Here is a 125,035-nt window from a genome sequence, read left to right as displayed (position 1 = left end):
GCCACGAGTCACATATGGCTATTGGATCTCCTCAAATGTCACACCCTGAGACCATTCCCCCTCACTCTTTCGTATTTTGTCTTAATGTCTTTTTTTTTTTTAAGTTTTATTTATTTTTGAGAGAAAGAGCAAGTAGGGGAAGGGCAGACTCCCACACAGGCTCTGCACTGTCAGCATGAAGCCTGATGTGGGGCTCAAGCCCATGAACCGTGAGATCATGAGCTAAACTGAAACCAAGAGTTGGACGCTTAACTGGCTGAGCCACCCAGGTGCCCGCGTCTCAACAGTCAATTACTCTCTGAGACCATCCTATTTATTTGATTACTTATAGGATTAACCTTTACCCCCCTTCTAGCACGTAAGCAGAGAGCTTGGCTATCTTGCTAATACCACTGTATTTCCCAGCACCTGGCTCAATGCCTAGCACAAAACGGGTGCTCTGTATTTTTGGATGAATGAATGGATAGGGATCAGAGAAGCCTAGCTGAATTCGGCTCTGCCTTACTCTCACTACTTTCTCAGTTTGGACAAGCCTCCCTTTTCTGGTGTGTAAAGCAGGAGTGGGATATCAGCCTCGTTTTCTTCCTGGCCTTTGGCGTAGAGTCAGCTACTGGACTTCTGGCACTCCTGTTCCCCACCTGTATAGTGGGTGTGAGTTCATCCAAACGTCTCGGGGTGGTAGCTCTGCCTTATAAGGCAGCAGAGGCCGAGGGCGGGCGAGGCCGTGTGGGTGGAGAGAAATCACAACATCCGGCTGCGGGGGCGGGGCGGGGGCCGGAGGCTGGGGAGCCGCTAGGGAGGACGCCAGTCTTTTTTGGACTTCTCCCCGCTTCCGATGTGCGCTCTCCAGAATGGGTCAACCCAAAGAAATATGGCTGGACACATGGCCCAAAACAACTTACAGTCAGCCCGCAGGAGGCCCAAGATAGCAAATGCATCCCCTACAAACCCTAGAAAAGTCAAGACTAGTTAGAGGGACCCGGGCCACACCCCTATTTGGTGGTCCAATCAGAGTTCAGTGCTGAGGATGATTGACGTTTATTTTATCCAATAAAACTCCAAGATTTCAGGGCGTGACCAAGAGGACCCACCTCTGTTGTCCCCGCGGAGGGCTCGGCCCTAATTGGCAGTTCGCTACCCTACGAAGGTCCAGAAATTCGAACCTAGGGGCTGAACCCAACCTCGGACCAACCAGGAAGAGGTGACGTATAAAGTCCCGCCTCCCTGCTCCTTTGAGCGAATCCCTGGCGCGGAAGGCGGGGGATGACGAAGAGGCTGTCTAATGGGAAGACGGCGCGGGGAGCGCCCGCCCGGTTATTGGCCTCGTAAAGTAAACAGAAGGCGGGGCGGGGCGGGCCGGCGCCCGGGTGGCCCCCGGGAGGGGGCGGAGTGTTCGCGGCGGGCGGCGGCGGCCGGGGAGGCCCGGGAGGCCGCGGCGCGGTCACTGCGAGCCGAGCCGCGCCGATCGCCATCCGGCCCCGGCTCCCGCGAGCGATCCCGGCCGGCGGCTCGGCCCGGCGGGCCCGGCGGCGCCGCAGCCCATGGAGCTCGAGAACATCGTAGCGAACACGGTGCTACTCAAGGCCCGGGAAGGTGAGGCGGCCGAGAGGGCGGCCGGGTGCGGGGTACGCGGGCGCGCGGCCTCTGAGCTCGGCTGGCGCCCCAGCCGCCAGATCCCCTAGGGCAGCGCGCTCCGCGCCCCGCACCCCGCGCATACGCGAGCCCTTCCGGCCGGTCGTCCTCTGCACCTGCCCCGGGTGCCGGGGCCCAGGAAGGGGCGGGGGTCAGGCCACCGCCCTCGCGGCGGGGGGGTGGGGGGGTGAGGGAAAGAGAGAGGAAGGAAGAGGGAAGGGTGGGACCTGGGTCCTTGGAGAGCCTCTCTGAGGCCTCCCCCAGGTGATAGGTGAGAAGATGCCCCAAGAAAGGGTAGCCTACCCCACGTGCCTCAGGCCCAGACCCTGGCGCCCAGCCTGGACCCGCACAAAGTTGGTGCAGGATAAAGGTTTGAAGAATGAATGAACGGAGCCACCGCAGTGGCTGGTCACATATGCTACCAACATGATTGCCACTTGTCTCGTGCCTCAGGACACTGGGTACAGAGGTGAATGGGTCATGAATTTTGCCCTCAGAAAGCCCACGGTGTAGAGGGCCAAATGGGCACAGAAATAAGCGGGAGCTGAGCTTTGAAGGAAGAGAGCATGTGGGGCTGGCGGGACTGTAAGTGCAAGGCCTGGCAGAGGGATCAAGTCTGGTGAGTGTGTACTGAGCTCCTCATGACTCCCGTCCCGAGTGATACTAGGCACCTGGCCTCTGAGGGTCATGGGGGACACAGAGGACCAGACTTGGTCCTCACTGCCTTGTGGTCAATCTGGCCCTCACCTGTCATTGTCCACTTCAGTAACACAATCACAGAACACTCCTTCTATTATGTGCCCTGACCTGTCTTGGGTGCTGGGGACCAGCAGTGAACAAGACCCTTCTTTTTGGACCTCTAGAGCAGGGAGGTCATGACATGGTCATTTTCCACTCTTTGCTGGGCTTCCAGGCTGAAAGAGTCATCTGTTTCACTTTTCTGCTCCATTTTACAGGTGGGAAACTGAGGTTCAGACCAGGGATTAGCCCCCAAGTCATATGGTGAGACTGTGGTTGACCCAGGCCTACACACAGGATGCCTCCAATACAGTGTGTAGGAAGCCCAGACAAGCCCCCAAATGGCACGGCATCTGGTACCCCCCTGCCTGCCCAGTGTGTGTTGCTCCCTGGGAGATGCTGCCTGGAAATAGGCATGGCAGGCTGGGTCCTTAGTGCCCAGAGCCTTTTTTTTTTTTTTTTTAATCTCCTGTCCCTTATCTAGTCTCAGGGCTAGGCCTTCCTCCTAGCCTCTGGGGGCATCTGCCGATTCTGTTCTGCCTCGTCATCTAGCCAGCTAGGGAGGAGGGGTGGGGAGAGCCTGGCCAGGCCTCCCTCTCTAGGGCTGTAGCCAGTTCAGGCCTCCGGCCTGCTGAGAGCACTGCTTTGCCTGGCTGGAGAGTGTGGCACCTCCTGACGGCCTTCTTCAGGCCATGGGTGAGGCATAGTGTGGTATGGCCAGACCTGGACTGATGCCTCCCCTGGAGAACACTTACCCCAACCTGGTTCTGCCCCTCCCACCTGCATGCTCTAAATAAGTCTCTTCTCTCTAAACTTTAGTAACCCTTTTTGTGGAATAGTTGGGGACAGGACATACAAACTTAAAGAAATCCCTGTTGTCATTGAGTCCTAAACCCTGGCCCATAGACTGGCTCCACTGGAATCCCTTCATTAGCTGGCTGACAGCTTAGGGCCTGGCCTTTTCCAGCTTCCCAAGGGATATGAGGCCCTAAGTGGTTTGGGAACCCTTACTGTATGTATTCAGTTGACACCTAATAGATGGCTGGCATGGCGTGTTTGGGGTGGGAAAGGAGTGTGGGTTGTAGTCCTAGGGAGCTGGGTTTGAATTCTGCCTCTGGCACCTCCAGGCTTTGTAATCTTGGACAAATTGATTCCTCATTTCAAGGCTTCAGTTTCCTCGTGAGGTTATGCCTAGTCTGACAGAATTGCTGTGAGAATGAAGTGGCGCAGCATTGGGGGTGTGAGCCCTTCTTTAGTCCTCCATCCTTTCCCAGGCCCCCAGAGGCATAGGGAGGGGGCCAGGCTAGGTTGGGGAGGAGCCCCACTGACTCTGGTGGCAGTTCCAGGACAGGATATTTGCATGTGACTCTTGCTACTGCCTTGATGTGGCTGGGAGGAGGGGGAGGAGGAAGTAACTGGTGGGGGGAGGCCAGCGGATAGAGGGTTGGGTGAAGGACCTGTGGGGGTGGGGGAGGAGTTCCCCTTCTGGGGAGGCCTTGCCCCGGGTTGGGGGTGGGGGTCTGTTGCTCATTCAGAATGGAGCAATGGCTGTGGAGTATGCTGGGTGCAGGCCGCAGGAGAGCTGCTAGCAGGTTTCCCAATGGGTGCCCTGCAACATTTCCTCCTCCCGACTGCTTAGGTCACAGAACCCATTGAGGGACCCAACTCTGCCCCTTCCCTTGAGCAGCCCCTTCCCTTGTGCCACCTGCCTTCAGCCAGGGCAGATGAAAACAAGGCTGGGTAAAGCAGAGGGGAAACTGAGGCCAGGCAGGGAAAAAGTGGCTGCCTGAGGTTGCCATGAGTTGTTGGAGCTGAGGGCCACCTCTTGCCACAGCCCTACTGGGTACTGGACACAGACTCTCCCAGTCTGACAACACCTCTGGAGGCAGCTTTGGATCTGAAGTAGGTATGGAGAAGTTGAGGCTCATAGAGGGCAAGTAACAGGCCTAAAGTGCGAATTGGAGATTCAAACCTATGTCTGTGGGGCTCCAAGACTCAGGCCCTTCCATTTTCAACCTCGTGGCCCATGGGCCACATCTGGCTAGCTCTCTAACATGTTTAATTTATTTGGCTGCAATTTGTTTTTACAAAAAATAGGAACCAGTATTTCACATAATGTCCGGAGTCTCAGCTAAAAGGTGAGAAGAGCTGGCCACGCCGAGTCCGTATTCCTGCCTGGAGGAAGGGGCATGCCCAGTCCAGTTCACCACACTCCCCACCATTCCCTGTTGTCTCCCATCTGGCCTACATTTTACCTACCTATCTGGCTCTGTAGGCATTTGAGCTGCTACCCTGGTCTTAGCAGCTACAGATAGGGTGTCAGCTAGGTGAAATGAGGCAGGTATCAGGGCCACAGAACCCCTTGTGTACTGGAGTGGGCATCCTGAGTGCCAGCCCTGCAGCCACCACCTTGTTTGAGTCTCTGATAGCTCTGATTCAGGGCCAGGTATAGGGTCCTGAAGCCTTCCTGGTGACCCAGGCTGCCCTCTGCCCCTGGCATCTCTGAGGCATGTCCCACATGTCCTAGAATCTCTCCCTTCTGTGCCTTGACTTACATAGTTCCCACTGCTGTCATGTCCTCTGCTTTCTTCACCCGGGAAACTCCTACCTGCCAGAAAGCAGCTAAGGTTTCCTGGAAACCCACCATCACCCGGTGACCTGTCCTTATCACCCCTGTTGGATCTTCCAGCCCAGGAGCTCAGGAACCCCTAGCAGAGGGGCCCAGGGGACGGTGCGTGTCCTAGAGCCCAGTGAGGGCATGCTGAAATGTGTGGAATGAAGGCCTGAGGTGCCTCCTAGAGTGTGCTGTGCCTGGGCTGAGCCCAGAAGGCCAGGTCTCTGGGCTGCACTGAGCGGCCAGGGGAAGCATGGTGGCAGCGGGACTTGAGATCCAACACCTGTTTGTTCCCACAGGTGGTGGTGGGAATCGCAAGGGCAAAAGCAAGAAATGGCGACAGATGCTGCAGTTCCCCCACATCAGCCAGTGTGAAGAGCTGCGGCTCAGCCTCGGTGAGGCCTGGGTGGAGGCCTGGGTGTTCTGGGGGAGGCTCCCCTGAGACCTCACCCCAAGGCAGAGGGGCAGGGTTGGCGGGGGGGGGGGGGCGGGGGGAGGGTCTGGGGAGCAGGAAGACTGAGGCTGCAACACCCAACCCAGTTTCGGTTCCTGGGCCTGAGATGGGTGGAGCACATAGTACAAACAGGACAGCAAGGGGTGTTTGGGGTAGGTGGGAGGGTGGGGGAGTAGGGCAGGGTCAGATTTGGGGCAGTCTGAGAGAAGCAGAGGAAAGGAGAGTCATGCCTGGGGTTTTAGGGACAGAGGGTACAGTGGAGGCTGGAGTCAGCCCACAGATTGATTGCATGAGGAGCCCCAAGCCCGTGCTTAGCATAACCCTGCCCCGAGCAGGGTGAGTGGCAGGTGGGGGGGCATCAAAACCTTGACCAGAAGAGGGGTCAGGACGCCAGTTCCTGCTTATCTTGGCTGAGGCCCCAGGTCTGCACAACCCCCAAGGTTGCCTAGGCCCCTCTGACAGCCTGCACGTGGGCAAGGAGTATACCATAGCTGCTTCCACCGCCTGGGAAGGAGGCTTAGCCTCGAGCTTGCCGGAAGCCACAGCTTCCTCTTGCACTTTCGCCAGGCAAGCAACAGGTTTGGGCCTAGCCTGGGCCAGGCCGGAACCTCACAACCACACCCAAGCCCAGCACTGTGATGTATGTAGGTGGTGTGAACCAGGAGATAGCAGTGGGAGGTGAGGGCCTAGCTTTGGAGCCATACATTAAGCTGTGTGACCTTGAGTTAATTGCTTAGTTTCTCTGGGCCTCAGAGTCCCAAACTGTGTTGGAAATAATAGTAGTGCCCACCTCAGTGTTGGGGTGACAGTTCTAAAGGAGGTAGTGGCTTCCATACTGCAGGGCTAGAAGCTACTGTTGGGGCCAGGGCTTGGCAGTATGGATAGGAGTGCCCTGCCAGCAGGCTCCAGGTCTGGGAACCCAGTAGCTCCTACCCCTGCTTGCAGAGCGTGACTACCACAGCCTGTGCGAGCGGCAGCCCATTGGGCGCCTGCTGTTTCGAGAGTTCTGCGCCACGAGGCCTGAGCTGACCCGCTGCATAGCCTTCTTGGATGGAGTGGTGAGTGCAGCCCAGCCCAGCCCCGAGGGTGGGCAGAGGTCCCTAGGTCAAGTGTGTCCCATTTCCCCACACCTGTTGTTCTGCCCAGGCCCCAAGCTTCTCTGCCTCCCACCCTGCAGGCTGAGTATGAAGTGACCCCTGATGAGAAGCGGAAGGCTTGTGGGCGGCGGCTAATGCAGAATTTTCTGAGCCACACGGTGAGTGAGCAAGGATGGAGAGATGACGGCAGCGGGCAGAGCTCAGTGATGAGGAGAGGAATGACCACAGCCTGGGCAGAGAGTGCCCTGGAGCGTCTCCCGGTTCACCAGGCAGACCACGGGCATGGAGCCCAGGAGGGTGGGCCAGGCAGCCTGCCAGTGGCTCTGCTTCACCCTGCCTCAAGGGTAGCAGTGGAACTGAGTTCAGCAGCTGGGCCGGCTGGCACACCACTAGCCTACAGCTGCTCCTAGCGCAGGTCCAGAATGTTGGCCATCTCTGCCCTGGGTGTAGGCAGCTGGTGAAGGGAGCCCCCTGCACTGACCTGTTTATTGCCTATCTCCAGGGTCCTGACCTCATCCCTGAGGTTCCCCGGCAGCTGGTGACTAATTGCTCCCAGCGGTTGGAGCAGGGGCCCTGCAAAGACCTCTTCCAGGAGCTCACCCGGTAAGCCTCTCCCTGCCCATTGGCCTGGAATTGTGTCCTGAGGAGGGGGCTTCCGTGGGCCCTGGAAGGCTGTGAACAGCTCAGTAGCTGGTGAGGGAACTCAGCCTCTCACCCTGGCCCTGCGCTTGCTGTGTGAGCTTGGGCAGGTTGCCTTCCCTCTCTATAGAATCTTCAGCTTTGACACAGATGAATGTCTCCTGCTTAGTTGGGTTAGTAAGAGGGTTGGCCAATGAGGCTGCCCTTTAGGCCGAGAATGCATATAACAGGGGGTCCCGTCCCATCCAGCTGAGAACCTGGGGTGTCGGGGGCTGACTGGTGGGCTGGGCCCTCTCAACAGGCTGACCCATGAGTACCTGAGCATGGCCCCTTTTGCCGACTACCTCGACAGCATCTACTTCAACCGTTTCCTACAGTGGAAGTGGCTGGAAAGGTGAGCTCCCTGAAGGCTGGCCCACGGTAGGCCAAGTTGCTAGGGCTCTTACGGGCCTTGGGCCCCTGCTCAGCCAGTGTTTGCTCCGAAATCCCTTGCCTACAGGCAGCCAGTGACCAAAAACACCTTCAGGCAGTATCGAGTCCTGGGCAAAGGCGGCTTTGGTGAGGTAAGTGGCCAGGCCAGAGCCCCTGATGGAGTGGGGAGGAGGGGTATGGTAGGCCCTGGACCACCCCCCACTCCTTGAGCTCCTATAGCCCCAGGAAGAACACAGCTGGTCCCTATTTGCCCATCTACCTTGGCTACAGGTGTGTGCCTGCCAGGTGCGGGCAACAGGCAAGATGTACGCTTGCAAGAAGCTGGAAAAGAAGCGTATCAAGAAGCGGAAAGGGGAGGCCATGGCACTCAATGAAAAGCAGATCCTGGAGAAAGTGAACAGTAGGTTTGTAGTAAGTACAGACAGGAGACCCCTCCCTTCACCCTGGCCATGCACTTGCCCTGCCCTTCTCACTTACCAGGCTAGGTCCCTTTCTGTGCTGCCATGTTCCCACCCTCAGAGATGCCTGGGAAGGGTCAGTTTGGGGTGTTGACACCAGGCCTGGGGAGCAGGCTGGGCCCCAAGGAGTGCCACTGAGAAGGATTTTTTGGGCAGCTGGTGCCAGCCCTGCCACTGGGTGGCCCATGGCCCCTGCTTGAGGGCTCGGGTCCCCTCGGCCACAGGTGAGCTTGGCCTATGCCTATGAGACCAAGGACGCGCTGTGCCTGGTGCTGACACTGATGAACGGAGGCGACCTCAAGTTCCACATCTACCACATGGGCCAGGCTGGCTTCCCCGAGGAGCGGGCTGTCTTCTATGCCGCGGAGATCTGCTGCGGCCTGGAGGACCTGCACCGGGAGCGCATCGTGTACAGGTCCTGGGCTTCGGCCCTCCCCGCCAGGGGCTGCAGCTGGGCATGGGTGGAGGCCGCAGAAGGATGTTGGTGTGCTGGGCCTGTTGTTGCGGGCATGAGCCGGTTTGAGCCCTACTGAGCCTGGGCTTGGGGCTCCACGCTTGCCCATGCCGGGCAGACTTGAGAGCCTCTGGGTCTGGCTCACTCATGTGAATGCTGGTGTCATCACCCGTCTCTGTATAACCCTGGGCCAGTCAGCTCCCTGCAGTAAAGTGCACAGAGCCTGGCATGCAGGGCTTGGCAGTGGGGAGCTCTGCCTATTGTTACCGGCAGTGATTCCATTTGAACCTCACAACAGCCCCATGAGGGGGACAGATGAGTAGCCCCATTTGACAGGAAAGGTAGAGTCAGCCACCAAAGTGGGGTGAGGGTGGGACCCTGTTAACACTAGTGGTGAGTAAGGCTACTGGTGCTATTCCCCCGGATGGGAGCTGTTCTCCACTTGCCTGGGGATTCCCAGGAAGGAATCCTGGCTGGGTAGATCCTTCAGCTGCCCCCTCAAGTCAGAGCTGCTGTGAGTGAGGGCAGGGCTATCTCTCACCCTGGCAATAAATGGCTCCTGCACCTTGCTGCACATTCCATCCCAGGAGACAAGTGAGCTAGGAGGGGGTGGCGTGCCGTTTGGCTCCTTGGCAAACTGAACAACATCTGACCCTGCCCTTCTCTCCCCACAGGGACCTGAAGCCAGAGAACATCCTGTTGGATGACCATGGTGGGTACGGGGTGCACAGAGGTGGAGTGCAGTGGAGTGGGGCAGGGTCTGGCCCACCTGTTCAATGGGCCCCCCCAACTTGTCCACCCACATTCAGGTCACATCCGCATCTCCGACCTGGGGCTAGCTGTGCACGTGCCAGAAGGCCAGACCATCAAGGGTCGTGTGGGCACTGTGGGCTACATGGGTGAGTCTTCCTCCACCCTGGCCCCCCTGCCTCCTGGGTCCTCTTGCTGTCCTGGGCTGGGTCCCACCACTTCTGTGGAAGTCTTCTGTGTCTCAGGGAATAGAACTGATATCCCTATCTTAGAAATTAAGAGACCAGGACTCAGCCAGGAACCCACACACCTGCAAATCTGCATCATTCATTCATTCACCAAATACTTACTGAGCTCGTACTATTGGCTAGGCCTGCAGGTGGCTACTAGAGAAAGATGAGAAGGTTGAGAAGTCCTCCCCTCCCCTGATCTACCCAGATTCAGGGAGGGAATGCCCATCTGTGGTATGGGCCAAGATGTGGCCCTAGTATTCCCTTTGGAGATTATGTGATACAGCAGATAGAGCCCCAATTACAGGCCCCACCTCTTGTTGTGTGTCCTTGGACCACATACTGCTGCTCCTGTGCTCACTTTGCCCAACCATAAAGCAATCATACTGGCTCCCAGAGTTGCCTTTAGATAAAAAGTGGTAGGAGAGGCAAAAATCCCATGTGCCCACCCTGGCAGGCAGTAGGTATGCAGTAGAGGAGTTTCTTTCTTGTTTCTTCTCTCTGGTTTTAAATCCAGAGCTTGCAAACTGGTAACCACACAGGCCTAATATGGCCTACATTTGTACTTAAATCAAATTGTTTTTAAAACAATTTGAGGGCTGCCTGGGTGGCTCAGTCAGTTAAGCATCTGACTCTTGGTCATGATCTCACAGTTCGTGGGTTCAAGCCCCATATCAGGCTCTGTGCTGCCAGTGTGGAGCCTGCTTGGGATTCTCTCCCTCTCTCTCTGTCCCTCCCGTGCTCGTGCTCTGTCTCCGTCTTTCAAAATAAATAAACATGGTAAAGAATAAGACAATTTGAATTGGTTGCTAACATTTGATACGCCAGACAGCTTCCCATTAAAAATATGGATTTCTGACTTCTCTTGAAAAATCAGAAGACCTGGCCTCCTACAGGGCCACAGTGCTCTCTTTGATGGGGCATGTGCTGTCCTACTTGCTGAGGTCCCCACCAGGCTGCTGGTAGTGCCTGCCTGGCGGGCAGATATTTGAGCTGATGCCCCACTGTGCTGGGCATTCCCAGGGCCCCAGGGCTTGGTTCCTGCCTCCTGCCCAGCCCTAACTTCTGTTCCACCCTACCCAGCTCCGGAGGTGGTAAAGAACGAACGGTACACATTCAGCCCAGACTGGTGGGCACTAGGCTGCCTCCTATACGAGATGATTGCCGGCCAGTCACCCTTCCAGCAGAGGAAAAAGAAAATCAAGCGAGAGGAGGTGGAACGGTTGGTGAAGGAGGTGCCTGAAGAATACTCAGAGCGCTTTTCCCCTCAGGCCCGCTCACTCTGCTCCCAGGTATGGCAAGCCAGCAGGAGGCTGACGGGCTGGGGCTGGGGGCACCAGGCACCTCTCCCAGGTCCCTCTGACTGCCCCTACCCTGCCACAGCTCCTGTGCAAGGACCCTGCTGGGCGCCTAGGGTGTCGTGGAGGTGGTGCCCGCGAAGTAAAGGAACACCCCCTCTTCAAAAAGCTGAACTTTAAGCGGCTGGGAGCTGGCATGCTGGAGCCACCCTTCAAACCTGATGTGAGTGCTGTCCACTCCTGAGGGTAGGGCCAAGCCTGGGTGGGGACTCAGGCCCGGGGTTCTTAGAGCAGTGGTCAGGCCACCTTCAGTGCAAGTGTCAGAAAGTGCAACTCAGATGGGTTGGCTAACAAAACAATTCATTGAACTCACACAAATGAAAAGCCCCAGGATAGATAGAGCTTTTGGCATACCTGGATCTGGGGCTGCAACAACACTGTAGGAATTCTGTCTTCCTTTCCCTCTCCACTGTACAGGCCAGTGTGCAGTCTTTATTCTCTGACTACTCTTGCTAGGGTGCAGCGGTAGTGGACCAGCAGTTCAGATCCACATCCTACTAGCTTAGTCAGCCCGGTAGACAGAATGTATACCTCTTGCCCAATTACTTCAAAAGAAGTCCTGAAAGGGGGAAAAAAAGTAACCCTAAGGCTAGTGCTTATTGCCACAGATTGCTCAGAAGCCCGGCAGTGATCACGGTTGGATCACTTGCCCACCTGAACCACTGCCAGCCAAGAGGTTAGTTTCCCAAAGGAAAACCAAGACGCCATTGCCAGCGGGGGTAAGGGCTATTGGACTGGCTGAATATTGACTGCCCACTATACCTGGTAGTACTGACCTCTCCCTTGTAGAGTCCTACCCATTTACTGAGCATCTCAGTGGGTCAGGCATTCTGTGGGCAGAAACATCCTTGAATCTTCATATTCCAAGGGGCAGAAATCCATCTGAAACTTAATTATGTCCAACAAGGAGCTTATTGGTTCATTTGGCTAGAGAGCCCCAGAGTAGGGCCAACATCAGGGCTTCATGCAGTGTTGCCAAGACTTCATCTCTTGGCTGTGCTTCAACCTGTTGATCCTCTTCCTGCTGAATTCAGACTTCTCTGTATAAAGTCACAGGGAAGGTTGTGATTGGCCAAGATTAGGTTATGTACTTGCCCTGCTCCCTTATGTAAGAGGACTGGGTCCTCTGACTGACAGTTCACCAGGAACACTGGGGAGTCAGGAAGGTGATTGGGAAGGCCGGATCGATGACTGTCAGCCACACTGGTGATCGTTTATTCCAAATTTCTGAATGCCCATATGTGCCAGACCTCAGAGATCATGAGGTCAACAGGACCCAGTTCTACCTTCATGTTGTAGTGGGGAGCATGTCAAAATAAAGCAGTAAATGAAAAGGAATATCAGGTAGTGTGAAGTGCAACAGAAAAAAAATAAATCAGGCTAAGAAGACAATAAGGAATGATTACGAGTGGGAGTGTTTTTAGACAGGGTGGTCTCTGAGGTGCTGATGGTTAAGCAGAAGCCTGAAATATGTGAAGGAGAGAGCCGTGCCAAGTTTTGAAGTATGAGTATTTCAGGGAGAAGGAGCAGCCTCGGGAGAAAGAACAGTGATGAGGCCAGTGTGGCTGGAGTGAGCATGGGCTGGGAGAGGCGTGCAGTCTTTTTTTTTTTTTTAATTTTTTTTTTTTTTTATTAAGTTTATTGATTTTTGACAGAGACAGAGTGTGAGCATGAGCTGGGGAGGGTCAGAGAGAGAGGGAGACACAGAATCCGAAGCAGGCTCCAGGCTCTAAGCTGTTGGCACAGAGCCTGACCCAGGGCTTGAACTCATGAACCATGAGATCATAACCTGGGCCAAAGTCGGACGCTTAACCGACTGAGCCACCCAGGCGCTCCTGTGCAGTCTTATTCTAAGTGTGACAGGGGGGCCTTTGGGGAATGTTGAACAGACATGTGAGGTGTGGGGGTGGGCCTAGAGGGGGTGAGTAGAAGCCAGAGTCCAACTAAGGGGCTGTGGCTTGTGAAGGATTGTGTTTTGTGGGCCTCACAGACCCTGGGGTGTGGGCCTTGCTGTGAGTGATTTAACTGAGAGCAGCCTGCCTCAGGTCTGGCCCCGCCACTCGAGTTTGCTCCTGCTTCCTGCTTCTGGTGCACATCATCTCATTTAACCTGGAAGTCATCCCACCACACCTGGGTCTTTTATTCAGAGTTAGAAAATCATTGCCCTGGAATTCAGCTCTTTAGAAACAACAGATGAGGAGCAAGTTTGATGATGATATCATTTCTAATAGCTTTATTGAGATTTGATTCACATATCTTGTAATTCGTTCATTTAAAGTATATAATTAAATGGCTGTTAGCATATTGAGAGTTGGGCAGCCATCACCATAATCCATTTTAGAACATTTTCATCACCCCTTTCCCCCTCCCCCCGCCCCCACCCAACAAAAACCCCATGCCTACTAGCAGTCATTCCCCATTTTCTTCTCCCTGTGGCCCTGACAACCACTAATCTATTTTCTGTCTCTACATATTTACCTGTTGTGGAAATTTCATGCAAATAGTGTTATATGATATGTGGTCCTTGGTGACTGACTTCTTTCACTTAGCATATTTTCAAGGTTCATACAGGTGATGTAGCCTATATCAGTAATTTTGTTCCTTTTTTACCACTGAATAACATTCCATTCTATGAGTAGGCCATATCTTGTTTATTCATCAGTTGATGGGCATTAGGGTTATTTCCACTTTGGGCTATTATGAATAATTTTGCTATGAACATGCACATGCAAGTTTTGGTGAGGACGTTTGTTTTCATTTCTCTTTGGTATATACTTAGGAGTGGAATCGCTGGCTAATATGATAACATTACATTTAACCTTTTGGGGAACTGCCAGATTGTTTTCTAAAGCAGCTGCACCATTTTACATTATGATGTTGTTGGGTTTTTTGTTTGTTTTGTTTGTTTTTATTTATTTATTTTTGAGAGAGAGAGGGTGTGAGTGAGTGAGGGGCAGAGAGAGAGGGGGAAAGAGAGAATCCCACATAGGCTCCACACTATCAGCACAGAGTTTGAGGCGGGGCTCGAGCTCACCAACCATGACCTGAGCTGAAGTAAGATGCTTAACCAACTGAGCTGCCCAGGTGCCCCACATTATGTTGTTTCAATTGACATTCTTTTAAAAAAAAATTTTTTTTTTTGAATGTTTATTTTTGAGAGAGAGAGAGACAGAGCATGAGCAGGGGAGAGACAGAGAGAGAGGGAGACACAGAATCCGAAGCAGGCTCCAGGCTCTGAGCTGTCAGCACAGAGCCCGACACGGGGCTCAAGCCCACGAACCGTGAGATCATGACCTGAGCCGAAGTCTGACATTCAACCAACTGAGCCACCCAGGTGCCCCTTAATTGACATTCTTAATAATAGGACTTAGAAAATAATATAAAGATGAAAAAGACAGTGGCCTTCTGGAGTGAGGTGAGCTTCCAGCAGGAGCCCCAGGGGTGTGGGGAGTTGGGAAGACTGTTCTAATCCTCTGGTTGGCCATGAAGCTTGAGGGGATGGAGCAGGCCATTGGACATTGTGGGACAGAGGGCCTATCGATAGCTCCAGGTCCTGCATGGGGACGCTCAGCTGAGAGGACCAGCTAAGATTCTGCCTGCACACACGTCACCAGGTGTACCCCCAGACAGCCGTGTACAGGTGGGGGGGTACCTGTCGCTGATTCCCCAAGGCACTATGGGGGCTGGTTGGCTGCAGCAGGTCAGCTACCATCAACTGGAAAAGGCATGGCTTTTACACAGCCTTATCAGTTGAAAGCAGTGAGGAGTAATGATTCCTAGTTTATAGAGGGAAATGGCCTCAAAGAGAAGGGACTGCCATACTTCGGAAGGGCATGGAGTATCTAGTTTCTGACTCCAAACCAGAGAGGGCTGCAAGGGTCCAGGCATAACCAGGCCAGGGCTGGAGTGATTTTCAGGGCTGAGCTGCCCATATGCATGTAGGTGGGCAGGTGTGCATGTGTGTGTACATGTGTAGCAGTTCCTGACTGCTACTTCTGTCCCCACCAGCCCCAGGCCATTTACTGCAAGGATGTTCTGGACATCGAACAGTTCTCCACGGTTAAGGGTGTGGAGCTGGAGCCCACTGACCAAGACTTCTACCAGAAGTTTGCCACGGGCAGTGTGCCCATCCCCTGGCAGAATGAGGTAAGGGCCTGCCTAGCTGGTAGGATGAGGCCCCAAGGAGCAGCCCTGGAGGCAGCTCTCACAGCTCCCTGTTCTTTGGCAGATGGTGGAGACCGAGTGCTTCCAGGAGCTGAATGTCTTTGGGCTAGATGGCTCAGTTCCCCCAGACCTGGACTGGAAGGGCCAGCCACCTGCACCCCCCAAGAAAGGACTGCTGCAGAGACTCTTCAGCCGCCAGGTAACTCCCAGAAGTGTCCTATCTTGGCCCCCAGCTTGACTCCAGGGGACGGTGGGTGGGAGGCAGAGCCGGTGCCCGCATGTGCTGGGAGTGGGCATCCTCCAGCCATACCAGGGGTGCCCAGGGTCTCTGGCCTTATTCCCGCCTGTCCCCTATCCCTGGCTGGGCTCACGGCCTCTTTTCTCTTTCCAGAGGTGAGCAGTGTGGGCTCCCCGTGGGTTGGCCTTGCTGCCCAGCCTCGGGGAGCCACAGGCAGCCCTTCCATGGCAGAGGCGAGATGTGGGCGAAAGAAGTCTGGTGCCCGCTCCCCCCCCCCCCCCACTACTTCATTCCCTGCACCCTGGCACCTTCAAGCTGCTAGCCTTGCTTAGCCATCTGTCTCCCCATGCCCTGCTTCCACCAGCTCCAGGGGAGAGGGTCTGGACAGGGTCTTGCTCTGGCAGAGCCTGAGATCCACCTGGACCCTCTTACTTCAGCCTGCTATGAGCAGCCTCTGCACTGATGTCCACACATGTCTGGCCTGAGCTGCTGTTCCAGGCCCCTCATGGGGATTCCCCCACCCCAGAGCATGGCTCCAGGCAGTTTCCTGGCAGGGCCGGCCTGGGTGATGGCACTGGTGGCTAATGGCACTCGCTCTGCCTCTCTCCCTCCGTGTCTTCCCCATCCCTCCAGGATTGCTGTGGGAACTGCAGCGACAGTGAGGAAGAGCTCCCCACCCGCCTCGAGCTCCCAACCCGCCTCTAGCCCCCAGCCTGAGGCCCCTACCGGTGGTTGGCGGTAGCAGCTACTCCGAGCGCTGTTTACAGTTTTGCACAGTGGTCTTCCCCATTGTCCACTCAAGTTGTGGCCTGGGGAACACAGCCGGAGCTGTCCCCAGTGTCCTCTGCCCCTCAGCCCCTGGTCTGGCTGAGTTTGGCAAGGCCTGGGCTGTCCCTGGGACAAAGGTGCGTCCCTTCAGCTCTTGTCCGTGGAGCTCGGGGCTTTCTGTATTTATGTATTTGTACGAATGTATATAGCAACCGGAGCGTTCTTAAGACCTACCCTGGAGCTGGCAGAAGGGCCACTGCCAAACTCAAGGCTCCTTGGGCCCAGCTCGGACAGGCCGAGGCTGGGTCAGGCAAGGCCCCTGAGCCCCCAGCACTGTGCTCGCCACCGCTGACCTCTGAGTGAAACTCATGCCTGCCTCTGCTGCCCCGGGCTCAGGGCTATCACCTCTGGGGTCCGATGCTGTCCCTCATCAGCACTTGTCAAAGCTGGACTGGGGCCTCTGTATCCCCTAGGCCTGTGCCAAAGTGTGACCAGAGACTGGGCTGACCCTGGGACCCATCAGTCCACTGCCCAGGCTATCCCAGATGGGTCTGCCTCTGCCTTCCAGCTCCCAGGGCGCCTTGTCCCTCATGCTGGGCCCTGTCCTGAAGACACCTCTTGCAGAAATGCCCCAGCCCAGGCCATGGGAAGTGGGGGAGGTTGTCCTTAGTCAACTCTGAAACATTCCAGACTTCCCCTCTTAACAATAGACACATGTGCCCAGCAATAATCCATCCCTCCCTGTGTGTGCGTGTGGGGTGTGTGTGTGAGTGCAAGTGTGTGCGTGTGTGTGAAGTGGGTAGGCTGCGGTGTGTACCTGCACCCCAGGCCCCAGTTCTGGTCCTTCCCAGATTGTGATGGCCATCCTGGTCCCAGTGTTAGGATAGCATGGGATTATAGGGCCCTGGTTTTTCCGTATTTAAAGCCAATTTTTATTACTCATTTTGTCCAATGTAAGCTGCCACGTGTCTCTGAGTGAATACAGTCGAGCACAAACCTGGCCAGCTGCCCTGCCTGCCTCTTTCTTGCTCCTGGTGTTCCAGGGGTCTTCCTGCTTCCCTTGCCCTGCCGGAAGTGGGAAGGGATCAGAGGTGGGCCTGGTGGGGGCTGCCCTTCCAACAAGGCCCTGAACCCTCCCCCTCACACTCCCCCCACCCCCAGCTGATCTTGGAGTAGCCTCTCCAGGCAGCCAGGCCTTGGTGCCCTTTGGGCATACCCAGTGGGTTCTCAATTTCCTAGATGGGATGAAGCCTAAGGGAAGAAGCCTTGGGTTCCCACTAGGGTGTGAGTCTGGCGCTACCTGTACTAGAGAGGCAGGCTCAGCTGGTAGGGTCCCTTCCAAGGCCAAGGTGGTCTGGCCACCAGTTGTGGGCTTGGAGCAGCCTGGGGAGCAAGGCGGAAGCTGCTGTTAGAAACATCTACCCACTGTCTTACCTGGACACCTGTTGCGTGCTCGGCCTAGGGCTGGTATGTTAGAGCCATCTCTCTGCCCGGGGAGCAGGAAATGTGGCTGGGTAGAGGTGAGACAGTGGTGATGCTGGGAATTAGGCTGTGGCAGAGGTCAGTAGGGATCAGCCATGAGGGCATCATGGAGGGTTCTCTGAAAATATTTGAGCCAGGCCTTAAAGGAGACTTACTCACCTGGGCACAGAGGGATTGGGGCAACATTCCATAGCATCCCATCTATGCAAAGACAGGGATGAGAGTCTGTTGACAAGTCTGTCCCAGACTTCATAAACCTGTTGCTGCACCATAGTCCATACGCAATGCCCCCAGCCCCCCAAGGATGCTCTGTAACCACAGTAAGGGTTTGTTCTAGGCTAGGTACTAGTGCCACAGGGGCCACGTGAGCTTTGCAGTTGGACAGTTCTGGGTTCAAGTCTCATCAGGCCGCTTTTCAAGCTAGCTTTGCATAGGCCCTTCTCTTGTCTAGAAAGATGGGTGTGATACCTCATAGGGCAGCTATGAGAATCCATAAAAGCGGCCAGTCCCCTCTTTGAGCCCCTGGGTCACTGGCAGGACTCTTGCCTCCTAGGAGAGTGGGTGCTGGGTGCCAGGCTAATAGCTATCTCCAGGGCAGCCAGAAGGCTCTAAGCACTGATTAAGCAGAAGGGGCCTCTGGTGGTGGCTCAGCTCTTGGTAGTAGGTGGGACGAGTGCTGCTGCTTCTTGAGGGAAACTGGAGAGGGCCTTGCCCAAGGTCTTCCAGCTGGTTAATGGCTGCTGCAGAATGGTGAGGAAGCCAGCTGAAAATGAAGCTGGATCCTACCCATAAGTGTAAGGTTGGGGCCTAAGATACATTTGCTCTGTTTTGGTGGGAGGGCAGTTCAGTGTCTGTGCAGAAGACAAAGTCCACCCTGAGCAGGTGTGCAAGGGTGAGTGGGTGCCAGGTGGACCAGTAGGTCCCTGGAGCACTCTGCCTGTAGGTAGGTCACAACCTCCCACCAGGTACCTCCCACAATCCCCCTTCCCTGGTACGCACCCAGGGAACTCGTTGGCTACAGTTCACCTCATCAAAGCTCTTGCCACAGTGAGTTCCTTAGCAGTGAAAACTCCCAGAATTCACTTCCCAACAAGCCTTTCTTAAGGTCACCTAACCACCCAGCTCTATGGTGGGAATTGGCGACCCAGATGTAGACAAGGCCCCCGCCAGTTTGGAGCTCTCTCTGGTAGGGAGATAGAAATGGGAACAGGTAAGACCTAGTGTGATCAGCACTGTGGCAGGGATGATTCTAGACCTGGTGGGGCTGGGACTGCTGAGGAGGTGGGGGTCAATGCCCCTTTGGCCACAAAAATGTCAGAGTTAGTACCCCCCAGGATTCAGAGCCAGATATACCTGGGTGGAGGAGCCAGATGGATGGTCTAGGGCCTCTAGTGGTTTAGCATGGCTTGGGGTGGGTGCAGTGGGGTGAGTGATGAGTGTGTGATAAGTGAAAGAGGGGAGCAACTGGAGCCAAAGTCAGCACTACACTGGGCTTTGAAAGCCATGTAAAAGATGCCTCATCTAGAAGGCAAGGGAATCCCTGAAAGATTTTAACTGGTTTTGTCAGGGTGTCCACTTAGCATGTACAAAGGCACCCCATGTTTACTTTGGGGAGCCTCCTGTCTCAGTCCATGTGGTTTAGATGGGGCTGGGTTTACACCCCCTGTGTACACATACACCTAGAGTGTGGGACCCAGCTGTTAGAGATCTTTGGTTGCAAGCGACAGAACTGTTCTCCAACTAACTTAGAGTGTTAAAAAGGTTATGGAGGGATGTGATAGGAAGAACCAGAACTGGGGCACCTCCAGGGTCTTAGTCACAGTCCCCATTCTCATCAGGATATGACCCCCAGAAGCAAGATGGCTACAGCCGTGTTTGTGTCTGCATCACTGAGCCTGACTGCAAACCCAAGGAGCCCAAATGGCCCAGCTGGAAATCTGCCCACTGTTCACTGGGGGAGCAGGGCACTTGGGTTCACAAGCCCAGTATGATGGCACCCAGGGGGTGCAATGAGTCCCCCCGGCCCCGATGAAATAGGGTGCCTTGTAACCAAAGGAAAGGAAATGGATACTGGGTGGCTGAACACATATCCCTCCAACTGGATTGGTTCACTGAAGGATACTAAGCCAAAATGAATTCAAAAAGAGTCTTTTGGGGGGCTGGCTAGAATTATTGGGAAAGAATTGAGGTTCTCTTCTCTGGGGTTGGGTGGCAGGATATAAACCTAGAGCTGGGGCAGGGAGGTAGGTCATCCTTGCCACCACATGGGAATTTTCAAGAATGATGCAAAGAGAAGAAAGAGTGGAGAGAATAGATACATGTCTGATACCATTGTTGGGACACCTGGAACCAGTTGTGATCGTAGCTAAAATCTACCTCTGGATTTCTCAGTTACATGAGTCAAACACTTCTGCGTCCAAGCCTGTTTGCTTTGGGATTCTGTCACTTGCAAACCAAAATGTCCCAGCTGGTATGGTGGTGGAGGGTTTTGTTTTTTTTTTTTAAGTTTAATTGTTTTTGAGAGAGAGACAGAGCGCGCGCGCAGGGGAGGGGCAGAGAGAAGGGGAGAGAATTCCAAGCAGGCTCTATGCTGTCAGTGTGGTGCCGGACACTGAGGTGACTCTCACTAGTGCTCACCTCTGTACCCTGGGTATGAGCAGGGTCCATGAAGCCCAAGGCTATGGATCCAGCACTGGGTCTCCTCCCCGTACCACTTCTTAGTAGAAGTGGTGATGTATGCTCTCTGAAGACACACTCCTGGGAGGGGCCATGAGTTGGGAGGGGCCATGCCTTGGTGAGCTGGAACAACATTGGGGTAACCTGCCTGCTCCAACTCTTGCCCACTACATGTGTGCTGTGCATTTCAGGATGTGGCCGGTGCCTGGACTTGTGTGTGCTTTCCGGGTTGAGCTGTATGTGTGTGTCAGCTGCTTGACTGAGCATCCTGTGTGCTCGGCCGATTGTGTACACCCGGTCTGCCTGCGTGCGCCCGTTCCGGACAGCCTATTGCCAGGAGCGGTGCGGAGTGGCGCGTGCTTTCCCTGTGCAGGGTGAACCCAGCGCCCCGCGTGTGAGTCTCCGCGCCTGAATCTCCGCGCGGCAGGTGGGTGCCAGGTCCTCCGCCTTCGGCTCCCAGGACAGCCTCCTCGCTGGCGAAAGGCTGGGGGTGGGGGCCCCCTGCCGGCTGCCGCGCGCGCGCGCACGCCGGGCTGGTACGCGCCGTGTACGCGCCCGTGCGCGCCCCGAGGCTCGAGCCCAGCGCTCGCAGCCGCCTTCGCTGCCACAGTCAGCTACCCGGGGCCGCCGTCGCCGCCTCCCCCAGGCCGGGGGCTCTGTCCGCGGGGCCGGCACCACTCGCCCCGAGCCAGGAGGACGAGCTCGAGGAGGATGTCTGGGCTCGTGAGTACCGCGGCGGCGGCGGCGGGCCGGGCGGGCCCGGAGCGCGGGCAGAAGATGGTCCCGGGCTGAGCCCCTCCCCGCGGGCAGCTCCGAGCTTTGGCCCCGGGTCGCGGCCTCGGACCCCCGCCCCGGCCAGCCCCTCCCCCAGCCTACTCCGGAGGGAGGAAGGGAGGGAGGGAGAGGGAGGGCGCCAGTGAGCGACGGAGCCAAAGCCGGGCGCGAGCCGCCACCGGTTCGCTTGGAAACGGTTGCCACAGCAACGGGGTTGCGCTCCCAGGCAACGCGGCTGCGGGGCGGCGACGCCCCCTCCCGCCCCTCCCCCACCCCACGCGGGGCCGCAGCCCAGGGGCTCAGGGGGAGTGGGGGTGCAGGGACTCGCCCTCGAGCGGTGGGGGTAATAACTTCACCCGTCTGGGTGTGCCTGCCTCCACAGCTCCTCGAAGATGGGGGTGGGGGGGTGAGCGGCCCCGTGGGCACGAGCTAGCTCCCACGTGGCTGCAGTCGTCGCAGCAAGGCTCTTGGGGTGGCTGCAAATGTGGGGGCGGCCCAGCCCCTGGGCCTGCCGCGGGAGGAGGAGGCTTGATGGCTGCGTCCGTCCGGCGTCTGTGTTCCGACACCCCCACCGCCACTACCACCACTCGCCAGCAAAATGGTCTGACCCGAGTTGGGTGCCACAGAGGCGATGTTCCTTACCAGGGGAGAAGAAAGAAGCTTACGTCCCTCCTCCTCATGGCCAGGGCATATGCCAAACCGCGGCTAGGGCCGGTGATGGGTTTCTGCTCCACGTTCCAAGCCACCATTCTCCAGGGAGTGGTGGGAGCAGAGTGGGTAGAAGCAGAGGAAAAGGACATTGCTGACCCAGGGAAGCTGAAGCTCAGGCCAAATGGGAGCGCCCCAGCCCATTGTCTGGATCACAAGTGTCCCTTTCTTGTCTGAGCACAAAGCCCAGACTGTGCTGGGTGGCATGCAGGTTGGCCAGCAGGCAGGCCAGCGCCACATGGAGATGCGCTGTCCTCCAGGGGAGCTCCTCTGGGAGGAGAATGGCCTCTGAGTCAGAGGAAATGACCTCTGGCTCCTCTCCCAACCTCCCCCAGCCGACAGCGGCAGGGTGCTGGGGAGAGAAATGGTCCTCCTGCCAGCTCTCCCAGACCTGACTCAGCAGATGCCAGCCTCCAATCACAGACCTTGGACTCAACAGCCCAGTGACCACAACCACCATTGGGTTTCCTTTCCCATCCAGGGAAGTGTCCTGGGGCACCAGAGGTGACCGTTACCCCAGGCATTTGAGGCCTTGGCATAAGATGTCCTTAGACGGGTGGTGCCCGAACTCAGTCCTGAGTCTTGATGCTGCAGGCAAGAGTGCCCTTGGAATTATTCACAGGCTCCTTTCATTCTGTTCCTGCTGTGTGTTGAGTGTTCTGCATTCATTATCTCCTAACCTTAACAATTGTGCAGGTAAGTTTATGATCCCCATTTTAAAGATGAAGACTCCAAGGTTCAGGGAGGTAACGTGATCTCCCCAAGGTCACACAACCAGTAAGTGGTGGAACTCAGTTTTCAGTGAAGGTTTCTCTCCTGGCACAGCAGCTCTCTGCCTGCCACACACCATCTATTGCGGAAAAGAACTGTAGGACCTTCTAGAGGAGCATTCTTAACTTCCTTTCATATTCTTCCAGTGAGGAAATTCCCTACGTCTTTCAAGCCTTAGTACACTTTTCCTTCTACCAAAATCAGCCAGATTCTTGCTCACCCAGATGTTCTATAGGACTGTGCTGCTGCTGGGCTGGCTCCCTTCCTCCATTTTCTCTCTCTGGGTGAAACTAAGGAGTGAGGGCTACCTCAGTTACCTGAGAACCCCCCAATGCCCAAATTCTTGGTTTTTGGGCTCTGTGGCCTGATCAGCTTGCAGCCCTAGCTGTGGTAGAATTCAGCAGAGATGGGCCCATCCATGTACTGCTGGCTACTGTGGGTGCTCATTTATAGTTCAGCTGGTGGAAACCCTTGGGCCTCTAGGGCCCAAGGAGCAATGGAATGAGTGAGGTGGGCCGGGGAGCTGCCCAGCTGCAGTTTATGTCACCATGTGAGAATGTGGACTTGGAATGACCAGATAATTTTTAAGATGAACCAAGAATCCAGACTTTTATGTAAAATCTCCTGGGTTTTAAATTTGGCAACTAATCAGGATATTTTTAAGAATTGATTGTGGGCCAACAAAACATGCCCATGAACTGTGTCCAGCCTGAGAGTCACGAGGCCATGACTTCTGGTCCATGGTAAAGCGATGGTAGTTTCTGCTGGACCACTTCCAGGTTTGTGTAGATATAGTACCATGGGCTGGTTTCCATATTTGAGCCTCTTGAGGCTGCGAAGTGTTGGCTTTTGGTTTGTCACATGCAGCTGTGTACACCAGTCTTGAAGTGTTTTCACTTCCCTCATCAGTTTTGCTCCACCGTTGGCAATCCTAGGCAGGTCTCATCATCCCTGTCTTACAGGCAAAGAAACTCCAGCTCAGACATGGGAACAGCTGGGATGGAGCCACACAGCCTAATTTGAACCCTAGCTCTCTCTTTAGTGCTCTGTGTGTTATGCCAGGCTGACTCTCTGAAGAGGGCATCTTCGTCTCCCCCCCCCCCCCCCACCCCAGCCCCTGAGGTGTGGCCAACTCCCTTGGAGGGAGAGATGTGAGTACAGTAGACACTGAGCCACGCAGGGCCCCTCTGCCCACAGCTCTCTGTGACCCCGGTCTGTTGTCCTGTTCACAGTTTCCAAGCCCTGGGTTCCTGGCCCAGTGCCAGGGTTGGGTCACAGAGGTGCTACCTGTAGCACCTCTAGTACCTGTAGTACCTTGGCCTAACTGGAAATGAGGCTCTGGTAAGCTCTACGCCTGGCTGACTATGGCGGCAATCCTCTCTCTGGCCTCAGTTCGTCTGTCTTGGTGTGGGAGGATTGTAAAATTGTTACCAGTGCCTGCCTTCCTGCCAGGACAGTGGGCCTTGCAGTCACCTGGACTTCACAACCCCCTGGCTATGTGGGCCTAAGCTGGCCCAACTCCTTGTCTGTAGAATGGGGATGGCAGCAGCCACCTCCTGGGTGTGAGATAATGAATGTGAAGAGGCCAGCAATGGGACTGGCATGTGCTGGATATGCAGGACAGGTTAGCCATCCTCCCTCTACACACCACATTCTCCCACTGCTGTCCCCTGGTCTGAGTCTTTGTCCCTTCGCTTGACTGGTGGCTCTGAGTACCTTATGACCCAAAAACCCTGCCATCTGGGATTCCCTCTGTCCATTCCAGAGCCCCTCGCATATGCCTCCATTTTCTTTTATTTACATGGATGATGGGTCCTCATCTCACTTGTAAACCACCCTGCGAAGGTCGAGAGCTGGGTGATGGCTTCTCTCTCACTGACTTTTTGGTGAATGGCTGACATTTCCCAGGAGTGAATTGGATGCAGACCCAGCTCTTTTTTTTTTAAAGATTTTATTTATTTATTTATTTGGTGGGGGGTGGGGACAGAGGGAAAGGGAGAGAGAGGAGCTGGAGCAGGCTCCATGCCCAGTGTAGAGCCTGACATGGGGCTTGATCTCATGATGGTGAGGTCATGACCTCAACCAAAATCGGGGGTCAGACACTCAACCGACTGAGTCATCCAGGTGCCCCCCGATCCATTCTTGAAGTGTTTCCTGTCCTGTGGCTATAAGACCAAACAGGGAACTAGGCATCTCCAGTCACTCCTACCAAGTGGTTTTGGAGCTGCCATCTGTGTGCCAGATGACAAGACAGATGCAACCTCTGGAGTCGCACACAGGCAACCGCAGCACACTTTGACATCCCTGGATTTCTCCAACCCTGGGGAGTAAGGCCACCTGGAGCTGACTTGTCCAGCAAAGTGACAGTGAGGCCATGAAGCTGAGTAGTAAGTGTGGGGGCAAGAGCTTCGGGGAAAGAAAGCACGACTTAGCAGTGCAGGATGGAAACACAGGCTGGTTGCAGAGGGAAGGGCACTGAGAGGTGAGGCTGAAGATGCCTTGGCAGGAGTTCATCCCAGAGGCCATGATCTAGGTCAGTTCTCTAAGTGTGCTCTCTGGACCACATCATCAGCATCTGCTGGGAATTTGTTAGAAATGCAAACTCTCGGGTCCAACCCCAGACCTACTGAAGCAAACACTGGGAGCAGAGCCCAGCACTCTGTTTTAACAAGCCCTCCCCATAGCTCTGACGCTGATTCAAGTTTAAGAGGCACGCATCTACACTGTCTTAAAGAGCTAGGCTGCTTCCTGAAGGGGTGGGAGTTGCCAGAGGATTCAGGCAGGAAAGGGCCTGGGGGAAACGACATTGTGGAAAGTGGGTAGGCTGAACAGGAGCATAGCATGGAAGTACAGAGGGCGGTGGCAAGCATGGTGACAGGGGCCCAGGTGAGAGATGATGGGGGCCTGGCGAAGGTAGTGGCAGGGGGACCAAAGGAAGTAGACAGATGAAGGCACAGTGCACTGAGGGTAAAAACAGGACTTAGTGGCTGGAGCAAATGGTGGGCCCTTTACTGAGATAAAAGATATAGTAGATTTTAAGGGTCTAAGATTACTGGGGTTCTTCATGCAGAGGAGCAATGTGGTAGATGCCCACAGCAGTGCACCAGGCACCAGAATAAGAAATCTGTGTGACCTTGGGTATCATTTGATTTCTTTGAGCCAAGTGCTCTCATCTGTCAAATGGGAGGAATGCTAACCTAGTTTGTAGGATGACTGAGAATGATTTGTGACATCCAGCCCTCAGGCAGGGAGCACCTAAAGGACATGCACATCTCTGCATCCCCAGCTCCGAAGCTGCCATCATCAGCACTAATGTGTGTTGGGCATCTCCAAGCCCTTTGCATGGACTAGCTCAGTTTTCACCATGGTCACTGATGGGGAAACTGGCATTACAGAGGTTAAGAAATTCACCCCCTGGGGTCTTGTTTGTGTCCCCCTGCTGTACCCCAGTGAGTGTGTGGCCTAAGAAAACATACAAAACAGTACACTCACAAACACTGTAAATAAATCAAGATGGAATCCTAAAAAAAAATGTTCAAATAACCTGCAAGAAGGTAAGAAAGGAGAAAGAAGAAACAAATCATAAAATGGCAGACTTAAGGGGGTAGGCACAACCCCTAGCACACAGCTGGAGTTGGACAAATGCAGTATTTGCTCTGGAGAGTCTGGAGGGGATGGAGAGGGTGCGTGACTGTGAGTAAGAGGTGGCAGGCAGGATCTGCACTGAAGGGCTCCCCAGACACAGGCAGGAGCCTGCACAGAAGTACGAAGGGGTAAAGGGACAGCTCTTTGAGGAAGATTGGAGAAGCCTGGTCTGTCAGGAAGAGCATCTGGAAAGGTCTCTTGACATTTATGTGTTAAGCACCTACTGTGGATTAGATGAAATGTACTAAGCAACTCCCTGTGGGCCAGACACAGGCCGGAGGGAGGCCTCTGGCAGGACCCATGCCCTCTGGGCCTGCCAGAGTACCACTGAGTGAAGTAGTAGCCTAAGAGGGAGTGTTTAGCATCAAACCCATGCCCACTCAAACTGGGCACTGGTGCCAGCATGACAGAGAGCGCCCTAATCCATAAAATATGGCAGTGATTCCTGCCTCTTTGCTGAGGGGCCACATTGGCACCCAGAGAGTCTTGGTTGTGGCCTGCCTCTGTCCACCTTAATGCCCAGTCAGCTGAGCTGGGCCCCTCAGGGCAGAGTCTCTGTTATTTGTTCCTTGTTAACCTTGGAGCTGCCATCCCATTTCTCCACTCTATAGCGTTTTCCTACTCTTGAGCTGAGGCATGGTGGCCAGAAGCCCCAGGGCTTTGGTGCGAAGGAACAGAAAGGTATGTTTTGGCTACAAGCTGGCCAGTCAGCTCAGTATCCCCATGGCTGCCAAGTCTTCATGTGCCAAGTGCTCACATGCACTGGGCTCTTCATTTATGTCTCAGTAGTCTTGTAATGGAAAGTATTTTGACTGACTCTCAATTCAGACTCAGCTAAATCCTTACTCCTCCCCTTATCAGCTGTGTGACCTGGGGCAAATCATTTCTCTGGCCCTGTTTCCTCATCTATCAAATGGGCCCCCACTGAGAAGGAGGTATTACATATCATGTGAGATTCCAAATGGAAAGGGCCTAGAACAAGGCTTGACATGCAGTAGACAGTCCTTGGCAGGTATTTCTATTTCTAATTCAGCTAAACTCCTTCACCTCCAGTCCCAGAAGTACCTTTTCTGATCTGGAGCTATTCCTGCTCTGCAGGCCAAGGGGCCCACTAGTTAGTGCCAGCTTCCTCAGAGCATTCCTGAAAATTCCTGTGGGCTCAGGAAAAGGAGAACAACAGATTTAATTAACTCCCAGTGACTGGCAGCATCGTGTTTTTATCTGGGCTGCGTCGCCATGGCAGCCTCATGGCAGGGTTGTGGAGGGGGCGGGTGGAGCTATTGTTCTTGCCATTGTCTGTTCTGGAACACAGGCCCAGGAGAAAGGGACTGGCACGGGGACCAAGTGGCACATGGCATAAGGCAGCCAGAGAATCAGACAGGATCCATCTGGGAGAAGTGTGGGGTGGCCCGTGGCCTGGCTTCCCCCCAGCTTGCTGCCAGAACAGTCTGAGACAGCTTGATGTGGACCTCCTGCTTGGAGCTCAGGCCCACCACGGCCCCCAGAGCTAAATGTGTGTGTGTGCCTTGGATATGTTGAGGATGGGGGGCTGTCCATGGGGCTCCTGGAAGAGGGGCCCACAAAGTAGCTCAAGCAGCAGCACTCTCCCACCCCTGGCTAGGGTTTTGTGGCCAGGCTTGGGTTCAAATTAAGGCACTGCCATCTGCCCTCTACACAGCTAATTGCCACCTCCCCATCCCCTCCGTCTGCAAAATAGGAATAACTGCAGTTACCCTAAAGGGTTATATGTGAAAACCCTGGGTATAAGGCATTCAAGAAGGGCACCCTTCTGTTCTGCGGGGGTGGTGAACAATCGCCTGCTACCCGTCACTCCATAGTCAGGGCTCCATCCTACATACCTCAGGATGCAAGGTTCCTCTCTAAACCCTGGCTGTAGAGAGGAAGAAGGAGGCAGAACTAGAGGCGCCCATGGGCCAGGTGATACACGTGCAAACGAGCTACTTTTCCTACCCTCTGCAGAAACGTAAAGGAATTGATAAGGCCTACTGGTGCTAGGAGGGTAGGGCCAATGAGGCTGCGAATTGGTAGGAGGCTGGGGAAACAGAGCTGGGATCTGACAGGCGGAGGCGCCTAGAGGAAAGGAAAAAAGGGAACAGCCCACGCCCGGACGTGCAGACAAAAGCAGGCCAGTGGCACGCAGTAATAGCCGGAACGACCCCTCCTGAGCCTCTTCTACAAGAGCGGCGACGACCAGGAGGCCCGCGGTGCGGACCTAGATGTTCCATGCTTTGCGCGGCCATGGGTAGGAGCGGGTACAAGGCCTAGAGCGGCGGATGCCTAGGGCTAAAGCTGGGCGTCGGTGGGCTGCTTGTGGGACTATAGGAGGTGGGCCACCCTTTCCCCGCCGCAAAGCAACCGCGCAGAAACTCCTCTTCAGCGCCCTGAGGGTCTGTCCACGGGCCTCTGAAACCCTTTCCGAGCTGGGGTACCCCGTGGGGTAGCGAACCTCCCTTGAGTACAGAGGCCGAGACTGGCCCTCGCGCGCCCTCTGCTGGCCTGCCTGGAGTCCCCTCGGCTCAGCTGCGGCGGCGGCCGGGTCTCAGATCCGGGAAAGCCCTACCGGGGAAACCTCGAGGTATGACGTCATCCCCATGGTGACGTCACCGCCCCGGGGGGAGTGCGGGGGTTCCCGCAGAGGAGGCTTCCCCAGAACTGCGCAGGGCACGGGCGCAGGCAGGGAAGTCGTCGGGGCTGCAACGCGCCTTCACCGCGCCCTGTGTCTGTTCTACAGGTCCCGCGCGGCCCCGGGTGAGGCCCACCCGCGCTCCTACCGGCGCCATGGGAAGGAGCGGGCGCCGCTGCTTTTGCTCCCCACCGGCGCGCGCACGACTTGAGCCCCGCCGCGAGCAGCCCCCGGCCGCAGGTCCCCGAGTGACGCTGGCGGCGCCTGGGAGCGTGGCGCGGGCCCGGGGCCACGTAGAGGAACCCAGTGTCCAGTGAAGCAGCCGAGGACCCGCCCGCCCCGCCGCCGCCATGGTTATGTCCCAGGGCACCTACACGTTCCTCACGTGCTTCGCCGGTTTCTGGCTCATCTGGGGTCTCATCGTCCTACTCTGCTGCTTCTGCAGCTTCCTGCGCCGCCGCCTCAAACGGCGCCAGGAGGAACGACTACGTGAGCAGAACCTCCGCGCCCTCGAGCTGGAGCCCCTCGAGCTCGAGGGCAGCCTGGCCGGAAGCCCCCCAGGCCTAGCGCCGCCACCACCACCGCAGCGCGGCCGCCTCGAGGCGCCGGCGCACGCGCATCAGCACGTGCACGTCCACCCGCTGCTGCACCACGGGCCGGCGCAGCCACACGCACACCCGCACGCACACCACCACGCGCTTCCTCATCCGCCGCCCCCGCACCTCTCAGTGCCGCCGCGGCCTTGGAGTTATCCGCGTCAAGGTAAGCCCAGACCTCTGCCGTGGGCAACGAGGGCCACTGAGAGGTGGGCGGGATCACTACTAACAGGCGAGCCTTCCATGGGACAGCCTCCCAGAGAACCTAGGAGGTAGCGGGCTGGGCCTGGGGTTGGCAGCTGGCCAGAGGCCAGGGACGGTTGGCCTCACCCTCGGAACATTTCCCACTCCGCAGCGGAATCGGACATGTCCAAGCCACCGTGCTATGAAGAGGCGGTGCTGATGGCCGAGCCGCCGCCGCCCTACAGTGAGGTGCTCACGGACACGCGCGGCCTCTACCGCAAGATCGTCACACCCTTTCTGAGCCGCCGCGACAGCTCGGAGAAACAGGAGCAGCCGCCGCCCAGCTACAAGCCGCTCTTCCTGGACCGGGGCTACACGTCAGCGCTGCACCTGCCCAGCGCTCCGCGGCCTGCGGCCCCCTGCCCTGCGCTCTGTCTGCAGGCGGACCGTGGCCGCCGGGTCTTCCCCAGCTGGACCGACTCGGAACTCAGCAGCCGCGAGCCGCTGGAGCACGGAGCTTGGCGCCTGCCGGTCTCCATCCCCTTGTTCGGGAGGACTACAGCCGTATAGAGGGGCGTCCGGCGTTCCGGGCCTCACCCGCGAACTCGTGGCCTGACTGCGGGGCTTTTTAAACGCTTCCCTTGGACTGCGGGGAGGGGTGGGGAGGGAGGGATTTCTTACCCCGTTTGTTACATTTTGAGGATAATAAAGGTGTGTGATCTGGTTTGGTACAAGCGGAGGGGGCACCCACTGCTAGCGCCCAAGGTTTTGGTAGCCAGGCGTGCCTGGGCCTTGGCGACCCAGGACCTGAACGCGGCTTCTGGCTAAAAACTGACCTGAGGTTGAGGAACTAAACTTCACAGGCTGATTCCCCTGGGAGCTCCAGACCCTACCTTCCCTGCCCGTGAGATCACGGTGAGGGTGCTCCCTGTGGCCTTGGAGGTGGGAAGAGTTGGGAATGGGGGTCAGGGGAGGCCGCACACCACAGATCCGCCCCTGGAGGCCCGGAGCAGCAGGCCTGAAGGGATCTGGATTTCTTTATTAACAGACATGAGCACGACCCGTTACAGAAGTTTGTGCTTTCCAAAAACAGTTACTGAACGTGAAAAAGGAACCCAAGCAAAGAGGGAGGAGTTAGGGAGGGGCCATTTAAGCCCCGGGCCCCACCGATAGATAGCCCTAACCTGATCCGCGCCTAGGGCCTCCAGCTTGGGACCTGCCCAGCAGGAGGGGGGCAGGAAAGGGCCTGGAAGCCGAGGGGCCCCAGCTGGGCCTACTTCCTTTGGGCCAGGCGGGGAGGGGTCAAGAGAAGGGCGGGGAGGGGGTCCCAGGGAGCCAGAGCCCACGAGCCATTTATTGCCATGTTTTAAAATTCGTGCAAAATATCTGAAGCCCTGGACAGAGAATACAAAGTGATATTTTTCCAAGAAACATAAAACTAGGAAAAGAGGTGGGGCATTTTCCCACCAGAGCTCCCCCGACGCCAGGCTCCCACGAAGGGCGAGGCCTCCACCCCGTCCAGCTGAGTGAGCAGGGAGGACTAAGAGCTACAATCTGGTCCGGGCGGGGAGGGGGTAGAATTTGCAACAGCGTCTCAACTACCAACGGGAGGAAAACCAGTCAACTGTACAAGTCTCCTATCAACTTTAAAAAAAAGAGAAAAGCTGTAAAAGTCAGGCCCTGTGGGTGGGGAAGCGGCCAAGTCCCGGGCCAGGGCCGGAATCCGGAGTGGGTGCCAGGCGGAGCTGCTGCGAGTGCAGGCACGGCGGGCCGTCTGGCCAGAGGCCGGCACAGGTGGGCGGCCTTGGCGAGGGCAGCCTGAGGGCGGGCGCCACCGCTAATCACCGCCCTCGAAGCCCTCCTCCTCTTCTGGTACTGGGTCTGCATCCCAGCAGGTGATGTCGATTTCTATGGTGTTGGGAAAGGAGGGAAGATAAGGAGATGGCTCAGCACATCCATGGCTGTTTCCCCAACCCCCTGGGAGCTGTGGCTGTATCCACACTTGGACGCAACACCCCCAAGTGATTGTGTGTGTGTGTGTGTGTGTGTGTGTGCGCGCGCGCGCGCGCATCTTCACACTTGAACCCAGCACCCCTACCGGAACTCCTCCCTATCACCCACCCCAGCACTACCTGGAGGTTTGTTGTAGAACACAGGAGGCGGGGCCTTTGCGCACAGCTCTTCGGATTGGGCGAACTCCTCCTCCTGTGATTGGCTGAAGTACCCCTCACTGGCCTGCAGGAGGAAAGCTCCAGGTCACTGGGCCCCACCCAGGAGGGCTAGGGCTGACCTACCAGGCCTGAGCGTTTCCCCAGCAACCAGTGATTCTATCAGTGGTTTCCAGGGAAACATATGCCTGCCTTGGGCACAAAAGCAGAGATGGCCCAAGGAGGGAGAATGAAATGGAGCCTCCCTCCAATAATATGGGTCTCAGAGAATGGAGGTACTGCCTGCTAGAACCCTGACCACCACCCCTACCACCAGGCTGTCCCTGCCCCACCTGGGTCCCCTCCTTCTGGGTGGTCTCGCCATTGGTCAGCAGGTGGGGCTCTGGCTCTGGCTCCAGCTCTGGCTCCTGATCCAGCTCCTCTAGAGCAGAGGGCAGAGTTGGGACCTGGGAGGTGGCCAGAGGCTCCCCTTCTATTTCCTCTTCTGGGTCACAGAAGGTAGCTGGCGGCTCAGGCAGCTCATCAAAATTGAGAAGGTTGGCACAGCCTTTGCCTGCCAGTGGCAGTGGCTCCTCAACCACCTCATCTAGCAGGGGTACCTCTGCCAGAGTGACCTCGGCACCTGAAGGTGGTGTAGGGACCCTAGGCTCAGCCTGGGATGTGGAGGACTCTTCCCCATTGCCAGGCCATAGGTCAATGAGGCTGGCAGCGGCAGGGGAAATGGTGTTGGCAACAGCGGTATCGGCAGTGGCAGTGTCGGTTTCAATGGCATCAGCTACCGGGATGTCAGCTGTGGTGGTGTTGGCCATGGCAGGCTCCAGAGGGGCAGCCAGGACAGCCTGCTCTGGAGATGCCATGAACATCAAGTCCTCCGTGGGGCTGCCTTGCCCCTGGGGAGGCTCTGGTGCCTGTGGGGGCTCCTCCATGGGGCCTGCCCAGGCCTGAGGGGCTGTTGCTCTGGCCTCTTTGCTGGTCTCTTCACTATCCAGGCCAGGCTCGGGCTCCTGGGTCTCTGCAATAGCACAAATGCAGGAGAGAGATGTGGTCAGCTCCCTCAGGGAAAGAAGCAGGCCTGGGACAGCCACCCTACTGTACTCTGCCTACCCCCTGACTTCCAAGACAGAAGGCTTCCACTAAGAGCTCCATACAGAGCACCTTCCAGAACACCCACTGGGCCCTGCTGCCCCTTTATCTCCTAGTGTCTTTAAACTGCTCGGCAGCCCTGGGAGGAAGGCCCCATCCGCATTCCAGTGAGAGATACTGAGATTCAGAGATAGCAGGTCTGACTGCAACACCAAGCTTCCTCCCTGCCATAGCTACTGGGAGGCCCAGTGATGGGTGGCCCAGATCCCTAAGGAGTTGTTACTATGGCCACGTGGGGTTCCCAGCCTGGGGACTGCGGAGAGGCCTGGTGCAGCTAGGGTGCAGCCCCTCATTCACCTTGAGGGGGTGGCGGAGGCAGTGGTGGAGGCTGCGAGGACGTGACCTCATCCAGAGCCCGCTCAATCTGTTCAGCGACAGGGGTAGAAGCCGTGCTGGAGTCAGATGGGCTCCGGGTGGGGATGGGGGTGGGTGCCATCCTCCGGTGGCTGTCCAGGTGGCTGCCTATGGGAACAAACCCCCAGGCTGGTCAGTAAGGGCCAAGGGAGCCAGGTGGGACCAGGATTGTCCACCTTGGGGGCCTGGCCATCACCTCCTGTCTGGAGCCTGGGTAGGGGCTAGGAGCCCCCCAGCCCTTCAGGGGCCAGACCACAGCTCCAGACCCTAGAAGCCAGGTCCCTTGGGACAAGAGCCTCTTCAGGGCCAGGGGAAAGAGGCAGGTAATACCTGCTCTGGGGACAAACACCAGAGATCAGCGGTCAGGATGGGGGAGGGCAGGGGCACTGCTGGGAAGTGGGGCCCTCCTTACCCCACCCCACTGAGGCCTGGGGCTGCTACCTACATGGGAGGGAGGAAGAGAGGTTTGGGGTGCGGTGACAGGTGATATAGGGAAAGGGAGTCCGTGGAGGGGAGGAGGAGGAAGAGGAGGAGGAGGAAGGCCCACTGTCCGATGCCTTTATGAAAGGGCAGTACGGACGACCTGCCGAGAGAGACAGACAGAGAGAGACAGAGGACAAGAGAGGGTCAGTCTCCCCCCCACCCCCATGAGGCCTTACCCGCCCCCAGGGCTGGCCCTAGAAGTCCAAACTGCCTTCCGCTAGGGCACACAATCAGCCATACTAGGCCACAGCCTCAAACCATCAGATGATTCCCACCAGCACCAGACAAGCAGAGCAATGAGCTTGCCACACAAAGCCAGACTCAAAGCAATACAGGGACAGCCTGCCCCACCCCTGGAACCCCAGCACAAGGCCAAGCACACAGCAGGGGCAAACACTCAGATCAGCAGGAGGGTGCTTTGTGGAGGGAGGTGGAAGCTGCACAGGGAGAATCCCAACGGTAAGCACTGGGTACAGGCTCCAGGCTGCTCAAACTCAGGGCCAGAGTAAGAGTCCACCGCACATGCACCCACAGCCCTTCAGGCAAGACCTAGTTCAACCCCAGGAGGGCCACTCCCAACACTCAAGGGCGGGGGGAGGGGGCGGGAGGGGCGGTTTCAGCCCATGCCAGAGCTGCCCAGATGATCTCTAGCACTACCTGTTGCTCAGCCAAGGCCAACACCAACCCCCCCCCCCCCACCTGACCCCTCTCAGTCCTGCCACCTGGGAGCCAGTGGGTGAAAGCACACTTGATGAATGGATGGCCTTGCCTTCTCCAAAGGGGTCCTTGGGCAAGGAAGGCTTCCCTTCCAAGAAAGAGTCGCAGAGAGGCTCAGGCCCAAAACCTGAGGAGAGGGGGTCAGGTGGGGGGCGGGGTTAGACCTGGGACTACCTGGTCGGTGGTTGAAGGGTGAGGGTGCATCGCAGCTGCCCGCAGAGGCCGACGCAACTCGTTCCTGCTGCTTGAAGAACTCCCGTGGGTTGTCAGGCCGCTGGGCAATAATAGCTGCTGCCTCCTAGGGGCACAAAGAAAGGGTGAGAGCCAGGCCCAGCTAAGGCAAGCCCTGCCCACCTCACTTTGTCCTGCTCCCCCAACTCTCACCTCTACCTCTGATTCTGACTTCTTCATCTGGGTCTCTTCTTCTTCATCCCGCTGGTCACCCTGAAACCAAAAAGACAGTGTCCTGGTCATCCCACTCTCCTAGGAGCTCTTGGCCTTCTTACAGGCCTCATGTTTTCTCCACAACCTGGCAGGAAGCAGCTTGGGGGCAGCACCCCTGCTCCCTTCACTACCCAGTCACACAGTCCCTTTATCTACAAGGCCCTCAGCCACCTCATCTCCAGCTCAGACAGGCCCTGGGTACCCAGCTCAGGGACTCCTGCACCATCACCCCGAGATCCAACAGGCATCCAGGGTCATTCAGGAGTGCTCCCTGCTTTGTAGCTAACTTTTCCTGGACCTCCTACCTCAGTACCTAGCCAACCACACCCCCATCACTGATGCCCGGATCTTGGCATTATGACAGGAGGCTTCTCATTAGTCCCATATCCTTGCTCTCTTCCCATAAAAAGATTTTTTCCAAAATCCAAATCAGACCATGATTTCTCCTAGCTTAACATCCCTTGGGGAGCTTCTCATGAGCCGGAGTGAGTACTAGCTGAGTATGGCCCACAGACAGCTTTTGTTTTGCCAGTATGATGTTTTTATTATTTTTTTTAATGTTTACTCATTTATTTTGAGAGAGAGAAAGTGCATGTATACACATGGGGTAGAGGCAGAGAGGGAGGGAGAGAGAGAATCCCAAGGAGGCTCCACTCTCGGTGTAGAGCCCGATATGGGGCTCCATCCACGACCTGAGCTAAAGTTAGAGGAGTCGGACACTTAACCAACTGAGTCACCCAGGCACCCCCAGTATGATGTTTTTAAAACATTAGTTGCTACCACTTAAAAATCAGGAGTATCAGACCGAAATCAGGATCTCTAGTTTCTCCTGAAATGCCAGAAGCCCTGGCAACAATGGCCCGTGTGCTCTTGGCCAGAGCTGTACTGCTGGAACCCTCACCCCAGCTTGCTGCAGACCATCCTCTACTGCACTTCACTAGCTACCTGCACTGGACAGTTTTGAGGCCGCAACCCCAGGAGTAAAGGCAGATGGGGCTCCTTGTTTATCCTACATTCCCTTTCGCTTGCCTGATCTAGCCCGTCACCTCTCTCACACTCTCCTCCCGCCGTGACTCACCCACACTACCTGTAAGATGAAACACAAAGTCCTCAGCACAATGTAGTCACAGTTCCTGGAACACGCACACCATTTCCCACCTCCATGCCTTCACATGGGAGACCAATCCCTCTTGCCCCAAATGCCCAACTCCCACCCCAGGTTCAACTCTTCCTGCTTTCGGCCTCAGTTTGGCACTGCCTCCTGAACAAAAGGACCCTCGCCCATTCAGGTCATTTTTGGGTCTCCATGAGGTGTTCCAGGCATACACCACAGATGACACTATATCATAATTTTCTTTTTCTGGGATCATCACCTCTGCCCCCTGTGGGTGACACAGGCTGAGAAGTCAGATCTGTGTGTGAGCGGCCAGCACATGGTTCAGTTGGCACACATTTGCACAACTGAACTCACTACATCAAAGATTTTTAATCAATGCTGCTCCTGCTACTATTGTGGCAAATGGGGTAGGTGGGGGGAGGGGACTGATGCAGAGAGAATAAGCTGCAGGTAAGGTGGTGAAGTTACAGAGCTTCTTTGTTTTGAGCACATAATCTAAAACTTAAATTTTCCCCTCAGGATACATTAAGAAAATGGCCCTCCAAAGTACCCCTCAAGATGGATGTCACTCCAACCACAGCTTTGTGTCTTCCAGAATGAAATCTAAAGTCCTCCTCTGACCTACCTCTCTCTATTTCCATTCATATTTCCCTTGCTCCTCAGCTCACTCAGCTCCAGGCAGGGTCCTTGCCTTCCTATAAATTACATGCCACCAGCCTTTGATGATGTTCCAGCACTGGCTAGTGTAACCTCACTAGAGTCCTTTGCCAGATTCAAAAAAAGGACTAGAGGCAAGCTCATCACAAAAGCCTTAACTACCAACAACGTGCAAAACACTGAAACAAATTAGGGCTCTGGGTAGGAAAGTGAGATCAATACACTAATCATAGGGTCAAAAGCACTGCTGTGCCTGAGCAGCTTCAGATACATGGGGAGCTCCCTGGCAGCCCAGGCAAAAACGGAACTCAGTATAAGGAATGCAATTCTTAACAGAGGACAGAAAGCAGAACAGCTTAAGCAAGGAGAAAGCATTTTACGGGACTGTCTTTAAAGTCCTGCAGTTGTAGGGTCACCACACTGACCTGCTAGAGCATCCACTGTCACTGTCACATGAGCCACACTTGAAGGGCCAGACGAGACTCTAATGTAATGGTAATGGTGTTAAGACTTCTAAGACTTTGACTAAAATGCTGACAACTGGGGAAGATGAGTGATCAGGGGATTCACTCTACTACTGTTTCTACTTCTGAGTGCGTATGGTGAAATTTTCTGTCAAAATCAACTTTTTCAAAATGACCTTGCTCTGAATGGGTAAACAAAATGTGGTGTATACATACAATGGAGTATTATCAGCCTTAAAAAGGAAGACATTCTGACACATGGATGAACCTTGAAAACACTGCGAAGTGAAATAACCTAGTCACGAAAGGAAAAAATATTACATGATTCCATTCAAATGAGGTACTTCAGAGGCGTCAAATTCATACAAAGTAGAAAGGCAGTTGCCTGAGGTCTGGGGAAACAGAGAATGGGGAGTTTAATGTTTAATGCAGACAGAGTTTCAGTATGGGAAGATGAAATTTTTGAGGATAAATAGTGATGACAGTTGTACAATACGAATATATTGGCAATCTTAATGCCACTAAGCTGTACGCTTAAAAAATGGTTAAGGTGGCACATTTTATGTTACATACGTTTTGGCACAATTCAAAATAAGCGGATTCACCGATTAATTTTGAAAAAAATCTTGCCCACCTTGTTCTCCACTGTTTCGAACACCTGGCACATGGCAGGTGACAAACATTTGCTGAATGAACGATTGCAGGTGGAGCTTACTAACCACACATCATCTCCGCCCTGAGGGGCTACTGTGATTAGAGTGAACTATGACAGCCACTTAATGCCAGGGCCTCTGCAGGGCTGACCGGTCTCCTCCCTCCCAGCCTCCTGTGAGTATGACCCTGTGTCCCCGCAGCACAAATGGCCATCATAGTCCCAATCCAGATGAGTAGTACCCACCTCCCATCCTGAACTATACCATGTTCAGCCCTGAACGACTTTAGCTATTGCTGAAATACAAAATTCAATTCAAAGCAAGAAGACTCAACTCCACTATGATTTTAAAGGGTCAGGTCCCACGGCCCATCCCAATGTTTGGATGTCAGACGGCACCCTCGGAACAGGGGCTACTCTAAAGGAGATACTACAGATGCTCAGAGCACTGGCCCGGGCTCATTCATGTGGCTCTGCAGCACAACTGTGGTGGGGACCACGCTGCCAGACCCCAAAGTGCAGGAAGTGTGCCCAATCCACCCCAAGCCTTTTAGGCTCCACTGGGAGGGGTAGAGGGAGGCTGGTCAGTGAAGGTCATGGTAGATTTTCTCTTCTATTCTATAAAAGAAGCTTCTTCCAAGGAGGTTTCTTTCCACAGCCAAGGAACAGAGGCCCACATGATCAGGTGGCAGGCCTGACACACTGTGATACTCCATGTCCATGCAAAGGTACCCTGAACACCTGGAACTGTCCCCAAGCCACGGATATCCCCCCGCCCCTCCCGCGAAGCCCAGGAACACAAGGACCATTCTCACTTCCCCTCACTAGGAGACTGGGAGCCCTGGCTAAAAACTTACAAAGATAGACTGCTCTTTCAACCGCCGCTTGGCCTCCTCAGCTTCTAACGTCTGCTGTTTCCTCCTGGAACGATAAGCCAACATGCACACCTGAGGGTGGGTCCACCGAAGGCCTGGAGCATGTGGCCTGGGGTGGGGCAGGCCCGACCTGTGCTCCTCTATCTGCTGTTCCCGCTCTCGGTAGCGCCGTTCCCGCTCCTCCTGCTCCTGCCGCTCCTGCTCCATCCGCTCTTGCTCAAACCGGAGTCTCTCATCCAGAGCCTTCTTCCGCTCTTCCTCCTTCCTCAGCTCTTCCTCCTTCTGCAACCCCCCACACCAAGGCAGTGCAGGCCCTGAGCTGGGGCCCGCCTCTGCCCCTCCAGCCCATCCCCAACCCAGGATTGGGGAGGTACCAGTTCTGGGATTTATGCCCTATAGGCATAAAGCCAAAAGGGCTCCCTCTTTCAGCTGGGGTAGCAAACAAGATGGAACACATTGTTTAAGGGAGGGACCTGGGGATAGAAGCCAGAGCTATGTCTTGGGGTAGGGTCAGGGAGGGGCAGCTCAGCCTGAAAGCTGGGGCCAAGGTCCACACCTTGGCTTGCTCCCAGAACTGCTCGCGGTTAATCCGCTTCATTTCCACAGCTGCATCAGTTTTCTGATAGGTGGTGCCCTGCAAAGTCAAATGGCTTGGCATGAGTGGGGAGAATGGGCTGAGTGCTCCGGGAGCTGCCATACACAAAGGGTGAGGACCAAGGGAGGTGGGGCAGGTGCAGCCCTGGCAGGGCCAGCCTGCCCCAGGCACACTGACCACCGGCTCGGCGTTCTCATCCTCACGTAGCCGCAGTCGGTGCAGCACAGGGCTGGAGAGCCGCGCTAGCCCATTGGAGAGTCGCTGCCCGATGGCACCTGCATCTATGTCTTCCACGCTGCTGGCGTTCACAATCACGTCGACACCCTGCAGCAAGAAGTCGTGTTCAGGCAGCATGGCTCTGTCCCATCACTACCACCAGCCAGTGCAGAGACCCTGCTCCCACAAGCCCCAACCCCACTCGCACCTGGAAGAATTCAGCCACCTTAGCCACGTGGCTGGCACAAGCGCATTTGCGGGCATCAGGCACATCTTCACCAACCTGCAAAGTACCCAGGGAAGAGGAGGTCGGGAAAGGACAAGAGGGGTCAGCAGCCTGAGGCCCCGGGCTCTCTTTCCAGGGGGCTAGTGGGGCGCTCTCTGGTGGTGTCAGTGGGTGAAGTGGGGCCTTTACTCCCTTCCCAGCCCATAGCTGCATACCCAGTTGATGAGCACATATTTTGGCAGAGCAGCCTGGGAGTCCTTGACGCTGCAGAAGCCGTACATCACCTTCTGGTTCTCAAAGTGGCCGGAGAGCTCCTGCAAACCCCCATCTGGGGGAATCAGGAGGGTATCAGGACTCTCCATCTCCTGAACCCTTACCCTGCAAAGGGCCTGGAGCCCGAAGGAAAGACTCCTCTCGTGGGCTCTGCAGGCACACCCAGAGATCTGGAGGCCCCGCAGTTCCGTGCTGGTGTGAGACAGGGCCAGCAGGCAGGAGCGAGCTTTGTCTCTGAAACCCCTGGGGCCTGACTTAGGGTAGGACTGAGGAAGTGTTTGTTCTTCACACATCCCTTGTCTCACTGTTCGCACACCATCTCTTACACTGTGCTAGTGCCCGCTGAGGTAAAATTTAAAACCCCTGGGTTCCCGAGAAAGTGGAAGTGATCCGGGCCATACCTGCCAGGCCCCTTCTCTCCTAGCTGAGTGACTTTGGGCAGTCACTCTCCCTTTCTGAGACTCACTCTTCTTATAATCAAATAGCAAGCAAGGCTCCCTCCCTCCCCACCCTGGGGATCTTAGGGATGGCTGGAGGAAGGACACAGGCAGACAAGTGTGGGTCGACTGGCTGCAAGCAAGGAGATGGCTTGCAGCCAGGCGGGTGGGGAAGAAAACAACCAGAGGAGGGGGCGGAGAGGAAGGCAAAGGAATGGCTGGAATTCTTACCTCCTGATGCTGCAAGCTTGAGGTCATCTGAGCCATCCTCATATGTGTACAGAGCCCTGGGGAAAGGGAGGGGTGGCTCAGAGTACTGTCAGGGCCCAGGCTGCCAATTTTGGGTGGGGATGGCTCTGGGGAGGAGGAGGAACACAGAGGGGGCAGGCCAAGAGTAGGGATTCTGGCCCAGCACTGCCATGTCATCACGACAGCAGGGCTAGGCACCAATTCTGGCTGAAGCCCAGTGGGAGGCAGCCTGGGACCTGGGACAGGGAGGCCTGGGTCAGCCGGGGAGTAGGCAATGGGGCAGTATTCGCTGCCTGGTCGCTGGCTTTGAGGGAGCCTATGTGTCCCATGCTCAGAGCCTGGGCCCTGGCAGCCTACAACCCAGTGAGCGGGTGTGAGATGGGAGATTCCAAGGCGACGGTTCCTTGGTTACCGTTCCCTGGCTACCATGATCCTCATCCTCCATTGGCTGTCGCCAGGAACCTACCTGGCGTGTTCTTCAGTACCCACAGCCCCTCCTCCCATGGCAAGGGAGGGGGAGGAGAGAGAACCTGGTGCTCTCTTCGATGGGCATCCCTGGGTAACCATGGCAACCTGGCAATTGGCACATGACTGGCCCACCCTACCCACATTCTCCTGAACACAAAGGACCCTGGGGACATGGCTTTGGCCTCAATCTTGGCCTCTCAGAAATGGGGATGAGGTCAACGTGGCCACTCTTGTCACTCTTGCCCAGACTCAGACCCCTGGCATGTTCTCCTGGCCTTCCAGGCCCTAGGCCTCTGCCAGAGCTGAGGCCCTGGCCTCCTGGGAATGCTGGCCTTTCCTTCTGCCTTAGCTTCACCAGAAAGCTGACTGTAGCAGCCTTCTTCCTTCCCCCTCCTTAGCTTTTTCTGCCCTGGCTTTTTCTCCCCAAGTAGCAGTGGCACAGCATCCATTTCGCGCAAGGGAAGGCAGAGACGTTTCCTGAGAACCCACTGGAGCGAGGAAGAAGAGCCTTGTCCCGGAGGCTCAGGAGGTCTCAAGCTCCTTCTCCACGCTTTCCTTTCTCTACTCCCAGAACAAGTGGAGGAGGCTAGGAGCTAGAAGAAGGGGAGGCAAGGTGATGGAGAAGAGAAAGGGAGGGGGAAACAGAAAGAAAGGAGGAAGAAAGAGAAAAGAAAGGAAGTGAAGGGATGAAGAGAAAACGAAAGACAGAGGGAGCAAGGGAAGAAAGGGGGAGGGAGAGCGGGAAGAGGAAGGAGGGGGAGAGAAGGAGGGGGAGAGAAGAAGGGGGAGGGAGGGAGGGAGGAAGGAAGGAGGAGGGCCCAGGGAAGGAAGGAGGGCCTGGCCCAGTCTCAAGGGGTCAGCACAAGTCAAGATCCCTAGCCCCCTGCTTCTTGGGATCCCCCCCTCCAGAAAGGGACACAGGTGGGCTGTGGGGCTGGGAGCTCCTGGTCCAACTGTTGCCTGGGCCCCAACCCTGGCAGCTGCTTCCCAGCACAGCTGTCCCACCACCTGTCTGGCTACCCTAACCCACCACTGGGAACAAAAGGCCCTCAGAGAAGCAGGGAGAGTCTGTCTGTCTCCATTCTGCAGACCAGAAATGGAGGCAGAACTCAAAGACCCTGGCTGCCAGACACTGCTCTAGATATCACATCTCGCTGGAACAACTTGTCAGCCTCTCTGGGGGCCCTTGCTCCCTGCAAGAACACCTGCCTGCCAAGGACCCCTTCCGCCCCAACCCTTGCCTACCCACCTCTGGCCATCTTTTCCTGCTATGGCCACAGCCCTTGCCTGGCAGAAACCATGCCTAAGTTGCAGGCCTTCAACCCTGAGCTCCGCCCCACCTGTCTTTCCAGCCAGACATCCATATCCACACCAAACACTTGGGGTGTGCTGGATGGCTCCCTTATCCCAAACACAATTCTGGATATTTCCCACCCTGGAGCCTCTGCATATGTGGTTCCCTCCACAGGAAGGCCAGACTTAGTTCTCTACCCCACTGCCCACCCTTGGCTGAAATCCTTCAGGGCCCCCAGTGCCAGCTCCCAAGAAAGCCCTGCCCTAAGCTGCACCTTCCCAGAGCACTTACCACACCCCAGCAGGGACAGCAAGAGGCATCTGAACCCATCCTAGCTTTCACTAGACCTGAGCTCCTCCAACACATCAGAGGAAGCCTGGGCCTGCATGGGTGGGAGCTGGTGACACCACAAGGTATCAGGAAGGGAGGCCCAGGAATCTACCTGTCTTACCAGCTCCAACCCCTGAAGACAGACAATGCCCTAGCTGTAAGCTTTGTGAAGCTGAGCATTTGATTTGGTCAATCCACACTTATCACTCCCTGGGTTCCAAGACCAGCATAGGGCAGCAACAGTAGGTACCTGTGATACTGACACAAACTCTGAGAAACCACCTAGGCCAGAGACACTGGACTAGGGTGGGGTGGGGACTGGAGTGTAGCCACTCCCGGGAGATCCTGAGTTCAGCTGAGGTGGGGGACCAAAGGCAGGTGGACTCTTCAGGACAATCCTACTCTCAGGATGTTGCAGCTGGAAGGGTCTTGGGGGTCCCAGATATGGTGGAGTCCTGTCGCCTCTTCATCTTTTCAAAAAGACCAGAGGGGAGCAGACACTTTGTGTGTGGTCACACAGTGAGTAGTGTCACACCCAGGACAACACTTGCTCTTCCCACTACATAACCTGACTTCCTGGGCCCAGTGCCAGGGCAGTGGTCCATTTCAGAGGCTCTGCCACCTAGGAGTGAGCTCCCCCATCCCCTTCCCTCCCACTCAGAGGCAAGGGAAGTGAAGGCAGTGCCAAGCCCCTTGACCAAGACAGCAACTGTACCCAAGATGCCCTCCTCTGGCCTCCTAGTGCAGGGTCTGCCCATGAGTCTTGAGACCCCACTGTACCCCTGGCTCTGTATTGGGCCTTGGGGGAATTCATGGCCCACTCCGCAGGATATGATTCTCACACTCTTTTTACAAAATGCTATCTGGGCCCTTGGGAGTGAGCAAATGTGTGCATGTGCGAGGGTGCGTGTCTGCGTGTGTGTGTGTGTGTGTGTGTGTGTGTGTGTCCCACACACAACCCAGATGGGGGGGTGACGCATGCCAGTGATGAATAACTTGCTTTGGCCACATGGATGCTGCTGGGCGTTGGGAGCCCAGGCCTCTGCTAAGCAGGATGTGGGCCAGCAGTGGTTGTGTGGCCCTGTACTAGGCCGCCAGAGCCCAATTTCTGGGAGGTTAGGGGGGAAATGGGGTGATGGCAGACACTAACCACCAGACCGGGGGGTGAGGGGGATGTCTTAGGGTGGGCTGTGCCTCTCTGCAGACAGGGCCCATATCCCAAGGCTAACTTCTCCACCAGGCCAAGCCGGCCACTTGCCCTGAACTCCTCCCATGATCTCAGCCCCCTTGAGGCAGGGCTGGGACAATAGGTGGGCCGCCTGCCCACTTAGCCTGTGCTGGCCTCTCCTGTGACTGACCTGCAGGACATGAGAGCTTGTCTCCCGCGTCCATCCCTCCAGGCCTGGCTGCCAGCCAGTGCTGCAGTACCATGGCATGGGCGCCTGGCCATCTTGCCCCTCCTCCAGCCCCCAGGTCAGTGTCCCTACCCAACTGCCCTCCTAAGGTGAGGGTGAAGCCAGCCCAGGTGAGGTCCCTCACGCCTATCCTCTCTCTGTGCCTCAGTTTCCTGCCTGTCAGGAGAAGAACAGGCCTAGAGAACAGAATGGGTACCTGTCCCAGGAGAGAGTATTTTGGGGCAAGATGATTCCTGAATGGGGCAGTTTGCTTTCCTGCCACCCAGGGGACTCCAGAGGGAGAGCAGGTGGCCCATCCCCTCATACAGCTCAGGGGAAGACAACAGCTGGGGAAGCGGGAGAGGGTAGTTCAGCTTTCCCCCACCAGGGAGCTGAGAGTCCCTGGCCACTGGGCCATGAGGCTTAGGGGCTCAGTGGATCTACTCGCCCTCTCATCCCTCTTTGGGGGTTCCCTCCACACTTGTGCGCCTGAGGGCTTCCTCCCAGGAACCCCAGATGGCCACCTAGCCAGGCAGTTCAGTCCCCGTTGCATCTCCCAGCCCTGATGCCTAGTCCCCACAATCCCCTCTGGGTCGGGTCGGAGAGAAGAGGACTCATCTCTGCCTCCTCCACGACCCCTGAGGGGAACAGGAGTCACTGGGTGATTGCTATGTGGCAAAGAACGTCTTTCCATCACACCCCAACTCCGAGAGGCCCCCCGGTGGGCGGGGCGCCCCGGCCCCCAGCCCGCCCTGCTCCTCCCCCGCCCTAGCTTTCCTTTGTGCTGTGGCCGGGCCGGGCTGGGCAAGGCAGGCTGCGCTGGCTCCGCTAGCTCGGTCCCCGCCTCGTCCCCGCCCGGTCTTCGCCCGCTCGAAGGTGGCGAAGGTGCCCTTGGCCGCCCCGTGCACACCTGTCCCCCGGGCCCGGGGCGGAAGGGCAGAGGGCGGGGGATGGGCTACCGCAGGGCCATGCGGCCCCGGACCACACTTCTGGGACCCTGCCTCTCCCTGACCTGCGTCGGGCCACCGCTCCCACCGCGAGACTGGGGCCGCCTGTGGGAGCTCGGGCCCGGCAGTGCCCCGCCTGGCCCGGCCCGGCCCCTCCCCCGGCACGCACAAAGGCAGCCCCTCCCTGGCCCTCCCGGGCCGCTGCACCATTTCGGGGTCTCCCCCTCCCTTCCCGGCTGCCGGGCGGCGGAGCCGGGTGGAAACAAAGGCGCGGCGGCGGCGGCGCGGGGACAAAGGGGCCGGGGGGGCGGGGGCGGGGGGCTCACCAGTCGGCCGCGCTCTCCTCCCGAATCACCTCCTCGTACGCCGCCAGCAGCTCCAGGCGGTGGCCGCTGAAGCTGACGCCAGCCATGCTGCTGGCCGGACCGAGACCGAACGGACAGACGCACAGACGGACGGACGGCCAGAGGAGCAGGGAAGGAAAGAAGGAGTCGCCGCCGCTGCCGCCTCGGAGCCTCTGCAGCGTTGCGAGCCGAGCGAGCCAGCGGCCGGGGGGAGGGGAGCCGGCCGGCGGGGGGCGGGGGGCGCAGGCTCCGCCCGGCTCGCTCCCTCCGCGCGCTCGGTCCTAGCGCCGCCCTGGCCCGGCGCAGGGGGAGGCCCGCCCCCCCTTCCCGGCCTGCCCCGGGGCGCCCCCACGCCCCTCACCCACAGCCCCTGCACTCTTCGCCCGGGAGCGGGTCTGCCCTTCAGCTCTCAAGGCGCGTCCCACCCACGTCCTAAAACCTCGCCTACAGTGTTCCCAACGTAGGCGCTCACCCACTTCTCTAGCCCTTTACCCAGCCGAGACCCTACCTCACCACACTTACCGTATGCAACCACTACCCAGGCCCAGCTTCACCCCTCTTCTTTCCAGCTCCTTGTCCCAGTTCCAAACCCACTTCATTCCATTCGGGCCCAGCCCCACTCAGCCCCACTCCGTGCTTCATTTCTCTTCGTCCCAGCCTCACCGTCATCCCAAACCAGTTTAAACCCATTTCTGTCCCAACCCCCTAACCCAACCCAATTGGACCAGCCACCCTGGCCCATCTGCAGCTCATCCCCACCTCCGAAGGGCCCATTCCTAGTCCATCCCCATCACTATCCACTGTCACTTGTGTCTCCACCCCAAATCCAATTTCTTTCCCTGCCTACTCCCACCCCATACTCAGCCCACACCTCCAAACATTCACAGTCAGCCATCGCTAGCAGCACCTTACTCAGTCCAGCCTACCCTATTCCCATTGGGATCTCAGTTCCTAACCACACCCCTCCATCCCTGCTTCCTTGACCATGCCCAGCCCCAACCCAGCTCATTACCCCAGCATTCTGAACTTCTTCCCCATCCCTGCTCCACCTCTATTCTGAGCACCCCTCCCTTACTTGCTGCCTCCAAATAGGGCCAGCCTAGGAATTCCTTTGCCTTCTCTCCCGAGCCTCAGGCCTCTCAGAGGAATCCCAAATAGAGTTCCGGAAGCAGGGAAGCAGCGTCTAACCCCAGACTCCCAGGGCAGGGCTCCTCCAAGGACACTCCAGGGCCAGTCCCCCTGGCACCTTTGTTTCCCAGAGCTCTGAGCACAGAAGTCCCCTGTGTGGGGGTGAGCACCATTGCCAGGGCCTCCTGGAACATCTCCACTCCTTGCTGAGGTGAGACCCTGAAACCCTCCTCGGCTCTAAGAAGCCTTTTCCATCTCCTACAAAGCCTCCCACCCCCATCTTCTGCGGGAAGGTGACAGAAACAAGCCAACTTTACTTGGTCCAGTCCAGGAAGTAGAGAGGTGGTCCCCAGCTGGGCCTCTGAGTTCTGAGTTGGGCAATTATTCTGAGAAGGAGAACAGTTTGAGTGGATCAGCAGTGAATCCTGGTACTTTGGAGTAGGAATAAAACCCCAAACATTTCACAGACACCTGCCTGGGGAACTCTGCACCTACTATGCCCATGGACCCCTGGCCCTGGCAGTTTCTCCATAGCCCCCACTTGGAACAAGGCCCAGGCAGAGTCCCTGGGATTCTAGGGAGTCCCTGGGATTCCTCTAGGGAGGAGACCACAGCAGGGCTGAAGGATGCCTGGGAAGGGTAGGTAGAGGGATCTCAGGCCTCATGCCCCTCCTGCTTCCTTTGACATGTCCTAGCCCAGGACTCCCCACCACTTCCTCATCACCAGCCTCCTGCTCAGTCAGTTTCACATGCAAAAAACAGAAGTCCAATGAGCATGCTCTCCCTTCCTCAAATTCCTGCCTCCCCCCAGCCACCTACAAACTCTCTCCAGCCACCCCATTCTCACCTCTTTGCCATCCTTATTTTTAAATAAACTTTTAATTTTAGAACAGTTTTAAATTTACAGAGAAATTACAAAGATAGTACAGAGTCCTCACATGTCCCATGCCCCGTTTTCTCTATTTTCAGGAGAAAAAGAGGGTTCCCTGCTTACATGCCCTGGAGCCCACTCTTTCTGATCTTCTCACCCTTCATCCCTCTGCATCATCATCATCATCGTATAATTTGTATATCTGCAGTCTGTCTCCTCCTGCTCCTGTTGTCCCTGGTATCATTCCAGCCAAGGTCACTAGTGACCCTTAAGTTGCCCAAATTCAGTGGCACCATTGTCATCTTCAGTTTTCTTGACCAGTGAGAGGAAGGTCACACTGATCACTCTCTCCTCTGTGCATCTGCCTTCCTTCAGCCACCTGCTGCCCCTGAAATGAACCCAGAAGCCCACCTGGTGGCTGGGTGGGTGCTGAGTGCCTCCTTGGAGGTCCTGCCACCAGGCTTTCCTGTCTACCACTCCCAGCACTGATCACCCTTCAGGTCACTAACATATCAGGTCTCTCCCATCCTCAAAGCACAAGCTCCCCTCCACACTGGTAGGCTAGTCCAGTGGCTTCTGGGTCCCCAGAGTAGAAAAAACAAAAAAGAGGGAGGATTCAGATCCAGAAGCTGGCCGCTTGCTGTGTGACCTTGGCTAAAAGGCTTCCCCTCTCTGAGTTTCCTCTTTGATGAGGTGTAAGGATAAAATGTGACTAGATGGAGACTTGAAGGTGAGAAACCCCTTCCTTTCTCCTTGAAGCTTGCTGTTCCCCATGCCCATCTTTCTGTTCTGTGCTTCTCTCTCTCTCTCTCTCTCTCTCTCTCTCTCTCTCTCTCCCTCTCTCTCTCTCCCTCTCTTTTTTTTAAAAAATTTTTTGCATGTTTATTTATTATTGAGAGACAGACAGAGCATGAGTGGGGGAGGGGCAGAGAGAGATGGAGACAGAATCCGGAGCAGGCTCCAGGCTGTCAGCACGGAGCCAGATGCAGGGCTTGAACCCACAAACTGTGAGATCATGACCTGAGCCAAAGTCGGATGCTTAACTGCCTGAGCCACCCAGGCGCCCCAGGGTTCTGTGCTTCTCAGCATCTCTCAGGGAAGGTTTTAAGGCTGATATGTTGGCCTCAGGACTTTTTCAGCATCAGCTGGTAGAGTCTTCTCTGTCCTTATCCTGCCTCTGCCAGGTTCCAACCAAGCAAAACTTCAAGAGTGCCTGTCATCATTACAGTGCTTACAGCATTTCCCAGGCATCTGCCCCTAGGGGGTGGGAGTGCTCAGCCACTTCACCACATTAGCTCTGCTCCTGATAAGTCCATTGCTGTCACCGCACAGACTTTGCTAACCATGTGTCCTTAGACTCATTGCTGGACCTTTCTTGTCTCATTCATCTTCACGTATAAAATGGGGATGATCATGATGGTACCTACTCACAGGGTCTGTTTGAAGATTTTTAAAACATTTCTAGAGGGTTGCCTGGGTGGCTCAGTTGATTGAGCATCCAACTCTTGATTTCAGCTCAGGTCATGATCCCAGGATCATGGGATTGAGCCCTGCATCAGACTCCGAGTTGAGTGCTGAGCGTGGAGCCTGCTCAAGATTCTCTCTCTCTCCCTCTCTCTCTGCCTCTCCCCCCTGCTTGTGTGCACTCTGTCTCTCAAATTAAAAAAGTAATAAAGTTCTTAAAAAAAATAAAGATAAAAAAGTATCTAGAAAGTGCATAAAATGACAACTGCATACAGTAGGTGCTATTGATGTGTCAGCTGTTATTACTGTTTTACAGATGGGAAAACTGAGGCTCAGTGAGGGGCAGTGACTTGCCCAGAGGCATGCAGCTAGTGAGGAACAAAGCCTGGATGGGAACCCAGGTCTGTCCCATGTCACTTCACAACCATATGCTCTCCCTGCTTCCCCTCCTGTCACCCCCATTTCCAGGGGTGTGGCCTGGCTAGAATTCGGTCAGAAGTAGTTCTTGAGGCTATAGCTGTGGAGACTAGGGTGAGAGTCAGGGGGCCGGGGTTCTGGGTGTGGAGGGGAGGAAGTGTGCCCAGTGCCATCCCTATCCCTGTTTTCTGGCTGCTTTTCCACTACAGGCTCCAGAGGGGAGCATGGAGTCCACACTGGTGGTCAGCTGCAGGGACTGCTTCAGGGATGGACATGTTTCCCAAGTCGGTCCAATGGGTGTTAGCTCTGAACCTATTGCTGGAACGGTTAAGAAAGCTTCCACCTGGGCTACTGAGCTGGCAGGATGTGGGCCTGGGGCTGGTTGAGGGGCATCTTTGCCAATAATGGGGAGAGCCACCTGACAATACAGCCAGCATGAGGAAAACAGAGCTGAGACATGACGAGTAAGCAAGAAAGCAAGCTCAGAGAGACTCCCACTGCCATTAACTTTTCTAGTTAAATGAGCCAAATTATTCCTGTTTTAGCTTAAACTCGTTTGAATGGCAGGAGTCCCTCCTAATCTACCCAAGTAGTAGTCACTTTTGTCAGTGACAGGGAAATGGGTGAAAGCTGAGTTGGCCTTTTAGTGCCCCACCCCGCCCCAGCCCTGAGTGGAAGGACCCAGTCCTGTCCTGGGGCCTTCCCTGGCCATTCGCAGTGACCTCACCACACAATCTCCCAGGGCTGGCCTGGCCCCGTGAGTTCTTCCCAGACTCCCAGCAAGCTTCTTGCTCCACTATGGCCCCTGGAGCCCTAGTCCTCCTCCCCCCTTTAGGCTCCATTGAGGAGGGGCCCTTCCTCCACTCACAGGGTTGTTGGAATCCGTGCACCGAGGGGCCCAGCCCTTTCCCCCATGGTCTCAGCTGCCTTCCCCTAGTAGGACTGCTTGGAGGGGTCCACGGGACTGTGCATGTTCCAAGATGACATTGGAGCCGGCACTGAGGAGGCAGGACCAGAATCATCAGTTCTCTGTCCTCTGTACTCCAGTCCCTCACCCTGCACTGCCTCTCTTCCTGCTGACTTCAAATGAGCTCAAACTGCTCAGAGCAGGCAAAAGCCCCTCCTCTGCCTGCTGCCTCTCTGGTTGCCCACTCATGCCCCCGCTGTGGGCTCTGCCCCCTCGGTTGGAGATTGCACTCTCCAAGGGCGCTAATGGCCTCCCCTGCCTGGCACAAGGACATTTCCCAGTTCCCATGGCCTCCACCCGCACAGCCTCACACCCCAGCTTTGGAACACTGTGATCCTTGCAGCTCTAAGGTTTGGAGGGGACAGTTGGGAGGTGCAGTGGGGAGCACCTCAGCTTTTGATCTTTGGAGGAACATATCCAAGATGTTCTGGCTGAGTGGCTTTGGACAGGTCATTTTCACTCTCTGAGCCTCAGTTCCCTCATATGAAACATGCCTTTAGTGACATCTCTCTTAAGTGATTTTCTAGGATTAAATTATATATAAGCTATTGCCCTGTGGTTCCAGGTAGAGAGAGGCAATGTTCAGAGCAGGTGCTCCATGCTTGTGTTTATTTCCATCTAGGCTAGCTCCTCTTTCCTGAGATTCAGTCTCCAACTCTCTGTTCTTCACCCTTCTGTCCCCACTGTTCCCCCAACCCTGCCTCAGCCCCCACCCCACTCCCACCCCAACTTCCCTCTCTTCTACCACCTTCCCTGGGCAGATACCGCCGATCTTCCTCCCTCCACCCATCTTGGCTGCCCAGCTGACTGTAGCTGCTAGTGGTCAGACTTCCTCCTGGCCCACCACAGCCAAGCCTCTTAAGAGAGTTGTCTACACTCTCTCATCTACTCTCATTCTACATCTCACCGGCCCTCCCCCGCCTAGTTCCTCTAACCCTGGCTGCTGCCCCAGCTCTCTGCTAAACTGATCTGGCAAACATCATCACTTTGTTGCGAAATGCGATGGGGACTCCTTGGCCTTATCTGCCTGGATGACACTGTTGGCAACTTCTGGAAACACTCCTGCCCTGCCCTCGCCTCCCTGCCCTTAGCTCTCCAGAAGCTGTCATCTGTCCTCTGCCTCTGGAGGCTCCTTCTGCTTTCTCTGCCCAGCGCTGTGATGTTGCCGCTTCCTGCCCTCTCATTTCTTCCGTGGCTGTCCTCATGCTGGATTTGTTCCATGTTTATTATTATTTTTTTAAACAGGTTAAAAAAGAATCTAACTTAGTTGCCAACATCCAAAAACCAGATTTCATATTAAAGTCTGAATCTCTGGGTGCCCTTGGTAAACTGTCAGATGTGGCCACAGCTCAGCGTTCACACATGGCGGCCCTTGCTTCAGGCCGAGAGTGGCTGCCCCCAGAAGCTCCCCCCAGAAGCTCCCCCCAGACTGCTCCCAGCAGCACTCAGCATCCTTCCCTGTGTTCTTGCTCGCTTGTATCCATGGAAACCAAGGATGGACTGAGAGGGCTTCATGGTTCAAGAGAAGTGGGAGAGAGTGCATTTCTTTGTGGAAGTGAAAGATACTGTGTTTAATATGCTAGGGATGTCTTAGTTCCAAAGGAAACCGCATCTCACCTGCTTTACTCCTGCTGTGACCTACCTGGGCCCTGCTCCTCAGCCCTCTCTCTGGCCATCAATTACAAGCATCTGTGACCTCCCCATCCCTGTCCCAAACTCATTCCTGAATTGAATCTGAGGTGAATACGGACTTGACTCTTCATCTGCTTTCTGAATTTGTCACCTAAAGGTCCCACAGGCATGTCATCCAGTCACTTAACATTCATTGGGCATCCACTATGTGCCAGGCACTGTTCTAGGCTCTGAAAATAACACAGGAAGCGCTGCACTTATGCTCCAGGGGTCCTCAAGAGAACACAACAGAGTGGCCGTTTCTTCTCTTAAAAAGGATGGGCCCAAGGACCTGTTGAGAATGTCAGCAACTTCAGATGTGCTAAAGGTCCTCATGCCAGGGAGCCCTGAAGGACAGGTGGCCATGGGCAGGCTGAGTTATCCTAGCCCTAGTTTGGGCTCCTCTCCTCGGTCCCTCTCTAGTGCAGGTGAGATGGGAGAGAGGACAGTCCTCCCAGGGTGGTGGAGGGCATCAGTGGTAAGCAAGGGGCCCCAGAGAAACATGGGGCCACCACCAGAGCCTCCAGGTTTTGTAATAGCAGGCAGAAGGGAGCTTTTAAGGGACACTCGCTGGTGAAGATGCTTAGTGCCAGCCCATCCCGGGACTGTGTGCCCAGCTTCAGGCCTGGTGTCTAGTGTGTCTCAGGGCTCAGGAGCTATGAAACCTTCGTCAGGTCTCCTAACCTCTCATGTCTACAATGAGAGTAAACACCTCACAGGGTGGCTGGGAGGATGGCACGGGACAGTGTAAGCAGTGGCTGGTATATTCCAGATGCGTATCAGAATTGCCTTCTTGCCTCTCCTGACCTCTCATCCTTCAGGCCCCCACTCTAGGCTCCATGGGGTCTGTCATCGGGTCCCATCTCTGCCAAATCACTCTCTGCTCCTCCCTTCCTGTGGCTCCTGCCCCTCCTCCTCGTCCCTCTCCTTCTGTCCACCTTGCTCACAGTTCTCGGAGCTCTTTTACAATACAAATCTGAACTGGTTGCTTCCTATTTCACACTCTTCTGTGCCCTGACACCCCTACCCCACCCTCAAGATGAAGTCCCAGCTCCTTGGCCTGGCACTTGTGGCTTCCCAGGACCTGAGGGCTGCACTCTCCAGCCTTACCCTCTGTTGCAGCACAGGGCTGACACCTCTGGGCCTTCACTCTGGCTGTCACTGTTTTCCATACCCCATCTCTGCAGATGTACCTCCAACTCCTCCTTTCTGACCTCCAAGCCAGTCCAGATTAGGCGCCCCCCACTTCTGTAGGTGCTGGGGCCCACACATGCGATCCCCATTTACCTCCTCCTGCAGACCATGAGCTGTCCAAGTCCCCATCACAAGGATAACCAGGATGGCTAGCCCTGGGAAAACCATCTTAATCTCCACCCTGCTGTGCCTCAAACCACACCTTTCCTAATGCATAGGCAGCACACATGGGGCATAGCTGGATATAGGTTTATTGTGGCACTGAATGTGAACAGGGACTGGTGTGGCCAGCACCGATGTGTGGTGGTAGTGGAGGGAGTGGGGGGAAATGGAGGGGGTAGGGCAGGGCCCAGGGAACCCCAGGCTCAGGCCAGGAATTGGGGTTGGGGTGACCTTTGCCAACCCTATCCAGAAATCTGGGGTGATGACTCAAGAACTGGCAATCCCTCTGGCTGGGCTGGATGAGGCAGCAGTGGATGGGAGGGGCTCACACATGGGAAAAGGCATGGCTCTTGCAGAGGGGCTTGTCCTTCTTGGAGTAGAAAGTCTTTCCTTCCAGGTTGATCTGGCATATCTGAGGACAGCCAAGGTCAAGTCACATGCGGTTGGGGGTGGCAGGAGAGTCCCCGTCCCAACCTCTCAGGAATTCCAGAGGCAGGGGGTGGGAGGGAGGCTGGTAAAGAACATGGCACAGGGGTGAGACCCAAGTCCAGGGAGGGGGGCACTCACCGCACACACGAAGCAAGTGTCATGCCAGCTGAAGCCCAGCGCCTCCAGGAAGCGGTCCCCTGCATCGATCTTGAAGTCACAGCCCCGGCATTTCGTGCCAAACATCTTCTCATAGTCTGAGGATGGAGGCAGAGAGGAAGGGGGCACTGGGTTCTGGCCTGCCCCACCCCCATCCCTTACCTGTGCCCCCCCTTCGCCACCCCCCTACCTCGCTCGCAGTAGGGTGCGCCTTCCTCCATGTAAAAGGCCCTGTTCCGAATGGGCGTCTTGCAGGCCGCGCAGGTAAAGCAGTGCACATGCCAGGTCATCTTTAGGGCATGCATGATCTCCTAGGAGGATGCTACAGTCACCAGGCAGCTCGGCCCCTCCTCTCCAGAGCTGGGGACACAGGAAGGCTGGCCTTGGGCCCTCTTCCTTCCTGTGGTAAATGTTACATCTGCACATACACCATTCTCACTCTGCCTCCGGCCCTGAGGTCTCCCCGCGGATGTCCACTATGTTTCTGAGATTTGCCGTGTCCAAATCTCAGCTCCTAACCTCTGTACCCCAAACCTGCCTCCCCGACAGCTGTCCCTATCTCAGTTGACAGCAACTCCATCCTTCCATCTGCTCAGGCCATATGCCCTGCTTTCTCTCATGCACCACATCGGATCTTCCAGGAACTCCTGCTGGGTCCGCCTTCAAGGTGAATCCAGATCTTGCCCACTTCTTACTTCCTATCTGACGTGGGATGTGAACCTCAGGCACCCCTGGCCTTGGTGATGCACAGTAACACTGACTTCTGAGCTCCTCCTTCTGCCCCTACAGACTGATACCAACCTGAGTGAGACCACATTCCCCTCTGCTTGAATGCCTCCCTGCCTTTCCCTCTGGCCTCTGTATCCTCTGAGCTCCCCACATGGCCTCTTGCCTATGGTTGATGCACCGGGCCCGCCAGTCTTGGGGCTTCACGCTGGCTGTCCCCTCTGCCTGGACTGCTCTACCCCAGGTATCTCCACGTCTCACCCCTCACTGCCTTCAAGTTTCTGCTTCAATATCCCTTTCTCCATGAGGCCCGTTCTGACAACACCAGTTAATACTTCCTAATCTTTCCTTTTTTTTTTAATTAAAAAAAAATTTTTTTAAATGTTTATTTACTTTTGAAAAAGAGAGAGACCGAGCACGAGCAAGAGAGGGGCAGAGAGAGAGGGAGACACAGAATCCGAAGCAGACTCCAGGCTTCAAGCTGTCAGCACAGAGCCTGATGCTGGGCTTGAACTCACGAACTATGAAATCATGACCTGAGCTGAAGTCGGATGCTTAACCGACTTAAGCCACCCATGTGCCCCCAATCTGCCTTTCCAATGCCATGTTCCCAATACTTTTAACTCTGTTCTCTTTATCCCTGAACACTTTTACTAACACACCACCAAGTAATTTACTTATTGTGTCTACGGCTTATCATCTGCCTTTCCTCCCTTCTTCCTGCTCAGATGTAAAGTCCAGGAGGAAGCGAGTTGTGACTGTTCTATTAGTGGATATACTGTAACAGTGCCTGTCTCTGTGGGTGCTCATCAGCAAATATTTGCGAGTTAACCTGCACTATTGGAGTGGGAGGAAGCAGAGGCTCAGGGAGAGTCTGTGCTCTCACTGGCCTCGGCTGTCAATCCTGAGGACCCTTGGGCCAACCAGGGTCAGCAGCATTCAGATCTAGAGCAGGCAGAGGGCAGTGTGGGGCTTTGAGGGGGTCGGATCTGTGGCTCCAACCAGACCTTGCTTCTTAGCTGGGTAACTTGGCCAAGTTACCTCCTCTTGACAGTTGGTTCCTTCCCTTGTGATCTGGGAACCTAATCCCAGCCTTGCAGGTTGTTGTAAGAATGCTCCTACAGGGGCGCCTGGGTGGCTCAGTCGGTTAAGTGTCCGACTTCGGCTCAGGTCATGATCTCACGATTCGTGAGTTCAAGCCCCGCATCGGGCTCTGTGCTGACAGCTCAGAACCTGGAGCCTGTTTCAGATTCTGTGTCTCCCTCTCTCTCTCTCTGACCCTCCCCCGTTCATGCTCTGTCTCTCTATGTCTCAAAAACAAATAAACCTTAAAAAACAAAAAAAGAATGCTCCTACATTTATGTTGGGGGTCCCAGACCCTGTGCCTGCCAAGGTGTCATTGGGGGAGCACCTATTTCTGCCTGTAGGGATGGTGAAGACCAGTTTGTGCAGAAATGCCTGTAAGGGTCAGGTTGAAATCTAGGTGTTAAAGTGAAATCTGATTTTCAAATGGTGCCCACTAATTTATTATTATTTTTGTTGTTGTTTATTTATTTTGAGAGAGTGTGTGTGAGAGTGTGAGCAGGGGAGGAGCAGGGGGAGGGGGTGGACAGAGGATTCGAAATGGGCTCTGTGCTGACAGCAGCGAGCCCAATGGAGGGCTTGAACTCACAAACTGCAAGATCATGACCTGAGCCAAAATTGGACACTCAACCAATTAAGCTACCCAGGCGCCCCTATTGCCCATTAATTTAAAAGGACAATGTAGACCAAGCAAGACATGTGGGCGGCACCTAGCTCTCAGACGGCCTATCTGTGCCCTCTGCATCTATGTCACATCTCACATATACCTCACAACCATCCTGGCCAGGAAGTTACTGCCACCATTTTAGTGAGGCCCAGAGACAGTGACTTGCACCAGGTCACATAGTCAAGAGATGGGAGAAATGGGTTTTGTGCCCAAGTCTGGCTAGCTTCAAAGCTGGCTCTTCCCACTGTCTGGTGTTGCCTCTTTTCAAGGAGCGGACCAAGGGTCCAAGGGAAGGAACTTGGCTGCAAGCTGGCAGGACAGGGGGCTCGGGCAAGAGCATGGGCAGCCCAGAGCTGGGTCCAGTGGATGTGTGAGCAGGGAGGCAGATTTCTGCTGGTATCCAGAAGAACCTGTAAGTCAGTTACCAGTGTTTATTTTACGCCCTAGTTCCTAAATCTGTCTGCCTCTCCCATCCCCACTGCCCTGACCCAGGCCCCAGCAGCCTGTTCCCTTCCCTAGCTCTGTTTCCCCCTTCCCAGAGGAAGCTTGCTGCAGCACAGCTGACCTCATCAGCCCCAGCTCCAATCTCCTAACACGCCCCCACTCACCTCTTCTGCCTCATCTCACACCCTTCCCAGGTGTTACCTTGTGATACAAGCTATTCCTTCTGCTTAGAGTGCTCTTTCCTGACCCTTCTTCAAGCTAATTCCTACTCATTTTTAAAGTTCAGCTTAGAGGCCACTTCCATCCATTCCTTCAACCATTTACTGACCACCTCCTGTACACAGAGCCCAATCTAAAGCAAGAGCAAAACAGCCCTGGTCCCAGCCCATGGAGTTCACACCTGGGGAAAAGATGGGGCAAAAGGACTGGGAAGTAATGAGCAAACTGTGGGAGCCCTAGCCTGGTAGAAGGATCACGTCTCATGGGAGGTGTTCCTAAGGAAATGATATGAGTCCAAGATGAGAAGGAACAAGATAAAAAGGGTGCTAAACTAGTATTCCTGGTGGAGAGGACAGAATGCGCAAAGGTCCTGTGGTAAGGGAAACAGAACACTGGCAAAATGAAAGGGCCCACATGACTGGAGCACTGGAGAGGGGCTAGTGATGAGAGGTGAGCCTAAAGAGTATAGGTTTCCAAGGGCACCTATGTGACTCAGTTGGTTGAGTGTCTGACTCCTGGTTTTGGCTCAGGTCATGATCCCAGGGTCATGGGATCAAGCCCTGCATCAGGCTCCATGCTGAGTGTGGAGCCTGTTTAAGATTCTCTCTCTCCTTCTCTCTGCCTTTTCTCTGGTTCGTGCTCTTTCTCTCTCAAGAAAGAAAGAGAAAGAATGAAAGAACGAAAGAAAAGAGTATAGGATTCCAGATGCGGTCCCCAAACCAGGGTAGGCCCCATCTAATGTGTCACTCATGTTGTGCTGCTTCCCTCCACCTCCACTGAGGCAATTTAACTGTCCTGTATTTCTCTCCTCGTGCTCCACGCTGATCTCCCAGGGCAGGCACAGTTCTGAGCTCTGGGTGCAGGCAGGGCATGGAGCACCCAGCAGGTTGCAGAGGTAAGCTTCCTTCACCTTCCCCCCAGGGTGAGGTGGGGGCTTCCTAGAGTTTGTCAGGTCCTGAGTCCTTGTAAGAGGGGAAGCTAAGGCCCCTGAGTTTCTGTGGAACATTAGCCTGAGCTGGGGCACGAGAGGGTTTGCCACCCAAGGCTTACTCCAGGACCTGGGAGCCAGTCAGGCCCTATTAGCCTTGGCTTCCCATCTGTGGCCTGGGTGATAACCCTGCCCACCCGGGAAGGTGGAGTGAGGTAGGACAAGAGTGCAGTGTAACACAGACAGAGCAGTCATTGAACAGGAGGGCCTTGATTTGTAGATGCCCAGCTCAGGAAAGGTTCTGGGATCCAGCCCATTCTGTTAAAACAGTTTAATGGGGTGTGGCCTAGGCTGGCTGGGAAATGACTATGATCTTGGGCAAAATTCCCTCATCTAAAAGACGGGAATACCAAACTGACTTCCTATAGTACAATTGTGAAGCCGGATGCCTACACACTTTAAGTGCACCACAACACAAATTGGCATTACAGTGACAAAGACTGTGATCATATCCAATTCCCCCTTCCTGTCTACTGATGGAACCTCCATTTTTTGCTGGGCACATGACTGCCCCAAAGATACTATATTTCCCAGCCTCTCTTACAGCTCAGCAGGGTCATGTGACTGGGATTTGGCCAATGGGATGGAAGCACAAGGGTTGGGTGGCAGCATCTTCTAAAGATGGCTGCCACAAGACTTCCATTCCTTCTTCCCTTTCCAGCTTCCTGCTGGCTGAAACGTGGAGATTTTAGCTGAGGCTCAAGGGTCTTCTTGGACTGTTTAGTAAGCCTGTGCTGAGAATGGCCAAGGATCAAGATACAGAAGCCTAGATCTGTCTACTAGTCCTGGACTGCCGACCTCTGGACTTTCTTAAGTGGGAAATAAGCTGCCACTATTTTGAGTTTTCTACTGCTCATGCTCAAAGTAATCCTTACTAATATGAACATCACCACAGAGCTCTCTGGCCACATCTGGTACCTCTGCCTCTGTATCCAGAAATAAGGAGAGGCATGAATGTCAGGAAGAGCCCAAGCGGGGAGTCAACAGTGCCTGGGGCCACTCCAGCATAGCTCTCATGCTCTGTAACCTTGGGCAGTTTCTCCTCCTCTCTGGGTGTCAATTTCCATACATATGCAACAGGAACCCCTTTAGCTTTCACCCTGCCTGTTCTGCCCCCTTTGCCTCTGACTGTACCCTTGGCTCCTGACATCCTCTGAGTCTTCCCATCCTAGTGTGAGCTCCTGCGGGCAGGGCCTGTTACTTCACAACGTGTCCTCAAGCATGGGTCACACTATCTGGCACACTGCCCACACTTAAGAGAATGAATGGGGGAAGGCAGACGGCCCATCACTCTTTGCTCATGACACACACTGACCAAAGTCCCAAGCCTGGCTCCTGTTGGCAGCTAGGTTGCCCTGCAGAAAATATGGCCAGGCTCTACTGTGTGCTTAGCTTCAGTGGGAAGAACAGGATTTTTTAGTGTTTATTAACTTTGAAAGAGAGAGAGACAGAGAGAATCCCAAGCAGTCCCTACACTGTCAGTGCAGAGCCCGACGCAGGGCTCAAACCCATGAATCGTGAGATCATGCCTGAGCCAAAACCAAGAGTTGGACACTTAACTCACTGAGCCACCCAGGCACCCCAGGATTTTTTAAATCAAGATTATTATTATTTTTTAAAATGTTTTTATTTATTCTTGAGAGAGAGAGAGCATGAGGAAGGGAAGGGCAGAGAGAGAGGGAGACAGAGGATCTGAGGCGGGGCTCTGTGCTGACAGCAGTGAGTCCAATGTGGGGCTGGAACTCACGAACTGTAATATCACGACCTGAGCCGAAGTTGGATGCTCAACCGATTGAGCCACCCCGGAGCCCCGGAAAGAACAGGATTTTGAATCACAAATTTGTGTGTCTGCATTTCTGGCTTTGTCACTCCATAGTTCTATGCCCTTCAGACACAGTGAGTTACCTGTCAGTTTCTGTCCTCTCATGCACTGACATGGCAGACACTATGTATTGGCCTCCCCAAAGCCTGTCATGACCCTCTTCCTTTTCCCCTTCCTTTCTTATGGGACACAAAGGCTAAAATACTGAGTTTGCCAAAATCCTCCACAGCCCAGGTGCTCATAGGATAACAATTCCAAACACAGAGATGAAGATGCAAGTTTCTGGTTTTTCTTCCAGAGTCAAAAAGCAAAACCTTGTTAAAATAATGCCATTTGGCCCTTCCCTCTCCTTCCTGCCTGAATATACAAGAATATCAGGCCTGGGGCTTGAGTAGTCATCTGGTAACCATGATATGATAGGCTTGGGGACAAGGGTCCACATGCTAAGGATTTCTGAGCCAAAGGCAGGAAAAGACTAATAGGCATCCTTAAGCTGCTGTTTCAGCTCTGGAATTCTTTTTATTTATTTTTATTTTTTTATTTTTAAAATTCTTTAATCTTTATTCACTTTTGAGAGACAGAGCATGAGTTGGGGAGGGGCAGAGAGAGAGGGGGGACACAGAATCCAAAGCAGGCTCCAGGCTCTGAGCTGTCAGCACGGAGCCTGATATGGGGCTCAAACCCACAACCCATAAGATCATGACCTGAGCCAGAGTCAGATGCTCAACTGACCGAGCTACCCAGGGTGCCCCTCAGGAATTCTTTTTAAATGTTTATTTTTTTTATTTTTGAGAGACAGACTGAAAGCAGAGGAGAGGCAGAGAGAGAGGGAAAGAGCGAGAATCCCAAGCAGGCTCCACGCTGATGGCAGAGTCTGATATGGGGCTTGAACTCACGAACCGTGAGATCATGACCTGAGACGAAGTCGGACGCTTAACCAACTGAGCCACCCAGCCGCCCCAACTCTGGAATTCTTATGGCTGAAGTAAATAACCGCTTCTGTTTAAATCTCTGCAGTAGGGTTTAGTTATTGCAGCTGAATGCAATCCCACGGACACAGCCAGCATCTCTTATTTTGGCCTCATCAGCACCTACCTTCTTTCTTTGGGTAATGTCATCTTGTTTTATTTCAGGGAACCAATCCTCCCTCACTCAGTCTATGGTTCAGGTAGGGCTGCCTGACCCCTGCTTCAGTGGGTGTCACCTGGGCTTGGCTAATCCGAGTCCTAGGGATTGGTCCAGACATGGGCATGTGACACAAGCTATTCCAGTGAGCATCAGCATCGGGCCCCTTGACGCATCAGCTTGCATGGAGGTGCAAGCTTCTCTTTGCAGTGCTAAGCTGGGGAGATGTAACCCTGGCACCACTGTGGCACCATCTTTGCCACCTTCTTGGGAAAAGTACGCGGGCAACAAGGCCAACGCAGACAAAAACAGACGCAAGTAGTGGAAAAAGTCCTGATGACCCTGAGACCTGCAGTCAGCAGGGCCTGAAGTTGGTGCCCCTTGGGCGTTCTGATTATTTGAGCTGATACACATATCCCTCGCTTTTCGAATGTCAATGTTACACCACCTCACTTTTATGAGAGACCCACCAACTGAAAGGAATCCGATAAGGAATTTTGCTTTTAGGAAGAAAGGCGAAAAGTGAAAACAGCGTTCAGCGTTTTGTTTTGTAGTGAGCCATTACTGAGGCAGCACACACCCTGTACCCTGAGCAGCAAGCGGCCCCGCCCAGCTCCTTCCCTGGAAACCACACTCAGCATCTCAGCATCAAGCAGCCACAGTTCTGAACTGTGTCTATGAGCATCTGTGCTTTATCTCAATTTACTTCGTGCATCTGTTAGCAAGATGTGTCCTAAGGTACCAGAAAAGCCTACAAGAGGTTATTTTTTGGGTCTGGGAATGCTCAAGTTTTTTTCCATATAAATGAACAGTACTTGCTTCTTCACTTTATGCCATTTTGGCTTGGGAAAGTTTTCATAGGAACACTCTACTTTCAGAGAACCGGGGAAACCTGTACACTCTTTCTTGCTTGAGCCCCTCTGAGCAGGATTTTGGTCATTTGCTAAGAGGATCCTGGTTAACACAAAATGAGGCCAATGTAGCAGCCTGTTTATGAAGCTTCTAAGGATCCAAAGGGCTCATGACAGGAGAGCCTCTAGGCCTAAGAGTTGCTCAATAGTACTCCTCAATGCTGACAGGGTCAGATTCACCCTCCCACCCACCTGCCAGCCCTACTCACGCCTGTGATCTTCTTCTTGCACTTGGCACAGCTGGGTGCATAGCGCACATCATAGCAGGGGGGGCAGAAGATGGCACCCTTCTCCTCAAAGAAGCCGCCCTCTTCCAGGACCTTCCCACACTGGCTGCACACAAATTCCTCAGGGTGGTATGCATGGCCCAGTGCCACCAGGTAGCGGCCCCTAAGAGGGAGGCGAGGGCAGTAAGTGGGAGTGTATGCAGAAGAGGTGGGAGGTCCTGGCCAGAGCCCAAGTGGGTTTAGTGAACACCTGTTCTGAAGCCTGGAAGGGAAACCCTTTCTCCCAATTTTCCAAATAAAGGAGAAACAGGCTTGGGAGGTGACCCAAGTGATGACACAGTGATGAAACTGTGCTGCTTTGATGACAAGAGATGGGGACAGAGGCAGCAATGGAATAAGGAGGATTACATTGGGTGGGGGCGGCTGACTTGGGCCTAATGAGACAAACCAGAGGAGTTGGTGCCCTGGGGACGGGAGGCTCAGAGTGCCCATCAGCTCCGAAAACCAGTAGGTAACTGAGCCGACCCTGGTGCCCACCCTGTCCCACTTGCCTAGTCCATCTCGCCTGGAGAAGGGCCTGCAGGTCCCAAATAAATGAGGGTGTCTGAAGAAGGGGATTCTCTGCAGAGCCTGAGAGCTGACAGGAGTCGAGAGCAGTACAAGACCAGGGCTGAGAACTACCAAGATTCTAGAAGCCAGCATACTGACTCTGGGGGGCTGTGTGACCTTGCTGGGCCCCAGGGAACAGTGCAAGGAGAGAGAGGCCTCTGGCCTGTCTACTCTGAGAGCAGAGATTTGGCAGAGACCAAGTGAGCAGGAAGGAGAGGCAGAGGAGCTGGGAGGGGCAGGCCCTTCCCTGCCCAGACAGCAGCCTTTCTAGGGGTGCTGCTTGAATATATTGTTGGTACTTCCTCCATTTCAGCAGGGCATACACTGATAGAGGCTGATGCAGGGTGGGGTGGGGGAAGTAATGCAGGATGCAGAATCTGAGGACCTAGGCCAGGTCCCTGCCCCCACTGCAACTGGGAACTGAATCCTTATCCTCCCACAGTGACAGCTGAGATGAGTGGGGAGGCAGACGGGGGAGCAGAGGTCGGAAAGATGCCAGGGCCAGTCTTTAGGACAGGAAAGGCCAGGATAGGAAAGGAACCGGGCCACCCACCGGATGACCTTGTGGCACTGGTGGCACACGGGAGTCTTGCCATTGCTGCCACCACCTGCTCCTGTGCCTCCTCCAGTGGCTGCCTGCACGATGGAGGTGCGGTTCTGCAGAGGTGTGGGTGTGGCTGGCTGGCTGTGCCGGGTCAACACCGTGCTGGTCTTGTCCGGGGCGTAGCGCTCAGCAAATGCAGGGTCCACAGCCCAGGGTGGGCGGCTAGTGGGGCTGGGGGTGGTAGGGCCTGCCAGGGCCAAGGAAAGTGGCTCCAGGGGGTTGCCCAGGGACCCCAAGTGTCAGAGGGTCGAGCCAGGGGCAACTTGGAGCCCCCCCCCCCCTCACCCTGCATGCCCCTGGAGGCTACCCACCCTTCCCAAGGCCCAAGCCCACTCTCTCTCACCAGGCCAGGGTTCCTGGGGTGTAGCTGAGGCTGGGGCTGGGGCTTCTGTCCTGGGCACCTGGCTGCAAGATCTGCCATTCAAGGCCCTGTATGGCTGGAGCTCCTGGCATGGCCCCACCCCCCAACCTTGGTCTTCCTGGCCCCATGGGAGATGACTGGGTACATGAGAGTTGCTGGGCTGGACTCCAGGTCCCACTGGGATAGGTATGTGTAGGGCAGCTTCTCCTAGTCAGGTTCTAGCCATCAGGTCTGTTGTGTGGGACTGGGAGGTGGAGAAGGGCTCTCCCTTCTGAGGCAGCTCTTGAGGCTTCCTCATTCCAGAGATCTAGCTCTGATGGCAGGTACTACCCCTCACTGAGACCCAGACTGGCATGGCCCACACTGGGTTTGAACACCTAACACCCCACACCCAAAACAAGCCCACAAAGATAGAAGACAAAGGCGGAGAAAGCAGGGCTGAGAATGTTTATTTCCATGCCTAAGCCAGCACAGACCTGGCAGATAGCAGTACCATAGGGCAAAGAGGGAAGGCAGTGTCAGACAGAGCCAGGCTCTCTGCCAGGCCAGCAGGAGGCTCAGTCCAGGGGCAGGAAAGGAGTGGGTAGGCAGAAGCTGCAGCAACCAAGGGGGGTGCCCTCGGTGGGAGGAACAGAAGAGAGAGGCAGAGAGGGCAGCCGGCCGGTGAGGGCCAAGCTACGACTGCACGTTGAGCACGTGGGCAGAGCGCTGGTGGTGCCAGTCCCGGAGGCGGGTGTAGCGTGGGCTCTGCAGCTCCAGGACATACTTTTCCCTGGGGGGGCAGAGAGAGAAGAAGGAGGAAGTAGAAGGAAGGAGGTGAAAGGGAGGAAGGGAGGGAGGATGGAAGGGAGGGAGGAAGGAGGGAGGGAGGCAGGGAGGAAGGAAGGAAGGAAGGAAGGAAAAAGGAAGGAAAATGGAGAGCCCTGGTTGTGGACCCTCAGAAGCAGACATAGGGCAGTGGCTGGAATGGAAGAGACAAGAGGTAAGAAAGAGGGGCTACTGCCCATCCTTTTACCTTGATTTCTTCAGGTGTTCCTCATCCGGGTCTTGCACTGAGAGGGCAGAGGCAGGCATTGACCAAGGGAAGACAGAAGGCCACCCCAGCCCTGAGCCCTGGCAGAAGGTCACAGGGCGCCAGAGCAGGCTCCATTTGAGCCCAGGCCCAGGCTAGGGGCCAGCAGGAGAGTCCGCCCTGCCCTGGGCTGGCACTTACTGAACTCGGTGCCCGTGAGGTGGGCAAGGATGCGGAAGGAACGGGACTGGCCTGTCCCGGGCCGAGGCCGCCAGTCCTCTGTGTCCTCCATCAGCCGCTGCTTGCTGGCATCTGGAACCAGCGGCCGGAGCGGCTGTCTGTGGGGAGGGCGTGGCTCAGAACTTCATGCTGGGGGTGGGTAGTGGGGGCAGCCCCTCCCAGCATTGGTGCATGTGGGCTATGGTGCTTAGGAGAGTGGAGGAGGGCAAGGCCAGGGCCCTGCTAGGTGAGGGGTGGGGAGGGTAGCTATGTGAGAGGAAAGGAGGGCATAGGGTAGGGAGGGGCCACCGCCCAGAATGCCAAAAGGAAGGAAGAAAGGAACAGGCAGAGGGGGCTCACTGACTTGTCAGGGGTCTGCACCTGTGAAGGAAATAGACAGATGGACAGATAAAGGGACAAAGGGACAGACAAGGAAGAAGAAAAATGGCAAGGGGTCAGAGTAGCCAGGGTCAAGGCTGTACTGAGTGTCTGGGGCTCAGTTGGCCCGACACCACACCCCAATCCCTGGCCACCAGTGGGGAGGCCCTGCCTAGTTCAGAGCCTCCAGGAGGGCAGACCCTGGGCAGGAGCCACACCCTCAGAGGGGCCCTGTATCTACAGCCCCCGCCCCGGCCGCCAGGGGTCACTGCCGCACGGATCTGCCTCATGGTTCCAGCCGGGCTGAGGCGCAACGCAGACTGAGCAGCAGCGCGGGCAGCGGGCTTGGGGCCTTGGACAGATGGCGTGGGCGTGAGAGGTTGGTGGGCAGGACCGACGTACCCATTCTGCTGCAGGGCGCTGTCAGCGGGCGGGGGCGCCCCAAAGGGCCGGGCCGTCTTGTTGAGGGAGGCGCTGGGTGCAAAGGTGTACCGCGGGGGGTCCGCGGCAGGGGCCAGGGCCTGGGCGGAGACAGAGCCGGGCAGGGCGGGCAGGGAGGACGCTGGGCAGGGGGAACGCTCAGCCGGAGGTGAATGCCCCCCTGGCGTGTCGTGGAGAGGACAGCGGTGCTCCAGCCCCACCCCCACACATCTGGACAGAGGCCTAGGGGAGGTGGGGGGGTGCTCAGGTTTCAAGGGGCCCATTTGGGAGGAATGATCTCAGCCCACGCGGGCCAAAGGGCAGACGAGTACGGCTTGTAGCACAGGCCAGCGGAAGGCAGCGGACAGATAGGCAGTCATGCATGGTGCCCAGACCGTGCGGCAGCCCCCGGACCAACTCCCAGCCTCCCAGACTCTCCCAGCTCTGGCCCCATCCTCTACTCCAGGCCAGGGATGGAAGTATCAAGGCTCCTAGTTGCCGGGGAGGGCAGGTCAGCCCAATAGTCCAATCCTACCCCTCCAACTACCCAGATGTCTCGCTCACATGTCCCACGTCCGTTGCCTACCTTCTGTGGTTTGCTCTGAGCCGGCTGGGCCCTGGAGGAGAAGGGGAAGGGGTGATAGGAGGCCAGGCCTGAGGGTGCCCCCATCCACCAGACAGGCCAGGGCCCTTGTACCTGCTGAGACCCAGGCTGAGGCGCTCCCCACAGGCACGAATCTTGTTCTGGGCTTCAATGTGTGTGAGGCCCCCTGCATTCTCACCATCGATGCTCAGCACCCAGTCACCCACAGCCACGCCTGCCTGTGAAGCTTTGCCTCCAGGAGTCAGCTGCAGACAGATGGAAGGTCATGGAGGCCCAAGCCTCTGCAGACCAAACTGAAGCCAACATTAGTCAACTCTGCTTAAGCTGCCCCACTTCTAGAACCTGGAGGCCTTTTCATTCAACATATTTCTGGGCAGCTGCTGAATACTAAAACAATCTGGGAGGGGTGGAGTTCACCTGAACCTCACAATCACCCCAATCACTATTTAGTTGTTTGTTCACCTCCATGACCCTCCTCTCCGCAGCCCAGAAACTGCTATGATGTCAACAAGCAGCCACCTTCAGGTTAAACCCCAAGCTTCTCAACTTCAACCACAGCCCTTGAACCCCCTGCTGGCCTCCTGCCTGGGCTATTTCGCCCACCCTCTGGCTTGTGCATATGGTGAGCTCCTCTGTGACGCTAAGAGGTGCTCTCACTGACCTCTTACAATCCCAGCACCCTGTCCTGCAGCCATCTGCAGGGATCTGCCAGGACCCTTTGAGAGCCAGGAACAGGCCCCCATCATTTCCAGGTACCCCATGAAGTGCTTGAAAGGGGCCCAAGGTGTCAGCTAGGGCTGTAAAAGAGTGTCACCCCCAAGCCTTCAATTGCCACATCACCCTCTTCCCTAATCCTTTGGGCTCTGCCTTGGGAATCTCTGGTTCCTGTGGCAAATAAGGTAATAGTGGCTGGCAGTAATGGTCACCACTAGCATGAACTGAGCCTGCCAGGAAGGACTTCTGGGAAGTGGTGGGCCTTGATGAAAGGACAACGGGATGTGTTGCCCAGGGGGTGAGAGAGTCTACTTAATGATGGCCTTGAGTGCTGGGGCGGGGAAGGAACCAGGACTTGGCCTTGAGGTTAGGAGGGGCCATCAGCAGTTTGAAAGCTCCAGTGGGGTATTTCCCAGACCCCTGATAGAGGTAACCCTGACAAATCCCACTGGACCCTACTGGCCCTCTAGCCCGGAGGCAGCGACACAGAAATGGGTGGGACAGCTGTTCATGGGTTTAAGCCCACAGGGCTGCCCAGGTTTCTGGCAAGAAGCCTGGCATTAAGTAGACTTTTATGGGGGAAGTGCTGGAAGGCAAATTCACACTTCATAGGTCAGGGCGGAGGGGGGAGGGGGGGCGGGTAGAACTGCGAGGTACTGGCTATCTCCCTAGTGGGCTGAAGCACAGACTGAGTTGAGGCAGGGAGAGGGGAGGTAGGAGGTTCCAGAGAGATCTCCAGAAGGCAGAGAGACCAGATGCAGAGACTGACAGCAAGACTGACTAGGGGAAGAAGAGAGAGCTGGCTCTATTGCATGCTTGGGAGGTTACAAGGGCAAGACAGCTGGGTGCCTCCTTCTTCATCTGCTACATGGTAACAAAAGCAGCTTACATTTATTGAACACCTAGTACTGTCACATACTAACAGTGAATCTTCCAACAACCTGTGGAGTGGAGTCTCAGATTATATGCATTTTACACATGAGAAAAAAGACAGGTTATGTAACTTGCCTCAAGCTGCTCAGTCAAGAGGCAGGGCCAGGTCTGACGCTGACCTTAAGGCTCCACTAGTAGGCTACCTCTGCTGGGTGCTGGGACCCAACTCAGAGGTCAGCCCACCTAGAACAACTTGCTACTCTCTGGCTGGGTCTGGGGCCTAGATCTCTCTTGCTTTCAGTTCAATCCAACAACCCCTTATAATGAGCATAGAAAAGGGACACCCTTGAAAGGAAGTGACTTACTCAAGGTCATGGTGAGTCAATAGAAGGGAAACCTGGTCCAGCCACTCCCTACCCACACATGCTGACTCCTGGGAGGTGTGGGCTGAGCCTGAGGTAGATAGAGGTCTTGGGGGTGGGCAGGAGCAGCTGGCGCTCAGGGAGGGGTGGGGAATTGAGGGGTGGGAATTTCCTTTCCTGATTGAGGAGGATGGGAAGCACAAGAGGGATAGAGCAGTGATCAGAGAGGTGGAGAGAGAAGCAGGAGAAAACCCTGGGAGTGGGTGGGGTGGGGTGGCTAGAGAAGCAGGGAGGCCTGAGGATTCAAGGAGGGGAAAAGCCAGAGGGCTGGACACTGCAAGGGGTGGGGGTGAGTCAGCCTGAGGGCTCCAATGAGCGGCCCAACCCCCAAGTCTCAGACATTACCTCATCTCCCAGGCCTGGGCCCACAGCCAGCCCTAGCCCCTCCCTCCTCCCTGGGGTCAGGGGGGAGGGAGGGGCTGGCCTACCTCAGAAAAGACCACCCTACCCCACCACCCATCAGGGCCCAGGTCCAACTCCAGGGCTGGGCTCAGCTTGTGGCCCCACCCACAGCTGGGGCTGCTGACAAGGAACCTCAGGCCCAGAGTGCCCCCAACAGGCCACATCTTAAAGTCCATCCCTCAGGCTACTATGTTGCCCATCTCCACCAATGAAGAAACTGAGTTCTCAGAGTCCAGCCTATGGCTCCCCAGCCACAGTGGTCAGCACTTTCCCGGAAAGGGAGATGTAGAATACGTTCTCAGGGCTGGCAAGAGTTGAAGATTGAGTAGAGGTGGGTTTGTGTAGTTGGGGGACCACTGCTGTAAGCTACCCAGGGGCAGGGCAGTTTCCAGGGGAACCCCATGGAAAGGTCCCTGGAAAGAACAGTGACCGCCTCCCTGCCCTGGCCACCAAGCCAACTCCCATAGACAAACTTGATCTTGGGGCCCTTCTCAGGCTGTGCAGTGCCTAGACAACCTTCTGGCCCCCACCAGGCTATGCTTGCCTTGGGCTTCCTGCCAACAGTTGCCTGCCCACTGGGCTCATTGGGTGGGCCTCTCTGGACAGGCGATGTGGGGGCAGGAAGTCCCTACCCCCTCCTGACCCTCAGGCCACAGACACCAGCCCAAAGGCTGGCCTCATTCTCTCTGGGCACCCTCTTTGTGTCCCACAAATGACCCTACAGTTGGAGCCATGGCCTCATGGTCACCCACTGAGGGGTCCACCGATGGCATTTAGGGGTTCAGGCCTCAGCCAGCCTTTTTCACCTCTGCAGACTCCAGCTACCAGCTGGCCATCCCAGCGTGGGGCTGCATTCTTGGGCTTATAAGGCAATACCCCTGCCACAGGGAGGAGCCAGCCCCTCAGCTCCGCCCCTCACAGGGAAGGCCCTCAGGAGCTGAAGTTAGAACGCTAGAGCCCCATTCCACACCCTTGCTTCGGGTCAGAGGCCACTGCATCCTAAATAACACCAGGGGATGAAGATAGAGAACCTCACAGAGGCTGGAGAGGGTCCTCCTCCCCACCAAACTGCAGACCATCCCAGTGCCTGAATTCAAATCCTTGCTTGCCAAGGAATCACTGAAAGGGCCCCTCCACCTCTCTGAGCCCTGAGTTCCATCATTTGGAAAAACAGGGTGACAATTGCTATTTCCCAGGTGGCAATGAGGTTGAAGTGAGATCCTGCAGTCAAGAGTGCTCTTCCTGAAGCCTGGCTCCAAGCACTGCTCCCTCAAGCAGGTTAGATACTTCCTGGAGACCTCAGGCTCCCCTGCTGCAGAATGGGCATCCCCCAGGGGCCTCAGATTTGGCCCCAGTAGCTTTGTGGAATGGCATCAAGTACAAGACAGTGCTGGGGAACTGTGGGTGCTCCTCTCCCAGTACCCACCTGGTTGAGAGCCTTTGTGGTGGGTGCCCACCACATCTCTGGACCTAGATACCTCCTGCCCTACTGGACCTGGCTCACTCCTTCCCATCACCCACCACAGACTTGACACCCAAAGACCCCTGGGAATAGCACCTCCCACAACCTTGGCTCACCCGGGAGATGGAGAGGGGCACATTGAAGTCCTTGCCCCCCTGCAGCCGGAAGCCCCAAGGTGCAGGCCCCTCCAGCACCACCTTGAAGGAATCCATGGTGCCTGCTCCTGGGAGGAAAGAAAAGGTGAGTGGACAGCATGGTGGGTGTACAGGCAGGCCCAGCTCTGGATACCAACCTTGGACTGGTGCCAGGAAGGCACGAGCAGCCTCTGAACACACCCAGGGCACCAGCAGGCATACATCTTGTCAGGTGTGGCTGGCAGACCTCACTTTGCAGAGGCAGGGGCAATCCCCGCCCCCGCCCCCCCCGGGACTGGATGATGAGGGGGTCCCTTCACTCAGTCTTGAGGTTCTTTTCATTCAGGAGTGGGCCGCAGAGCTAATTTGACATGGACTCCCCCCAAGCCAGCCTTAACCCTCGGACCGAAGGGTGAGTCAGGGGCCGGCGCTCCTCTCCCCCGCCCCCAGGTCCCGACAGGCAGGCCTCGCAGAAGCCTGCTCGGACTATATAAGGCGTGTAAGCTGACACTGTGCGGAGCCAGCGGAGGGAGCACACGGGGGCTCGGGACGCGAGGGGGAGGGGTGGGGAAGGAGGCTGCTGGAGCGGGTCCTGGCCATTCCCAGACGGGTCGAGGCTGATGAGGACTCCCAGGCGCTGGGGGCGGCACAGAGGGGCCGTGGCCCCTATGGAAATCAGAGAAGGCTAGGACCCCAAAGCGTGGCCAGGTAGGGGGCTCATCCTGGAGTCCAATGGGGGTGGTGCCTCCCGCACAGGCCTACTACCATCCCGACATGACTCAGTTTCCCCTGTCCCCCACCAGGGCCCAAAGCATTGGCAGAGTCTCGGGCGCAGGAAGCAGCGCAGGCGCCAATCCGCCCTGCCGCAGCCGGCTTCGCCGCAGGAAGGCGGGGGCGGGGGCGGAGGCAGGGGCCCAGGCCCGCAAGAGGAAGCGCAACACTGGCCCCGACCCCAGCGCCCTCCGTGGTCCCCAGCAGGCTCCTGCCCTCAACTTGGCCCAGCCCGAGACGCCCGCGCGGTCGCCAGTACCTGCTCGGCCCCGCCGAGGCGCTGCTCGGTGGCTGGCCCCACAGAACCGCGTTGGGATCGGCCACCCGTGTTCTGACCCCGCCCCCACGGCCGCAGTCCGCTTTGAGCTCGCGGAAGGGGGCGGAGCCACAGGTCACGCCCCGTCAAAGCCACGCCTGCGAGCGGCCTCTCTACAACTGGGAAGCCCCACCCAATCCTTCCGCCCCGCCCAATCGCGAAGTCCCGTTTTACTTTGAGCTGGAAGGCCTGTGGCTGCCCGCGATCCCTTGATGGGGCGGAGTCTGGGCAGAGCCTGGGCGGGGCCTGGGCGGGGTCTGGTCTGCAGATCGCCTAGTCCAGGGACCAGCTGGCAGCTCGAGCAGCCCCATGCGCCTCCCTCTGGCCGAGCCGAAAGAAAGCGGCCTTCGGTCCCAAACAGACCTAGACATCCTGAATCTCAGTTTCCTACTCGGAAAAATGGGACAATAATACTCGCCTTGCAGGCCCATCGTGAGGATAGGCGTTGTTCCGCGGAAGGTGCAAGCCATCAGCGGCTCCAGAATTTCTAAACCGGAAGGACTTGCGGGTGTGGAGCACATGGAGGTGGGTTCAGATGATATGGGGACAGGGGATCTTGAAGCTAGGTTTGTAGAACCCTCTACAGAAGGCTGAAGATAATGGCAGGAGCGGACAGAGTTGAAGGGAGCCCCTGGCTTGGCTCTCAGCCTGACCTGTGGGCCTTTCCATTCCCTGACCCCAGGCAGTCAACAGCCCTCTGCCCTGGGACAACCCCACACTGATGAAATGGGCTGTTGCCTGGTACCCCACTCCAGAGCGGTCAGCGCCTGTGGTGGGGGTGTAACAGGGTGAATCTAGCGGGGGTGGCAGAGTCCCCACTTTGTCCCCATGGGTCATCCCAGGCAGCCAGCGCAGGTGGCAGGGGAAATTGAGAGCCAGAGTGTGTGGGTAAGTGAATAGGCGTCCACCCCTTAGCTCATTCTAGGGCATGGCTGCTGCTGTTCTCCCCCTCTGCCATCATCACATTTCCCTCTTCTGCATCATTCCCGTCACTGAACAAACTACTGTAAGAGTTATCTTTAAAGAAATCCTCTTTTGACCCCATCTCCCCTCCAACTATTGCTCTTTTGTTCTATTCCCCTTGGGAATAGAATTTCTCACAGGAGTTATCTATAGCCTTGTCTGCACTTGCTTTCCTCCTGTTCTTGCTTTCCTTCTGCTCTTTCTTTTTTAAATGTTTATTTATTTACTTTGAGAAAGAGAGAGATAGAGAGCAAGTGGGGGAGGGGCAGATAGAGGGAAACAGAGAATCCTAAGCTGACTCCAATCTGTCAGGGCAGAACCTGATGTGGGGCTCAAACTTACAAATTGCAAGACCATGACCTGAGCTGAAACCAAGAGTCAGATGCTTAACTGGCTGAGCCACCTCCTGCTCTTTCTTGAACTCACTTCAGTCAGGCCATTGTTTCCGCCAGTCCTCTAAACTGATTCCTCTTCTCAGGGTCTCCAATGACCTCCACGTCATCATGTCAATGGTGATTTCTCAGCCTTCCTCTTATCCTGCCAGGGAGCAGCACTGGTCCAGGTACCTTCCCTCTTTCCCCTGGCTTTGTGCCTCCTCCTGCCCCACTGGCTGTTCCTTCTCCACTTCCTTTGGTGGCTTCTTATCTGCCTCTCAACATGGCCATAATATGTTTTCTGGCTACATTCATTCTCTGGGACCCCATCTTGTCCTGTGACTATCAATAACACCTATATGCCAAGGACTCCCAAGTTATATGTCCAGCCCTGACATCACCCCAAGAACTCCAGGCTCTAATATCCAACATCATTCTCAATCTCTGTTTGGAGGTTTACTAGATATCTCAACTCATCATATCCCAATATGAACTTGTGATTTTCTGCCTAACTTTTTCCTCACCTTAGTAAATGGCATCACAGTTCATCCACCTGATCCAGTAAAAATATGGCATTATTCTTCCTTTCTGTTATACCACAGACTCTGCAAATTCCACCTTCAGAATATGTTCCATATCTGGTCACTGCTGCCAGTGTTGTCCTAGCCACTCATCTTGTGCCTGGACATCTTAACAGTCTAACAGATCTTCCCGCTTCCATCCTTACCTACTCCAGAGTCTCCGTGCAGCAGCCAAGGTGATATTTTAAGCAGAAATCACATCACATCATCCTCAGCTTTTAGCATTCCATTAGGTTCTTGTTGCACTTGAAATAACACTAAGGCCCTTAATATGTACATCGCATTAATAAGCTCAATCTACCTCTCACCACTCTCCTCCTTGCTCACTCTGCTCCAAGCATGCTGGCCTCCTTACTGTTCCTCCAACACATCAAGCATATTCCTGCCTCAGGGATTTTGCACTTGTAGCTCCTTCTGCTTGGCACAGTTTCCCCTGATATCTAAACGACCAGCTCTCTCACTTTGTTCAGGTCTCTGCTCAGCTGCTGCCACCTCCAAAGGGCCTTCCCTGATCACCGTATCTAAAACAATAGCCTCCTAATGCCTCACTCGCATCAGGCACTTAGTCCCTTACCCTGCTTTATTTTTCCCCATAGTACTTACCACCATCTCACATTATATTAGGTGCTTGTTTCTTCATTGCCCTTTGTCCCCATTAGAATGTCAGTCCCATTAGAGCAGGGACTTGTCTGTCCTGTCCACCATTGCCCCAGTGTCTGTACACAGTAGATGTGAATGAACAGATGAAAGAAGGATTGAGAAAGTGAAACTGCAAATGAGTAAAGGAACAAGTGGCAGCCTGGGGGTCCTGGCAGCCCTCTAGCAGAGGACTCCAGGGTCCTATTCCTTAGATTGTGCAAGGCTCAGACCTGGATGATGCCACCAGTGTTCCCTGCATAGGCAGCCCAAGGGAAGGAACAGGCCTCAAACTAGGACACAGTGCCCCCTAGTGTCTGGGACACCTGCAGTTCCGGGGTGAGGCCCTAGAATCCTGGAGATCTGCAAAGACATTCTCTTTCATAGACCATTTGGGACCTCACAAAAACTTTTTTTTGCCATAAAGCAAACAGGCTTGGATTTGTAATGAAAAGCATGCCAGAACAGAGATCCAGAGTTCTGGGTTCCAGTTCTGGCCATCACCCTAATACTTTGAGTAACCTCCAGTGTGTCCTGGGATTTGCTGAGCTGCCAAGGGCTGGCTTGTCACCATGGGGTGAAGGGGTCTCTGCTGTAGCCAGAGTGACTGGGGATCCCCCTGGCCTTAGCTTGCCCTATGGCCGGCAACCTGAGCGATCATGGGAAGACTTTCCCTGTCATGGGTAAAGTCTTAGGAGGAGCTTCCATAAGTGGGAAGGAAATCTATCTCCTCATGATTTCAACATCCTTCCAGACTTTTCTGTCTGTGGCCAGCACTGCAAACAACCCCCCTTCCCACAACCTCTTTTCACACATTGCGTTTGGAGATACTTTTCAGACATCCAGAAGTCTAGCGTGCAATTGGATTCTTAAATCTGTTGCTCAGGGGGACGGGTCTGTGCTGAAGATATATCTTTTGTAATCATGAGCATTTAGATGGTCTTTGAAACTGGGAGACGGGTTTGGCTCACTTAGGGCAGTGGTTTTCCACCTTGGACTCACACTGAAATCACGCGGGAAATTGAAAAAGCACACTGGTGCCCAGGCCCCACCCAGACCGATGGAATCTCAGGCCCTGGGTGCAGACCCAGGCATGGGCATTTTTAAAAAGGCTCCAGGTGGGCGCTTGTGTGGCTCAGTCGGTTAAGCATCTGACCCTTGATTTCAGCTCATGGTTCATGATTTCATGAGCCCTGCATCAGGCTCTGTGCTGACAATGTGGAGCCTACTTGGGATTCTCTCTTTCCCTCTCACTCTGACCCTCCTCTGCTCATGCACGCTCTCTCCTACCACTCTTTCTCAAAAATAAGTAATTAAATATTGAAAAAAATAAAAAGGCTCCAGGTTATTCTGTGTGCAGCCAGAGTTGAGCTACACCGTGTCTGAGGCCAGAGCCCCAGGCAGAAGTCTGGCAGAGGAGGAGCCAGAAGAGGCTGGGAAGGAGAGATTTGTGAGGATGGAAGAAAACCAAGTGGAGTGTCAAATGCTCCCTGAGGAGTCAGGGAGGCCAGGTTGCTTTTGTTTTGGGGAGCAAGGAAGTTGGTGACCCTGATAAAAGCGATGTAATGGAGCAGGGGGGACCACGGGGAGACTTGAATTGGCAAAAGGGAGAATAGGAGAAAGTGGAAATGAAAGTAATCAACAACTCTTTTGAGGAGTTTCGCTGTGAAGAGGAAAAGGGAATGGGGAGGGGTCTGAAGCAGAATGCAAGGTCAAGGGGTGCCTGGGTGGCTCAGTCGGTTGAGCACATGATTTTGGCTCAAGTCATAATCTCACAGTTTTTGGGTTCGTGCCTGTGTCAGGCTTTGTGCTGACAGCTCAGAGCCTGGAGCCTGCTTCAGATTCTGTCTCCCTCTGTCTCTGCCCCTCCCCTGCTTGTGCATGCGCTCTCTCAAAGATAAGTAAATGCAAACATTAAAAAAAAAAAAAAAGAATGTGAGGTCAAAGGTTTCCCTTATTTTTATTTTTTAAAGTTTATTTATTTTGAGAGAGAAAGAGAGAGAGCAAGCGTGCACAAGCAGGGGAGGAACAGAAAGAGAGAGGGAGAGAGAGAGAGAGAGAGAGAGAGAGAGAGAGAGAGAGAATCCCAAGCAGGCTCTGCACTGTCAGCACAGACCCTCACGAACCATGAGATCATGACCTGAGCTGAAATCAAGAATCAATTGCTCAACCGCCTGAGCCCCCTAGGTGCCCCCAAGGGTTTCCTTCAAAGATGTTAAATTATGGAGCATGTTTACATGTGGCTGGAAATGATGATGATGGTGGTAGAATTCATTGGGCTGAGGAGAGGGGACAGCTCAGTGTGCTGAGCTGTGCAGTAAGGAGCTGGGGTTGGAGTGCGGGCTGGGGAACAGACATTTCTTCCATTGCAGGGGTGGAGGGACATGGTGCAGCTGCTGGGGCCCTTGTTGATGAAGTGGTGGAAGGACAATGGTGTTCACTTCTGTCAGCTGCTATTTCTCCAGGATATCCTTGAGATGAGAATGGGTAGGGATGGAGAGGAGAAGGTAGGAAGGTCTTGGGAGGAGGAAAGCATCTCTCCTGAGAGTCTGTCTATCTGAGCTTCGAGATCACAACATGAGAGAATGTGGTCAGCCTGGTTATGTAATTTCCGTGGCCATGGGCAGCTGCCAGGGTGCAGGCGCAGAGGGGAATTGGGTTCATCTGAAGCTGGGCGCTTTGCCAGACAAATAAGATGGAAGGAGAGAGGAGCACAAGGGGGTCACTCCATTGGTGGAGCACAGAATCTAAGTTGGACAAGGATGCGGATAGTGACTGCACAGATGGTGAGGAAAGGGTCTTGTAAGTCAATGAGGCTGAAGAGGAGCTTTATGGGCCATGCTTGAGGAAGAGGGCTGGAAGGAGAAAAGGAGGTGGCCAGAGGTGGATGCTTGGAAACAAGACTGTGCCGAGGGAGCATCAATGTCATGAAGAAGAGGTTCAGGATGTGCCAAGGGCATGGGCAGTTGAGGCGCAGTTGAGGTCAAGGGGCTGGGGGAGGGCAGGTTCTTGAGGGGCATGATGCTTTTGTGCATGGAAGCCCCAGGGTTAGTGACCAGAGTAGCATGAGGGCACTACAGTCTTCAAGAGGTTTGCTTATCTCCTTCTGGAACGTGGGCTTCTTGAGAACAGGACCTCATTGTCTTGAACATGGCTGTGTCCCCAGTGCCTGGCATAGAACAGGCACGTAAGTAAAACTCTAAGGAATGAATGCATGCCCGGTAGGTAATTTGAATTTTGTCCTTGACAGTTGAGGAGACTGAGGCCCAAGTTTCCCTAGAAGTGTCTGCACATTTTTAAGTCTCAGTGGAGCAGGCATTTTGGTTGTGCAGATCTTTGAAGTCCCTTTGACCCCCCCCCGCTCCCCCCCCCCATTATTTCCTCCCCAGCTCAGGCTTCCTGGCCTCCAGTTAGACTCCCTCAAATTTGTTTTCCATGCTGCTCCTTTCTTTATCTGGCTGTGTCTCTCTGCTGAAGATGAGACCAAGCTCATTGCAGGATGGTCAGGCCTCTCTTGCTCGGCCACCAACTCCCTATCAGCCTCTTGGAGCCCTCTGTGACCATGCTTTTCCCTTCATCTCAGGGCCAGTGCATACCTACACTCAGCCTGGAAAGCCCTGGGGCTAGCTGCCCATCTGGTAATGCCCTGCCTACCCTTCACACTTAATTCAGAGGGCATCTCACTCATCAGCAAGCCCAATTTCTCCTCCTGTCCTACTGTCCCAGCCATTTTTATTGCCCAGGACTATACGGGCCATAATTATCTGTACCCCATACATCTGCTCTAGTGGACTTGAGCCCACGGGTCGCAAAGTTTAAGTCTGGCTTATGTGTGTCCCCCAGAACCTAGTACAGGGCACTGGTGTTAGGTGCAGTACACGTGAGTGAGGGGCTGTGTGTCCATGTGGATCAGTGAGTGCCATTGCCAGGAGCTGAAGATTGGAGGTGCACAGTATGGGCTATAAGGTGGGACCAAGAGCAGAGCTGGGAGGTTTTATTACCAGCAAATCTGTACACTATACATTGGGGGGCCCACAGGGCACATGAGGGGTCCTCCCCAAGCTGCCTGCCTTATATCCACAGGCTAGAGTGGATGCAGGTGTGTGTCCCAGATGTCCATTGTTTGCCCACCTTCCCGGCCCAGGGAGAGCAGAGCGCCTTTCTCTCCTGTCGCAGAGATCCATACAAGGCTTTCAGGGCCGGTCGCAGGGGGCTGGGCCCTTCCTCCGCTCACGGCTCAGCAGCGTCACTAGCTTGGCCTTGAAGCCTGAGTGAGCACTGGGGCGGCCAGAGCCCCCCACCTCATCACTGTCATCCAGCTCCAGTTCCAGCAGCCTCCGGTACTGGGCCTCCAGGCTGCTGTCGTGGGCAGGGCTAGGCCAACCCAAGTCCTCGCTGTTATGGTAGATGGGGCTGGCCAGGGGGCTGCGGCGGCTGGGACCCTCCTGCTCCGGGTCCCTATCCCTGGGCAGCACAGGACCTGCCTCCAGCATGCACAGGTTCTCATAGAGGTGCTCGGCCTTACCTGGGGGCACGCTGGCTCGCTTGCACACTGAGGCATAGAGCCCAGGTGCCGACTCATCATGGGGTGCCGGGCTCAGCAGTAGGGGTAGGCTCTGGGGCCCGGGCTCAACCAGGCATGCCCTCTGGGCGCTGGGTGGCTCGGGCCCCGGGGGCACCTCCCGTAGCTCTCCTGGTGGGTCCAGTGAAGGCAGGGAGGTGGCCCGAGGCAGGGGACAGGGCCGGGGCCCAGCCAGCTCTGGCAGCCGCTCCCGCTGGCGGCCAATGGCAGCAGCCACAGCCCTGCACAGGTCGAGGGCTTGGGGGCTGCTGAAGGCGAAGAGGCCCTCGCCAGAGTCACAGCGGCGGCCGGCTTCAAAGGAGAACACACCCTGGACATGGGGGTGGGGGGTGGTTTGGGCGGATTAGAGGTGGAGGGACCCGGGGCACCCCTCCACTTGCCACCCTTCCCAGCAGGGCCAGTGGGGTGGGGTAGCTGCCCAGCACCTCACCTTGTCAGAGCCGAACTTGCGCAGGAAGCGGTAGGGCCAGGTGTAGAGGGCCTGGGGGCTGGAGGGCTCCCTTAGCTGGATGGCGTCTTGGCCTAGCACGAGGAGGTAGGGCCCCTTCAGCTGGCAGCGGGTGGCAGCCTCCGTCCTCTGTACCACTACTGGAAACTCGCCCTCTGCAGGCAGGATGGTGGTGAGGCATCAGGTACAGCCCATATGGGTCCTCCAAAGGCCCCAGCCCCAAGTATAGGATGGCTGAGTCTGCACCTGCACCTCCCTGACTCACCTTCCTGCCAGGAGGAGTAGATGGAATTCTCCTCCATGGGGACCAGGCCCCTCTTGGGAGCCTCTACCTCCCCTGATCCTGAGGGATACTCTCCTGTGCCCTAAGGAATGAAAAAAGGCCAGAAGTTAGAGCCCTCACCCCTACTCCTCTTCCCACATCCTTTCCCTGGGCCAGTAAACCAGGACTCCAGGAGAAGCAGGAGCACCTAGGGACTTGAGTGCCACTTCCAGCTTTGCCCCTGACCCACTGCATGACCTTGGGCACCCCTCTATTTTCCCACCTGCAACCCCCAGCTTCCCCCTTGAGGATGCCGAGAGCTGTAAAGTAGTGACACACAAGAGGATGTCCCCATTGCACCTGCACTTGGCCAGGGACTGGGCCTGCCGTATGTGTCCCTAACAGCTTGGAGTGACAAAGGGGCAGGAGCTTCAGGGATGGGACACATGAGTGAACTGGCTACTAGATCCTCCCCAAGCCCTCTTTCGCCAACTCCCCCTTCCAACTCCTCATCCCCTTAACTCCTCGGAGCTCTATCAGCACCTCCTCCACAACCACCTTGGCCCATAGTAGTATGGCCAGGGTCACATGCAACAGCTTCCTCACTGGTTTTCTTGCTCCTGTTCATTTTCTTCATTTGTTTGTTTTTAATTTAAAATATTGTGTTGAGGGGCGCCTGGGTGGCGCAGTCGGTTAAGCGTCCGACTTCAGCCAGGTCACGATCTCGCGGTCCGTGAGTTCGAGCCCCGCGTCAGGCTCTGGGCTGATGGCTCAGAGCCTGGAGCCTGTTTCCGATTCTGTGTCTCCCTCTCTCTCTGCCCCTCCCCCGTTCATGCTCTGTCTCTCTCTGTCCCAAAAATAAATAAACGTTGAAAAAAAATTTAAAATATTGTGTTGAAATACACAACATAAAAGTTACCATTTCACCATTTTAAAGTGTATAATTCAGTGGTTTTGGTATAGTCACAAGATTGTGCAACGATCACCTTTATCTAATTCCAGAATTTGTTCATTGTTCCAAATGGAAACCCTGTACCCATAAGCAGTCACTCCCCGGTCCCCCTTCCCCCAGCCCCTGGCAACAACAAATATGCTGTCTGTCCCTATGGATTTGCCTATTCTTGGTGTTTCACATGAATAGAATCATACTAATATGTGGTCTTTTGTGTCTGGCTCCTTTTACTTAGCATGATGGTCTCCAGGTTCATTTATGGTATTAGCATATAGCAGTACCTCATTCTTTTTTATATGGCCATGTAACATTCTGTTGTATGGATGGACTACATTTGGTTTATCCATTCATTGGTAATGGACATTGGGGTTGTCTGCACCTTTGAGCTATTGTGAATAACGCTGCTCTGAGTGTTCTCATACAAGTGCTATTTGAACACCTGTTTCAATTCTCTTGGGTATACACCTACTAGTGGAATTGCTGGGTCATATGGCAACTCTATGTTTAACTTTTTGAGGAACCTCCAGCCTCATTTCCTTTTGGTCTATCACAGACCCTGTGAAGCTTTAAAGCTCTCAGTCCCTGGCTCCCCAAAGACCCCCCACCCCCGCCAAAGGCTTCTCTCACTCAGAATAAAATTCCAAACTCTGCATGTGTCCTAAAGTAGTTTCAGCTGGTCCCACCATATTCTCCAGTTTTGCTCCCTCCTGGGTTCCTACCCATTCCTTACCCTCCAGCCACGCTGGCCTTTCTGCCCTTTTAACATACCAAACTTTTCCCTGCCTCAGGGCCTTTGCCCACTCTGCTCCCTCTGTTCAGGACGCTTCTCAGACCTTAGTGTCTGCATCACTCTTCCCTCAGATCTTTGCCTGGTGGGTCCTTATTTGTCTTTGAGGACTCAGTCTCACTGTCCCTTCCTGAGAGGCCTTCCCATCTAATGTCCTGCCATTCACCCCTGGTCCTACTCGGGCTTTCATGTTCTCCATAGCATGTATGGCCACTGGAGATTCGTTCTGTGGGCTTCTGGGCTATTTCCCTAGGCTTATGGGTGCTTGGCAGGTACTTGCTGAGTGATAGGATGTGAATGAGCATGGAGATGAACAAGGTGGGGGAGTCAGGTGGTACACCTCTGGCCCCTGGATGCTCTGCCCATCAGCCTTATGCTCACCTGGAAGGCCAGCTGACAGATGGGTCCCATCCACTCCTGGCGATGCTGTGCGGCCAGTAGATGACTGCGCTCTGTGGTGGTGAGCAGGAAGGCACCAGTGTCTCTGGGGCAGTTCTCACCATCAGCAGGCAGCACAGACACGCAGTCAGCCAGGCGGATGACCCGCCGTTCCCCACGCCGGCCAGGTCCCGCAGACCTGTCACCTGCTGGCCCCAGGCCACCATCCCGGACCTCCCAGCTTTCCAGCCGTGCCACACCTGATGGGCCTCCTGCATACAGCAGACCCCATACTTTTCGCCAGGACTTCTGTGGGAGATGAGGATGAGGGATAAGACCCTTGGGTAGCAGTTCTCCCCATAGCTCAGCTCTGCACAAGCTGCTTGGCAAATGCTCCTGACCACCCAGGCTGGCCTCTGCTTGCCCCAGAGGAGGAGGCCTTGCCAGGGCCAGCCCAGCAGGGGGAAGTCTGTGCTTGGGGCAAGTCATTTGTGGGTTCAAATCCACTCCACAAATTGCCTGTGACCCCTCCCTCCCCCCCCCCCCCCCCCCCCGCCCCCGGGCACTAGTGCCCTCATGTCTCAAAAAGTTATGAGAACACAAGGTTGAGGCTTCTACTGGATCATGTCTCCGAAGTATCTAGCAGCTAAGCAGATCACCTGACACTACCATTATGTTGGTACCCCCTAACACCCAAAGAAAAGATCACTTGGGCCAGAGGGACAAGGCCTGGGGCAGGAGGAAGGCCTCAGTCTCATGATGGCAAGGAAGGAAACATGCAAATAGCGTAAAGCAAAGGAAACAGACTGTTTATCTGACCAGGCAGCAGCTGCAGCTGAGCTGTGAGGGTGTAGGGCCTACCGCCTGGTGAGAAAGGTAAACTCCCCTATGTCCCTTAACAGAGCTGGGAGGAGCTGAGCCCTCTTCTGCAGGGTGGGGCTCCTCCAGCTCAGCCCCCCGCCTTCTCTCAAGGGGCCTAGGTGCCTCTACTACACAGGGCGGAAGGCTGTTGGGTTAGCTACCCTTGCAGCTCTGCTCTGCCCCAAGGTTTGGAGTCTTAGATCCTCCCCACACTTGGCTTCCCCATCTATAAGCAAGGCAGAGTCTCAAAAAGGCCCACTCAGCCCAACCCACTCAAGCTGAGAACGGGGTTCTGTTCTACTCCCCAACACCTTGCTTGGGTCCCCCACCCTGACTCCCTTCCCCATTCTCCTAGGTCCTGGTAGGCTGAGGCTGGGGCAGAAGCCTACTGTCCTGGGCAGCTGCCTGCCAGCCAGGGTCCTCACCTTTCCAAACTTGACGTGCTGCTGGTAGAGGATGCCGTCCTTGATGGGAGTCTCCAGAGGCTCCATGGCCGCAGCCAGGCCCCAGGGCTGCCACTCTGACGGCCCGAGGAGACTGGTGACAGGCCAGAGGGGAACTCCTCACACTTCCCCTTCTGGCCACTTCCCCCTCCCTCTGTCCAGAGAGGCAGCTGCAGGGCTGGGGAGGGGGAGGGGAGCCTGTCTTCAGTAAAGGAGCTAGGAATGGGTAGGGGCATCACATATTTCTCCCTTGGGGTTCAGTTGGCCCAAGGTGCCCACATGTGCCTGGCCCTGGCAGGGGCCTCAGACCGCTGGATGGCAAATGACCTATGTCTGCACCTGGGTCAGCTGGCTGTGAGTCATAAGCTCCAACCTCTCCTCTGTGCAGGGTGGTTGTACACCCCAGCACCTGACATTCCCACAGCCCTGCCCCAGGACCCCACCTCTAGCCAGACTGGCCAATTCCCTGCTTTCCCACTCTTGAGCCCTGATTGGTACCCTCTCAGTCCTACTCTGCTTGTCTTTATCTTGGAAATATTTCTAATATTCATTTGCTCCTGTCTTCACAGCCCCTGTCCATTGCCAGCCTCACATCTCCCCTTTGAACCACTGTCCCACAGGGCCCACCATGGTCCTTTCTATCAGCCCCAAACCAACCGGTCTCTCCCCTTCCCAAGCCTTTCCTGGTTTCCCACTGTCCTTGGGTCTAGCCTGGGCTCCTCAGTGCATCACTCAAGATGCTGTGTTCTGGCCTCTACCTCCCTTCAGCCCAATGCCTCCAGGGAACCCCCTATCACTGTGCCACTCCAGCGCCAGGCTGCCTCTTCCCCTGGGAGGTCCTTTTGACCACCCCACGCTGTCTGAGCACCAGGGCCCCACCAGTGAAGCTCAGTCCTCATGGCAAGGCCTGGTCATGTGAGTGTGGGTGGTGTGCCCCCAGTAGGCCCCTAGAGAGTTCACATGTTCTTTTTTAAACTTTGCTTCTTGCTGGGCACCTTTTTTTTTTTTTTTTTTTTTTGCCTCACCTTGCCAGAGGCTAATATCGGGGCTCTGAGTGTGTGTCTGAATTCTGGGGACAGACTCATGTCACTCATTCAATGCCACGTTTAGAAAGGAATGTGTAACCAGGCTAAGCAATACCGTTTGGGGTCACATATGGGGTGCGGGCAGGACATCTTTCCAAGGGTCTTTCCACCTGGCTTTGTATCCAGTGCAGTCCGGGCAGCCCCGAGCTCCAGTAGCTTGACACCATGTCCTTTGCATGCTCATTGCCATTTCAATGATGAGGAAATTGAGGCTCAGAAACATTAGGTAACTTGCCCCAAACCAAACACCAAGTGACAAACATGGCTTGAGCAACTGCTGTCCTGCTGGGATAAGCATGTGGTCTTGCACATGAAGTGCCGGGCACAGAGAAATTGTTGCCAGTGCTCTTCCTCTGCCTACCCCTTGCCAGATGCTGAAATCCTGTTCCATTTGCTAGCGGTCTCCTGACTGCCACCCCGTTATTCATTTCTCATCTGCCTCTGCCACTTACCTAGGAGCTTCCCAGCAGACGTCTATCTGGATTGCCTGGATCCTGAGCCCAACAGAGAGCTGGGCACGGAGTGAGTTAAGTGAGCACTAGTGGCTTGAGCAGCAGTCCTGTGGCATCTGCTTACCCCCTTGGTGAGGGGAACAGAGGGTTCCTACTGGGAGCCTGTGTGGGCCGGCAAGTGGGCAGGGGGCCTGAGGCAGGAAGTCGCCTCCCAAGGGGCCCCAAGAGCTTCATTCAGCTGACAGGAAGAGGGAGGCTGGGGCAAGGCTGGAGATTATAAAGAGCCAACCAGAGACCAGAAAACCCAACCATTTCCCCTTGGCCCACCAATGCGGTCTCTCGAGTCACCAATTCAGCTAGCCCAGAGGAGATAGCCAGAGCCCCCAGAAGGGGGCCCCAGCTACATGGCTGCTTCCACAACTAAGACCCAGCAGGCTGAGTGTTGGCGGTAGCAGTAGGAGATGCCAGTTCCCTGCCTCAGAGGGGCTATGGAAGTCAGAGGGTGAGGCCTAACCAGGAAGCAGGGGTCAGGTAAGATGAAACACAGAGGCGGGGCTGGGCTGAGACCAGAGAGGCTTGTGCTTTAATGACAGCTGGGGTAAAGGGGAACAAAAATAGAATCCTGGGGGACACAGGGAGCAGGCAGCCAGGCCCAGCCTGGCCCAGCCCAGGCCAGCTGGGCCGAGGATGCTGGCTTTTTGTCCAAGGGGCTGGTGTGTATGTGGGAGGTGGCTGGAGACTGAGGCCTCTTGGAGACAAGGTATGATAGATGGCTTAGAAGTCCATGGAGCTGTGAGCCAGGTAATCCTTGCGGCCAATGTTGCTGACCTGCTTGGTCTGCATAGCCTCCAGTTTGGGGCAGTCCGTGATTCGATGGCCCAGGCCACCACAGAAGGCACAGCCACGCTCTCCTGGGGGCACGGGGGTGAGAGTCAGCATGATTGCAAGGCCAGGCTCCATATCCCAGACCTTGGCTCCCCCAGGACCTCCTGCCCCTGCCCTCTGATGTGCAGCACAAACTTGTTTTCTGGTGTTCCTGTCATGTCCCCCCCCCCCCCCCCACTGGACCCCCACTCCTGCTCCACAGTCACCTCCAATGTCCAGCATGGACTCATCTCCACAGTGTAGCACTTGCAGCACGGGTGGTACTTTCTGCTTAGCCTCTAGCAGCAGGGCTTTGAGGTCCATCAGCACCGACTCATCTGTGGAGGTAAGGATGGAACCATCAGGACCAACCCTGGGCCCTGTAGCCAAGACCCATGTAGCCACAGGCAGATGACCCAGGGGACAGCTGAGGTGGCCCTGGTGGCAGACTTACCACAGGCCTTGTTGATGAAGGTCGTGGCAATGCCTGTGTTTCCTGAGCGCCCGGTACGGCCGATACGGTGCACTGCAGAGAGAGGGAACAGATCCTCTGGCCCACTGCCCATGGGTTGGGGTCTAGCCCGCACCGCTGACCCCCAAGCTCCCCACCGTAGTTCTCGATCTCCTCAGGCATGTCATAATTTATGACATGCTGGATGGCAGGGAAATCCAAGCCCTTGGAGGCTACGTCTGTGGCCACCAGGACATCCTTCTTGCCTTCCCGGAATGCCTCGATGGCCTTGGTCCGTTCTTCCTGGTCTGGGGAAGGTTAGGCAGGAGCCATCAGAGTGACCGCAGGAGTCTGGGAAGTAGTGCTAGGCTCACCAGGCAGGGAAAGGGTTTAGGTGAGGGGCTGCAATGGCAGCAGAATCCATGCCTATGCATGCACTACTCTGACCTTTGCCCCCATGGATGGCCACCGCTTCAACCCCCTTGAGCAGCAAGTACTCGTGGATGGCATCCACATCTGCCTTCTTCTCCGCAAAGATGAGCACCTGTCCAGAGGACCAACTCCAGTCATGAGGGTTGACTCCAACTGGGCATGCCCAACCTTCTCCAGCATACTACCCCTCACTGCCCTCTCCCCTTCATCCCAGAGGTCCAGGGTCAGCCTGGCTGGCTGCACTCACGGGTGGGGGTGTTTTCTGTAGGCACTCGAGCAGGTATACCATCTTGGCCTCTTCCTTCACATATTCCACCTCCTGCCACCACAGGGGCCAGGTCAGGTGGGCCTGCAAATGGGCTCACCAGCCATGACCCTGCCAGAGCCTGGGCCCCCAATCCTGGCTGGGAGGGGACCAGAAGCCTATTGTCATCAAGGACTGGTCACCCTAAGAATGTCTGCTGCTAAGGGTTGAGGCTTAGATGAAACCCCCAGTGACCACAAGGTGGTCCCTCAACCCTACTCCAACAGCTTTGATGGAGCCTAGCCAGATCCAACCCTCACAAAAGAGACCCTGGAAGGTGTCCTCATCAGGAGTGCCTGCCTACCTGGATGACATCCAGGCTGGCGGCTCCGGCACGTCCCACGTTGATCGTGACAGGCTTTACCAGGGCACTCTTGGCAAAGTTCTGAATCTTCTTAGGCATGGTGGCACTGAAAAGTAGGGTCTGCCGCTGGCCCTAAAAAAGAGTAGGGTGGGAATGAGGGAATGGGAGGCCTGGGAAGACCAAGGAGCTGGGATGTAGCCCCCTGAATCAGGGCCAGTGGGTGTGCAGTGCAGGGCCTCAGGGCCTGCCACAGTTGAATGTGGCATCCCAGGGAGGGTGGCCAGAAGCCCTGGCCAGGCAGGCATGGGCACCTTGAAGTAGGAGAAGATGGTGCGGATGTCGCCCTCGAAACCCATGTCAATCATGCGGTCAGCCTCGTCCAGAGCCAGGTAGCGACAGATGTCTAGGCTGACCATCTTCTTCTGCAGCAGATCCATGAGGCGCCCAGGGGTGGCCACCATCATATGCACACCACTGGAGATCAAGAAGAGACCCTGAGGTCAGGGCTACCTGCCCATCCCTGCACCTAAGGGCTGCCACTCTGCTCATTCTGCCCTCTGGCCTCTTTCCTGTCTCTCCTCATCTGTCCCCTCATCACTTCCGCCACCCTGCCCTACTTGCAAAACACATCTCTCCTGGAAGGGGCTACAGCTTTCTTGACCACTGCTCTGCTCCAGAGCTCCTACCCAGCAATGAGTCACCTCTGCTTGCATATCCTTCCCCCTTCTAGATCACTCACTCCCCTTGCCCCCAGGAGGGTTTATCTGAATCTCCAAACAGGCCTTAGTCTGTGCTCCTGTAACTTCCTTTGTAGGTGTTGACGGGCTCACTTTCCTGGTATGCGGAATTAATCTTTTCTGTATCTGAATCTTCCTTGAGACTGGGAATGCCTTGGAAAGAAGGGTCTAGGTCTGGCCGGTCTGTGACCCCAGAGCCTGGTCCAGGGCATCTGGCATTGTCTCCTAGGGACTGCGCTGTGTGGAAAGGCCATGTATCCAGCCCTGCCCTAGTGCCTCAGCTTCCATGATGGACCATACTGGATGGCTCTGACCTTCCTGGAAACCCTGGGTCCTCCACCTCTGTGCCTTCTGCCCAGAATGCCCTGACCCCCTGACTTCCCAAATGTCCCCATTCCATCTGTTGTGCTCCCACAGTACCTTACCACATCCCTCTGTCCCAACCCAACTGATCTCACCATCAGACAAAAAGCTTCTTGAGGACTAGGTCCACAGAAGGTTTCTGTAAGGGTATGTGGGGGTAGTTAAAGCAAAGGGCCCTTTGGCTTATCTAGGGGCTCTGGGGAGGCCCAGGGGGTGCTTATGCTCACTGTCGGATGGTTTCCATCTGCTCTTTGACAGACATGCCCCCAATGCAGAGAGCGCAGCGCAGGAGTGGGGAGCTATCCTCCTGTAGCAGGCGGCAATAATACTCCAGGATGCCGTGGGTCTGCCGGGCCAGCTCCCGCTGCAGGCACAGGGGCAGAGGTTAGCACCAGAAGGCAGGCCTGTCTCTGCCCTGCCCTCCAGCCTGGCTTACTTACTGAGGGACAGATGATGAGTCCATAGGGCCCTTCACGCTTGGAGAAAGGTAACCTCTTTTCTTGTTCCAGGCAGAACATGATGACAGGCAATGTGAACACCAATGTCTTGCCTGAACCCGTGAAGGCAATACCTATCATGTCACGGCCAGACAGGCTATTGGGAGAGAACAGGCCCGATGATCAGGTTCAGTAGAATGCAGGGAATGGGTCTCCAGATGGATACCTAGTGACTACTCCTTCCCATCACCACCCTCTTCAGGGCCCCCCATACTCACATGGTGGGGATGCCCTGGATCTGAATGGGTGTTGGGTGGTGGATGCCTTTCTTCTTCAGGCCTCTCAGGATGGCTATGGAAAACAACTTTAGCATCATCCTTGTGTCTCATGGATACTTTATCAGGCCCCCAAAGCTGTAAAATTAGCACTACCCTCTTTGAGTTACAAATGAGGCCCAGAGAAAGTGAGAGAGAAAAATAGACTTGTCCAAGACTTCTAGGCTGAGTGGAGGCAGGATTTGCACCCAGGTCCATTTAAGGCTAATGTCACTTGCCCACTGAAGCTCCCTAATGGCAGAGGACAGTAAATAGGGACAACTGGGGCAAATGTAATTCAAACCTAAAGAAACCCCTCCTCAAATCCCTCCATTCTCACTACCTGACTCATCGTTGCAGATGCTAAGCTCAGGGGAGGCTGGGACACAGGCTCACAGTTGTTTGACCATCAAATTCCCAGTACCTGCAGGAAATTTCATTTCCTTGAAGCTCTTTATGGGTGGTGGGATACCATCTCCTTCCACCAGGATGTGATACTTCTTCCTCACGCGCTCATGCCGCTCTTCAGACATGCTCAGGACATAACGGGGAGGTGTCCAACTGTGAGTGGGTGGTGGGGGTCAAGAGAGGTCCCAGGCACAGCTGGCTCTGGGGTGTCCCTGCCAGGCTCAGCTACATACCATTCCAAGTAAAGATGACTGCTTTTCCACAGACTAGAAAGACATACCTGGTTTTGATTGGATCGTCATATGTGATTCCCTTGGCCATTTCCTTCACCGACATCAAAGCTGAGGAGACAGATCTGGCTCAGGGATGGCTCTTGCTTCCCAGAGGCCAGGACCTTCAGATATAACATGCCTGGGGCTAGGGAGGAGGCTTAGTCCACCTCTCCCCTTGCCTGACTACAACCATACCTCGGCCCTCTGCCACACTCTCCAGGATCTTTTCCTCTTCTTTCAGCTGCTTCTCCTTCGCAGACTCCTTGCGAGCTGAGAAAAGAAGCAGATGTCATCGACATGCCAAAGCAGTGCACCAAATTGAGCCTCCCCGCTGCTTCCCAGCACACCTTCAGCCTTCTCTTTAAGGTGCTGGTGCTGATCCAGGAGGCTGACGTTGGACTGTGGGCCCAGAGGGATGTCGTCCTCATCTCCCCGGGGCTCGCTGCCGCTGTCCTGCAGCTCCTCCTCCGCAGCTCCTTTGCGCCTTCGTTGCAATAGCTTCTGGAGCTGAGGTTCCACCAGCGCCCCTCAGAGCCAAGCCCAAGACAAAGCGGAGTATCGGGCCCAGGGGGCTTGCATCAGGATCTTGGCTTTTGGGAGAGGGTCCTGTGCCACGCGACATGGAGGTGCCCTACCCCTCAGATCAAACTGGCAGTCCCTGGTTTGCCTAGGGGCCACGGTCCCAACTACTGACAGCTCACTCCACTGGATGCCACTCTCCCTCCCACACCCTCATTTCTCTTCCGACCCGAGGCCCTCACCAACAGTTGCCGCCGCTGTCGCAAAGGCACGTAAGGCACGTAGTCTTCGTCGTCCTCATCCTCCGCCTCGGAGCGGCTTCCTGTGGCAGTCGCTTCATCTGTGCGAACACGCTACAGATACACATGAATCAGGCCCAGGCCCCCGCTTTCACAGCTGCTCGCCACCCGCACCGACCCCTACCTCGCTCCCACCTTCCGTTCAGGTTCCGAGTCCTCCATCCTTTGCTGTACGCAGGCGCGCTACGGTAAAACCCCGCCTCAATTTTTGCGTGAGATCCAATCAGATGTGAAAAAGCGGAAGGTCGGCACCTAGCAACGACCTCTGAGTGCCGGATCGCGCAGAGGGACAAACTTTCCCGAGACCCTGTCAGGCAGTGCAGCGTCAAAGTACCCTTGGGCGGCTGCGCATTTGTTGCCAGGGGCGAGGGCGAAGCGTCATACAATGCATTATGGGACGCTGGAGGACTTGGAGCATGCGCTAAAAGCTCAAACGAAGCCTGGTGGAAGGTCCCACGAGTGGAGATACAGAAGAGACCCGCCTACCGGAGGCCTAGCTTCGCCCATAGCCTGACGTCATCTGGCACGTTCCGGGACTGGGCCAGCTGGGACCCCACCGGGGACTCCATCCCGGGCACGGGGCGCGGGTAACGAATCAACTTGCACTGCAGCTCTGACTGGCGTCCTTATCTATGTGACAACACGTATGTTCAGAGTGGTGAGGGATAAATAAAATACTGATGACAGTGTTTTCGCTGAGGGTCTGTACTTATGTACGAAGTTATTATTATTGTAAATGCTGTGATAGAGCTTAGAGTAACTCACTGCCTGGGGAACCAGAGGCTTCGAGGAGACCTAGATCTGAGCTTCCAGAGAAGTGTAGAATCTCAGAACAGGGAGGGGAGGAAAGGGAGAGAAGCCTTCTGATGGAGGGCCCTGCAGGAGTGAAGGTCTGGCCTTGTGCAAGCACACAGATTCCTCAAGGAACAGACGGGTCACTTGGCCGGCTGCTGTAGGGATAGGAGTGGTCAGAGCTAAAGCTGGATAGGTAGACAGGGACCAGGGCATGCAGGGCCCTGTCAAAAGTAACTTCAACTTCACTGGGGACTTTTATTTGAGAAAGAATGAGCGTGAGGGCAGGAAAGGTGCAGAGAGAGGGAGAGAAAATTCCAAGCAGGCTCTGCGGTGTCATTGCCAAGCCTGAGCTCCGGGCTCCATCCCACCAACTGGGAGAACATAGCCTGAGCCAAAATCAAGAGTCAAGGCTCAACCAACTGAGCCACCCAGGCAAGCCCACTGGTGACTTTAGAAGAGGAGTGATGGGTCAGTACTATTCTTTCCTCCATTCATGTATTTAACATGAGCACGTGCTGGGTATCGTGCACAGTGCTGAAGCAAATGAAAGATGAAGACACAAACCTGACTTGTGAGTTTATGGATTAGTTGAGACAGAAATATAATGGATCTTGATATTCAGGAGAAATATTTTAAGACAGATAAGGTAGTACTTTCTGGAAGCATCACAAGGCAGGGCAAATTGATTTTCATTGTAAAATGGCCTTTCAGCTGGAATGTGAAGGATAAGCAGGAAATGATAAAGGAAAGGTAATCTAGGAAAAAGGAAATGTGTGAGCGAAAGTTGGGAGACCTGAGAGTGCCAGGCCTAGATGAAGACTGAGGTCATCTGGTATTGCTGGAGTGAAGTGCTGGGAGGTGGGGGCTGGTTGTGGAAGCCTCTGAATGCCACCCACAGGTTTTTCTCTGTAGGTAAAGCAGCTCCTTGATCAGACCTGCAATTTTTGAATGATGAAGCAGAATTTTAGATAATTATGCCAGTTCAGTTGCAGCACGGGAGCCTGGTGCAAGAGTTGAAAGGAAAGAAGAACAAAGGTAATACATATACAGACAGGTTTCACAGGGGAGTTTGCATACTTTCTTGGAGATTAGGAAAGTCCAGGGACCAGGAATTGTGAGCCTGTGAGTGATGGTTTTTAACATCTTTAGAAGAGGAAGCTGGCACTGACAGCCTGTGGTGGGATTCAACCTGGGAGGAATAGAAGGGGGAGGGAACAGTTTCTGATCCTGCTCCCACCTCTCCATAAAGGGCTCTTAGTGACTGAGTGGCCACAGCCTCCACTGCTTCCCACACAAGCTCAAGTTAAGTGTCAGTTTTAGAGAGAAAATGACATTGGGGACAAGGAGTTGGAAACACAAGTGTGTACGAGAAAGCATTGTTTAACAAGCCTATTATATTAAAATCTGAATTTAAGAACCAGATTTACTGTGGGGGGTGGTGGGGTAGGAATGAGGTAGTTTGCTTTACTTTACAGAAGTGTTCATTATCCTCAACAATCCAGTACTTAGGTTACAGGTCTCATTCCCATTGGAAAGTCAGATCCAATTTATAGGAACTTCATTTACTCCCACTTCTCCTAACAATGTGAATCACCCAGGTTACAGGTGTACAGTCCATAAAGGCCGTAAGCCTTTCCCAGACTCCATCTCACATCAGTTGCAAAGAGATCGAGTCTCACTCCTCCAACTCACTGGTTTTGCAGAGGGGGAAACAAACACAGTATGGGGAAACAGCTGCTCAAGTTTACATACCAGAGTCCTCCCAACAGGAGGAAAGAGCACAGATGCTGCTGTTATACAGGCCTATGCTCTAATCCTAGTCAGCCAGACTGAGTGCACTGAAGTCACTTGCCCGTCTTAGCTTTAGTTTCCTCATCTATAAATTGGGATAACAGTCCCATTTAGAACTGCTGTAAGAATTAAGAGGAAATTACTGAACTGCTGACACATAGTATGTGCTCAATGAGGTTAATGACTAAGGCAGAGCCCATGCTTCTGAGTACATTCCTCACCTCACCCCCATCCCAGACCAGCACACCGACTCTGTGTCCAAATGTTGCTTTATCTTTCGGCAGGAAAGATCTTCACAGTATCAAAAGTAAAGAATTGAAAAACAAGAACAAAAACAAAACCAAACACAAAGAGAGCAGTGTTGGGCCAGCAGTACCATCAGCCCCCAGCCCACAAGCCAGTCCAGCCCCCGGGCTCTGAGTGAGGAGGCTGCGTAGCACCAGGAAGCAGCTCTGCGGAGGTCCTGAGGGGCCCCAGCACGGCACAGCGTCCATTCAACTTTTGGTTGGTCCAGGATGGCGAGGAGCAGGGAGGATCTTGGGCAGGTGGATAGGGATGTGGAAGAAGAAACTGTAGACCTTCAGCTGGCAGTTGGGGTCTCAGGACACCCTGAAGAAGCTTGACCCGGCAGGGGCTGAGAAAACAGGAGAGCATGGCTGCACCATGAGTGAGACCTTTGACTTAGCCTCCCCATGTTGGCTCTGGGTTTCCATGGGTCCCCATGGGTAGGAACAACTGCCTGCTATTTTTACTCCCTGGGCTGAAAATATTGAATAGACTTCCTTGATTACCTCCAGCAGAGGATGAAAGTTAAGACCCTGCCAGGGGACAGCTCCCCTGTCACACCTCTTTCCAAGTCAGGGTAGGGTAAGAGCCCAGCCTCTGGTCTTTGCTCTCCTACTGACAGGAAGGGGAGAGGCGGCATATGCATCCTGACTCCTGCCTCAGGCTCTGGGTACACAGCCCAGGCTAGGTCCCGAATCTGTGCCAGCACTGCTTTCTCATGCATTCTCAGGGCTCCCACTCTGAGGAGGGTGGAAAAAGCGGTGGAGAGCCCTTATGGTGGGAGTGGGACAGGAAGGGAACATCTCCAGTCTTGGGAAAGAAATCAACCAAAGAGGGAGTCCTTGAGAGAAGACGGCCGGATGAGGTTTCCTGGCTGACAAGGGCATTGGGCTGTGGGAGAAGATGTGCCCCTTTTACTCTCAGAAGAGGCAAAAGATGAAAGTGCCTGGGGTCCCCGTCACTCCTGGATCCTGTGGAGGTAGAAAAAAGAGGCAGGAGGGCACCCTGGTCCTGGCAGAAGCTCCTGAGGGTGTGGACATTTCAGTTTGGTCAAAGACCAGGGAACCTAGCCCTTTCAGAGAGAGGGGCTAAGGTGAGTCTATAGACAGTCCTGACTCCGGGCAGCCTAGCTTCAGGCTCTCTGGGCTGTTCCTGGGGAGCTGAGGCCAGCATCAAGGGTGGGGAATCCTGACCCCAAAAATGACAAAGGGACTCGGCTGAGGGTCCAGGAAGTCTGCTGCCCTGGCCCAGAGAGGCGTGTTCCTGGCACTGAAAAGAGAAGTACAGGTGAGGACACCCTCCCAGGGGTCCCTGAGTTCAGCCTACCTGCCTCAGTTTCCTGTTGCCTTAAGGGCAAGTTGTGTGATTGCCAGCCAGAAAAGGCCCGATCCCAGGGACAGAGCATGGAGTTAAGACAGGGCACTGCACAGCCATTAGGCTGCAAACCCAGCACCAAGGCCTGTCTGCTAGCCAGCCTTCTCTCCTACACTATGGTTCTCAGCCCTTCTTGGTCTTCTGTTTGCAGTCCAGAACATCATCTGATATGTTAGTATTGCAGGGGCACCTGGGTGGCTTAGTCGGTTGAGCGTTCGACTTCAGCTCAGGTCATGATCTTGTAGTTCGTGAGTTCAAGCCCCTATCAGGCTTGCTGCTGTCAGTGCAGAGCCTGCTTCAGATCCTCTATCTTCCTCCCTCTGCCCTTCCTCACTCTCTTTCTCTCAAAAATAAATAAAACATTAAAAAAATATATATGTCAGTATTTCAGACAAAGGACCAGTGTAGGTGGCTCGGAGAGGAGGCCAGAGCCCAGCTCAGGGCCAGATCTCTTCTTCAGGAGGCAGCCCAGCTATCATTTCTTCATGGAGCTTGTCATATTTGTGGAGAGTGCTCACCAACTCCTCCATGCCTAAATGACCTCTCCAAGGTCTTAGTCTACCTCATCTGCCTTCTCACTGGTCCTTTGGGGCTGGCCCCTTCTTGTATGGTTTTAGCTGGGAAGCATCCTGGTAGCCTACCAGGTCAGGCAAATGAGATTCAACCCTGAGGCTAATAATGTCAGCGGTGGGGGCAGTCCTCTGGGGACTAAGGCTGCTTGAGAGGCAGATGGTAAGGGAAGCAGGGGCCTGGCAGAGATAGTCCAAGGATGGCAGTGCAGGAAGGACCCTTCAGGAGCACAGGCAAGAGGGAACACAGGAGGGTCTGGCCCAGGATATCTTCAGAGAGTGTAACTTGTGGTGCTGTTGCCGTGGAGGTACAGGGGCCAGGGCTGGCAAGCTGCTAGGCTAACTCCATGTGCCCCAGAGCATGAAATGGTCTGGCGGGGGCACAGAAGTGACAGAACTTGGGGAGAGGGAGTACGTGCAACACTTAGGGGTCTCCATACCTCACTGAACTGTGCTGGGAGTGGTTTTCTTGAGGCTGAAGTTGGTCCAGTTCACAGCAACTTTCTGACGAGTTTGCTTTGCAGAATCCAAACAGAACCTATTGGTTTTGAGAGACACCAAAAAAGCACAATTAGAGGTTCTCACTGCTAGACCCCCTTTCTAGACCTGTGTGTCCTGGTCAATAAAGGAACCAAGTCAGCTCTGTACAAGTCCTTTGGTTCCAGGGTATTGGGATCTAGCAGGTTATGTGAGCTCTGCTGGCTTTCTAGACAGAGTGCCCACAAGCCAAGGGAACAATGTGTTAAGAGACCAACACTGCCTCAGGATACAGGGTTGCTCCTCACACTGTATTTTTACTGCAGCTACACTGGGTTGCTTTCTGTTCCCCTAGGTACTGCATGTTGCTTTCAGCTTCAAAAGTCTATACCTACTAGCTCCACTGTCACGAAGGCCCTGTTTTACCTTGCCCACTTATTCTTATTTCTCAGGTCTCAGCTTGGTTGCCACTTCTACTAGGAAGGCTGCCCTGGCCTCGCCTACGTTTCAGCTTTGCCTGTCGCCCCACTTCTAGCTGCTTCCCCCACAGCCCCATACTCTTACTCTTCCAACAGCACTCAACATTGTTTATGGCTCTCTCTCCCCACCTAAGCTGTGTTTGATTTGCCTCTACCCTAGAGCTCAGCCCAGGCAGAGCAGAGAAAGTGCAAATGAATAAACAAAGTGAATAAAGCTGGAGAAAGCCCTGGTTCTTGGGGCCTGACATGCCTCCTTCTCCCTGTCCCTTATACTTTTCCAGATGCCCTGTCCTGCCATGTGGCTACCTGGGTTCCAGGAGATATACTGGAGGGAGAGAGCTTGGAGAGGCTCTCCCTCTGAGGGAGTCGGGATGAAGGAGAGCCTGAGTGTGGGTGGGCGAGAAGGCATCCCCACACCTACCTCTTGAAGTACTCCACCTCCCGGTCAGTCTCATCCATCTCCACCCCATCCATGTCCTTGGGCAGGAACACATCGTCTAGGAAGACACAGCCAGGAGGGCTTAGTGCCCACGGCCAGGCCTCTGGGGTCATGCTCTTAGGGCAGCACTGCCCACACGCAAGGATTACCCTCCACCCTCTGGCCTGGCTGGGGTGGGGGTGGGGGGTCAGCCACTCAATTCCTGGTGCACTCACCCAAGGAGGCGGCTGTCTTCTCCTGCTTGTTGCGGCTCCGGCGGCTGCGACCCTTGCCCTGTGGCAAGCTCTGTGGCCTTGCTGGGCCTGGGGGCTGCACAGACTCCTGCTCCAGAGGCCGTGCTTTGGCCTCACCTGGCCAGTTTCGCCAGGAGCTGCCCTTCTCGTCAGCTTTGGGGCCAGCAGCCCAGCCTGGTCCTGGCTGACTCCCCCGGCTCCCTTCTCCAGCCTCAGCACAGCTGCCCACTTTGGGAGGCTCTGTGGCCTTGCCTGGCTGCTTGGTGCTGGGGATCTGGCCCTTGGCATTGGGAACCTCGAGGCTGGCAGGGGACCGTGGGGCTGGGCTTGCCTCGATCTTCTTGGCCTGACTGCCCTGTCTCTTGCCCTTCCGCGGCTTCCCAGCTGAGACCACAGGCTCGGGCAGCTCCTGCTTGCAACTGGGAACCTCCTTTGGGCCTGGCTCCTCAGGGCTAGGGTTGCCTGGCTTGGGTGTCTTGACCCAGATCACCCGGGACAAGTTGGGCACGGCGTTGAGTCTCCTCACTAGCCCATTCTCAGGGATGATACCAGGAGGGGGCCCCCTCACCTCTGTCCATGGTGGGTGGGAGCCTCTCATTTCTGTCCATGGTGGGGCTGGCTCACCTGGAACTCGTAACGTGTGGTTCTGAGAGGAGCCCAAAGTCAAAGGGGACAGGTCAAGATTAATGTCAGGCCGTTGCTCTGAGGAACCATTGAGGTTTGAGGGGGATAGGCTCTGGGGCTCTGGCTCAGCAGCACCCTCCTTAGAGAATCCATTGCTGTCCATGTTGAGCTCACATACACTGAAGCTGGCACGGATAGAGTCCTTGACAGTGTTCTTGATCTCTTGCAGACGGCTGCTCAGGAAGCTATTTACTCGATCCAGCTCCTGGTCAGGCCACTCCAAGAGCCTCTCCCTGGCAGGCCTTGGCTCCCGGCTTCCAGAAACACTACGATTCACCTGCTTTAGAGCTTCTGCTGCCAAGTGGGCCTTCTCCTTTTCCTGCCAACATAAGACGCAATTTCAGCGGAGGCCAGGCAGCTACCAGGCACAGTGTGACACCTGACACATCAGCCTGGGGCCCGCCTTTGCGGCTAACCGGCTAGAGGCAGGGTGTTGCCATCCTGGCCTGCTCACCCACCCTGTGGGAGTGAGGATGAAATGCAATCAGACAGGTGCATGTCCTGGGGATGGAGACAGACCCACAAAGGATAGGGTTTTTATAGCTTGTTCATCCAGAGCCCTGGTGTCGTAGGGCCTACGGACACTAGGACTCAAAGGGATAGGAATGCAGCTAATTGTACCTTGCCTTCCAGGCTTGAGCTTAAGCAGTTCAATCACTTGCTGAGTCTCCGTGGACTCCTCTGAAAAAGGGGGGAACAATAATTCTGGAGTGAAGACAAAACTGGGGATGCATGTGAGGCAGATGGCTGCTACAGAAGCATTCTCTCCAATTCTGCTGGTGGTAGGGGGAAAAAAGCTGTGGGATCATGGGGGGGTTAGGGCTTTAAGAAGATGGGCTGTGAGACCACCATGGCCACCATGGTAGGTCAGACTGCTCTGGATGGCAGGAATGTGTGTATGGGCACTATGGAAGAGGGCGAAGTTCCCATACGAAGGCCACTCACCACTCAGCTGCCTCCAGTAATCAAGGCCATGCCTGAAATGTGCCTGATGGCATACAGTGGCAGCCACATGGGGCCCCACAACAAGATGTAAAAGCAGCCCCTCTACCTATGTGAGAACTTGGGGGCTGGACTGTTAGTCAGTGTCAACAGATCTCGTTCTGGAGAGTAAAAATGAGAGTCTTTGGGCTCTGAGTCACCCCATTCCTTTGCTCAACCTCAAGTGACCAGCAGGCCAACAGGCCTTTAGAGGGAGATGGGAGACAGATGTCAAAAGCCCACGGGAAGGAGGTGATGGTGGTGCTGGGCCAGGGGCTAGATGACTTCCACATTTCACGTATTTCTAGCTGATGTGGGAATGGAGGGGAGAAACAGGAAAACGAAACTGGGGAGAGAAAAGAGGGCTTGCGACCACTTCAGAGTCAACTTAAAGAGGGTGACTCTGTGCCCCAGCAAGCATCCATCTGTTTTAAATATGGCTCTGCAACTGACTAGCGCCACAACTGTGGGACCTTGGACAAATCACTTACTCTCTCTGAATCTTATTGTCCCCCTTTGTAAATTCAGTAGAAAAACTACCTATCTATTCCTCATGGTGTTGCTAGGAGGACATCTGAGGGGGCATGTGTCCCTTTCCCTGGGTGCTGACAAGGCTGTGCCTTGGCACCATGGTGCTCATGTGAGGAAGCAGCTCAGTCTGGAGCAGTGTTTCCAGCCATGTGCCCTGAAGTTTAAGGCCATGAGGATGGACAAAGGAATGGAAGGCCTTTCAAATCACTCCTCCCCTGCACCAGCCAACTTTTTCTGTTAGGAATGGAAGTTCTATGGAGGATTTCAAATCTGAAAATGAGTTAGAGGGAGCGATGTGGGACCATGTACGGCTTGGTAGTGAGAGGAGGACAGAGCACAGAACACTAACTTTCTGTTACATGCCATGAGCCTGACCCTTCCCGCATGTCATCTCGTTTCACCCTCACAATGGCCCCTCGCAAACATTATCCTCAATTTGCAGACGAGGACATGTGACTTTGGAACGAATAAGGAACTGGCCCAAGGTTACATAGCTAGAAAGTGGCAGAGTTGGGACAGCACATCCAGGTGTGATCTGCAGTTCCTATGGCTTTCAATCCTGTTTGACAATCACTTCTTGACCATCAACTAGGAGGCACTGGGCTGGGCTCTGGGCAATTTAACTATGCATGAGAACTCTGCTGAGGGAGGCAGACATGCAAACAGGCTGTTTAATGCTGAGTAACAGGGAAGAAAGTACTATCGATACTCTAGGAACCCAGACCAGGCCATCAGAGGTGCTTCCCACAGAGGAGGCAGTATCTCCCTGGGCACTGGAGGGTGACTGGGATCGTCCTGGACAGAGACTAGCACTTTCTAGGCAGGAGGAGGAGCAAGTGCAAAGACTGGGAAATGGGCACACACAATCTTTAGGGAATGCAAACATTCATAGGGAGAGCTGGAGCCCCAATTTCTTTTAGGAGAGTGGTAGGGAGTGGTGGGCAGAAAGGCCAGAGGGGAGAGACTGAGAAAGAAAGCTGGCAAGCTAAGCAAGGACTGGATCCTGAAGAGCCCTGCAGGCCATGCTCAAGTCTGGGTTTGATCCCAAGGGCAATGTTCGGCCACTGAAGGCTTTTTTAAGTAGTAGTAGTAGTACAGTGGAGAGAGAAGTAGATGGTCTGAGCTATTTGGGAGGTAGTGTGGCTGGGATTTGGTGGCAGGTGGGGAGAGAATGAGAGGAGTTACAAGAACAACACTGACAACCACTGGTGCTGCTGCAGCAGCTTCCCTGACCACACGTTTTGTCGAACCTTTCTGTGCATCACTCCATTTCATTCTCGCAACCATCTGAGTTAGGTTCTACTGTTATTCTCATTTTGTGGATGAAGAAACTGAGGCTTAGAGATGAAGTGATTTGCCCAAGGTCATCCAGCAAGTGTGGCAGAGCCAGGTTCCAAACTGAGGTCCGATTCCAAGGCCCGCTGCTCTCAATCACCATGATGCGTTCCTCCCAGAATGGCATCCTGGGTTCTGGTTCAGGCAACTGGGTAGATGGTGGTGGTGCCATTAACTAGACAGACAACGAAGAAGTAAAAGCAGGCCTCTTTGGAGAAAGATAACAAGCTCAGTTTTGGATGTGCTCAGTTTGAGTACTGGTATGACATTTGTGAGGAGGTGCCCAGTAGCAGCAGGTATCAGTGTGAAGGGCAGGGAGGAAACAGGTGGACATAACGAACCAGGAACGACACTATCTAGATGGCCTCCTCTTTCTCAGAAAGATATCCTTTAGGGGGAGGGTCAGAGAGAGGAAGAGGAGTCCACAAAGGAGACAGAAGAGAGATCAGAGAAGGTGAGAAATCTGGAGAACACGGCATTCCCATTGTCCTTTCCCTGTCCCCGCCTGGCTGAAGACAGGGCCGAAGAAAGCAATATTTGAAAAGGACAACCAATACAAAATGTGAGATGCTGCCTAGCTGACAAAGAAGGTGGGCCAGGAGAGTGTGATTTGGCAACAAAGTTGTCACTGGTGGCTTGGGGGGGCGGGGGATAGTTTGTGAAGACAGTGCAAAGACAGTGAATGCAGATAACATTTTTCAAGAAATTTGCCAGGAAAGAGAAAGAGGTGAGGTGGGTGAGAGAGAGAGAGAGAGAGAGAGAGAGAGAGAGAGACAGAGACAGAGACGGGGGGGGGGGGGGGGGGGCGGAGGGAGAGGGAGGGAGGGAGGCTGTACCCTCAAGGCACAATTTGCTTTCAAAAGAGAGAGTACTGGGCATAGTGAAACACTGGGAGATAGCCCAGAGGAGAGACCAAAGCCAGAGCAGGAAGCTGAGGTTAGACTGAGGAGGCAGGAAAGGACTGTAAGGCCTTAGGCAGGAGAAGGGGTAAACTCTTCCCTCATGACAACAAGTCTGCAGGTGGAGTGGTAAGATGCTGAGAGAGTGCCTGTCTGCTGGCTTTTTTCCCTTGCTGAAACAGGAAGTGAGGTCATCTAACAAAAAAGAAAGGCTGGGTGGGGAAAGCCTGGAGGTTTGAGAAGAATCTGGAGGTCTGACAAAGAAGCTGTGGTAGACAGAAATGATGAAGAGCGTAGATCAGGGAGCTATGCCTGTTGGGCAATGTGAGGGCTCAAGCAAGCAGGAGACCAAGGGGCTTTGGTGCCACAGACAGATCTGATCTAGAGCTTTCCTTGAATTACAAAAGGGGAGAGGCAGGTAGGGGTCAAACCCAGGGCTGCGGTTTTTCTGAGTGGGTGTAATGTAAGGGGAACAGGGCAAGGAATTGAGAGTATTGGTAAGACAGTGAGTCAATGATGGTCAGGGGATCTCTATGGCCTGGGTAGTGGAGGAAGGGGCAGGTAACAGCCTTTAATGGACGAATAGGAGTGGCTGAAAGGTTGCAGATGACAGAGCCAGGGTCAGTTTCAAAGGAGTAGGGGTTAGTACATGAGGGACAGACAGTCATGGGTCTGCAAATGATATAAGGGAGCAGAAAGACACTTAGCTTTATTGGTCTCCTGAGGTGGGAGAGAATGAGCAGTCTCCACTGGACGGCTCCCAGGGGAAGCTGTGTTTGTGATGGACAGCCAGACTGTGGTTAAGTCTGAGGGAGAGGAAGGACACTAGAGAGGAGGCTGATGTATAAACAGATAATGACCATGACTCCCCATCACATGACCTTGCAACTGCCTGGTGCTATGTTGTATTCTGGCCTCTAGACTGGGCTGGGCAGACAGTAGCTGTGCAGCAAGTTTCTGAATGAGTGAATAGAGGGTGATAAATGGCAGCTAAGGGAGACATGCAAGGTAGAGTGGCAGTACAGTAGCAGGAGTTACCTGAAGTCTGAGCTTGGAAGGAAGTTGTTGGAAGGAAAAGGAGGGGAGAAAAGAGACTGTTACTGGCGTTACCAGCAAAGGGGTAGGGATGTATGGAGCACAGATTTATGGAAAGCACGCAGGCCTATGAACTTCAAGGTGTGCTCACTGGGACCTAACTGGAAACCACTGCCTTAAGCGGCTAGGGAAGGCTAAAGAGACTGCTGTTGCCCACTAGACACTTCTGGCCAGGCAACACTGGATGGGAGAAAGAAAGTGCTGACCATTTTCTGAAGGCAGCGGTGGAACCTCTTGGCTCACTACTTCAGGCTGCAGGGAAAGGGTCCTGGTTTGTCCTTTAGGCTGGAAAAAGATGTAGAACTGCTGCTTTCCAGAGCACCAGGGCCGTTTGACCACCCAGGACCTGGAGCAAGCTGGTTGTCAAACCCAACTCTTCGGCTGCTGGGCTCCCAAGTGTGGCACTGTGCAGACACAGCTGGGGGTGGGCAGGTGAAGAGGTAATGAGGCAGCAGGGGACGGGCCGTCAAGCCCTGGGGCTCGCCTGGGAGCAGGGCTGCCCAGAAATAGCTCACTGGGTTCTCTCCTCAGCCCTCTGAGGAACTCACCCAGCCTATGGCTGGGTCCTTCCCATGGCTTCAATTACACCTCCAAGCTGGAAACTCCCAGTCCCACACCTCCATCTCCACTTGGAGGTGGTGATTCTCCTGAGAATCTCCAAGTCAACGTGCCCCAACTGAGTTTCCTGTCTTCTGCCAATCTCATCCTCGTTCAGTGAATGGAGGGCACACCATCCTGTCAGTCATCCAAGCAAACACCCGGGAGAAATCCTGACTCCTTCATCTCTGTTCTACAATCAGATTACCAAAGCTGGTCATGTCTGCTTCCCTTGCTCTAGCCCCAGCATCATTCAGCTCTCCCCTGGCCCTCGATATTCCTTCCTGGAGTGTCAACCCTCCAGGCTACCTTCCATATTGCCACACAGTCACAGTGGAATAAAGATCTGACCTAGCGCATCCTTTGATAAAAGTCCTACAGGGACTCCCCTCAGCTATAGGATCAAGTCAAAGCTCTTTAGCAGGGCCTATGAGGCCCTTTCTCACCTCTACTAGCTGTCCTGCCTCTGCTCTATTTGAGCTCTGGTTACACCAAACTGCTGTGGATGTGCTATGCCTGCTGCCAGAACTCTCCTAAGGAATCTGAACTCACTCCCTACAACTCAGCTTTCAAGTCAGCCTCTTGGTAAGCCATTTCCAGCGTGCCCAGGCAAGATGGGGGGAGGGGGTTCCCTTATCCCAGTGCTTGACACATGCTAATGTGCTCGTCCAGTTTTGTGTCAGTCTCTCCACTGGACCGAGCTTCTCCAGGGAGAGAACTTAACTGCGTCATGCTTTGGCTCCCAGTATTTGTAGAAGTGTTTGGTGAATGAATACATGACTGACTGACTGAAGCAATTCTTGTGCTTTGAGGAATCCAGCAGTTTCTGAGGCCAGGACTCGTCTTTTCTCCAATCATTGGCCCCAGGCTCCCTGACCCTTATGCCTCCCAAACTCATACAGACCTTCCCATAGCAGTGAGCTGTGCTAAGGCTTCTGGCAGCCAGCACTGTTTGTGCCCCTGAAGTCTTGGGGGATTGGGGCAAGGGATTCCTTAGGGAGGAGAGGTGGTACAGCTAGGCTCCCCCCCCCACACCCACCTTCTTTTTCAGCTTGTGCCGGGCCCGCTTGGCGGCCCTGGCGCTGTTGGGGACTTTGGGCTCCGTGCTGTTGATGAATTCCAGCAGCTCATCCACATCTCGGTGGTCCACGGCGGGCTCCCCAGGGATCCCGCCCAGGGTGCCCCCCTTCACGGGCAGCTCCTCTTTCCGCCTGGTCAGCCTCGAGCGGAGCTTCTCTCGGATCTCTGTATAATTCCGACTCGTCGGGGCAGCGGGTGGCTGGGGGAGGGGGAGGTGCTGACGTTACACACCCTGGGCCCGGGAAGCCCGGAGCACTCCCACCCGCTGGCACCGAACATGTGGTGAGAAGCGAGACAACTGTTCTTTCTACCACAGCCACAAAGGCCAAGTGGCTTCAGCCTCGGCCAGGCCCAGAGCTAAGGCAGCGGTGGGCGGAGGGAGTGGGAGGTATGCAACAGCATTGTGAGCCCACTGACTTGGGAGCCAGGAAAGCAGGTTTGAGCCCGGGCTTTGTCACTCGGAAGCTGTATGACCTTGGGCAGATCACTTAGTCTTTGTGTGCCTCGATTTTGTCATCTTTGAAATGAGAATAATAACCCCTAGCTCAAAAGTGACTAACAATGTGATTACTTTCATTTCTTCTGTCCTCAACTGCTCTCCCCTAGCCGGCGGCCCTTTGCTCTGCACTTTCAGACTTCTGAACTGTTTTCGCTCTTTGTACAGACAGCACATACTCTGCCCTGAACCTTCTTCCTGGTGCCGCCTGTGCTTACGGCCTATCCCTCGCAGTCTCTCACACTTGGAGGACTGAGAGCCTTTGCTTCCACTCTGCCTTCATCACGCACAAGTGTTGTTCACTTCTCTGTGATTACACACATATACATACTCATCAGAAACATAGCTTTCTCTCTACCATTTCCTTTCCTTTTGCCTACGGAAAAAAAGTCAATCTTAAGGAGAAACCAGGAAAAGAGCAAAGGGAGCAAAGTGTTGAAAAATCCCTACCTCACAAATGTGCTGTAAGGGTTAAGTGAGTGGACACAGGCTGCGAGAACTCAGAAGGTTCCAGTGTGGTTATAATCCCCCTGAGCAAGGGGAACTCTGGGGAGAGTAGGGTGCTCCTTTGGCTCACCTTAACTGGCCCTCAGCCCTCTCTGGCCTGGGCAGGCTCACTCACCGCATTGTGGCCGAAGAACTCACAGTAGCAGCAGTCACAGAACTTTCCATCTCTCTGGTGAGTGGAGGATGAGGTGCAGGAGCTGCGCTCTGAGCTGCTGTCCTCTTCCTCACCCAGGCCCTCATCTGCCTCGCAGGGCTGGGGAAGCTGGCAGGCCAGGCCACTGTGTGTAAACTTGTGCCCTTTACACCCAGGGTCTCTGCTGATGGGGGAGAAAGATAAGCCCACAGATGAAGGAGGGCATGGAAGGAGCAGACTGCAGCAGGAGCCCAGGGAAGCATTCTCACCATTGCCATCCCAACTACCCTTCATGTGCCTCATCCCACAAAGGCCAAAGCAGTCAGATTGTTATCAGTGCCTCTCACAAAAACAGGGCCATCACCCTGTGGGCTGTGGGCTGATGGCTCTCCTGAAGCATCCAAAGGTCAACAGGGTCAATTTCCTTTTACCCTTTAGGTCCTTAGACCAAATCTGTACCAGTGGGTGGAGCTGTCTTAGCTGTGGGGCCTTAAATCTGGGAAAGTCAATGTGCCTTGTGGGCCAGACTCTAAGAGCTACTGTACTATTTGGGACAGGTACTATATTTAGCATATTCTAAGCATCTCCCAGGTCCTGCAAAATAGATGTTGCAGTGGAGGTACTTGCAGTGGAGGTAACTAAGGGAGGTAACTAAGGGTCAGAGTGCTTAACTGCTTTGCCCAAGGAGAGGCTAGGGCTCAGCCTGTGCCTGCCTGTGTGCAAAGCTCATGCTCTCCCACTGTACTGCTCTGTCTCTGGACTTCAGGAAGCACTGGGGGCATCACGTAACATAGACTATTTTTCCAGGATAAGAAAAAGACACTGGCCCACAAAGTCCCAAAACTGGAGCCAGAAGAACAAGAGCCCTGGCCTGGCCATCAGAAGCTGGAATGCCCTAGGGCTGGGGACATGGGGTGAGGCTGGGATGGTGGGAGCCAGGAGAAAGGGCAGGGCAAGGAGCAGTGAGAAGGCTTGGCTCCCAGGGCAGTCTGTTGTGCAAGGGGTAGAAAAGGAGGGGCAGGAACCATTATCAGTGGTGCTCAGAGAAGCTTAATCCAAAATGACCATTCTTCACCTACATTAGCAAAATTAAAATAACCCATGCTCCTGAGAATATGAAGAAGCTAGCACCCTAATATTGGTGGTTACATAAATTTGGAGAGACTTTTGGAAAGCAATTTTTCAATATGTATTAGGAACCCTTCTCAAAAAAGACCTTCTGACATCTTTTAAACGGAGAACTTTTTTCATTCTGAGGGACCTTTTCCAAGGAGAAAACCCCAAAAGAGGGAAACAGCTTTAGGCAAAGACATCTTTAGAGACATTATTTACAATGTTAAAATACTGGAATGATTTAAATCATTAGCAACTAGAGAACAGGGAAGTGCACTATGGAGAATATTCTCCACCCTTCAGCTGAGACCCAGAAGACCACATAGGAACCACACAATGAATGCTATGTGAAAGAGGACAATAAAAAACTGTGAACTGTATAGACACCACCACCACTGTGTGGGTAAGACCTGTAGGGAAAACTGCTAAAAGTGGTGGCATTGGGGTGGTGGGATTTTAGAATGAGAAAATTCAAATGCATAATAAACACAGCTCTGATTTCTAATACAAAAATACGTACCTTTCTCCTCCACAAAGAATTTTATCTTTCACACATACATGTTAATATAAACTTCTTCAGTACTTAGAATTACTTTAGGGAATCCTTAAGGCCATAATTCCTGACTCAAACACAGATTTGGGTACAAGAATGTTTATTACAGCCTTGTTTTTAATGGTTAAAAGCTAGAAATACCCAAATGTCCAGGAATAGGGGAATGATAAAATAATTTATGAATTATGCTACTGCTATGCAAGAAGACATTTTGAGACCACTGGAAACTTTTCTGAAGAATTTTAACTGGGGAAATGATCTATAATGTTAAAAAAAATAACTACACAAAAATATATAAACAGAGACCTAATTTATATACAGAGACATCAGGAAGAAAATATACCAGTGTTAAAGGTTTATCTTTAGGTTTTGAGGAAATTTTTTCTTCGTTAGACACCCTGAACTTTTCCAAGTTTTTAAAAGATAACAGTTACTTCTTTTAGGATTGTAAAAATGATACAAAAGACATAGAATCTATCATTCAATTTCTACCCCAAAGGTATGCTCTGTGAAGTCTCTCAGAACTCAAAGTCGAAGTTAGCAGGGAGTATACCCTTTGTGCCACTCACTTACCTGTGAGTGCTAGGGAGCTGCTGAGAGCTGGGAGGTGGGAGGAGAGGCCCGCTGCAGTGCCCGCCGCAGTGCCCACTACAGGGGTGGCTGCACCCTGAGAATGGTGGAGGCATCTTCAGGAGCGGCATGCTGGTGGAGGGCAGGTGGGGAGTCTGACATGCCCCTGGGGTGTGTGGGGCGGCAGCAGCGGCAACAGGGCATTCTGAAGCTTGGGCAGGGAAAGGCGCTGCCGGGGTAGCAGGCGGCAGGTGTGGATGGGGTGGTGAGCCAAAGGACCCGGGGTGAGATGGGATCGGCGACGCGGGCTGGGGGTGGTGGCCAGTGGGGCTGTTAGGTGGAGCAGTGAGGTCTGAGTGCCGGTGGTGCTCCGAGAGAGAAAAAACCTCACCTGTGGACGGATGGGGAAGAAAGGGGTCAGAGTGAGAGCCAAGACCCTGGGAAGGAAAGCCCAAGGGCTCACTGCTACAACATCCTGCTTACTATGACCAGAGGGAACCTATCTGGGGATAGCCTCTCAGCACAGTGGACCCTGTGAACTTTTGGGAAAGTCTAACAGTGCCTCGGACTGGAGAGTTTTTCCTTGCAGGCAGCGACTTGGGTAGACAGGCTCAAGGAGCCCAGACCTGAGAGAGAAGGCACCAGGAATGCCCGCCCCACAGAAGGTCCTAGCTCCTCTGCTGTGGCACAAACAGGGGATATGTGTTCTGTCTCTCGGGGCCTCTCTAGGATTGCTTGTTCATAGGTATTCCTCAGGCCCAGGGAAGGGTCTACAGAAGCCAGTGGAGCAGCAGGCCAAAGCTCTGCCTCTGGGCCGTGAGGACTGAGGCAGCCAGGGTGTACCAGACTCTCAGGTGTCTCTAGATTTCAGAGAAGTGGGAAAAGGCTTTGAGGATTCACTTTCACTTATGCATTAAAATAAGTGGAATTCTACTCATCTCTCACAATTCTGGGAGCAGCACCCCTCTAGAGAACTCAGGCCCTTAATTTAGTTATTATTATCTTTTATGTTAATTCCAGTATAATTAACATATGGTGTTACACCAGTTTCAGGCCCTCAATTTAGTAGCAGACAATAATTAGTATTTATATCATACCTCAATAACCCAAGACCTTTTCTTTGGGTCTCTAAGGGTTATCTCAGGATCTAAAGAAGGCTTGTATATCTGTGAAGTTGGCTAATAATCCTGGCAGCTTGCACCAACTTCTTGTTGATAGAAGTGCAGTGCTTTTATATCTGTTCTTTAGGTGGAGAAAAAGAGGTCTGGGAAGACAAAAGCACTCTGGACCTCTGTGCTGCTGCAGGGGTCAGGTATTAGGTGACTGTAGTCCTAATTCCCTAAGGATACTCCCAGACTCCACTTTCTGTTCAGCCAGTGTTCACCATGCCCCCTCCTGAATCTGATGGGAAAGCTATCGCAGCCAACGACAGTTATTTTTCAACTTCAGGGTTGTGGGGAAAGGGGTGCCACGGAGACAGTCAAGGGCTAGGTACCCCCTGCTTCCATTAGAACAGCTCCTTTTACTTCTTTTAATAACTGGCCTCCTGATTTGTTTAATAAAGTGGACAGGAAAATAGCTCTCTACATTTATGTGGCCTGGCTCTCTCCCGAGCTCGGAGACTCACCAGGGATGGTAGGAGGACTCCCGAGTGAGCTACCCGGCACGGCCCCACTGGAGTGCGGAGAGTTCCAGAGGCCCGAGAGCTTATGTGCTGACAGGAAGGAGCTGGGATCCCAGTCCCCTGAGTTCCCATGGCAGGAGGAGGAGGACGAGGACGATGAAGAGGAGGACGAAGAGGAATGAGAGTCACCCCCACAAGACTGTGATTTGCAGGATGTGTGTGACAAGGAGATCTGGAGAAGGGGGAAGAAAAAAGCTCATGGTAAAACAGCAAACATCAGAGCTGACCCTCTGTGGCCTTAGCTTACCCAGGAGCGTCTCCTCCTCCAGGTCCTGTGCCATGGTCAAAGCCCAAGTCCCACAACCCCAGGTGAAAGGGCCAACGTGGATCAGGCCTTTGTTGGGAGAGGCCGAGGTGCTCCCGATAAAGTGAAGTGTGTGGATACTGGTGACAGAGACTCTGGTAGGGATACAGACTGCCTGTCAACTGTGGGCCTTTGGGGAGTCCTGATAGCTGCCAAGGAAAGGAAGGGACTTTAAGTCAAAAGTCCTGAAACGGACATGACCCTGGGGAAAAGAAAGGGGCTGGAGGGGAATGAATGAGAAATGAGGCAAGTCTGACTGCTGTGATTCAGGAGATGCCAGTTAGATGGCTCTTGGGCATCTTGGAGGCCTTCTAACTGAGGCACATGGTAGATCCTCAAACGAACCTTTGCTCTCTGGATCATACTGGTTGGCTTTCAAGCTGCCACAGAGCTGAAGGCAGCACGGTGACATGGAAGGGGCAGGATCTTCATCGACCAGTACCTACAAGCTGGCCCTCACACTGCAGAGACCCTCCTCAGGGGCAAGGGGGCTCCCTGAAGCCTCTCTGTTCTTGCCCCAATTGTGAACCCAACCCGCAGCCCCTAAGTGCTCGGGCGCAGGGTCTGCTGGAGAGCACCTGAGAGAACAGGGAAGGAACAGCTCAACAGCCTGATCTCTCTGGGCAGGCAGCCCTCCTGCATTCAGGGACCCCTCCTCAGCTGTTACCTACCGCCACTGCATGTTCTCGACCTGTCTGCCTTTCATCTTCCTCCATGCTCTTTCGGCAACTCTGGCAGACCCATAGAGGCATCTCGCCTAGGAGATTCTTGACGAGCTTTGGCATGAAGTCAGGGGGCAGCTTCTCACCCTGCAACACCAGTCCATTTTGGGAAGGGCCTTCTTCCCAGCCTTTGCGTTCCCGATGACATAGTAGGCAGCAAGTCTGCACAGACTGGGTGGATGTGGGGGGAACCTGTCCAATAGACAGAAACAGGGTTTCCCAGGAGGGGAAAGGTTTTGCTTAGAAATAATATCAACAAAACTAATACCTTCACTTATTATGTGCCAGGCACTGGGTTAGGCACTTTATTAGGCACTACATAATTTTAGTCCTAGTGATAGCTCTGCAGACTAGGTGTTATTTCCATTTTTTTTTTTTTTAAAGACAAAGAAACAATTTCAAGAAGTTAAGTAAGTTGCTCAAGGTCTTAGAGCCAGTGAATGGCTGAATTAGGAGTTGAGTCCCAGTGAGGTTGACTTCAAAGCTCATGCTCCAATGCCCTGATGTCTCCAAATCTTGAAGATTAAAGGAAGGTCCTCTTCCTTCTCTGGTATGTCTGGGAGAGCCCTCCATTCTTAGGCTGTCTGTGTAGTCCACAGACCAATTCCCATCTGGGGGTGGGGGATGCTCTCAGTTAATGCTGAGTTTGGGAGAATGTCAGGGTTTCCTGAAAGCTGCACAATTCCATTAGGATCACAGCAGAATTTTGGAGGCGGGGTTTTGCACAGCTAGTCAGAAAGCATTAATTCAATAAAAAACTGAGTTGGAGAAAGGGTAAGGCAAACCCTGGCGTTCTGAGAGGTAGTGAGGTATGGTGAAAAGAATCTGGGCTTTGTGGGTCAGACGGACACACATTCTAATGCCTCCCCCCTGAGCACACATTAGCTGGGTGACCTTGAGCAAGTTATTCAACTTCCCGAGCTCTGATTTCCTACCTACCTTGCAGAGTTGTTGTGAGACTCAGTGTATAAACAGGGAAAGTGCCTAGCCCTGTGCATGCTCAAAGCATAGACCCAATATACAGTAATTATTATTTGGACTTTCTTTTTTCCTTCTAGGACAAATGACATAGAAATGTAAGTCTATAGGTTTTATGTCACATTGAGGGGTATGATTGGGAACCCGATTGCATTTAATGACCCCAATTAATGGCTTTCCTATATCCTGCAACTTTGGAAGGCAGCTTTGCTCACCACTATACCAATGCCACTGCTTCCAGGGCTATTCTGCAACTTTGTAGAACCCTCTCTCTCTGACACTTCGTCATGTCACTTTCTTTGGCCAATGGGATGTTAGCAAATTTGCTGCCAGCATAAGCTTAAAAGTATATATGCATTTCTACTTGCTTCTTTGCATGGCTGGGCTTGCTTGCTCTTGCACCTCTGCCTCCCACGAGAGCATGACTGGGCTAGCTGCTGGAGGGATGTTGAGAGACACGTGGAGAAATCTGAGTCTTCCTCGCTGACTGGCCAGTGGATCTGATAACATGAGTGAGCCCAGCTGAGATCAGTCAAGCCAACCCAATTGGCAGAAATACCCAGTCAACCCAGAAACTCATGAGAAATAATAAATGGTGTTGTTTTAAGCCACTAAGTTTTGGGGTGGTTTATTACATGCAATAGTTATATTAACTGATATACCTTCCAAACTTACCCACCACTAGGTAACAGGTGTTTGCAGAGGCCTAAGCAAAGGAATAAGGGTATCATCCTCATCCTACCAAGAAAATAAATGCCATCATCTTTCTCGAATAAAATCACTTTCTCACAATAAATTGGCATCAGGGTATCCTTAAACCTGTAATGTTACAATTACACTGACCTGGGTCTCTGGTTTCTAGGAGAAAAAAAAAAAAAAAAAAAAAAAAAAGGAACCAAATAGTAGTACCAGAAGCATAATGAAACATTTGGGGCAGTACAAAGACCTTCGAAAAGAGTACCAGAGAAAGAGAAATCTTATATGTGGAACTCATGTGAGACACTACCTAAAAGGTTTCTGTCAAAGGCACATTTCAGTGGACAAGGCAACTGCTTAACTGTAACCTGCATAAGGATATAGCTTCTAACCCACTGGTGGTGAGCATCTTATGGAAAGGGTGGGAGTCTGATGGAGGAGGATGGTATTCTGAGTAGTTAAGGCAAAGGAGGCCTTTCTGAGAAGTATCCCCAGGAAAATTTTCTTAGCTATCTATAAGGTGCCATAGTAACTCCAGAGGGAGCAGGTGAGGTCAACACCCAAGTCCCTTTTCCTGTACTGATGGTGACCATCCATATTCTTATGGAAAACACCAGGACATGTCATTTTACTACAACAGAGTTTCATTTCATTTGGGTATTAGGTTCTAAAGTTACTACATAAGAGGAAAATCTATGAGTAAAATTATTCTGAAATTCTTTGTATGCATTGTGAAGTATAGTATATATAGTTCTGGCACAACCAAGAATTCAAATGTATAACATATATGCTCAATGTTCAATAAGCGGTTTTTTTCCTTTTAAAAGCAAATACAGAATTTTTGTAAGTTAAATAGGTGATCAGTGTGACTATACTTAGTGCCAAAGTACTTGTGGGAGGCACTGGGTGTAGTGGAAATAACACTGGTTTTTGGCACTAATCTTGGGCCTCCAGCACTTACCAGCTGTATGATGTTGGGCAAGTCCTACTCTCTGTTTCTTCATCTGTAAAACGGGATTAAGTCCTAACTTGTAGGGTTGGCTGTGAATATTAAATGGACAAAGCACCATGCTCACTTTGGCAGCACATATACTAAAATGGACAAAGCACCTACTCCAGTGCCAGGCCCATAATACGTTGCTCAACATACGGTACTAATTATGAACATGATGGGAGTGATGGGAAACATTTAAAATCAGGCCTAAGCTTGAAAAATACAGAAAATATGTCACTCTACTTTTTAATACAAGCATCTCTAATGTGCAGTGAATTTAAGGTGACTTTTAGACATCTTAATCTCTGCCCTCTACCCCATGAAGTCATTCTTTAAGTTCCCCAAATACTTTCTATACTCTCCTACCTCTACCTTGTGCCTTTGCTAAAGGGGATCTTCTGTTTTAAATCCCCTTCCTTCCCAAGTTTATCAATAAGTAGTTGGGCAGGGCTTAAATCCAACTTCATCCAGTCTTTCCCAGAGGGTTCCTGTCATAATTTACCTCTCCTCTCCATATCTCCATAGCACATTATGCCTTGGTTACAGCATCTGTGCCTTCCACTTAATCTATTTACCTGCATTTTCTGTCCCTTCTACTAGAATGTGCTCCTAGAAGGCAAGCATCAGGTATAATTCTTGTCTGGATCTCTTACAATGTACCAAAGGGCATAGGATCAGCTGGGCACATAGTGGCTAACTCAAATTTATTAGATGTCACTATGGCAATACAGCTTAGTGAGACATTGCTTGAAATTCTGAAATTATTGCTTCTCACAGAGAAAGGCCATCCCCCTACCCTGGACCTTCATCTGAATGGTTCTAATCTCAAGCATGCAAGAGTGAAAGATCACATTCCTTGGGGATTACAATCAGATGGCCTCATTTATGGAATAATGTGGCTCTCCCTAGAGCCAAACTGGTCCACATTATAAATGAGATTAGCCATCAATGGAAGTGAACTTACAGGACAGGCTGACTTTCCAGTTAAAGAAAAGAAAACACAGGGCATAGAAAGTTAATTAGGTCCTAACTGAAGCAGGAATGATACCACCTACATTGCATAAGGTTGTCTAGACTAAGTGACATTAGAGATGCAAAGCTTATTAGCTCAAAGGAGCCATACAGTAGACAATCTATCATCACCTAGGCCCTCTGGCTGTTCTGTTCTTAATAAATCTACATTGGAAACCAGTTATCCACTGTCATGAGCTTGGTATACTTTTCTTCTTTCTGGCCTGGCAATTCTTGGGGCTATCTCCAAAGCTGTCTTAATCCTAAATATTAGTGCCTGCCCCTGAATACGATGCATGGTGGAACCTGGGGACTTTTTTCTCTGACATTTTCATCTCTACTGCCAGAGGGTGGTGAGAATCCCAAGTCCTAGAGATGTTATATTCAGTCAGTACTACCACTGTTCCTGCAAATTTTTGCTTTGCTATAGAAAAGCTCTTGGTTCAGAATTCTCTTTGACTGCAATGTCCTGCCATTTTTCAAATTCCCGTCAATCATTACCCCTTATGTCCTGAAGTCAACTCAGGCTTTTAAAGTAGCTGTTCTCAAGCTGCATTTTTTACACCAGGCACAGTATCCCCACACAAGAACACGAACAATAAATGTTTATAGAATGAATGAAACACCCAACCATTCTTCTTCATCATAATGGGTAGGGAACTGATCCTTAAACTCAGGAGCCCTGGACAATAATTATTCCTTCTTACTTCAGTTTAAATGTCAGAGCCTCTCCAGCTAAAGATCTGGAACTAGGAAAAAGATAGGGGAAGAGCTAGGAAAGGTTCTAGACTTGGGATCTGCTCAAAAAAGACTCCAAGATTAAATTCTGCTTCACTCTAGACAAAACCAGAATCTCTGGAGTGTGGGGTTACTCACACAAGGGTCCTGTTTTAGCATGCAAATTCCCAGAGCAGTCAAGGAGCCAGGTGAACCCTAGACTGTAGCCACTCCTTGCCCAGGGGGCAGGCATATGCAACTATATCTCTGCTCTCTCACCTGACCAGGTCCAAGACTTTTCAGTCTTGGCCTGAGAAACATTATGCTAGGGTATTCTAGATATTTCTGGATAAGAATAGTTAAAATCAAAGGAAAAGGAAGCCAATTTTTCTCATGGAACACCATTTTTACTTGAAGAATGACTGACAAACTCTGGTTATTCAGACTTGAAAAATGCCAGACATTTTCTCAAAAAATGAACAAAATGAACCCATCACTTCCAGGAAAACAACTTTTTACTTGTGGCCAATGACAAAATTCAAGCTTTCAGGCAAAATTCAGAATTTTGGAAATTTGGAAATTAGAATTTTGTATCCACCATCATGAAATCAAAAGCTTCCCAATCCTTAGACTTTTCTGGTGTAAATGGTGGTTATAGTGACAAATGTTATTTTTTGATATTGTAAAATGAAATGGGAAAACATTTGGAAGAGCTGCATAACTCAGTGAACCTATTTTCCAAATGAGCAAAGCATGATGTTTCAGAATCATGCATTGTTAAAAAAAAAATCCATTCAAAGTGCTAGATAAACCAACAGATTTTAATGTAATGAGTGCAAAGACTTCATTAAAATGGTCTCAGATTCCACACTGCAAAGAAGAATTATCAGCAATCACCTGGAAAGGCTTTTAAAATACTCCTTCCTAGAGGCGCCTGGGTGGCTCAGTTGGCTGGGTATCTGATTTCAGCTCAGGTCATGATCTCCCAGTTGATAAGTTGGAGCCCCGCGTCGGGCTCTGTGCTGACAGCTCAGAGCCTGCAACCTGCTTCGGATTCTGTGTCTCCCTCTCTCTCTGCCCCTCCCCTGCTCATGCTCTGTCTCTCTTTCTCTCTCTCAGAAATAAATAAAGATTAAAAAAATTTTTTTTAAATACTCCTTCCTTTTCCAACAACATCTGTTTGAGGCTGGATTTTTAAAATATACTTCAAAACAATGTACTGCAGCAGACGGAATACAGAAACACATATGAGCATCCAGCTTCTTTCTATTAAGCCAGACAAACAAATTTGTGAAAATGAAAATGAGACCAGTCTTCTATTATTTTTTTGGAAAATGTATTTTCCATTAAAAAATTATGTATGTTAACATGGCAGGTTTAATATTGTTATTCTTAAATGATTTAGTAACTAAATATTTTTAAACTTTCTCAGCTTTAATACTTATTTTGGTAAATATGAACAGATAAAACCAACAAAAGAAAGCTCTTTTGGGTCCTCAATAATTTTTAGGAATATAAAAGGTCCCTAAGACCAAACACTTTGAAAACTGCTAATGTAAAGTCTCTAATGGTATGGTGCTTGTAACCCAGTGGGTGCACAGTAAGCAATGGCGATTATTAACAATGATACAGTTCATGGCATATCTGGATAGCTCTTTTGGGGCATAAATTTCCCACCTCATCTTTCTGTCCACAATTTGGGAATTGCTGGAGAATAACCCAGGTCACCAGGCGAGGCAGCTATCAAGGTCTGCTCTGAGGCTGGATCTAACAGCCAGCACTAAACCTGTTCTCATTTCTCTCATGGATTCCTTTTAATCCCAAGAGTTTGTGTATGTTTGTAGAGGATTCCCCCAAGACATATGCTGTATTTAACCAGTGGTCCTGCAATAGCTTCCAAATCCTATTCTGAAATGGCCCGTTAGAGCATTCAACTCTCAAGGCACCCAACTCCAAGAGCCTCCCTGTCACCAAGGCAGAAGACAACAGTAGCAGCCAAAATTCCCTTCCAGAAGCAGAGAAAATTATTAATACCCAGCCTACCAAAAGTCACCAGCTCAGTCACTGCCACTTACTCTTCCATTCACCCACTCATTTCCTCCTTCAGTGAACATGCTCAGAGCCCATTCTCATTGTGCTAGGTAGTGGGAAACATCGAATAACATAGAATTTCTGCCTTAAGAACACATGCTTAAACCAGGCAGGTTCATGCATGGGGACATCAATACTCCCAAACTCCCAGATGCCTCATATTCATTTTGGAGAATCAGGAAGGGACACAAATTAAAATAACACACAATTAAAATTAATGTAACAAAATAATATACAAATTAAAACAACCAACCAACCAACCTGGGCACTGGGCTTCTCTGCTTCATGTAAGCTTATTATGTGCCTTCTCATGTACCTATCCAATTTGAGTATCTCCTTCTTTTAGCTCCTTTTCCCACCTTGGTCTCTCTTTAATCTCCTGGCTTTCTGGTTTTCACTACTGCAGCACTTTCTGGACCCTGTGTTTCATGACTTGGCCCCAGCTGACCTCTCCATGCTTCATTTCCAAGCTTAACATCTGAGAATCTTAGGTTCTATTCGTACTGCTCCTCCAGCAAATACACTGTGCCCTGGAAACCTCAGCATCTCAGTTCCACTCCCCAGCAAATTTGTACTCATGGCCTAAGATCTTGGTCAAAGGTCAAGCTTTTGCTGGACCAGGCTGAGTAGAACTATTTCTTTTACTATAGTACCTATCACACTGCGCCATAGACATATTCTGTCTGTCTCAAACCCCTGGTGGAATGAGGACTCTTTGGGGGCAGGGAGTGCATCTTGGTCATTTAAGTGTGCCCGGGAACCCAGGCTTGGCTCGGACCTGACACATAGCGGCATTCACTGAATAAATGAATAAATGCTTAAAAGCCCACCTGGCTCACATTTTAGTTGCTCTATACAAAGGACAGAGTCTAAAGACAAGCTGAACTGGCCACTTCCTGGATATGCTATGCTAAAAGGCCTATCTTTGTGACTCTGGGCTACTGATGAGAGGGCATCAGTGTGAAGAATCTCAGACCATTCTGAGGCTGGCAATCAGAGCTACATTTAATTCTTAACGAGGTGATATAAGTGCACCTCAGTGCCCTAGAGCTTTCACCCAAACTCCCACTCAGTCTGTTGTCTCTGTTCCTTCCTGGATGAACAGCTATTTCATATCAGCCAGTTTGTGGAGAATCTTCTCTGGTTGTACAAGCTCAGCCAAGGATAGGGTAACGAGTCTCTCTGACCCCAGTGGCCTTCTACCTGCCCAAGGCTAGCTCATCTGTTGAACCTGCTTTCTGGGTGCAGTCAGCCACAAGAAGGCCTAAACTGTTGCTTAATAACTTAGAACTTCAGGCAAATCATATAACCTACTCTGTCACCCGAGCATGGATTTCTCATGGGTGGAAGAGTATGAACTTTGGAGATAGACTGTTGTGAGTTCAAAACCCAGTTCTGCCATTTCAGTATTATCTTAATTACTCAATTTCTTTGAGCCTCAATTTCCTCATTTATGAAATGAGAATAAAACCATACTTCACAGAGTTGTGAGGACAGAAGGAAATAAATTATGTAAAGTACCTGGCCTGGGCCTGGCACACAGTAGGTGCTCAATACCCGTTAGTTTCTTTCCTCTTCTGTCCTGGAAGAAATGACAGGGAAACTTACTAAGTGAGACTTGCCCAATCCAAAGTTATTACTTGAAGCACAGGACAGAGGACTAGACAGGTGACCTTCAAGGCCCCTTTGAACCCCCCCATCCACGATCTCTGGCTACAACTTCCTAATAAGACCCTTCCATGTTTCAGGGTCCTTCTTACTATCTAGTTTCCCTATATCACTTTTCAGAGTAGATGAAGAACCTATTCATTTCAGAATGGAGAGAGAACCACAAAAGTTGCTGGAGAGCTGAGAGCCTTGAGGAGGGACTAAAAGGAGATGGCCTAGGACTGCAGCATGTTCATCCACCTACAGGTTGAAGGATGAGTGTGGGAGCAAGGGCACAGAACCAAAGGGTGTAAACAAAGGGCCCTTCCTGGGACACAAGACCTTCTCTCCTTAGCCCTTTTCTGTTCTGCACATCCTGCCAGGAAAAACCATTAACCACTCCTTTCCCCAATATCCATTCTTTCCCCAAATATATAAAGCACCACACCCTCACTGATGTTGTTCCCCTCTGCCTCTTCTTTTTTAGGCACAGTTAGGGTGTTACTTCCTTCTAAGTCCACAGGCAGAATTAACTGCTTTGCTCTGGGATGCCCTAATGCTTTGTTACATACCTCTTGAATAGAGCTTATCGTACGTGTCCCAGTTTTTGAGATCTGTCTTCTCCACAACACTGAGAACACTGAGGGCAGGACCTGTGTCCCATGACTCACTGCATCCTGATCATTCAGCAGAGATGACAGCATGTAATGGGCATGGTAAGAGTTTGGATACACAAGGGAAGATCAGCAGTTGGAGAATAACATTAATGGGGCAACAACTGGAAAACTGGGGAAAGCCTGTTTTTTGTTTTTAAAACTAAGGCTGTTTCTATTCCTGCTTATGGAAAAGCTCCCCTCTCCGGAAGCCCTATTCTTTGAAGAATATCTTAGGCTTCCACAAAGCTCCTCATACCACCCTCAACTGAGCAGTTAGCAGACCCAGCCACATACCAGAATCACCTGGGGCAGTTTAACAACAAGATTCCTGGGCTCTGGACCTAGAGACTCTAATTCTGTAGGTCTGGGACAGAATCCAGCAAAACACGGAGGATCTGATGATTAGTTAGGCTAGGATGAGGAAGAGGTGGAATCAAGCAATCACAGCTACCTCTTCCACTGAGAATTACATCCTCTCATGCTATCAGAGAACTTACCCAAGAACATGTTTATTTTCCTATTTAAAAGCTTTCATTGATTCCTCACTGCCTGCAGGATAAAGCCCAAACTTCTTGCTGTGGTTTTCTAGAACCCTGCTAACCTCTCCAGCCTGACCTCATGCTACTCTGCCTGAATTGGGCAATTCTCGCCTCTGGGTCTTTACATTGCTTTCTTTGTTTAGACACTTTCTCTCACCTTCTCTAAAGGAACTTCTATTCAACCTTGAAGCATCAGCTCTGAGAAATCTTCTATTGGTTATCATATTTGTGCATCTTCAGCACCAAATATCTATAATAATCATAGCTACCACTTGTGCTAAGTGCTTGACATGCAGCACTTGCTGCCCTAATGTGACTCTGGCATCACTGTCATACATGTGAGAAAACATGCTAACAGGGCTAAAACTCTTTGAAAGGCTGCGTACTAAGATCTAGGATTTGAACTGTAACTCAGAGGAAGTGATGCTCTTCTAGCCTAACTACAATTAATACACACATGTGGGCAGGGACTGATTCACTTCTGTATCCTCAGCTAGCCTAGGGTCTGATACAGATCAGGTGTCCATTAGTATTTGCAGAATAAATGAACACCAGATCAGGTGAGAGGGAGACTGGGTGTGATGTGTGTATCACGGGCCTAAATGAATGAATGACCGCCAGCCTGGCCCAGCAGAAGCTGGTAAGCACAAAGTGGAAGAAACCTAACTTTTACTTCTTTTATTTTCATTTGGTTTAACAGCCACTTATTGAGCACATGAGGACCGTGCACACTAAATACCCCACAAATGAGTTAAATATAGCCCCTGCTCTTAAAACTTCTAGGTTCAGTATATAAAGTCGTTAGGATCTTAATAGTTTATCTGATATTAGATATTAAGATAATAGCTCTGGGGATATTTTAAGTAATTAAAAATTAAAAAAATCTCAGCAGCTAAGTCTTCATCTTCAAAGGCCCTTTAACATTTCTACATAGTGAATCTCTACTGGCTTACAAAGAACCAGAGGTGGCAGGGATCCACCCCTTCTTGTATCATTTCCTACTACTTGCAGTGAAAGTGGCCAGGCTGGGTGGGCAATGATTTTAAGGGGGGAGATTCCTGGGTATAGGGACTATCTTATTTATCTTTGTGCCCAAAATAAAAGTCCTAGCACAGAGGTCATAATGCTTGCTCAGTGGATCAAACATAATGAGATGGTTTCAATAAAGATACTGACTAATCCTGTGCTCCAGTCTCTTGAGGGAGCAGGTTTAACTCTGAGCAGTGGGGAACCAGGTCTCTAGAGTCTCTTTAAACTGGGCCAGGCAGGTCTCAGCAGGTGCCGTAGAGATGAGAGATGGGAAACACCAGATGAGCTCAACCAGCACCAACTGCTGGTTTACAGTCTGGCAAGTCTCCTGAGGGTTTACTGAGTGTGCCCCTGGACTGCAAGCTGAGTGGTCCAAGAGAGATGGAAAGACAGAAGCAGAGCTGGCAGGCTTTGGATGGCCACCTGGCACAGTTCCCACTATCTCCAACTCCTGCTCTAGCCTTGATGTACTAGGTGCTAGGTGGGTTGCTCCATTTTCTTGTGATGTTGCTGATGAGGCTTAGGGAGGGGAAAAAAACATGCCCAGGAACACAAAGCTAGAAAGAGACTGAGCTTGGAGTTCACCCCAAGTCTGGAACATTAAACACTTTCTCACTATTGCCTTATTCAGCTGCTTTGTAAGGTTTTTTGTTCTTTGCTAATAAGGTAGTAACAGTTTTAGTTTAGTGAATGAGGATTTCGATTGTTAGTGAACAGATCAATAAAGTTTAGTGACCTGAAACAATTCTAAATAAGGACTTTTGGGATCCCCAATAAGCTAGCTCAAGGTCCCACATTTAAATGTGCACAAGTAATGCAGGGTGCCTGGATGGCTCAGTCGGTTGAGCATCGAACTTAGGCTCAGGTCATGATCTCACCATTCGTGGGTTCGAGCCCTGTGTTAGGCTCTGTGCTGACACTCAGAGCCTGGAGGCTGCTTCAGATTCTGTCTCCCTCTCTCTCTCTGCCCTTCCCTAGCTTGTGCATGCGCATGCTCTCCCTCTCTTTCTCTCTCAAAAATAAGTAGATAAACTTAAAAAAAAAAAATTAAATGTGTACAAGTAACCAAAGTGAGCAAAAGGGTCTGGACGGAACCAGAGTGGCCTTTGAACCCGAATTCAGAGTAATCATGGCTCTTCCAGCCTACCTGTGATTACTATATACATGTTCTCTGAACCACGAGCCCTTTGTGGGCAGGGACCATGTCTGATTCACTTCTGCATTCCCAGCTAGCCCAGGGCCTGGCACAGATCAGGGTGTCCTTCATATCAGGGGCAGACACTACTCAAAACTTTATATTACTGGCTTGCAGAAATTGGGCTCAGTGGCACCAGATTTTTAGAGTTTTAAGACATGGCACAAATCCAGTTTGTAGGAATCTTTTGGCTTTTAAGAAATTGGCTTAAAACAAAACCAAAGCAATATGTGACCTGGGACATTAGAACCTATCTGTGGATTGGAAGTGGTCCTATTCGCTGTTTTTGGCATGCGACAGTGAGTTTCACCTTGCTGACCCACTCTGTGTACACAGAGTTTTAAGTGGCAGTGGGAGACAGAGATCCTCACCACAGGCACGCTAGGGGGCAGAACAATGACTCCAACCCTTTCAGCAGGTGCTTCTCACCAGGGCACAAAAGTCTGCTTCTGGCATTCAGAAACCCTCTCCCCAGCAAAAAAGTGGGGTACAATCAGAAAAGAGTTTGTCAGTTTGTTTTACCTCTTTGTGGCTATAATAAAAAAAAAATGCCTTGTAAATCCCACATAGTACACAAGAGTGTCCTTTTTGGGGGGCCAGGAGGCACCTGTGACCTATAGTGGGAGTTATTTGGGCATATGTCATATGAGCATTTGTTTCTTCATCTGAAAAACAGTGTAATCGTATTTATATCCTTCAGTTCATTAATATTTGTTAATCACCAGGCATAGGGGTACAATGGTAACTGACGTGGTTCCTGCACTCTCAGAGTTTATGTAGCAAAAGTAGACTAATAATTAAACCAATAGTTAACTCATCACATTTGTACTAAATGCTGAGGAAAGAACAGGAGCGGTGGGAAGATTAGAAGTATGGTATGTAAAGTGTCTGGCATGAATAAATTAATGAATTTGCAGGTCAGGCAGTGGAGTAGATAATGATGATTATAGCTCTTAGGAAAGCTGCGTCCTAAATAAAAATTAAATGATTAAGCCATTATCCAAATTTTGGCCATGAATACTATAACCTAAGTGGCAGGGGACCCTAAAATATTGCTGGTCTGAATGGGAAGGAGAGAAAACAACAGCTCCCCTGGCTCCCCCTATCCCAACTCTCTCCTTTTGTCGGACTCCCAGGGTGGCCCAGAGAAGCAAAAGAGGAAAGCTAGAGGGGGGAAGCAGGTAAAGTCAGACCAGGCAAGGGTGGGGTCCAACCTGGGGAGTTGCATCCTTTGGAACCAGTCTCAGCCCAGGGGAGGGGGTGGGGGTGAAGGTGGGGCTTCTGACACTCAATAAATGGTGACATTTTCATTAATTAAAAATCTTACTGTGATCTGAAACACAAAGGAGACCAACATCAAAACTAGGTTACAATAAGCACAGGTTCTCAACGGATTCATTCTCTCTCCCATTCACCTAGTTATTTCTACTCAGTGTCAGCAAGGCCCAGGGTTAGGCATGGAGAATCAGAGATAGATGACATAGTCTGTGCCCCTGCGGAGTTCACAGTGCAGTGCAGGGAACAGATACATCAACAGAATGTCTCACTGAAGAATGGGGAGTGCTACCAAAGGGAAGCACAGGGGGCTGTGGGCACAAAGGGGGCACCTCACGCAACTGGGAAAGTTAGGGAAGGCTTTCTGGCAATGGTACCCCAAATGACATCCCCACTCACATGCACAATTCCAGAGATTCTACTAGAAGGCTGTCAAGAGCCATGCCTTCTGGCTGCACCAGCCTCCCAGAGTCCCCTGCTGCCCGATGCAGTGTCTGCAGAGCCAAACGCATCTTCCGCCACGCCTCATCCTCATCCGGCGCTGCATCCGACCCTCCAAGACTCCTGCAGGAGCCTGCCTTCCTTGGCAGGCTCAGCCAAAAGACCAACTCAAAACTCTTTTGTCAGAGCAAGCTTAGGGCGAGCCACCCAGCCCCATGTGCCACAACCCTCCCGGAGCAACTGAGGCTCATGTCACCCCGGGCTCTCAGTGAACACTGGCAGGGTACCTCCCATTATCTCCTTTGCTCAAAAGAAAGTGACCTTCTTCCAGGTGGCAAGCTGGAGGCTTTGCGGAATCCTGCTACTACTGCTCACTCTCAGCAGGATTCACCAAACCCAGGGATCTGAGGGTTGAGATGGGCCACCTTGTGGGTCAGGGGTATAGAGGGAAGAAAGGGAAGGCTTTGCTAGGTTTTCACTTCAGTGCAGGAGCCCCACTAAATAGTCTTCGGGGCTGCCTGACAGTCTGCTCCAACTGCTATGTTGGGCAGGGAGAGGAGGGAGGCCACAGGAGACATACGCTGGGGGCACACAGCTGCTGAGGGGGCAGTGGCTGCAGGCAGTGAAGGGAAAGGGTGGGGCCGTTCCCAGGGTTGGGGGAGAGGGAAGAGGCTGTAGCCTTCCAGGCCACAGCGCCCCAGGCTGCTCTGTGGGTAGGTGGTGGAGCAGGTGGGCCCAGGGGGAGAAGGGCAGAGAGCTGGGCTGTGGCCTCAGGATCAGAGCCCAGTCCCAGTGTGGGTGGGTATGGGACCACAAAGTCTAGCCCCTGCTCCAGCCCGGAGGCGGCGGGAGAGGGCAGGCAGCCTGGTCACAGGACAGGACGAGCCATGCTCCGGCTTGGAGAGAAGGGTCCAGCCTCCACTCCCGCCTCGGGGGAGAAAGCCTCAGCCCCAGCCGGTGGAAGATGGTTCATCCCCAAGCTCACCCCGGCCCCGCTCCCGGGAGGTGAAAGTGCCGGAGCGGCCGGACTCGCCTCGCTCGCTCCTACCTGTGGTCCGAGAGCCAACTTGGGCTCGTCCTCCTCCCTGGGGCCGTGGCGGTCCGGCTCCGCGGGCGCCTCCGGGGGCCCTGCACCCGCTCCAGCTTCCAGGCTCGGCGGCGGCGGGGGTTCGGGAGCCTGGGGCTTCTGTTGCCCCGCGGCTCGCACCCGCTCGCGCCGACCCGCGCCGCCGCTCGGCCTGCTCCGCCTCCGAGTCATGCCGCTGCTCGCGCGGATCCCTCGCTCCACACGCGTCGTCGTCGTCGCCGCCGCCGCCGCCGCCGCCGCCGCTCCCCTCGCAGGACAACAGCCAATATGGCGGCGCCCGGCTCCCCCCTCTGCTGCTGCCAGCAGGTCATAGGGCGCGGCGGCCGCGCCGCCGCACTAGCCCCCGAGGCTGCCTGCGCCATTTTGAATAAGGTCACCACCTGAAGTTCTGTAAGAGTGAGAAACTGGTGGACTCCCGGGATGCGACCTGTGCCAGGGAAGGGTGGTTGCTGTGGTAACCGTGCTGTACCGCCCCGGGCCTGTAATAACTGCCTGCTAAATGGATGAGTGAATTAATTATTTTCTAGAGTACTTTCACACCCACCATCTGACTCCTTGCAGAGTCGCTCCTCACACGAGGAGGCAGGTATGGTCGTTCCCATTTTGCAGCGGAGAAAAATCGAGGCTAAAAAAGGCGAGGTGGCTGCTCAACATCAGCCAGCCGGAACTCATGGGCCCGTGGATAGTTTGAGGTGAAAGGGACGAGGGAATGGTCTGGGTCTTTTGTTTGCAACGTATGGTCAACTAGGAGTCCAGCGTTCGTTGCTTGGGATAGCAGAGCTCAGACCCCACTCCTGTCCCCAGTCTGGTGGGGAAAGTGGATAGTTAAATACACAGTTACAACCAGTGTGATGAGATGAAAATGACTGGGGCACATACTAGGTCAGTGTTTTCCCAAAAGTTGTGTGCAGGAGAGGATTTTGAGTGGTACACAAAGGAGCATTTAAAAATGTAATAATTATGTATTTAATTGTTAAAATGAGTTTTCCCTACTTTTTTGAATATATGAGATATGCACATGGTGCACATTTTTAGAAAAAGTTTTGAGTGCAATCTTTCTCATGCCAGGGCCAGTGGTACCCTGCAACTATGTAGTGGTTATATGTAGAGTTGCTCTTGGT

General features: G+C 53.6%; 7 protein-coding genes and 2 long non-coding RNA genes across 34 annotated transcripts; 4 read left to right on the top strand and 5 right to left on the bottom strand.

Moving 5' to 3' along the window:
* Window positions 1-1,376: 1,376 nt before the first annotated feature.
* GRK6 (G protein-coupled receptor kinase 6) lies at window positions 1,377-17,026 on the top strand. Of its 2 annotated transcripts, none has more exons than XM_043591874.1 (16): window positions 1,377-1,593; window positions 5,284-5,379; window positions 6,384-6,496; window positions 6,616-6,693; window positions 7,038-7,138; window positions 7,476-7,568; window positions 7,674-7,737; window positions 7,877-8,017; window positions 8,289-8,479; window positions 9,193-9,230; window positions 9,328-9,417; window positions 10,582-10,790; window positions 10,882-11,019; window positions 14,865-15,002; window positions 15,085-15,219; window positions 15,892-17,026. In XM_043591874.1, exons 1-16 carry the CDS (start codon window positions 1,542-1,544, stop codon window positions 15,961-15,963), a joined length of 1,749 nt encoding a protein of 582 aa, XP_043447809.1. In that variant the 5' UTR covers window positions 1,377-1,541; the 3' UTR covers window positions 15,964-17,026. The 2 variants fall into 2 exon arrangements, with proteins under 2 accessions (XP_043447809.1, XP_043447883.1); XM_043591948.1 differs by having other exon boundaries at window positions 1,386-1,593; window positions 15,412-17,026.
* A 3,669-nt stretch (window positions 17,027-20,695) lies between these two features.
* PRR7 (proline rich 7, synaptic) lies at window positions 20,696-30,236 on the top strand. The gene is made up of 3 exons (XM_043592062.1): window positions 20,696-20,907; window positions 28,835-29,488; window positions 29,678-30,236. Exons 2-3 carry the CDS (start codon window positions 29,077-29,079, stop codon window positions 30,073-30,075), a joined length of 810 nt encoding a protein of 269 aa, XP_043447997.1. The 5' UTR covers window positions 20,696-20,907; window positions 28,835-29,076; the 3' UTR covers window positions 30,076-30,236.
* A 288-nt stretch (window positions 30,237-30,524) lies between these two features.
* On the bottom strand, window positions 30,525-45,631 carry DBN1 (drebrin 1). Of its 4 annotated transcripts, XM_043591494.1 has the most exons (15): window positions 45,335-45,630; window positions 40,558-40,613; window positions 39,832-39,944; window positions 39,599-39,673; window positions 39,352-39,498; window positions 39,136-39,213; window positions 38,710-38,861; window positions 38,562-38,625; window positions 34,755-34,814; window positions 34,545-34,668; window positions 33,616-33,753; window positions 33,114-33,278; window positions 32,006-32,685; window positions 31,638-31,740; window positions 30,525-31,413 (listed from the first exon to the last, which is right to left on the bottom strand). In XM_043591494.1, exons 1-15 carry the CDS (start codon window positions 45,418-45,420, stop codon window positions 31,343-31,345), a joined length of 2,112 nt encoding a protein of 703 aa, XP_043447429.1. In that variant the 5' UTR covers window positions 45,421-45,630; the 3' UTR covers window positions 30,525-31,342. The 4 variants fall into 4 exon arrangements, with proteins under 4 accessions (XP_043447429.1, XP_043447598.1, XP_043447677.1 ...); XM_043591663.1 differs by lacking the exon at window positions 33,616-33,753; XM_043591742.1 differs by lacking the exons at window positions 33,114-33,278; window positions 33,616-33,753 and having other exon boundaries at window positions 45,335-45,631.
* A 7,668-nt stretch (window positions 45,632-53,299) lies between these two features.
* PDLIM7 (PDZ and LIM domain 7) lies at window positions 53,300-70,320 on the bottom strand. Of its 6 annotated transcripts, none has more exons than XM_043590641.1 (12): window positions 70,220-70,320; window positions 66,324-66,475; window positions 66,213-66,243; window positions 65,609-65,727; window positions 64,811-64,947; window positions 64,613-64,649; window positions 63,580-63,650; window positions 63,186-63,423; window positions 62,006-62,186; window positions 54,002-54,122; window positions 53,794-53,909; window positions 53,300-53,638 (listed from the first exon to the last, which is right to left on the bottom strand). In XM_043590641.1, the coding sequence occupies exons 1-12, from the start codon at window positions 70,313-70,315 to the stop codon at window positions 53,552-53,554; spliced, it is 1,386 nt and encodes a 461-aa protein (XP_043446576.1). In that variant the 5' UTR covers window positions 70,316-70,320; the 3' UTR covers window positions 53,300-53,551. The 6 variants fall into 6 exon arrangements, with proteins under 6 accessions (XP_043446576.1, XP_043446646.1, XP_043446721.1 ...); XM_043590711.1 differs by having other exon boundaries at window positions 63,580-63,641; XM_043590786.1 differs by lacking the exon at window positions 65,609-65,727 and adding an exon at window positions 65,193-65,209.
* A 5-nt stretch (window positions 70,321-70,325) lies between these two features.
* LOC122489501 lies at window positions 70,326-84,203 on the top strand. Its single transcript, XR_006298929.1, has 3 exons — window positions 70,326-70,945; window positions 71,750-71,849; window positions 84,133-84,203. It is a non-coding gene; the product is annotated as an uncharacterized LOC122489501 (long non-coding RNA).
* On the bottom strand, window positions 77,857-82,773 carry DOK3 (docking protein 3). The gene is made up of 5 exons (XM_043591150.1): window positions 82,574-82,773; window positions 81,291-81,596; window positions 79,174-79,273; window positions 78,891-79,063; window positions 77,857-78,770 (listed from the first exon to the last, which is right to left on the bottom strand). The coding sequence occupies exons 1-5, from the start codon at window positions 82,637-82,639 to the stop codon at window positions 78,072-78,074; spliced, it is 1,344 nt and encodes a 447-aa protein (XP_043447085.1). The 5' UTR covers window positions 82,640-82,773; the 3' UTR covers window positions 77,857-78,071.
* Window positions 84,204-84,214: 11 nt separating the features above from the next.
* On the top strand, window positions 84,215-95,852 carry LOC122489444. 2 transcript variants are annotated; one of them, XR_006298924.1, is made up of 4 exons: window positions 84,215-84,659; window positions 89,256-90,476; window positions 91,540-91,662; window positions 95,576-95,852. It is a non-coding gene; the product is annotated as an uncharacterized LOC122489444 (long non-coding RNA). The 2 variants fall into 2 exon arrangements; XR_006298918.1 differs by lacking the exon at window positions 95,576-95,852 and adding an exon at window positions 92,703-92,777.
* Window positions 84,685-90,082, bottom strand: DDX41 (DEAD-box helicase 41). Of its 2 annotated transcripts, XM_043590511.1 has the most exons (17): window positions 89,968-90,082; window positions 89,776-89,886; window positions 89,362-89,521; window positions 89,210-89,284; window positions 89,023-89,083; window positions 88,759-88,895; window positions 88,299-88,371; window positions 88,024-88,177; window positions 87,811-87,947; window positions 86,795-86,957; window positions 86,484-86,615; window positions 86,123-86,194; window positions 85,891-85,987; window positions 85,602-85,751; window positions 85,447-85,518; window positions 85,220-85,330; window positions 84,685-85,039 (listed from the first exon to the last, which is right to left on the bottom strand). In XM_043590511.1, the coding sequence occupies exons 1-17, from the start codon at window positions 89,992-89,994 to the stop codon at window positions 84,903-84,905; spliced, it is 1,869 nt and encodes a 622-aa protein (XP_043446446.1). In that variant the 5' UTR covers window positions 89,995-90,082; the 3' UTR covers window positions 84,685-84,902. The 2 variants fall into 2 exon arrangements, with proteins under 2 accessions (XP_043446446.1, XP_043446479.1); XM_043590544.1 differs by lacking the exon at window positions 86,123-86,194.
* FAM193B (family with sequence similarity 193 member B) lies at window positions 92,670-124,198 on the bottom strand. Of its 15 annotated transcripts, none has more exons than XM_043590276.1 (14): window positions 123,876-123,985; window positions 122,786-123,252; window positions 117,567-117,627; window positions 112,194-112,273; window positions 111,212-111,274; window positions 109,508-109,750; window positions 108,476-108,704; window positions 106,852-107,239; window positions 104,595-104,796; window positions 103,436-103,675; window positions 96,257-97,277; window positions 96,024-96,099; window positions 95,087-95,184; window positions 92,670-93,052 (listed from the first exon to the last, which is right to left on the bottom strand). In XM_043590276.1, exons 6-13 carry the CDS (start codon window positions 109,619-109,621, stop codon window positions 95,088-95,090), a joined length of 2,367 nt encoding a protein of 788 aa, XP_043446211.1. In that variant the 5' UTR covers window positions 109,622-109,750; window positions 111,212-111,274; window positions 112,194-112,273; window positions 117,567-117,627; window positions 122,786-123,252; window positions 123,876-123,985; the 3' UTR covers window positions 92,670-93,052; window position 95,087. The 15 variants fall into 15 exon arrangements, with proteins under 15 accessions (XP_043446211.1, XP_043446129.1, XP_043446035.1 ...); XM_043590194.1 differs by having other exon boundaries at window positions 122,786-123,231; XM_043590100.1 differs by lacking the exon at window positions 123,876-123,985 and adding an exon at window positions 122,439-122,444 and having other exon boundaries at window positions 122,786-123,835.
* Window positions 124,199-125,035: the final 837 nt, after the last annotated feature.

The sequence above is a fragment of the Prionailurus bengalensis genome, chromosome A1 (genome assembly GCF_016509475.1).
Source record: "Prionailurus bengalensis isolate Pbe53 chromosome A1, Fcat_Pben_1.1_paternal_pri, whole genome shotgun sequence".
Lineage (NCBI taxonomy): Eukaryota > Metazoa > Chordata > Mammalia > Carnivora > Felidae > Prionailurus > Prionailurus bengalensis.
Note: the sequence above shows the minus strand (reverse complement) of the source record. Positions and strands in the feature narration are given on the sequence as shown.

Excerpts from the sequence above, each read along its gene's own strand:
- GRK6 (XM_043591874.1), top strand. The coding sequence starts at position 1,542 with ATGGAGCTCGAGAACATCGTAGCGAACACGGTGCTACTCAAGGCCCGG. Across the intron at positions 1,594-5,283 it reads GCTACTCAAGGCCCGGGAAG|GTGGTGGTGGGAATCGCAAG; the intron begins GTGAGGCGGCCG and ends TTGTTCCCACAG. Across the intron at positions 7,569-7,673 it reads CAGTGGAAGTGGCTGGAAAG|GCAGCCAGTGACCAAAAACA; the intron begins GTGAGCTCCCTG and ends CCTTGCCTACAG.
- PRR7 (XM_043592062.1), top strand. The coding sequence starts at position 29,077 with ATGGTTATGTCCCAGGGCACCTACACGTTCCTCACGTGCTTCGCCGGT. Across the intron at positions 29,489-29,677 it reads TTGGAGTTATCCGCGTCAAG|CGGAATCGGACATGTCCAAG; the intron begins GTAAGCCCAGAC and ends CCCACTCCGCAG.
- DBN1 (XM_043591494.1), bottom strand. The coding sequence starts at position 45,420 with ATGGCTGGCGTCAGCTTCAGCGGCCACCGCCTGGAGCTGCTGGCGGCG. Across the intron at positions 32,686-33,113 it reads GCCTCCGCCACCCCCTCAAG|AGACCCAGGAGCCCGAGCCT; the intron begins GTGAATGAGGGG and ends GTGCTATTGCAG. Across the intron at positions 31,414-31,637 it reads GTTCTACAACAAACCTCCAG|AAATCGACATCACCTGCTGG; the intron begins GTAGTGCTGGGG and ends CCAACACCATAG.
- PDLIM7 (XM_043590641.1), bottom strand. The coding sequence starts at position 70,315 with ATGGATTCCTTCAAGGTGGTGCTGGAGGGGCCTGCACCTTGGGGCTTC. Across the intron at positions 65,728-66,212 it reads CTCAGAGCAAACCACAGAAG|GCCCTGGCCCCTGCCGCGGA; the intron begins GTAGGCAACGGA and ends GTCTCCGCCCAG. Across the intron at positions 53,910-54,001 it reads CGCACCCTACTGCGAGCGAG|ACTATGAGAAGATGTTTGGC; the intron begins GTAGGGGGGTGG and ends CTCCATCCTCAG.
- DOK3 (XM_043591150.1), bottom strand. The coding sequence starts at position 82,639 with ATGGAGCCTCTGGAGACTCCCATCAAGGACGGCATCCTCTACCAGCAG. Across the intron at positions 81,597-82,573 it reads AGCACGTCAAGTTTGGAAAG|AAGTCCTGGCGAAAAGTATG; the intron begins GTGAGGACCCTG and ends CATCTCCCACAG. Across the intron at positions 79,274-81,290 it reads TCTGTCAGCTGGCCTTCCAG|GGCACAGGAGAGTATCCCTC; the intron begins GTGAGCATAAGG and ends TTCATTCCTTAG.
- DDX41 (XM_043590511.1), bottom strand. The coding sequence starts at position 89,994 with ATGGAGGACTCGGAACCTGAACGGAAG. Across the intron at positions 85,988-86,122 it reads TACAGAAAACACCCCCACCC|GTGCTCATCTTTGCGGAGAA; the intron begins GTGAGTGCAGCC and ends TCCTCTGGACAG. Across the intron at positions 85,752-85,890 it reads GGCCATCCATGGGGGCAAAG|ACCAGGAAGAACGGACCAAG; the intron begins GTCAGAGTAGTG and ends AACCTTCCCCAG.
- FAM193B (XM_043589484.1), bottom strand. The coding sequence starts at position 124,085 with ATGACTCGGAGGCGGAGCAGGCCGAGCGGCGGCGCGGGTCGGCGCGAG. Across the intron at positions 109,751-123,875 it reads AGTTGGCTCTCGGACCACAG|GTTCCCCCCACATCCACCCA; the intron begins GTAGGAGCGAGC and ends TCTATTGGACAG. Across the intron at positions 97,278-103,435 it reads GGCACAAGCTGAAAAAGAAG|GAAAAGGAGAAGGCCCACTT; the intron begins GTGGGTGTGGGG and ends TTATGTTGGCAG.